We start from the raw sequence: 144,179 nt of genomic DNA on the forward strand, positions 1-144,179 counted from the left end.
CATATTCAGTATTGGCTTTTTTGTTTTTAACAATTAAGCCATCACCAAAAGTTTACAGGTCATGGCAACTGTGATCAATTAAAGGTGCAGTGTGAAATTTTTAGAAGGATCTCTTGACAGAAATGCAAAATAATATACACCTTTTTATATTGAACTGTTATGTTTTTATTACTTTAGAATGAGACGTTTTTATCTACATACAACGAGGGTCCCCTTACATGGAAGTCGCCATTTTGTGCTGCCATATTTCTACAGCAGCCCTTAACGGACAAAGTTTTTTTACTAAGATGTCTCCGTCAAATACATGTTTTTCCAGTGGCAGGTACCATAGCTTCTTTATGCGTTTCAAAACAAGGGGTAAGCAGTGGACTGAGCCGTTGGTTGCAATTCGCAACCTGACCACTGGATGCCGCTAACATTTACACACTGCACCTTTAAACAAGAGCAAAAAATAAGGACTCAACACTTTAGAGCCATAAGATTTTTATTCATTTATATCTTCTTCATGTACAACTTTGATTTGTCCCCAGGCAAACACGTGTACAAAATAACAGCATTAAAATGCGGCAAGCAGCCCACCACATCCAAACGTTTGTCTCCTTTCTAGTTCCATCATCTGTACATTAAAGTGTCCCATGGGCAGTGGACGAAAAACATGCCTCTGCATTAAAATATCTCTTTCTGTTAATAATTACTGGCATTGCACATGCAAAAATGGATCTTACCAGTTTTACCAGTCCGATCCAAAGATTTTGATTAAAAAATGCACACGTTGTGGCACATAAAAGAAAACAAACACAATTCCAGCACTTGACATGATTTTTCAGTAGGACATGACAGAAATAGGCGGGTTTAGTGGATGTTTATGAGAACATCAGTAGTTGATTTTTTCTTTAAAAATCATTGTCGTTTTGAGAGATGACAACACATTTATACGCACTTTGAACGCAAACTCTTTCTACAAACTTTTTGGATTTCTTAGCTGCCTCAACCCTCGCATGGACGAAATGGAATGTGAACAACAATGGATTACAAATCAAAACAACAACAAAAAACATGGCAGAAGTCCTTTCCCATAAAGGGATATCAAAAGATTTTTGTGAAATCAAAGGGGCAAAAATATAACAAATAAAAAAATCACCTATTTTTGGAAACTATCGATTTGGTTGGATTACAGGTTAGTTTCAACATGACCTAGCTTCAATCAGCTTAAGATGGCACGGTTCATGTTAAAACTGGTGTACTTGAGAGTTTGTTTGTGTTTATTAGGCTTTACGTTCCGTCCCCACCGTTGAAGGTCTGTGTAGTAGCGGACTGCGACTGTAGAGACGCCACATCAGATTCAGATTCTCGTACGAAGATAACGGCATCCCCACTGACATTAATCAGACACTGCGCCTGGAAAGCACAAACAGCACCGCATAGATTAAAAATAAAGACTATTTGTGTGTATACTGTAAGAATAAGTATTTATTAACCTGGTTCTTGTTAGGGTTCTCCATAAACACACACTCCTTCATGGTGTAGGAGACTACAGCGTTTCCTCCGAGAGCAGCGACGTGGGCACGAACCATTGCGAATACTTCAGCTATGAACATATGCAGAAACCCGCTCACACCTCCCTCCTAAAAAAAAAAAAAAACCACACACACGACACGAGTCTTAATAAGTATGTTTCATAGTGTGCAATGTTATTTCTTAGTAAATTGTACTTTTGTCGATACAGCCAGAAGTTTACCTCTCTGAGCGAGGTTGTCTCTCTAATAAAGAACATGTTGATGATGCCGAGGTATTTGATGATCTTTGCTCCGGGAATGAAAGACAGAGGAGTCATTTTGACCACAGTGACAGAACCACCCGAGTACGAGCGATTTGACCGCAGAGAACGAGAACGGCCTTCTGGCAACGGGCTGTTCTTCTCCTGAGATGATGCTGTTGAGCGTAAAAGATGGGGAGAGAGATGCAGAGAGAAAGAGAAGGGAAAAGAAAGAGGGGGTGGGAAGATACCAGACATGGCCTTCAGAGGACGCTCTACAAGACCAACGGATGTGACAAGACAAACGATGTGACTAAGGAAAAGGGTCTGGTGCGCTTGTGTGTGTGCTGAAGATAATCTGCGTGTGATTAAAGCCAAGCGATGGCATTCCAATATCACCATGCAAATAAACACCATGCGAATACAAAGAGACAGAGAGATAGAGAAGTAATGTCAAATCTGCCTCAACCAACCAAAACCATGAGCTTTACAGAGAGAGACGGTTTCAGTAAAGAGTGTGAAAGATCTCATATCGTAAGACAAAGCTGTACATAATACAAGATTACATACAGTACTATGGCACATGCGGCTTTGAAGGGTTTCTTAAACTGAATGCCATTAATGTCAATTAAATGAAGCAGTAAAAAAAGTTCAAACTTTTTTATTAAATGGACTAATATTCGATTAAATAAAACTATAACAAATGCTATAAATGTAACCATAGCCTTATCTTTCTTTATCTGTTGTCTGTTTTTATCCATCTCTTTGACATTGTATCTATTAACTCTTTCGCCGCCATTGACGAGATATCTCGTCAATTAAGAGAAAACGCTTCCCCGCCAATGACAAGATTTTCCGTCTTTCCGCAATACCGCTATTATCCACATCTTATACAACCCGGAAGTAGCGTCTCACGTGAAAGAGAAAGAACTCCTTGCTTGTTTTAAAGATCGCTCTGCATCTGATCTCTATCAAAAGTCCTTCACAAAAATGGAATTATCTCAAATTGGGTTTTTTTGAAGAAACCTACCCATGTTTGAGAGGTGATTACAAGAGAACTAATGAAGGTAGGATAAACTTTTTTTTGTTTGAAAGCAGAGGGTCTGTTCTTTCATCTGATATATTGTTTGTTTATATATTTAAAGAAGAACATTTTCTGGAAGGCATTAAACTTTTGTGAAAATCATTAAAAATGCTGGTGCTGGCTGGCAACTTTTTTTAAAAACGCTGGCGGGGAAAGAGTTAAGCTCATTCACCGTGATGTCAAATGCTTCAGCATTGCAAGTTGGCGGCAGCCTTGCATTGAAAACTGTAAATAAACATTATTTTTTCTATTAAATGTGACTTTTAAAGCATTTGTTATATTTTTATTTAATAGAATAGAAGTCCATTTACTAAAAAATGTAAACTTTTCTTACTGCTTCATTTCCACTTTAAGGCTGGGCGATATATTAAATATTTACAATACATCTATGATTTTGGCTGTGATATTAAATAAAAAAACTGAAAATGTACATAATTAACATTATGCTTCGAAAGTATACTATTTTTTATAATGAACGTGTAGTTACTGTAATCTGTCCTTGATCTTTTCTTAAAGGGACACTCCACTTTTTGAAAATAGGTCCATTCTCCAGCTCCCCTAGAGTTAAACACTTGAGTTCTACAGTTTTGGAATCCATTCAGCCGATCTCAGGGTATGGCGGTACCACCCCCAGCATAGCCCAGCATAATCCATTGAATCTGATTAGACCATTAGCATCGTGCTCAAAAATGACCTTTAAGATTCAATATTTTACATATTTAAACTCGTCTCTTCTGTAGTGACATCGTGTATGAAGACCAAAGGAAAATTAATAGTTGCGATTTTTTACGCCGATATGGCTAGGACTATACTCTCATTCTGGCGTAATAATCAAGGATTTTGCTGCCGTAACATGGCTGCAGCAGGCGCAATGATATTGCGCAATGATATTACTCCTCTTGGTAACTTTCAATACCTGGGGACTATTTTTGGGCACTGCATAATATTATAATAGTCTAATAAGATTTAATGAACTATGCCCAGCTATGCCAAAAGTGGCAGCGCCAGACCCGGAGATCAGCTGAATGGACTCCAAAACAGCAAAACCCAAATGTCCAACCATAATGCAGATGGAAAATGAGCCCACCCTCAAAAAAAGTGGAGTGTCCCTTTAAAATAAAAGTATAGTTCAGTTTTTACGCATACACGAGGGTCCGTGTATAAATCAGAATAGTACACGCACCGCCAGATTTTTGTAACCGCATGTAATTTGTACACACATGCACGTACAGGAGAATGTACTCTGCACTGTATAAAATTTCTGTAGAAATTACAGTATTACTGGCAGCTGGTTGCCAGTAACTTACTGCAGAATTTACTGGTCAAAGTTAAATGAACATGAAACATTTTCAGTCTTCATCTTCTAGAGTAAGTTACTGGCAACCAGCTGCATAATTACAACAAATTGTTTACAGTGTACAGCTTAAAGGCGGAGTCCACGATGTTTGAAAAACGCTTTGGAAAAGGAGACGGGCCGACTAACAAAACACACTTATAGCCAATCAAATCAAATCAAATGCCGGGTTGCGTATGTGTGGGGCGGGTCTATCAACAGAAGGTCCAGATTCTATTGGGGTAGGGGCGTGTTTGTTTAGGTGATTTCAAATATCAACATTGGCTTTCAAACATCATGGACTCCGCCTTTAAAAAATACATACATTGCATGCGTCGAACGTCTGTGTACACATATGAGTCAAATAAACTAAAATTCACCATGCTTCAGAGCAAATGAAACCAAAATATTTATCTATATGTGATTCTTTTTCTCTCCAGATTTTAGCAATAACGCCCAGCCCCAGTCTAAACGATCAGTAATGTCATGCTTAGGAATTAGAACCCATGACTGTCAGCTTGTGATGTGTTTTAATTTAATCACACATCACACAAACCAGTTCAAATATGAAATCAAGCACACACAGCTGAACGAATGATGGACTTTATCATAGCTTCTCACTAGGACTCAACCTCAACTTTTACACCCTGTCAATCAAGTTTGATCGGATCGGCGTATGGCAGCAAGACTCTTTCATTGTTGGATGCAGGACATGGAAATGTGTGTGTGCATTTAGTATGTAAGAGTATAGACCCGAGTCAGAGAAGACTTCATGTTACATTTGACACAAAATACGTATATATTTAATGAAAAACAAATTAACATTAACCAATATAAATGCTATAAAAATTGTAATTGTTAAAGGGAAACACCACCGTTTTTCAACATTTCGCTATGTTCTTACCTCAACCCAGACAAACCAACACATACCTATCCTCATTCAATGCGTGCCCCCCATTCCCTGTACAGCACGTCGTGACCGTGCCAGCACCCAGCCCAGCCCCATTCATTCCCCAGGATCCAAATTTAAAAGACACTTCCATGTTTTCCCTATTTAAAGACTGTTATGAGTAGCTCCACAAGTAAGTATGGTGAATAAAACGTGGCGATTTTTTAAGTGGATAAAAAATGAGAACTATATTGGATGGTGGAAGAGCACTTAGTTTGCAGCACTTTGACCTCGGGCGTGGTAATATTGGTGGATCATGTAACAGTCTTTAAATAGGTAAAACATGGAAGTGTTTGGTGGCTTCTAAATTTATCCCTGTTTGGATCCCAAGGAATGAATGGGGCCAGGCCAAATGCCAACACACTCACAACGCGCTGCACAAAAATCAAGTGCACGCATTGAAAAAAAGAAGTTGAGGTAAGAACACAGCAAAACACTGAAAAACGGTGGTGTTTTCCTTTAATTTATGATTCTTAATGTATTACTGTATGTTTGTTTATTTATTCTTAACGCCATTCCAGCACCTATGGCTATATTTATGGCAAGAACCGGTTAATCCGTACACAAGTAAATTCACACAAGTTGATTGATACACACGTTGGGGGAAGAGCGATTTGACATCGCATTACTGCATATTAAGAAATTAAACCTTATTATAAAACACTACCATCAAAACATCTTTTTAAATGGTACACGGATATTGATCTAAATCTATTTGCTTCTAAACTAAAGTCAACGTCTGTGAGGCCCCGAAAACGAAACAAAAGTGGTCCACGTGTCTTCTGCATCTATACAAAAGTCATCATTTACCGACTAAAAACATCCACCATATCTCTTCATCAAAATCGTGTTCATGCTTCAGCAGTGCTTTCAAGCAAAAGTCTTTCTCTGACCTCTCCTACGGACTTTTCATGTATCGTGAATGCACCAGGTCTGAAACATGCTGAAGCATAAGTAAGATTTAAACAGAGATTGGGTAATGCGTCGTCTCTGACTAGGGTCTATGTCAGTGTGTGTTTGTGTGTGAGTGCTCCTACTTGTTTTAATAGATCCACGTCTTATGGTGTGAGCTTTCAGTTTAAGCTGCTCTATCCAGGAACTGCATCTGTCTGCAAAGGAACTGTAATCAACTGAGGGGGCTAGACACATACAAACACAAACACACACATGGACATTCAGACGCACAGATAAACAAAGACAGACGCATAGTACATGCGCGTACGTGCGCATGGGGTCGCAGGACCCACGGACACGTACGAACGCACATGGACGTACGACAAAGGGACACATAGAAGAGAACACAGGACACAGGAAGAAAGAAAAAAGAAAAAGGGGTAAAATGGATGATGCTAGGGTGAGTGCTGCATCTGTCACACACAAGAGGAGCAGAAACCAAAAGAAAACAAAAACAAACAACCCTGCTGCCTCTACATCCCTCAGCACAGGACCCAACACTGACCTTTGGCTGATGAATGGCTGCCTGAAACATCCGCTAGACCTGCAAAACAACACACATAGAAGTCTGCTGTTAAAGGAATAGTCTACTCATTTTCAATAGTAAAATATGTTATTACCTTAACTAAGAATTGTTGATACATCCCTCTATCATCTGTGTGCGTGCACGTAAGCGCTGGAGCGCGCTGCGATGCTTCGATGGCATTTGGCTTGGCCCCATTCATTCAATGGTGCCATTTGGAGGTGGAGTTGGGGGTGACCAGACACATCAACGTTTTTCCTGTTTGGGACGAGTGGTTGTACGAGCAAGTTTGGTGGTACAAAATGAAACGTGGCGCTTTTCTAAGCGGATTTAAAAGAGGAACTATATTTTATGGCGTAATAGCACTCTTGAGAGTACTTCGATTCGCCTGAAAAGTCTGCTCCCCTTCTCACTCTCATAATGGGAGAGGGAGGGTGTTACTGCGCCGAGTCGAAGTACTCCCAAAAGTGCTATTACGCCGTGGAATGTGGTTCCTCTTTTGGATCCGCTTGGAGGGGCGCTGCGTTTTGTTTTGTGCCACCAAGCTTGCTCGTGTGGCTACTCGTCTTGGGTGGGAGGAGCGTTGATGTGTTTGGTCGCTTCTGGCTTTGTCTCTGGGTGGTGCCATTGAATGAATGGGGCCAAGCCAAACGCCATCGAAGCCTCGCAGCGCGCTCCAGCGCCCACGTGCACGCACACAGATGACAGAGGGATGCACCAACAATTCCCAGTCAAGGCAACAACACACCTCAATATTGAAAATGAGTAGACTATTCCTTTAAAAGTGCCATATCCTGTAATAACCAGATTTTTTGATAAACGAATTGTGTGAAATAATGTCTTATATTGCATAATGAGGGGTGAGACCCATAAGGGCGAAAGTGACATTTTGAATGCAATGGAGTGAATTCTTAACCAATTTGGAGTTAAAAAAATTGAAATTAGTAACTAGTATATTAGTAATTGTATATGAGTACACAAATTCAGGTCACACCATGGTCATTTTTTTTTGTTCTGGTCCTCCTGTAAATTTGGTGAAATGTCACTTACGCTAGGGCTGTTACAATAATTAAATAGTTGTCCCATTGCGATTGTTTGACCTCATCGTGATGATTTCAGACCACCGCAATGATTGCACATCTCTTTAAAAAACACAAGAGGGAGCTGCAGTGCTGTAACATTGTAAAGCCATAGCCATTCAATAAAGTCGAAAAAAACATTTAAAGAAATTCTGCAAAACTTTGATAAGCAGCATGAACTGCCAGGTAAAACATACATTTCCAAAACAGCAATTCCAAATTTAGGGAAGTGAAGGATGCTATACTTAAGAATCTGTAAGGAATTGATTTTTTTTTTGCAGCCACTACAGACATGTGGTCCAGTACCAATATGACTTTAGTAGGATCATGTGTGAAAATTTTCTTGAACAAACAAAAAAAAATTATGAGAAGTAAATGTCAAAGCAATAAAACAGACAAATAATCGTCATAATCGTCACAATTTATTAGACAATTAACCACAAGCCAAATTTCATAAGTGTGACAGCCTAACTTACGGTTCTCGTGAGTGTGACAGCCCCTCTGGTTCTCATCCCTCGATAACTTATATTGTAAAGCCCAGAAAAGCTATCATGGCTGTAACGTTTTCGTCACACCAAAAGTGACTAAACGTTTAAAATCATGTATTATTTACATTTGCTGAGAGCTTTTTTTTACATGTGTGCTTTAAAGGTCCACTGTGTAGATTTTAAAGGGGCATCTAGTGGTGAGATTGTGAATTGCAACTAGCGGCTCAGTTCACAGCTCACTCCTCCCTTTCAAAATGCATAGAGAAGCTACGGTAGCTGCCACAGGACAAACATGTAATTGTCTGAGACAAGGTAGTGACAAAACAAGCTCTGTACCGTATTTTCTCGACTAAAAAAGTCACACTTTTTTCATAGTTTGGCTGGTCCTGCAACTTCTAGTCAGGTGCGACTTTATGTCAAAATTAATTCATATAAACCAACAGAAACCACTACCGTCTACAGCCGCGAGGGTCCGCTCTATGCTGCTCCTGTATTCATGTAATTCAATGAATTCAGTAATGCGCAATGACTTCAGGAGCTTGGTGAACTTGATTTGGCTTGTCGTGTTAATTTAGCCTATTCAGCCTCCCAGGTATGTTCGATATGCTATTGTGTTAGCTGAATAAATGTTTATGTTACGTTAACATACGGACACCTATTCAGCCTGCTGTACTGTGCTATAGTTTAGTTGAACTTGCCTTTCCAGATTAAATGTCTGTTCTTCGGCTTGGATTTTGTAAAATCATTTTCTAAATAAATGCGACGTATAGTCCAGTGCGACTTATATATGCTTTTTCCTCTTCAAAACTCATTTTTGACTGATGCGATTTATACTCCAGAGCGGCTTATAGTCTGGAAAATATGGTAGATGAAAACGGCTCATTCTAAGGTAGTGAAAACAATACAGTTCATTTTGTAAAGTCTTTATACACAACTGATAATATAGTTATGTATATTATATTGCATTTCCGTCAAGAGACCCTACTAAAAGTTACACAATGCACCTTTAATGTTATAACATTTAAGTTTAGGGTTCATGCTTTACCTTTGGAGGAGCTGAGAGGGTTTGGAGAAGACGACTCAGGATTGAGCTCCAGATTGAACTGAAGCTGCTCGTCATTTTCTGATATTCCTATAAATTATAGTCATTTTAAAGGATTAGTCCATTTTCTTCAAAAAACAAAAAAAAATCCAGATAATTTACTCACCACCATGTCATCCAAAATATTGATGTCTTTCTTTGTTCAGTCGAGAAGAAATTATGGTTTTTGAGAATTTTTTCTCATTTTAATGGACTTTAATGGACCCCAATACTTAACAGTTTTAATACAGATTAAAATTGCAGTTTCTAAGGACTCTAAACGATCCCAAACGAGGCATAAGGGTCTTCTCTAGTGAAACGATTGTCATTATTGACAAGAAAAATAAAAAATATGCACTTTTAAACTACAACTTCTTGTCTATCTCTGGTCCTGTGATGCGCCAGCGCAACGTCACGTAGTTGCGTAATGACGTGGAAAGGTCAAGTGTTACATATATGAAACGAACATTTGCGGACCATTTTAAAACAATAAACTGACACAAAGACATTAATTAGTATCATTCCACATACAACAACGTCAGAACGGTCCTCTTTCTCCACACTTGTAAACACTGGGCCGTAGATTCACATACGTCATCCATGACCTTTTGCCGTGATGACGCACTACGTGAGGTCGCGCTGGCGCGCCACAGGACGGAGACGGACGTGAGAAGTTGTGGTTTAAAAGTGCATATTTTTTATTTTTCTTGTCAAAAATGACAATCGTTTCGCTAGATAAGACCCTTATGCCTCGTTGGGATCATTTGGGGTCCTTTGAAACTCTGTTGAAACTGCAATTTTAAACTGTTAAATGTTGGGGTCCATTAAAGTCAATTAAAATAAGAAAATTCCTGGAATGTTTTCCTCAAAAAATATAATTTCTTCTCGACTGAACAAAGAAAGACATCAACACCCTGCACGACATGGTGGTGAATAAACTATCTGGACCCTTTTAAACAAAATTGACTAATCCTTTAAGACAGAAGAATTAAGGTATTCAGAACGGTGTGAATAACATCACCATGCGTGCAGCACATCTCACCCTTTATCAATGTCTTCTGCCCACTGTGCTTGCCATTTTCCAGAGTCTGATCTTTGTCAAAGCTCATGGCCACAGCTGTCACAGCCACCTGTCAATCACACAACATTGACCAATCATGTGGGGCAGAGACAAAAAGATGAAAACGAAACCAAGAAAGCAAAAACTGACTTTAAAGGTAGTTTGGTTCATCCAGTCAATCCTCAAGGTCAAAATTTTATCAGCATGTGTGTCACCACACATTTTTTCTTTATTTGGGGCAATATGGTATAAGCATTTAAAACTTTTTTGTACCATATTGTCCAAAATAAAATATTTTTTTAATCAAAGACAAGAACTGAGTTTCAAAAAGCATTTTTCCAAGAGGTACAATAATCAAGGTCGTCTTATATTCAGGACAATATGGTAGTGTTTTTAGACAGGATAGGACTACGGTCGAGATTCAAACTCTTAAGCAACATATCGGCGAATAGCCCAAGTGGTTACCATGATGTAAATTGAACTGTTTTAGTGTATAAATGAGCGTTTTCACCTGTATGAGTTCATCTTCAGGTACGGCCACAGTGAAATTTAGGTGACAAAGACAGCAGGGGATCATCGATCGCAGTTTGAAGTATAAACTCTAGAGCCCAAACACAATCATAGGTCCATGTTAACAATAATAAAAACAATCCAATCATTAAAAATGCCTGACCAACATCAGGATGAGAACACATAAAGGGGTAAAACAATTATTGTAAAGAGGGACAAACTTTAATGTAAAGAAATGCATGAACCTTGAGCAGATTCTCACAGAGGTCGCTGAAAACCTTATTCAGTCCCTGATTGGTCAGGTTGACGTTGTTAAGGCGGAAGACCCTCACGGAGGTAAACATCTGGGGTATACAAGTACATTTTTGATGACATGGAAAAACATATATATTTTTAAAAAAAAATCATCATTTACAGTAATACAGACACATTTTACTGGTAAAAAATAAAAATATTGTTCCCTCCTGGTGAAATAATTTATTAATTCAGAGTATGTTATTTAATACTACTGAAACAGTAATGTTAATGCAACTATTAAAATTTCACTTGGATGGATGATACCTGTATAGCTGAAGTCCAGTTCTGAATTCCAGGCATGATTTCAGTGTTGCAACTGTAAAACCCTGAAGGAGTAAAAAGGTAAAAAGGAAATGATCGTCACAATACAATAAATGCAGAGTAAAGCTGTATACAGCTTTAAAAAGGTAAGGTGTATACCTGGTGGGGTTGGGGCATCAGTCAAAAGTGCATGAATATCTTCCACCGCATCAGTGTCATCAATCTAAAAGAGTATCAGAACATTAGCATGACAGATCCACTGTTCAATCAATCCATCCATCCATCACACAGCAGTCTTACCTCCAGTACGAAAGCATCCTTCTTCCCATGAGACAAGTCTAGCTCTAACACCTCGTCTGAGCTCTCTGAGTGAGAGCGAAAGAGGCGGGACCTTTGACGGTGCTCAGGGATTGGTGAACCAATTATCTCTTCGACAACCTCCTACAAGGCCAATCAAACATAAACTTACATGTAAGTAGCCAATCAAATCAAGACGGTTATAGTTGTGTCAATAACAATGTCAAAATCAAATGTGTTATTAGGAGGAAAGTTTTCGTGAGAAGTTCAAGTGTACGTATAAATACAAAAATATTAGTGAATGAGACCCAATGTTAGTAATCAGCTGGACAAAAAATATAACACTGGCCTAGTGGTTTTTGGATATTTTAATGCAAATATCTTACAAAATGTACCTTTAATAACATTTACGACTTAGGGCTGTGCAATTAATCGTTTTTGATTTCTAAATTTCTAATTTTAATTAATTTAATTACAAAAACAAAATAATCAAGGCAAAACAATTATTGTGCGATTAAAATATAAATTGCGTGCTGTTGGACCGATGTGCTGTTTAGAGCTTTCTAACGATTAGTCGCGACCATAGACTGTAAAAACCAGCGTCGCCTCCCTCCATTGTAATGAATTGAAGCCAAAAATGTCCGACCATGGTCGCCGCCATGTTACGTTTGGAGCCAAGGCATGCGCAGAAGGAATCGTCCGTGGAGCCAGAGGCGGAGCCGCGGTATCAAACTTCCGCCCAAACGCTCGCGTGACCATTTCAACCCCGCCAATCATAACGACACGCCCCGTTTCTATAGCATCAAATGACTAGCTAAAATGAAACGTATCACAAAAAATGAACACTTGAACATATATCAGCGTGATAACAACTACTTGAAAGGACCAAAATTATCTTTCGGAAATTTTTATTGGGAGTGTAAATATTTTTTTCATTTAGAGCAGGGTCCCATTCGTTTGAATGGAAAGGGTGGGGATTATGACTTGTACTGCAGCCAGCCACCAGGGGGCGATCAAAGAGCCATCGACTTCACTTTTCAAGACTTATGAGGCACACCCGGTCGAGACTAATCGTTTGCAGAATAAAAGTTTCTGTTTACATAATATATGTGGGTGTACTGTCTAATAATTATGAATATATAAATACACACACATGCATGTATAATTTTAAGAAAAAAACTATTTATATAATAAATATTTTTATTTATTATATATTTATTTAGCTCAAAAAACCATATTGATAATTTATTATAGCATGTTAAAATTGCCACTTTGTTGGCGTAAGCAAAATGTGCCATTTTGAGTGTGTCCTTTTAAATGCAAATGAGCTAATATCTGCAAAAAAAAGGCAGTGCCGTTGTCGGATAGTGCAGATTAAGGGGCGGTATTATTCCCTTCTGACTTCACAAGGGTTGACCAAAACTAAGTTACTGGGTTGATCTTTTTCACATGTTCTAGGTTGATAGAAGCACTGAAACATGAAAAAAGCTTCATGATTTTGAAAAGATTTTCATGATATGTCCCCTTTAAAAAAAAGGTTAAATAAATGCATGTTTTTAAATTCACAGAATAATCGTGTTTAATAATTGTGATTATGATTGTTACCAAAATAATCGCGATTATGATTTGGCTCATAATCAAGCAGCTCTACTACGATTGTTGGAGAGCAGGTAAATGGCAAAAACTGACAAAATAAATAATTTGTTGTGTAATGAAAGGTGAAAGGTGTGTGTACTTACAGGTGGGTTGATTTCATATAGCTCTTTGTTTTTAGTTATGGTGTCGTTGATTTTTTTCTGCATATTGGTGATGTGCTGTTCGTATGCCATGTCACTGGGAGTTTTTCCAGCTACCTGGATTCCTCCAGGACAGGGTAACGCTGTCAGATAGACTCCTGTAGCAGACTGTACACAACATACAAATAAGCATGTACTGTCACAATCAATAAATGCACTAAGCACTGTGAGTAACAGCAGACTGACCGCCAATCCCAGCAGCATGGTCTCTCCGACGCTGATCTGGACACGCAGGCCAAACAGAGCATTCATGCCCCGTAATTTAAGTTTGTTCATTAGTTGCGTGTGGAGCTCATACTCCAAAAAGGGCAGAAGATTGCTGATAGCCGTGGCGTTCCCCTCACCCTGGGCTTTCTTTTTAGTCCGACACAACCTGACGTAGGGTGAGAATGAACAGGAACACAAGAATGAACATGTATTTGTTCTGTCCACACATGCTTATTTAAACAATAGGTATGTTAAAGGATTAGTACAAAAAAAGAGAATTTACTTACCACCATGTCTTCCAAAATGTTGATGTCTTTCTTTGTTCAGTCGAGAAGAAATTATGTTTTTTGAAGAAAAAATTCCAGGACTTTTCTCATTTTAATGGACTTTAATGGACCCCAATACTTCCAATACTACAGTTTTGATACAGTTTAAAATTGCAGTTTTAAATGACTCTAAATGATCCCAAACGAGGCAAAAGGGTCTTATCTAGTGAAACGATTGTCATTTTCGGCAAGAAAAATTTAAAATATGCACTTTTAAACCACAACTTCTTGTCTTCCTCCGGTAGTGTGGCGCCAGCGCGACCTCACATAATACGTCATCATGTCAAGAGGTCACGAATGACATATTGAAACTACGCCCCAGTGTTTACAAGTGTGGAGTGATACTAATTCATGTCTTTGTGTCAGTTTTAAAACTGTTAAGTGTTGGGGTCCATTAAAGTCCATTAAAATGAGAAAAATCCTGGAATGGTTTCCTCAAAAAACATAATTTCTTCTCGACTGAACAAAGTCAGACATCAACACCCTGGACGACATGGTGGTGAGTAAACTATCTGGATAATTTTTAAGAAAATGGACTAATCCTTTAAGAATAGTATTCTACCTAGGATTAAGATACAATATAGTTTGGGGAAAATAAAATCACACTTATGTTGTAACATTTCAGCTCACAACACTGTATAGATATTTTCATGACAATGAAATTTAATTTGAGACTTTATGTTCTGTGTAGGTTCACCTGGCTTGAATCAGGCAGCCTTTGCCAGTGACATTGGCATCAGTAGGTAAGTCGATTGTGGTGAACAGGATGTCAGGCACTTTGTAGCGACGGCAACAATAGCAATAGGTGAGCTGGGCAGGAAACGGTATATTCAACTCATCATACGGTATGTGACAGAAACCACAGCCAGGGGGCGCCACCTCCTCAAATCTTACAGATATAAACAATGCAATTAGTACGCCATTACAAAAGGTAATGCATGATATGCACAAAGAGACCCAAGCAACATAATCTTCACCTATATACATGAAAAGATATTATTGACCCTAAAACATAAATATGAAGTCCAAGACTTTATGTGGTTAGTAGCTGTATAAGCAGTCCTCAGCAAACACACATGCGAATGCGCGCACACACACACACACACACACACACACACGCACACACACCAATTTAATTAGTAATGTTTAGCACTGAGATTAAAGGAATAGTTTACCAAAACCAATTTTGTCATCAGTACACACCCTCAAGTCATCCATTTGGGAGCTCAAAACTGTCTGTGCCATTTTACTTTCACTGTATAGAAAAGTAGCCTAAACATTCAGTCTATCATCTCATGTGTTTTATGGAAAAACGAAAGTCATACAGATACGGAAAGACGTGAGGACGAGTACAATGACAAAACATTCATTTTTGACTAAACCATCCCTTTAAGTGTCCCTAAGTAGGGAGCCAAAGGTGTGTGTATGTATGTGTGAGTGTGTGTGTGTATGTCATTAACCTACCCCAATGATGCTGAACTACCCATATCCCCCTCGAACCTCTCTGCCCCTGAAGTAAAGACAACCGGTTGCCGTGACAACCTGTGTTCAACATCCAGCGAACCATCCTGCATGAAACGAGAGCTGATGATCGCCGCAGTGCCCGATGCAGACAGTATACACACCTCCTCGCTGCACACACAAAGAGAAAGAAATCAGCAACTGCACTATGTGTTAAAACGGTAAGATTGGGTTCCTGTGGGTTGGTGTTATACCAGATGCTGGTGGACTCGCTGTAACCAACCACAGCGTGGCAGCCGAGAGCCTTGGCATGAGACTTAATTTCCTGACGGATCTCCTCCCACCAAGCGTCTCGGGTCTCCGGCTCATCTGAAACAAATGGCAACACGACGTCACGCAAGCTCAATGCACAAAGGCTACTTAAAGGAATACTCCACTTTCATAAAAAAACTCTGGCAATTTACTCATCACCACGTCAACCAAAATGTTTATGTCCTTCTTTGTTCTGTTCAGAAGAAATTAAGTTTTTGGAGGAAAAAATTCCAGGACCTTTCACCATATAGTCGACCTCAACATTTTACAGTTTAAATGCAGCTTCAAAGGGCTCGAAACGATCCAAACCGAGCCATAAGGGTCTTATCTAGCAAAACGATCATAATTTTTACCAAAAAAAAAAGTACTTTTAAACCACAACTTTTCATCTTGCACTAGCCGCGTGATGCACCAGCGCGACCTTACGTATTACATAATCACGTCAAAAGGTCACCCACGACGTATGTGACACTACATCCAGTGTTTACAAGTGTGGAGAAAGAGGACCGTTGCAACATTGTTGTGGGTGGAATGATACTTACTAATGTCTTTGTGTCAGTTTATTGTTTCGACGTGATTACGTAATACGCAAGGTCACGCTGGCGCGCCACACGGCCAGTGCAAGACGAGAGGTTGTGGTTTAAACATTTTTTTTTTTGGCAAAAAATTATGATCGCTTCGCCAGACAAGACCCCCATGCCTCGGCTGGGACCGTTTAGATCCCTTTCAAGCTGCATTAAAGGTGACATAGAATGATTGAACGGGGTATTTATCCTTGTTCTGTGATGTGACATGTAGACAAATTTTTTTCTGTTTGGGTCTGTAATGCCTTAGAAGCTTCCTAAAAACCTCTCTCAGATAGCTCTATTAGGGTGGGGGATTTTAAACAAGTGGTTTTGCACCTATTTGGCTCCCCCTACTGGCTTAACTTGTTATCTCATTACTGATTGGCTGACTTTGCGGCCACTCAAAAAATGTAGCCAATTATTTTAAAGTGGAGGGGCAGTGAGATGCCTGTGATGTCATAAGCATCAGATTTTCAGATTGGGCCGTTTTCTGGCTTACATTTCTAAAAGAGGAATTTCTATGAGACTGAGATGTTTAGCATATTTAGCACTTTTTATATGTTCGTGAATGCGGGTAGACTACCATTATTCAGCAAAGACAAGGAAAAAATGGTTTTTCATTCTCTGTCCCCTTTAAAAATGCAATTTTAAAATGCACTGAAACTGCAAATTGTTGAGATCTATTAAAGGAAAACACCACCACCGTTAGCATTTAGCCTAGCCCATTCATTCCTTAGGATCCAAACCGGGATGAATTTAGAAGCCACCAAACACTTCCATGTTTTCCTTATTTAAAAACTGTTACATGAGTAGTTACACAAGTAGGTATGGTGGCACAAAATAAAACTTTTGTTTTGAGCCATGGGAATAAATGAGGCTAGGCTAAATGCTAACACATTCACGAAACGCTGTACAAAGATTAAAAGTGCATGCATTGAAAAATAATAGGTATGTATTAATTAATCTAAGTTGAGGTAAAAACAGTAAAATATTGAAAAACAGTGGTGTTTTCCTTTAAAGTCCACTATATGAGGAAAAATCCTGGAATGTTTGCCTGCAAACATTTTTTTTAACTAAACAAAGAAAAAAAATAAACATCTTGGATGAAATAGGAGTAAATAAATGATCCGGATTTTTTTATTTAAGTGGAGTAATCCACTTAAGTAATCCCAAGTAATTTAACAGGATACTGGCCCTGTTAGCCGCTTTCTTGATACTCCCAAATCATGCACAACTTTTTAATTTTGCACTTGCATATTTGTGACCCCGCCTTTGTTTTACTTTAGATTATATCAATATGAAAAAAGCTAACAAAATGAATCATTTTGCTGTACAAGAATGTCACAATTATCAAAGGTGTCACAATAGTGTCCAGGGAGCAAAGCGTGCACTAACATAAACAAGGCTAGCACCCAAGTGTTTGTTTTAAAAATACTCAAAACACATGCACGCACAGGTGCTGTGCTTTCTGGGAGCAAGGGTTTTTTAAAGCAAGAGCAAACTCCCCTGCCCGTTTACCACATACTTGGAGTTGGCTGTGTGAAATGAGGAAGATGAGGATGATGGTGGTAAAAACAAATAGGCAATGGTGTGATTTGCCATTTAACATATTGACAAGCTAAGCTACAACAGTAGGCTGAACATTCCCACCCTAGCGCAGTCATGCTTTTCAAACAGGGATTCTCGATGGAGCACAAACTCCTTCCTGGGTAAACAGCCAACAGCAGGAAGGAGTTTGATAAATAACAGTGACATTGGAAGATAAGTGCCCAGCAGAAAAGATAGATCAGAAGCAGAAGACAGTGCAAAATAAAACATTTGAAAAGAAAAACTGATGCTAAATTCACATCGGTGATACAATGATGCCTATCACTGGTTACCTTCCTTCAAGAGCTTCAGACTAAAGTACTCACACAGACAGCAAATTGCAAAAACATTTTTGTCAATGAAAATGTGTATTATTAATATAAATCCATTGCATGTTAGCTCTCTAATGCACTGAGGTATTTAGCTATTGGCTTAATAAAGGTCCCACATAATCCAATAAAACAACATTAAAAAAATGTTCTATCATTACTATCTGAATATTCACTATCATGAATACAAATATAAAACTGGCCGTGATTCACACACACTTTCTAATTTAAATCTTGAGAAAGTAAGGCAAGGTGTGATTAGTATATTTTTACAAAACACACAAAGAGGAATTTAAGTGTAATGTACTGTAAATGCAAATCTTACTATTTGATACTTTAAAGTTCACAAAACTTCTAAATACATTTAAATTAGGGCTGTCAAAAGATTAATCGCGATTAATCACATATAAATTAAAAAGTTAGCATAATCTACACTCACCTAAAGGATTATTAGGAACACCATACTAATACTGTGTTTGACCCCCTTTCGCCTTCAGAACTGCCTTTGCTGAAAGCATTCTTTAGAAATGATGGCCCATATTGATAGGATAGCATCTTGCAGTTGATGAAGATTTGTTGGATGCACATCCAGGGCACGAAGCTCCCGTTCCACCACATCCCAAACATGCTCTATTGGGTTGAGATCTGGTGACTGTGGGGGCCATTTTAGTACAGTGAACTTATTGTCATGTTCAAGAAACCAATTTAAAAATTATTCAAGCTTTGGGACATAGTGCATTATTCAGCTGGAAGTAGCCATCAGAGGATGAGTACATGGTGGTCATAAAGGGATGGACATGGTCAGAAACAATGCTCAGGTAGGCCGTGGCATTTAAACGATGCCCAATTGGCACTAAGGGGCCTAAAGCGTGCCAAGAAAACTTCCCCCACACCATTACACCACCACCATCAGAATCCACAGTGGTAACAAGGCATGATAGATCCATGTTCTCATTCTGTTTACGCCAAATTCTGACTCTACCATCTGAATCTCTCAACAAAAATCGAGACTCATCAGACCAGGCAACATTTTTCCAGTCTTTAACTGTCCAATTGTGGTGAGCTTGTGCAAATTGTAGCCTCTTTTTCCTATTTGTAGTGGAGATGAGTGGTACACAGTGGGGTCTTCTGCTGTTGTAGCCCATCCGCCTCAAGGTTGTGCATGTTGTGGCTTCACAAATGCTTTGCTTCATACCTCGGTTGTAACGAGTGGTTATTTCAGTCAAAGTTGCTCATCTATCAGCTTGAATCAGTCGGCCCATTCTCCTCTGACCTCTAGCATCAACAAGTCATTTTCGCTCACAGGACTGCCGCATACTGGATGTTTTTCCCTTTTAACACCATTCTTTGTAAACCCTAAAAATGGTTGTGTGTGAAGATCCCAGTAACTGAGCAGATTGTGAAATACTCAGACCGGCCCGTCTGGCACAAACAACCATGCCATGCTCAAAATTGCTTGAATCACCTTTCTTTACCATTCTGACATTCAGTTTGGAGTTCAGAAGATTGTCTTTACCAGGACCACACCCCTAAATGCATTGAAGCAACTGCCATGTGATTGGTTGATAAGATTAATTGCATTAATGAGAAATTGAACAGGTGTTCCTAATAATCCTTTAGGTGAGTGTATATATACATAATAATTACACACAGTACACACACATAAATTATGCAAACACAAACTTTGATTCGATTAATCGCGACTAAATCTTTTGACAGCCCGAATTTGAACAACTCCAAACCAGCATGCATGAGCCTAGATTACAAATCAATATCATCAATGCACACGATTTAATACACAATACAATGTTTTTATTATAAAGGTAAACAATGACCACAAAGACAACAGCACTATCAATGGCACAGAAGACTACATACATAATGACTACATTAAGTTTTCATCACTAAAACCCTTTGACTGAAAGCAAAACAACTCATGTCTGCTTCTCTGTACCTTCTCTGGATTGATAGATCATATATCAATGTGATCATGTGATCAGTCATGTGATCAAGAAGAAGGGGGCACCGGGTAAAGGAGCAAATCAGGAATGATCAGCCAGAGCAGAGAACAGCCACACATTCAGATAAACATGCAACAGACACCAGACACACATTCACGCCTTCATACAGAAGCACAGCGCATGGCAGCTCATGCAACATACACTACTGAAAAGGCGTTTGAATGTGTGTGTATGCAAATCTAAGTGTGCAAATATGTACAAGGTAAGATGCAGGGCAAAGACTTACTATCTTGCAATATATTGTAAAGCATGAGAAATTATGCTTCTTAAGAAGCACTTCTTACAAATAGTAAAATGCAAAGGTTCAATAAATGTTTTATACTTTATGAATTAATATTAGATGTGTGTAACATCCAGTGTTGGGGAAAGTTACTTTTAAAAGTAATGCATTACAATATTAAGTTACTCCCAAAAAAAGTAACTAATTGCATTACTTAGTTACTTTTTATGGAAAGTAATGCTTACGTTACTTTTAGTTACTTTTGCGTTACTTTTTCTTGGCTAAAGCTTGATCTCTTTCAGGCCTTGCAGTTGTTTTTATGACTGAAAAGTTCTGCATTCAGAAATTGCATATTTCATCACAAAAAATGTTTGGCTCTGACCTGCCATCTCAGTTTCTGACTCAAACTGTTTCCACACAGGCACAGAGAGTGCATACGTTTAGTTTATTTCAGTACATATTTTTTAATCAAATTAATTAAACTAAAAAAGTAACTTGAGTTACTTTTTTGAAAAAGTAACTTAAATATTAATGTGTACATTTAAAAAGTAATGCGTTACTTTACTCGTTACTTCAGAAAAGTAATATTATTACGTAACTCAAGTTACTTGTAATGCGTTACCCCCAACACTGGTAACATCTAATATGAGCTGCCAGGGGCTGCATACACAGTAAGTGTGTGTGAAAAGCAGGACTGAGGGTAGGGTAGTACCTGCAGTGAAACTATTCCAGTCTAGCAGTTTGTATGATCTGGTGTTACCCAAGGCTGAGCCAAATCGCCAAATTAGTAGATCAGAGAGAACGAGAGAGAGAGAAAGAGAGTAGAAAAGAAAAAGAAACCAAACACAAACTACAAACAAGAGCACAACACTGGACAACACCACTCCACAGGAACTGCAAAGTCAGACAAAAGTTATCTGAGAGGTTACCCACAAGAACAAGAGAGAAGAGATAAAGAGAGAGAATAAGGGGAAAATAGGTGAAAGAAGAAAGAGGGGTGAGGAAAGAGAAAGAGAGAGAGAGAGAGAGAGAGAGAGAGAGAGAGAGAGAGAGAGAGAATAAGGGAAAAAATAGGTGAAAGAAGAAAGAGGGGTGAGAAGAGAGGAGGGTGAGGAGAGAACGAGAGAGAGAGAGAATAATAGCATGCAGCAGCACTGTCACTGAGGCTCTTTTCCAGCACATCTACAGTAAAAACTACATGAGCGGCTCTTTCAACCAGAGCATGCTTTATTAAATGCCCACACAGGCACACATACACACTATGTAAACATTCATTCATAGTTGTAGTTAACATGTTTGTATGTTACAAATGCCAATTCAAATCTTAAATTTCATTCAGAGTTAGTACAGGGTTTCTGCAGGCTTCACAAAGTCAAAATTAAGACTTTTTAAGACCAGTATGAGTGAAATTTAAGACCTATATCACGACAATGAAATCAAGTTTTTTAATTCAGTGTGCATGCATCCATATGTTTTTAAGACCTTTTATGACAAAAAACAAAATGTATTTTCTCGAGGTGTGACGAGCAGTGATGGGAATAATGTTGTTATAAGTAATCAGCGTTACTAACTGGGTTATTTTTTCAGTAAAGAGCAATCAAATAAATGACTGTTTCCCCTGTTATAACGCAGTTACATTACTGACTCTGCTCGCTTCCTGTAATCACGTCACTACTAGAGCAAGCACCTGATGGTTAACGCAGCACGTTTTTCCGCCAAAGGTCACATTCTTCAACTCACGCGTTTGCAGCGGCAGCGCTCAATTCGTGGCAGAACCCGCGCTAAACGCCTCATTCGCGGCACAAGACCTCCAGACGCGCGTAAATGCGTCTTCACATCGACATAACATTGAAATCACTCGCGCTTGCTGCCTCTACCGTGGCTGGTGTGAACGCAGCATAAGTGTGTGTGTGTGTGTGTGCTGGGGGTGGGACAACCACATAGCTGATGATGATTGGCTTAATTTCCATCGTTAGCCAACCAGAGGCAGAGTTCATACACAAGCACACGCACAGTCAGTCCGAGCAGTTTAAACAGTGTAAAAAAAGTCAGAGCAGTGTTGTTAACTTTATCGCTGGATTTACCAACTTTCTAGACCCCTTCAGTGACTTTATTTATAAAAAAAAGCAACTAGGACAAATCTTGCTATCTTTTCTGGCGTGGATGGAGACTTTTGGAGACTGATGTTAAAGCACGCGTCATTCTCTCCTCTCAACGAGCAGCAGGTGCTGCTGCTGTTGTTAGCCCCATCCAAGGCCCTTACAGACAGCTGGTCCTCGCGCTGCAGTCCGTCCGAGTCACACACACCCTCAACGACACAGCGATGGCAAGTATTACGAGCTCAAAGGTAGCGGTCGCAAACACAAAGTATAATAAGCACCAGTGATGCGCGGGTCAATGTATAAACAACCCGCACCCGAACAACGTTTTCAACTAACCCGCCCGTAACTCGGACCGCAAAAAAAGTAAAATAAATATTGTACCCGACCCGCTCAACGGCCCTCATTTTTTAAAAGTAGTAATTGTTTAAAATAGTTAATTGGCATCTTGATTTCAAACGACCCGACCGACCGCAACCCGTATATCATAAAAAATATTTTTGGATGGCTCATTTTGGATCAACCCGCCCATCACTGATAAGCACTACTTTTCCATCGTTGAGGTGAAAGGCAGGAATTTTTATGTAACGTGCAACTTACACGTTATGTAATGCCCATGAAGAAAGAGTCTCTCCACGTATGTGGCAAGTCTGATCTAATAAGGCACCTCACATCATCACATGCTGCTACAAAATTAGTGTTTTCTCTTTAGTATCTTTTTTTAAGTAACGCAATAGTTATTTTCCCTGGTAATTAGTTAGACTGTTAGACTTAACTGTAATGTCTACAGTTACTTTCCACAAAATGCCCTGTAAAATACGATCAATTTTCTTTTCCAGTTCATAACTGTAATATGCATTGCATTATGAGTATTAACATTTAATTTACAGTGATTTACTGTATGTTTTGAATTTGCGGTAGACTGCTGTAAAACAACAGCAGTAGTGCTACTGTAGTTGAATAAAACAGTGTTATAAAAGCATATAAAATGGAAAAAGAAAACATCTCTATGAAATGAAATACATTTTATTTGTTATGCTTTTAGCAGTGAAGCAAATGTGAACTGCTTTTCAACAGTGTAAATAATTTTTGGAAAATTGTAGATAGAAACAAGAAAGGGATTATATATAAGTGCTTGACCGTCAGATTTGAATTTGACCTCAAGACTTCAAACCACTAGTGACGCCAAGATTTCGCTTCTCGGAGTGTCTGGAGAGTGACTGAACAGGCTACTTGGGAGGCTACTTTTATCAAGTGAATCGGTGGCAATGTGGTAGTGTTACGGACCTAGGACACGTGCGACCCCGGTTCGATTCCCCTTCAAGGCAAAATAGTAAAAAACATGTACAGTTATGGTACTGTAATGGGGCAGTTACATTAACTCGCTGGCAAGATGTTGGCCTACTCTTGTGACGAAACACCCCGCAAGACATAACAAGTCATGAGACTTGGTTCAGAAGAATAAGACAAGGCAAGATTTTTACACTTTGCTGATATAATATTAAAATATATAGGGATGATTTCCCAGACAGGGTTTAGATTAATTATAAATTCTAAAAAAAAATTAAAGCGCTGCAGGAGCCTTTCAATCAGCATTAAAGTTAGCGTTACATTGATGCAGGAAAATACAATTATTTAAGAATTTAATACTTTTTAAGGCCTTAAATTTAGATTTTGAAATGTAACCATTTTTCAGACTTTTTAGGACCCCGCAGAAACCCTGTAGTACATTGCATGATACAGTTTGTATGTGGGTGTTTGTTTGTGTTTGTTGTGATCTATGAACTACATTTAAAAACACAAAGCTCTAGTTCAGAGAGTAATTACATACAAAGTAAAACCTTTCTTCTTCCTTCCATTACAGACCACTAGACAAAATAACAGGCTCGCTATTCAGACACTTTATTTGGATTTTATCACAAAAAATGCAACATAAAATGCAAATTAGTAGGTGATGGCTCAGCTTGGTTAGCTGATACATAAATAAAAACATAAGCATAAGAACAAAGTTCAATATAACTAGCAGCATCAACTGAGTCCCAGATAAGATGGTAGAAATCAAGCAAACTAAGAAAAAACAATGTTTACAATCATGAGAAGACCAGAAAATATAATTAACAGATTATATAATGGTCATGCAACCTTAGTATGGGTTATAAGTCTTATGATGTTCAGAGAAGGGTAACTTTAATGTGATTTGCATCCAACTGGCCAAAATAAAATTGAGGAGAAAAATAAAGAAGGATAATAAAAGAAGAAGGAGACGGGATTATACGCTGTACATTAACAGGTTTAATACAAGTAAAGCTCTATCAACAGCATTAGGCCACATCCCCACAAAGCCAGGACTTTCCCTATCCGATCTTTCATTTTCCCTAGTTAAAAAAAAAAAACTTGACATTTTCTCAAGAAATATCTATGTACACATAAAACCACTGAAACCGACTCAAATCGATGTAGTATAAATGCCAGACCAGTATGTGGTGCTGTAATTCTGCAACAGAGCATGCGCATAAAACTTGTTGTTGTCCATAATCATTTGTTGCTCACCGTAATAGCAAAGTAGCAGAAGAGTTTGCTTAGGTAAAGCTAATAGGCTTACTAACATCTGCAGCACGAACACATGCATGTTGTTACGTGGCGTAGCTGTGACTGATTAGGGTCGAGACGTGGAGTGACGACATCACAGCATCACAAAATATACGGATTGGCTGTACACAAGAAACCACAAGGGCGTGGTGTTCCGAAGTATTTGCAGGGACACGGTTTAAAAAAATAGCAGTTTCAGGATCAAAAAACGCCAGATCCGGACAAAACAGCAATACGATACAAAATTTTAACAGGGTTCCCACACCTTGGCTAACTTCAAATTCAAGGACCTTTCAAGGACTTTCCAGGTCCAATACCATCAAATTCTAAAAGACTAAATGTGGGGACACATTTCAAGTGAAAGCAAGGTTACATTGTGTTACCTTTTAAGATACATTGTTACAGTTCCCTTTTGAGGGAACTCGCGCTGCGTCACGGCTGTGAAACTTTGGGGACACCTCCAGTGGTAAGTGCGTCTGAATGTGTACATGAAATTTAACCAATGGTGAGGCTAAACGACAAAGAAAGGGTGATGTGGGAGCCAGGAAGTATATCGCTATCTGAAACATTGCCAAAGACAGCGTTACAGGGACGCAGGAAGTATGGCAAGAGAGACGCAGCGTCTCATTCCCTTCTCAGGGAACAATAGTTACATACGTAACCCGAGAAGTTTTCATGTGTCAACACAACTATGCAAAAAAGCATTTTGGTACGAATCAACATTCGTATAAAGAAGATATAAGCATTTAAAGCGAACAGTTTAGCACGTGTGCTTAAAAAGGTCTAGAATTTTTATGATATTATCCCACACTACACAGGGAATAAATAGATTTTTTTCCAGAAAACTTCTTGCATAAAATAGATTCAAGCACTTTCAATTTCCTGTCTCTATGTATGTATATTTTCAAAAACTTCCCAGGGCCTTGAATCCCCCCCCCCAGATTTACAAACTTTCAAGGATTTCAAGGACCCGTTGGAACCCTGTAACTTCTGCAGCACGAACACATACATGTTGTAGCTACATGTCATGTAGCTGTGACTGAATAGGGTCAAGATGTGGGGTGATGACATCACAGCATCACAAAATATACGGATTGGCTGTACACAAGAAACCACAAGGGCGTGGTGTTAACTTCAGAAGTATTCGCACTGGGACATGGTTTAAAAAACCTGGTTTCATAGTCAAAAAATGCCAGATCCGGACAAAACAGCGATACGATACAAAATTTTAATTATACAGCAAACATGTCTCTGTGTGGATGGGCTCTAAGTCATATGCTGTTGATCACCACAAAAAAATTATGTCATTCCTTTGTTTACAAAACATTACGATTTTACACACTGAAACACTTGAAAAGACATTTTTGTACAAGTTAAGCTTGCCAATTAACAAAAATAATAGATGTCTCCTTTTAACCCCTATTCAATGGCTTGACCACTTGACATGCTTTGTAACAGTGTTATTAAAGTTTCGATTTAATGAATTTTTGTTTGTCTTGCAAACTAATAGATTGTAGAAAATCTTTCTTTTTTGTGGTACTTAAGTTGTACTAAACCCAGAGTATGCCATTCACACATTGAACTGAGATTGTAAACAACACGAAGCCATTGTTCACAACATGCACACTGAAAAACTTGCAGCAGAGTCTGACTGTTTGTCACAGACAATGGTGATGAAATCTACTTCATAACGTTATACATAAGTATTAAGTATGTAAATTGCTTGCTAATATGTTTGGTAATGAATTCCGTATGGCATTATCTTACGTGGTCATACTTTGTTATTTATGGTTGATTGGTAAAAACACCATTCAATTTATAATTATTCTTTATATGTGCCTACGTCCGTGTAAAAATACTTATTTATACATTTTGCATGCTTAAAAGTTCATCCTTAATAGTTTTATGTTGTGTTTTATTGCTTAAAATATCTATGCTTTGTACATGTGTAAATAGGATGCAGGTATTTTACTATATTTTGTGCTGGAGTTGTCTTACCTGGGTTGTGGATTCGATCCAGAAGCTTTACTGAGCGTGCACTGACCACACCCCCAACGTGAAGAAGAAATCCAGGAGGGAAGGAGGTCAGCGTGAAGAAGGGGTATTCCTGAAACACAAAAAGGTAATAAAGTGGTTATATAAAGTGGATAGATAAACCACTGGACAATATTGGCAGCTGAATGCCTGTAATGGCAAAATTGAAAGATTCTGGTCATGCAATTATGCTTTATATTTTGCAAACACAAAACAAGACATGCCGAAATCGAGGGATTTACAAACTATAGGAGCTTTTTTACTGGTTAACAACTATGTTGAGTGCAATATATCAGGACTTCTCAGAAGATATAATCTAAGTTTCACAAAATGTTTTAAATGCATATGGGGTCACAGCAATACATAGGTTTGTCTTTAAACTGCAAGATTTTAATTCAACATATGCATAGATGTAAGGAATATTAATGAAGTCTTGATTTAAAGCCCAAACAAAATTGTTATCAGAAACTATGTCTTTCTCCATATAAGTGTGAAAACACAGAAGAAGCCTTCATAAACACCGTCTCCTCAATAACATTAATCATAACTAAATATAGTTATGATAGGACATTTTTCCTAAATTTAACAAGCCTATCAAAGCATTGCATCTACAGTACAAAAGACCCTTTTACATCACATGACGCCTAAACCAATGGTGACAATTCTGACATGATATTGGTTTGATGAACAATGAAGTCTGTAGGAGAGTAGAACAGATGCAGGAATTGCAATTCACAGGCTTAAACAGCAGGAAGGATTAAAAAAAAAGTAATATAGGAATGAAAAAATCTTCAACAAAATCAAAACTTTTGGCATGCCCTTTCCAGACATACCAGCGTCCTAACAAACGCTTCAGAGGATGATGAAACTCCCTGAAATTCGATGAGAGAGTGACAGAGCAAGAAACTATTTAATTTGATCAACACTGAAATTTAATTTTTTCTTTTTTTAAGAAATGTTAATGAAATATAAAATCTATTTGTTTTGTGAGTGACAAGTAAGCAGCACTGCCAGCAATAGCAGGTCATTACATAAATTTTTTTTGCTAAGAGCCTCATACACACAAATTTATAAATCCAATAAATTACAATAAAGAAACTGCTTGAATTAACATGTTAAATATGAACAAAATACAAGATAAATCCTGATAAAACATTGTAAAATTTAACTGGCATGCACAGAATCGTGTGTGTTTGTCTTACTCTCTGCTCCAGTGCTGATTGGGTCTGCTGTCTCAGAAGAGCTTTAAGAGGCCCCGCCTCCTTTCCTGCACTGCCACCACTGCCCATTCCTGTAAATGACAGACAGGAGACAAAAATCCAGATGTTATAAGATAGAAAACATAAGGGACACAAGCACAATATTACTAATACATTAGGCATTCGCTTAAAAATATATCAATCCCTGCATTTACTTTACATGCATAGGAATAGCCTTACAGTTTCCTCCTATAGATCAATATCAGAGTTATCTGAACATCCAACCCCTTGTATATTTCTACGTTAGTCGGAATACACCGGCATGTAAAACACATAATCTTGATACCCATCTTAATTTAAACTGTAAATGTGCAAGCAACGTTACATCCTAAAGAACTGGAAAACAGTATTTCACAAATATGATCAACCTTTTAAACTTATAGACATTGTAACACTCATTATCACTCACTCACTAACTAAGCAACCTCAGTACCGGCAGTATTACTTCTCAGATTAAGACACAAACTTTAGTTTCAGACACGCAAGCTCAGAGCCCAGGCACAAGGAACATTTCAGATTTTTTGGAGCCAACCAATAAGAGGTGCTGTTTCTTTTAAGTTTAGTCTGCTATAGTATTCAGACTCACATCGCACATGCAAGTGGGATTCGATTAAATGTGGCCTTGTTTACATGACAACGATGTAGTAAAAAAAAAATCAAATTATTGCAATTACATGGATCGACGAAGACGACTAAATATGCTGCATTATGTTTGTCAGGCCAGTAGATGGCGATGTTACCTTGTAAAGAAACACTACACGCAGGCACATAACGTATTCTCCACAGAGAGATAATCAAGAGACAGTCAAGAGGACAAAAGCATCAATCTGTTTTGTTTAGACATACAATGAGGTAAGTTACTACATGTGATCCAGTACTAAAAAGTGACGAACTATTTGTTGAAGACGCGTTAATAAACTCAATATATAAAACAGCACAAACACAATCCTGTAAACTGCCACTGTTGTTTTGGTTATACTCACGCATGCCCATAGACTAACTGTGGGTTTACACAAAATGCGAAGGGTGCAATCGCATCGCGTTGCTCGTTCTAGATTACTCGCGGGATTTAACTTCGGTCATGCGAATTTCTTGCTCAAGTTGAATATTTTCAACTTGGGCGAAGACGCGTTTGAAGCGAATAGGGCATTTTCATGGCAAACGCGCCACCCATATCACGTCATTCGCATTGCCCCACGCGAGGACGCGTCTGACTTTGTATGTAATCTACTCGCGCAAATCGTTGAACTCGCATCTGGTGTAAACCAACAGTAAAAGAACACGTGCAGGACACCATCGCTATTACAGATTCAGTTTACGTAGTTTACAAGGAGACAACAAGGCGTCATTATCAAAAACCTGCACTTTAACACCCGTCTTCAAAAGTTTGCATTTAAGGACCCAATAACGCTGTTGTCGTGTAAACAAACTGCATAAAAACTTCACCGTTTAACTTTGAAAACGTTGTTGGGTTAACAGTCCCTTAAAGGGCTCATAAGACACCATATGTGACCATGGACCACAAAAGTAAGTCGCACAGGGTTATTTGTAGAAAAAGCCAAAAATACATTGCATTGATTTTTCTATCAAGCCAAAAATCATTAGAATATTATTTAAAGATCATGTTTCATGAATATATTTTGTAAATTTCCTACCGTAAATATATCAACCCTTTTTTGTGTGAGTGGATGCAGCAATTTTTTGCACTCTCAAGTTTCAGATTTTTTAATCATTGTATCTCAGTCAAATATTGTCCTAACAAATACTTCTCACATTTCTCAAAATTGACCCTTATGACTGGTTTTGAGGTCCAGGGTCACATATTGCTCTATCATTATCAAATTATGTGTGTAGGCAAGTAACAATAAAAACATTTGTTAGTATATGTATGCAGAAACGGGCGTGCCAGGGGTAGCACATGGGTTGGTGTGGTCACACTGGAGGCAGTCACGGCAGCCATGGGTCAAAGGTTAAGGTTTATAGGGTGTGTCCTACCGGAGGCCGCCAGCAGCAGTTCCTCACTGAAAAACACGCACTTTCTCAGCATGGCTGTGTCTGATTGGCTGACATGGAGTGGGGGAGGAGTTGTACTCCTGGTGGCCATCCCTGGCCATAAGTGGCGGGGCAGATAGGCAGAGGGGAGGGAAGATGATTCGCACTCAAGAGCAGGAGAACTGGGAGACATAAATATCCTCACTGACAGAGAAAGAATGAGAGAGAAGGAGAGTATGGAGGTGGAAACATCAAATGAGAACAGGAATGAGGGGCTGAACTATACAAAAAAAATGGGAAAGAAAGAAAGAGAGGAAACTAACAGAGAGGCATAATTTCCAAATGATAAAATAATTTTCTTAAAGGGATAGTTCGGTCAAAAATGATATTAAACCCATGATTTACTCACTCCGAAGCCGTCTGAGATGCTTATGTTCATCATTTTTCAGACAAACAAATTTTCTGTTATTTTTAGAAAATGTATTAGATCTTCCAGCTGCTAAACAGTAAAGTTACAGGGTCCATCTCCGTCAAGTACAAAAAATGTGCACTTTTCTTAGTGACGTATGAAAAATGCGGAGGGCAAGGGCACAGGCCAGCAGCAGAGAAACCTCTGTAACCTGCATACGCTCTCATCTTGAATGCGGTGCGCCTAAGATGGCGCTGCTACCGGAAGCTAGTTATTTTCATTTATAAAGTTTTAAATATGGATATTTCTACCTTTGTTTATCATCCTGTAGCCCAGGGCTATTCAATTGGCGGCCCGCGGGCCAAACCCGGCCCCCCAGGTAATTTGATCCGGCCCTTAATGTAGTCTGTAAAAAAGACATCTCTAGAATAACTTTAGTAAGTTAGAGAACGGGCCGTACAGTTACGAGTTTATGCGCGTGCGTCTGTTTCATACAGCATGAGCTGCAGAGCGCGAGTCACGTGACTGGTGCGAGCAGCTGTGTCACGTGTTTATATTCGCGCTTTGGTCTCCCCCGCTCGCGCCCGCGTCTCAAGATGCAATAGCTGACAGTGGTGAGTTAAGAGACCGGTCTCTATGGCTGTTTTAACTTTATTTGTTGTATTTCCAGCTTAAAAACACTGCCTTTTCCGACAATTGTTGTCTGATATGTCAGCTCAATGACTTGCTTATCCACAATGACATTTACGTTAGATGTCTTAATAAAGGAAACTCGTTGAAACGATTTTGTGAACTAGACAAAAAGTTTCTCCAAAATTCAAAGCAGACTAAATGCTCAAATATTATGCGAGTCATCGTTCTCACACAAGAATGCAATTAAAACGAGTTAATCGCTCACAGCCCAGCACCTGCACCACTGTATGTGCATCGCGCTGACAAACATACAACTGATTTTACTGCTCTTGCGAAATCTAAAAACATATTCTGTCTTATTAGAAGCTAGCCTAATGTTTGCCAGTTATTAAGATGGCGGTTGTAGTGTAAATAGGGCTACTGTAATAATTAGCTTTGACAAAAAACAGCTTAAAACAATTATGTTCCATATTATAAACTGTTTTGTTATGTGTACTTAAGTGAGTAAATAAGTTAAATTCTCAATGAGTGTGATATGGATCTTATTTACCTATTTAAATGTAGAATAAAGCTTACTTGGGCATTTTACAATGCACTTATGTTGTTATGCAATTTTAAAAATATTTAATTTATTTAAAATATTTATTAATAACATATGAACATGTCTGGATGTAGAAAATCCTACTTAGACATCTAACAATGCACTTATGTTGTTGAATGCAGTCTGAAAATACATGTTTGTAGAAAAAGCCTATTGTACAATGCACTGATTTTGTTTTTATGTGAATATAACATTAGTATGTTTAAATGTAGGAAAATGTATATCTCCGTTACATCACTGTTATTTCTCCGGCCCCTCATTTGTGATGCTTTTCATGAACTGGCCCCCACGAAAAACTAATTGAATAGCCCTGCTGTAGCCGTTTGGATATATGCACATTTTTTGGACTTGAAGGAGCTGGACCCCATAACTTTACTTTTAGCAGCTTAGGGTTTCCCGCAGCACTTTTCAGTTGGGGCGGCCCGCCTAAGCTGTGAAACCCTACCGCCTTAACTAGGTTGTTAAAAAAAAATTAGCTGCAAAAAAGGCCGTCCAGATCATCTCGGAGAATAGCGCGTACGCTCTTTACACCGGGAGCGGGCACACGCACCACACGGTCGAAATGAGAAAGACGTGGACCGGACCGTCACTGTCAGGAGGATAACTAGCCAGTTAATAAAACATTTTGGAGAATACGGGCACGCTTCACACCACGAGCGTGCATGTGCACCACACGTCCGAAATGAGATAAAGACGTGGTCTGTCATCTCTGGAGGATAGCCAGCTGATAAAACACGTGTCCGTGAGAACTGTGAGTGTACTTATGTTTCGGGTTTATTTAAGCCTGTTATTGTATTAGTCTATAGTTCTTGCAAATTTAAAGTAAGTGGTGATTTTGTTGTTTGAGCAACCTGCTAGCTAGGTTTCATGTGCCTGTTGATTAGATATAATTGTTGAGCACTCTTGTTCACATTATTTATGTGCATTATTTATGCTAAAGTAGTTACACTCCTTTAAGATAATGTAATTAATGGTGGGAAATAATCAGTTTTTACAATCTATCATCGTTCGCCAGACGTTCTACAACATCTGCTTTAGTTTGTGTTTATTAACCCTTTAGTTTCACTTCATCACGCAGCTATTCCCGTTAGAGGTAAAAACATTTAATTCATTAATAATCTAGTATGTGTTCATTTTTTATCATAGTTTTTTCAAAATTAAGTTTTATTCGAGTGTTTTAAATAAAAATATTTACATTTTCATCATAACCCGTACACCCCGCCCCTATGATTGACACTCCCCTGGAAAACGCCCCCCACACAACCCTACCACCTTAACTAACAAATTTTCTGCGGGAAATCCTACAGCTGGAAGATATAAGACATTTTCTAAAATAACTGAAAATGTGTTAATCTGAAAAACGATGGACATATGCATCTCGGACGGCCCCGGGACGAACAAATCATGGGCTCAATATCACTTTTGGCCGAACTATCCCCCCAAGTGTTTTTGCTTTTATGACTTTTTGAAATGGGAAACATTGTTTACTTACAGGTATTCTGTTTGTCCAACATAATTTGCACTGCCCCATCCTTAACACATCCCACGCTAAAATGTGTCACTAGGTAAATATAAACATTCAGTTTCGATTTCTTAAAACTGGGATTGTTTGGGATTTTATAAAGAGCAGAAGGAGCTACACACAGACCAATTTTCTCTAATGTTGTACTCCTACTGATAGTTGCCCTGGTGTTTATCAATATAGTATATATATTTTTTTATAGTTTCTGAACACAGAATATATCACTTTGCAGCTAGTCATGTGTGATTTTTTTGTGTCAAACAGGGGGGGAAATAGAGGGAATATGACTGCTCATGCTATGACACCCTAAAAGGGCTCATCCACATTAGGAAAGCCTGTGGAGCTTCAAAGCTGCTTTAAAATGTGATCATCTTTATAATTTTCCCACAGATCCTGATCAAAAAAGCCAAATCAAAACAAACAAAAAATTGTAGAGTGAATAAACAGTAAAATATAAATGACAAACACAAAAAAATAATGGATAAATGAAGACACTGTGCCCTACACCCTCTGCTTATAGCCCTAGACACTGGGGTCAGTGCACTGATATTAATCAGCAGCAAGACTGGTGTTACAAAGGGCCGTAAAGAGAGAGGTTCTGGCAGAGGTCCGGAGTATCTTACCGGTTTTGGGGGTGAGGCTGAGCTCGGTGTCAGAGGAGGACGACTGGCGGCTGAAGGACTTGGAGGGGGAGAAGGAAGAGAAGGTTTGTGCTCTCAGAGGGGTGGGAGGTCCTGAGGGTAACGGGACGCCTGTGGCCTCCTCCCCAAAAACTGGCCTATGAGAGCAGGGAGGAACACACTCCATCAACTCACATGGACTCACAGGTTCATATGAGACCGCTGTGCCCGTTTGCGTGCTTTTGTGAGCATGTGAATGTGTGCGAGGAGAAGGGAAAGATACAGGTAGAAAGAGCATGTTGACTGCTTGCTGCTGAAAGCGTATGATGAGAAGAGACGGGAAAGCATGTGATGTTAGCCGAGCAGAGGAAAAAGAAAAAATGGGAACACCCTGTGAAACCTCCCAAACAAAGCACAAAATGAGACAGCGCGTTTCAGCCAACCAAAGCAGAACGCTTGTTTAACAAGTGTCGACGTGATTTTATTTTTTTAGAGGCCTGCCTAATAAAAAAGGAACAAAAACGCACAACCTAAAACTGAATCCACACTCACATCTCTATTTAAAAATGTATCCTGTGAGTGACAGCTGAATGCAGCTTACTGATTGGTCAGAGGTCATGTTTGCTTTGGTAGCTGAAGGGAGGGGGGTTGATGATGTCATAGCTGACTGCCAATGAAGAACGGGTGTGGTGAGAGGTCTCGGCAAGGCTGTGGCAGGGTCTAAAGGGGTCATGGGGTACCTGCCTACACTGTCTGGCTCTGGGGGCCTCTGAGCTCCTGTGTCTGGGTTTCATACCGGCAAAAAGCAGTGTTGGCACAGAAACGGAGAAGCCCTGAGAAAGACGACTGCTGGCGCTGTGAACCGGACTGCTGTGTGTGGAACGACATCCGAGAGTAGAAGGAGCAGCCTGCGGAGAGCTACACATACACATACACATGTGTTTTGCGGATATTTCATACATTCCCGATGCCGACTTTACAAAAAACACCAACATCTACATATGACATTGACATACATGCGCACATAAACATGGATACGTACTGACCAGTGTGTGTCAAAACCTACTCCGTGACCTACATAGATGGTCAAAGATGCCCAAAAGGGTTGTTTAGATAGGCAGCTTATTAGGTTTTGAGACACAGCTATTTAAACATTCACAGCCCCCCAGAGATCAAGACAACATATGATCACAAATGCAAAACACAACAGACTCAAACAGAACGCCTAGTTTGGACTTGCACAAAATTTAACATTTAATGCCAACACATGCTAGTGGAGGGCAGATGCAGCATGCAGGAAAAAATAAAAGGGAAAGCAGCGAGAGAAAGAGAAAGAAGACATGCAGGGGAGAACAGGACTGAAGGGTGGTGTGTTTGTGTGTTGAGAATGCATTTCTGTATTCAACGAATTCAAAAGCAACTCATAAACAAACACACACACGCCCTCATAATGACTTATAACTATGAACAAAAAGTGAATAAAATGTACAGCATTTTTTATCATTCAGGTTGCATTAATCTCTGTAACCAAATATGTTTTCCCTTATGCTGGGAATAAATACATTTATTACAATAAATAACATCTGTACATAAATGAGTATCTGTAAATAAAAATCAAGATACGTTAAGATATGCATACATTGGAAAAAACACATAAAAAAGGTGTAAAATGCACAGCCTAGATGCATGAATATAATTATACTAAAATACATTGAATGTTTATTTGATCTTTTGATTTCAATGCTGATACAGCATATCGTGCACGTATTTACATGGATATTTCTTAAACTACACGATATCCAGTTTGTTTGTGTATTACACTTACTCTTTCATGTCTTTTGAAGGAGAGGAGTTGCTGGGATGTGTGTTTGTAGTAGGGAGTGTGCTGATTTTCTCCAGAGTACAGGCTGTCCCGATGGCACGGACCACAAGGCCAGTTTCTCCTTCTAGATCAAAGCACTGCAGGTACCCCACCACTGTGTTCCCACCCATCTCCAGCACCTTCAGACCGATCTTCCTTTGAAGTTCACCTACAACAACAAAAAACGCTTACACACACAAACTGCAGGAATATCTTTTCGGAGGTCACAGACGCGTACATATAAAGACACAGTTAAATATTCTGGTAGGACTGAACCCAAAAACAGTGTAAACCCCTACTTTATATAATAGCAGAAGTAAAACACTGTATAATAGTACCAGACATAAGGAAGATGAGTCTCTGTCGGGCTTCATTAGATGCACGAGGGGTTCGGATGCGGTCGATCCACTGGTACTCTGGATCTTCATTTACCACAAGCTCCTCAACAAAGCCATGAACCATAACAGCACGGTAGCATCGGGGAATAGAGGTTGCTGGTAGAAAAAGAGAGATATTAACAAAAATATTCATAAATTGAATTTTAAAAATGTAATTACATTTTAAGTATTTATTGAAGTAAACATCAAGACAAATTTCAAAGATGCAAAACAACATATCACTTCTTCAAATATTCAATAGCAGAATCATATCATCAACGCTAGAGGTCGACCGATATGGCTTTTTCTCTGGCCGATGCCGATATTTAGAAATCAGGGCAGCCGATGGCCGATATGTTTGGCCGATTTTCTATATGTACATAATAATCAAAATGTTCTCATCATTAGCAGATATTTTAAATGTAAAAATGTCACTATTTAAGTCAAGGTATTTAAAAAAATTATGACTGGTCTTTCTGAAGAGTTTTACAACCTCCTCTGCACCATGCATTTATCAGACACAGATATTACCTGACACTCTGCTGTCATCATCTTTGATCAGTTTTTTATTGCTTTGTAGGATAAAATCCTTATTTGGTATACCTGATAAATTATTTATTCATCATAAAGTGTTATTTAGGGCAAATCTTTCTCAACACATTTACATTCTCATTTCCGAGGCGCTATAAGTGACTGATTGTGCTGACAGTGACGTCTTGTTAGTGTTGGGACAGATCTGTTGTTTCAACCGTTCATTCAAACGAATCCGTTCAAAGGAGTCAGTTCGCGAATCGGACGCATGTGTTGTAATCCAGGCTGAGCAGCGCAAAACTGTAAAGAAAGTGTTACTGTAACAACACGAAAAACATTTCCTCGATGGATATGATTTGGTCTTCCGACCTTTCGCCATCGAGTCAGTTTTGTTTTGAGTAATAAAAGCAGGGAGACAGTTTAAAGACAGAAAGCGTGCGCGCGCGGCTCTGCTCTCTCTCTGTCACGCAAACAAAAATCATCACTCATTAATCACATGAAATGAGCCTAATCTTCGCATGGACAGTGCACCGCGAGACATAAGCCCGTCGCGTTGTTGTACTGGCTGCTTAATGCCCGCGATCCCGCCAGCGTTTACTAAAGCTGTTTGTGAACAAGGCACGGCTGCACGCACACGGGAGCGATCTGCTTGCAGCAAGAGGCATCATCACGAGTTTTACAACAACGCTTAGGTGCCCGCAGATGCGCCTGCCTATTAATCGGCCTAATTCTGCAGCAAATCGGCAAAAGCCGATTTTTTTAAATATGCCAAAAATCGTCCAATTAATCGGCCGGCCGATAAATCGGTCGACCTCTGATCAACCCAATGATAAAGTTAAAAAGGGCCCGACCCAATAAACTGTAGAGAGATACAGAGATACACTTTTTTTCAGTATCAACTTGACACTCAGGCGAAAACAAGGGCAATCCTAACATGAAAAACAAGAAAAGGGACCAACAGTGGAAAAAAAATGCTGATACTTACTACAGAAGAATTTAACTCCACATGACGACTGCCTGAAGCGGTTTAGGTCATTGAAGAGATCAACCTTCACCAATACATTGATTTCTCCTCTTATACCTAAAAGACAGCATGTCATTATAGCACACCTCACAATTCCCTCACACAATATAAAAGCTCTTCGTCTCGTCTATATGTGACCCATGCTGGCAAAATGAGTCGGAATGCGCACAGTCTAATTTTGAGCAAGAAGCAAAAGAAAGTATAAATGTCGTTTTTGGTCAAAATTGAGGTTTTCATAAAAATAAGTACATTAAGCCCTCGTATAGCGATCTCAATGCTTTAAATAGTCATTTAACATCTAAAATTATCTTTATTTGTACGTTTTCGGAGAGGTATACCATTCTACACTGCAAAAAATGACTTTCTTACTTAGTATTTTTGTCTTGTTTTCAGTAGAAATATCTAAAAATTCTTAAATCAAGATGCATTTTCTTGATGAGCAAAATTACCTAAGAAAATAATACAGTTTTTTTGACAAAAAATATACAATTTAAGTGAATTTATGCTCAAAACAAGCAAAAATATCTGCCAATGGAGTGAGAAATTTTTACTTAAATTAAGTGTTTAAGAAAAAAGAAATCTTATTATTTCACAATTTTTTTTCTCACCCCATTGGCAGATAATTTTGCTTGTTTTAAGGACAATTTCACTTAAATTGTATATTATTTGTCTTAAAACTAGAGTTTTTTACTTAGGTCATTTTGCTCATCAAGAAAAAGCATCTTAATTTAAGAATTTTTAGATATTTCTACTGAAAACAAGACAAAAATACTAAGTAAAAAAAGTCATTTTTTGAAGTGTGAGTGCTTAAACTAATAGAAAAGCTGCGTGTCCATCCACATGGCCGTCTGACATTTTGGTTTAGATTTTAAAGCATGCAGGAATTAGAAAATAAAGTGCAGGACTTGCTTGATGTTAAAAGTATTGTTAGGAGAGATAAAGTTAGTGACTTGATTGATGTTAAAAGAGTTATTAATAGTGACAAGACTCGAAAACAATCTTCCTCGCGTTAACTGACAGATCTGAAGCTTTCACACAGACGTGCATGTGCGCGACCCCGATATATAGACAGTTTCATCGGACGTGCGTACGGTGACACAATTACGCGTCTGGTCCGAACTTTACTTCCGGTTTTAGTTTGTTTACTGGTCTGACTAGTTGCTGAAACTGAACTCTTAAACAAAAATAACAAATGTTTTGGTCTCCTAGGTAATCTACGTGTTGTTTATTTTGCTTGTTATGTAAATAAACTACTTTAAACAGATTTTGTTGTTATTTATTCTTAGCGGAGTTTACCGGAAGTTATGGAAGCCGCTCGTTTATGTTGTTACTGCTGAAACCGTCTATACACATATACACAGAATTACAGTTTTAAAATATCTGCTTTGACAAGAATTCAGGCAGAAATAATCAGTTATGTCTTAAGTACCGGAAATGTTTGGTTAACTGTTGAGAAAAAATATATGGCGCATTTAAAAGCGGGTTAAAAAGGGTAACTATAATGTATGGCGGAATAGCACTTTTGGGAGTACTTTGACTCGCCTGAAAAATCCGCTCCCCTTGGAGAGTTTGACTGCGCCAAGTTGAAGTACTCCCAAAAGTGCTATTCCGCCATACATTATTGTTACCCTTTTTAACCAGCTTTTAAAGGGCCACGTTTTATTTTATGCCACCATACTTGGTCTTATAACTACTCGTTTCAAATAGGGAAAACGTTGATGTGTTTGGTCATTTCTAACTTCATCTCTGTTTGGTACCATTGAATGAACTGAGCTAAGTGCTACCAAAGTGTCACTGCACGCTCCAGTGCTTTTTATAAGAAGTTTTTATAAAAAGAGAATGTTAAAATAGAAATAACTCATTTTTGAAAATTTGCTCATTTCGACTCATTTTGCCAGCACGGGTCACATACCAGACCTATAGCAGATACAGGTTTGGTCATTTCTAACTTCATCTCTGTTTGGTACCATTGAATGAACTGAGCTAAGTGCTACCAAAGTGTCACTGCACGCTCCAGTGCTTTTTATAAGAAGTTTTATAAAAAGAGAATGTTAAAATAGAAATAACTCATTTTTGAAAATTTGCTCATTTCGACTCATTTTGCCAGCACGGATCACATACCAGACCTATAGCAGATACACACCATGTATAGTGTCATAGATGGGGAGCCACCCAGAGATAACAGTAGCAGCTTCGCTGCAGAGTAATGGATCGATGTCAATGTACACCTTTCCTATGGCATCATTAGCGCTGTACGTGTCATGGTCAAGTACTGTTATCTGCAAAGGCTCGTCCTGCAGATCCTCATCATCCACCTGAGGGAAAGGGATAGAGAGAGAACTAACTTAAAATGAGTACAAAATACTAGTCAGAATAAGACAGTAGGCTATCTAACCTCAAATTTAAACCACTCTGAGTTCCACAGAGGGTTTAGAGACTTGGGATAGACGTCAGTTTTGAATGTTGTGTTTCCAAACTTCACCTGAGGGACACAATATCATAAACACTGCTTTGTCACAGAACAAGGACATTGTCTCAAAGCATATTTTGGCATCATCAGACAATTAAACATACCACGGCATTGGGTCTCGGTTAGACAGCTTGCTTGGTTTTGAGGCACAGCCTTTATGATGCTATAATACAGTGGTTCCCAAACTTTTTCAGTGTGCGGCCCCCCTTGTGTATGGTGCATTCCTTCGCGGCCCCCCAAAGAAAATTTGTGACAAATAACTTTTCTAAAACTCAACATTTTAATAAAAAAAACATTAAATTATACAAAAAAGTAGTGCTTTTGGTTAGTAGCCTTATTTTTTTTAGGTTTAATTGCACAGAATTCATGATAAATTAATGTATTACATAAAATGTCATAAAACTGGGGCCCCCCTGGCACCATCTCGCGGCCCCCAGTTTGAAAACCACTGCTATAATACATAGTAATACAGACATATAGACGATCTTATGTACAGTATGATTAATATATCATACTGAAACCTGACTGACCTCTACAAAGGCGTCTGTCAGGTCGCTGGCACGGTCCATGACAGGCAGGTGCCGTCCTGCAACAATCTTCGCCTTTAATTTCCCAGGCATGGTTCATTGAGTCTTGTTTTGAACACACATTAACAGAAATGTAACATTTAGGCTCTGAATTAAGCATAAACTGAAAATAGCAGACATAAAGCAGATTTGAGACACAACAGGTGCTTTTGACAGGTAAGAGGATGGACAAAGAGGTCAGTTATGGCAATGACAAGCTTGTTTTCATTTGTGTTTGACTTAATAATGTATAAATACTGGCGATATTAATTTAAGAAATGTCTTTACATTCCTGTTTTCAATTAAACAACACAGTGGACTGTGATGATGGGAAATCTCATCAAATGTTTAATCCACGATCAAGCATTAAACTCTATATAGCAAACAGCTTATATAACAGAATTAGTAATAAAGGATTACTTGAAAATAAAGAAATTGATAGATGAATAACAAATAATTATATAATACTAATTAGTACTTTTTTACATAACGGCATGTATTTTGTGTATATATAATACATTGCACGTTAGAGAGAAAAAATTATTACTTATAAAGAAAATAATATATAATGAGGTTTACCTCAGCACCAACTTACTCAAATCAGATTCAACATTATACATTTTATTTTAAGAACTAACGTTACATTAATTATCATATTACAGCATTATATTAGACACAAATTTACAATTCATAAACATCTGTGTAGGAAATAATCAGGTAATCCTTATAATTTAACAAATATGCATATCCCTGCAGGATTCGGGCAGTTACTTAGCGGTTTACCTGCATTCACTTTGTTTATAAAACCACGGTGTGATCACATACACCAAAACCATGTTTCTTGAGTGATTTGTGGTTATATAAATTACACACAGTTAATATTTGATCATTTTGATCTTTAGCTTACCAGGTTCACCTCAGCGGTTCAATCTGACGTTAAAGTCTCTCCATCGACCCTGTCGTCGATTAAAACGCTTATTCTGCCATGATCAGAATTTAGGAAGGTTCGGCATCGATTATGGAATCCATTTTAAGCGGATTTATATCAAAATGTATATGTTTATACTGCTAATTTTATAAATAAAATCGTCTGTCAGAATGCGGTCTAGCGCAAGATCAGACGCATCCCTCGCGCAGGTGGGAGTGGCCAGGGCGGGAACGTCATAGCACTTCCGGGTCGCGCTTGACAGCGTTCTACACGTGATACAAGAAAAAGTTTCACACGTTTTGTGGGTCAGATGAGTTTTTATGATGAAAATGGGTCTTTAATTCAAGCAAAGATCATCATAATAATCGCATATGCAGTGCAGTACTCCACCAATAGTTGAGGATCAAAGTGTTAAAGGGATAGTTCACCTTAAAATGAAAATTCTGTCATCATTTACTCATGTTCATGTGGTTCTAAACCTGTATGAATTATTTTTTTCTGATGAACACAAAAGAAGATATTTTGAGAAATGATGGTAAACACACAGCAGATAGTGACCATTGACTTACATAGGAATAAAAAATATGGAATTTAATGGGTACCGTCAACTGGGTGCTTACCATCATTTATCACAATACTTCATAGGAATAAAAAATATGGAATTTAATGGGTACCGTCAACTGGGTGCTTACCATCATTTATCACAATACTTCCAAAAAAAAATCCTACTATGGAAGTCAATGGTCACTATCTGCTGTGTGTTTACCATAATTTCTCAAAATATCTTCTTTTGTGTTGATCAGAAAAAATAAATTCATACAGATTTAGAACAACACGAGGATGAGTAAATGATGACATAATTTTCATTTTAAAGTGAACTATCCCTTTAAGTGTAATCCCACTGCGCTCAGAGCTAAATCTTTTAAAATTATCCAAAGGTGGGTTATTCCACTCTGTATAAAATATTCGGTAAAAATTCAACAAATTTTCTTTTGTTTTGATTTTATTTTTCTCCTCATAATTGAACTATTACATTAGGAGGGTGATTTGAGTTTAAACAATTTCACTACATTGGTGTAACTCATAACATTGAGGTGAAAAATGTTGCTTGGGAATACTTTGCTGTATTACATTTACAGATTTGGCAGATTCTGCTATCATTATAAAAAATTCTAGTAAGATTAATCATCTTTTTACACCAGCAACAAACCCCGCTTTGTTAAAGAAATTCTTAAAGCTACAAATTATTAGGAGTTGCTGACATGTTTCAAAATGATATTAAAGTGTGTATTTAGTGTGTTGATAGTAAAATAACTGGATTTGGGTTTGGTGAAGAAATTTACTTTCATCACCAAATTCAGGACACCCTTTGTCCTATATCGTGACGAAAACACAACTTTTCACAAATATTGGCTGTAATTCTGACATTGAGAGAAAAGATCAAAAGTACAGATTGTTTGGCCCTGTGTAACTATGTTAAATAACTACATTTAAATTAAATAAATTACATTTAACCCCATGTAAGTTTGCCCCGCTCACCCCTACATGTTATACGTATGGAATACCCTGGGATCGAACCCATGACCTTTGCACTGAAATGCAATGCTCTACAACTTAATCATGTCACAGTTACTGAAATCAGTATTAACAATGTAAAAGAGGTTAACCACAGGTTGGCATTGTGTAAATAACGAATTAATACTGTTAGCTTGACCATACCATAGGCTGTCACTGAAGTGTGTTTTAGCCAAAAATACTTGGAATTGCATAATCATAAACATAATTTTGTTTATTTATTAAAAACAAATGTCAAAAGAGACTGCATAACAAATATGATTTAAAAGATGTCTTACATGAGAAGGTGTAATATAAAACTTCCCCCTGACATATTGTCAACATTTTGATTTTTCTATAATGTGTGAGTGTGTGAGTGTATGTGTTTATTGTGATGGTAGGATCATATATGTGCTTTTGTTTGTGTGTGTGTGTGTGTGTGTGTGTGTGTGTGTGTGTGTGTGTGTGTGTGTGTGTGTGTGTGTGTGTGTGTGTGTGTGTGTGTGTGCGTGCGTGCGTGCGTGTGTGTGTGTGTGTGTGTGTGTGTGTGATAGCAGGATATACTGTAAGCTACCTTATGTGCTTCTGTTTGAGGATCAATGTCTCATAAATATCAGCTTAGTTTTTATCTTAGATCAGATCTTCCTTTTCACCTAATTAAACTGCCTTAAGTGGTAAGGTGCTAATATTGGATCAAAAATGCAGGGGCAGGGGGGCATGAGTGGTATTCCTGACTGCCCAAACTGTCAGAACAGCTCACTCACAGAGATTGCCAGACAAACAGTCATAGCAACAGTACGTGGCCTAGGAAGAATTGCTTTCAGTATAGAAAGGTTATTGAATAAATAGATAACAGACTGTTTTACAATTACATTTCAAACAGACTTTCGAAGAATTTAGTAAACAAATAACCTGCATGTAAAAGTTTGCCAGATCTCCTAGACTGATTGTAGATAAGACACGTTTCTAAATGTTTCAACAGGTCAAATTTCTGCAAATCTTATTGTTTAAATAAGTAAAAAAAGTACAAGATTAAGGTGTATATTACTAATAGCTAAACAATGTTATTGATTTTATAAAGAGAAGAAACATATTGGGCTACTTTTGTGGAACAAGTCGTGGGTTGGTGGACAAATGGCATTTCAAATGAGTATTTATGGAAGTGAGGTTTGTTTACGAGCATGTGAGGGTGGGCAGGTGTCAATTGTTCTGGCCTGTGTGACTACTGGAAGAATAAATTGTGTCAACACCGAGGGGGACAGGAGCTTTCTAGTATCTTACTAGAGTTGCATGTTTATTATAGTTATGATTTAAGTAAATCTGCATGCACGGGTAAAACAGTATCTCTAGTGTCTGGATGTCATTCCATAAAGATGATGTCGTCCCATGTCATGTTTGTTATTTGATTAATGGGCTCCTCCTAAAGAGGTTTATAACCAATAATTTTCCAGGAATTTACAAATATGTCTGACTGATGTTCATTCGTCAGTAGTTGATGTAATGTTTCTTTAGTCTTTCTTTGGCTATGCTATTTCATTGCTGTTTAAATATATCTATACAAGGAAGTGCCATCTGTGGCTGCTACAATGCACAGAGATGCATATAAAAATATATTTTGTAAAGGCATGATATATAGTTAGCTTTGAATTGCTTTGTCCTTGTGGCATAGGGCATGCAAACACACCCGAACACACACACACAGTGGTCGGTCTTAGCTATTTTGAGGACAGCTGTCCATTCATTCTCATTCCTGTGAGCTAAAATTACAAAGCTGGTGCCTGTCACACATAAAAACAATAGTCTCTGTGCCTTTGTGCTTTTAGAAGCTGTTTAGATCCCACAGGCAACACCTCAGGTAAGAAACTTTCTCGGTTCCTGCTACTAATACTGTATCCTACAAAGCTTACAACACAGGAACAGAACAGGACAGCTTTTGTTAAACTATCAGGTATTTTATATGCTTTTGCTATTTTGAGGTCATTTGTGTTGCAGCTTAGACTAAGAATGTGAACAAACTAGCTCATGGATTTTAAATAGGTTCGATGTTGTTATTTTGGATTTTATACTGTATGTGATTTTTTTTATTCACAGCTTTCACAATGGCGGACGAGTAAGTGTGCATTATTCTATATTATTTATGATGGTTTGTGAAGGTCAACACATTGCATTATAATTTAATGCAATGGTTTATTAATGTAACTTTGATGTCTGTACTTTTTCCTTCCTGTCCCCTCCAACAAACAACATTTGTAGTGATGTAAGTACATACTGCACTTTTTAAACTAAACATAACACATTAGGCCTATTGAAAGGGTTAAAATCTTTAATATAGATTTTCTAATTTAGATAATTTGATGCATATATTATGTTTTTTATTTATACTTGAAAAAATATTTTTGTTTTTCTTTCAAAGGCACCGGCTCCGCTTAACCCTCGGGTACAGGCCAAGGTATTTATGTTCAGAAAATCTGGTTCTATTTAGTCATACTTAAAAAAAAATGCTGGGTTATTTTCAACGCAAAAGGGACGAACCCAACCTGCTGGGTTGTAATTTAACCTATGCTGGGTTGTTTTAGCACATAATGCTCAACAGCTGTGTTTGTCCCTTTTTGACCCAACGCTGGGTTAAAAATAACCCAAGATTACATAACACTTAAATGAAACATGAATTTATTTTTAAGTAATTTAAATACTTGACTAGGCAAGAACCTAATACATAATAAATTAATTAATTTTTATTTTCAGCCCAAGTCCAAGATCTCTGCATCACGAAAACTGTCTCTTAAGGTAGTGTGCATGTAATAGATGCACTGACATATATCTTTACCTGTATGCATGTGCAGTATGTATTTTACAATGCCAGCGGTTTTCTCAGATCCTCCTGCTTCAAAGAGCCATGGAGGATCTGGAACAGGAGACGATCAATCGTGATGAGGAGAAAGTGAGATACCTGGGCGAGAAGCTTCCACCCCTTCATTTATCTGGTCTCTCAGTGGAGGAGCTACAAGTCAGTACATGAACATTTATTAATCACAAACTATAGACTGAATACACTGTTTGCTTTAGATAAAAGCATCACAAAAAAAGGCCCATCACATATAAAATATTTTGCATATGCGCAGACACTGTGCCGGCAACTTCATTCCAAAATCGACGTAGTGGACGAGGAGAGATACGACTTTGAGCATAAAGTGGTTAAAAACAACAAAGATGTGAGTGGCAAGTTTTATATACATTTCCTGAATAGACACCGAGAGGAGATGAGCACTTCCTATAGCGAACATCTGTGTGTGTTTGTGGTGTGCATCAAAGATCCATGAGTTGAAGCTCAAGGTGCAAGATTTAGGTGGCAAGTTTAAGAAGCCGGCCCTGAGGAAGGTCCGTGTGTCTGCTGATGAGATGATGAGGGCTCTGCTGGGCTCCAAACACAAGGGCTCCATGGACCTCAGGGCCAACCTCAAATCTGTGAAGAAAGAGGACATTAAACAAGAGAAGGTGCACACACGCACAATACTTAACACATGCAACACAAATCATTCCATTTATTTTATTTATACATTATATACTTCCTATACTTAGCTATAGGGACCTTTCATTACTATTTTAAGTCACATCAAGAATTTCATGAGCGAATACCCAGATTGGATATAACTACACTATTTTTATTTCATAGGTTATATCATCAGAGGTGGGCGACTGGCGTAAAAATGTCGAGGCTATGTCAGGCATGGAGGGCAGGAAGAAAATGTTCGATGCTGCTGGTGGCGGACAGTGAGCGGATTGTATATGTGTTTATAATTGTGTAAATGTTTCGCGGATTTGTTAATGTATTAGAAACGAGGGCATAGTGAAGGAAAAACACTTAATTTAACTGAATGTAAAAAGAAATAGTGAGAGAAGATGTTTAATGTTACTGTAAGGCACGCTTTATATCCATTTTAGGTCATTAAAATTTTGGTGATGCTACAATTGTTTGTGATTCATTATGAGAACTACTATAAGCTTCAGATGACACAAACAGACCACGCAATAATCACGGCACACAATAATGCCAACCTTGCTTCAATCTATGCAACTTTAGGGATTTTATATCAATTAATATTTAATGAGCTTAATGAGAATTAATAGTTGCTTTAGATAAATAAATATTTATATGTAAATATTTACTGAATTGCTTTATTTTTCCAGGTCATTGGCATCAAATCTAAGAAAGATATTCAGAGATGTGTCCAATTTCTGTTGTATAAACAATTTCAGATCACTTATTCTGGAACAAATGCACATATTGTATATGCCAGCAGGTCTTTGCCAGAATAATCTCACGCAGATTTAGTCTTGAAGTGCTTCCATCACTATCAAACATACCTGTAACAGATAAGCAAGATCTTCAGGATTATTTTATAATAAAAAAATTGGAAGTCATAGTCTTCCAGAAACAAGGAATAATTGTTGACGGGCCATTGAATTATTCGAAAATACTGCATTATTGTTATTCCACTTGGTTACCACTTGATAAGATTTTGTTAAGGCACCTATTTCATTGCTAAAAATGTATTTTGTGTATTTATTGTATACAATGTGTTTGTGTGGTTAATGGTTGAAAAAAAACACATTATGTTCCACATACCGTACATTTTTGTACCTCCAGATTTTACTCTCTTCCTGAAACGGATTTGAAAAGCTCTGCGTCCCTGATTGGCCAGCTAATCTGTAGTTAGCTCTGACGTCAGCCGGAAACGTGACGCTCTTTACCATGTTTGAAAGATTTGGTTGCTAACAGAAGTTAACTTACAGGCTGTGAGTCTGAAGCGGGATGAATTATGATAATGTCGGTCGTGTCTACATCACCAATCCCTGGAAGTAAACTGTTTCCTAGAATCTGTGTGTTTGTTGTAGTCCAAGAAAAGAGATTTACGTTGGAGACGATAACTCGCGTCATCGTTTACTTTGGGGTTTGTACCTTTTGCGTATCACTAACATGTACTAACACACACTTACACATCAAAGCAAATGTAAAAACGTGAATCAGACAATAGGTGCTCTTTAAGACATTTGACAGGTTGTGATTAGGACTATTTTCTTACACATCTCATCAGGAATGAAGCAAAAAGAAAAATGAACATGCAGGCAATAAGTGTGTATTCATTTTCCTCTCTTTTGAATTATTTTATTTACTCTTTTCAATATATTTATTTTGCTACCACACATATATTTATGCTTTATTAGTTAAAATTTAAAATTGTGGTTGATGGAACTGGAACTACTTCATAGGTGTGCGTTTACTGACAAATAATGCACACCCATAGAATGTATCTCAGCCAATCAGAATGAAGCATTCAACAGCCCTGTGGTATAATATATTTAAATGCGTGCATACACGCACGCACACACGCATACACACACACACACGCACATACACACACGCACGCACGCGCACACGCACACACACACACACACACACACACACACACACACACACACACACACACACACACAGACAATGCAAACAGAACTTTCAGACCTTGTTTGATTGACAGATCTGTGTTCCTCTCACATATCAATAGGGTGAAATCACGATGACCACCAGCAGATGACAGGTGACTTATTCAGAATATTCACACTGTGTGACTGGTGTGCATTTCTTCTCAAGGACAAGAGAAGATGGTGTCTCTGACTGTGATTTATTTGGTCTGTCACCTGTCTGAGGGTGACAAAAGAAGTTAGTTCAAAAGAGTTGGATTGGTAATGTGATGCTTTGACAGGCATTTACACAATGAGGTACGTGTACGTGGTGGGAAAAGATTACTCTATCACCACAAAGATCAGATTTCTTCTTTCAAGAGAATGACATTAAGTAAATTTTGATTTTGAGTTTGATATTAAGTTAAACTTTTGTCTAGACACTCATTTGTCTAAATCGCACTGTTACAGTGAGGTTGAACTAATGTATTTATTTAAATGATAAAATAGAAGTCTTAGTTAACTTAAAATTCAAGGACCTTTCAAGGGCTTTCCAGGTCCAATACCCTCAAATTCAAGGACTAAATGTGGAGACACATTTCAAATGAGAGCAAGGTTCGTGTTATCTTTTAAGATAAATTTTTACTGTTCCCTTTCGAGGGAACTCGCGCTGCGTCACTGCGGAGACATTTTGGGGACGCCTCCAGGGGTAAGTGCGTCTGAATGTGTAAATCAAATTCATCCAATGGTGAGGCTTAATGACAAAGACAGGGTGATGCGGAGCCAGGAAGTATATCGCTATCTGAAATTTTGCCAAAGACGGCATAACAGGGACGCAGGAAGTATAGCAAGGGAGACGCAGCGTCTCGTTCCCTTCTCAGCGAACAACAGTTACATACGTAACCCGAGACGTTTTCATGTGTCAAACACAACTATGCAAAAAAGCATTTTGGTATGAATCAACATTCGCATACAGAAGATATAAGCATTTAAAACGAACAGTTTAGCACGTGTGCTTAAAAAGTCTAGAACTTTTATTTTGTTATCTTACACTACACAGGGAATAATATGGATTTTTTACAGAAAACTTCTGGCACAAAATAGATTCACGCACTTTCTATGACCTATATTTATGTATGTTTATTTTTAAAAACTTCCCAGGGCCTCGAATGTTTTTCCCAGATTCACAAACTTTCAAGGATTTTAAGGACCCGTGGGAACTATGAAATAATATGAAGAATTTATACACCTAAAGGGAGAGGCGAGTGTCTTCAGTTCTTATAATAACAACCATTGTAACACTTCTTACGTGTCTTTTGAAAACACTTTGTAGAAGTTATATGATGTGTTTCAATTAAAGCTTTAGGTGCATTTTAAACTTTGGTTTAAACTGATATTTCAAAAAGGTTCTGATGTCCTGGTTTCAATATGCCTTTTTGATCTATTTTAGTACAGACACTTTGCAACCAAATAATCTTTTTGTAATCGTATTGATGGCTCAATTGGATTGAAAAGCCTCCATGTAATGTAAACACCTTAATCAATACAATTAAGGTCGATCGGATGCAAATTTGGATCATATTAAAAGTGGTGGTGTTGTCTGATCTGTGATCCGATCCGAAGTTTTTTCTTCAGGTTAAAGGTGCAGTGTGTAATTTTTAGAAGAAACTCTTGGCAAAAATGCAAAGTAATATACAAAACTATATTATCAGGGGTGTATAAAGACCTTTTAAAATGAACCGTTATGTTTTCATTACCTTAGAATGAGACGTTTTTATCTACATACAAAGAGGGTCCCCTGACGTGGAAGTCGCCATTTTGTGCCGCCATTTTTCTACAGAAGCCCCTCACGGACAATTTTTTGTTGTCTCCGACCATGACATGTTTGTCCGGTGACAGCTACCGTAGCTTCTTTATGTGTTTCAAAAGCAAGGGGTGAGCAGTGGACTGAGCCATTGGTTGCAAGTCGCAACCTCACCAATAGATGCCGCTAAAATTTACACACTGCACCTTTAAAGATTAAAGGATTTCGTTTATAAGGTATTGGTATTTGGCTTTGAAAAGTCATTGGGATGCTTTTAGGCTAGTTTTGAATGTCCATTGGGCTGGTTTTTATATGCAAATCTGGCAACCGTTTGCAGAGACTTTTGGTTCGGATTATATAGAATGTACAACTTTTTTCATCAGATTGCAATGTTTAGGTTACATGTAAACTGTACTGTTGTACCTGTAGTCGGATTGAATTCAGTCAGATTGACAAAATTTTGTGCATGTAAACAAATGCAGTGCTCATGTGTACTTTCATAACATTACATAAAGCAATAAAATAGCATCATGCCTTTTAAAAAGTGTGTTTTCTTTGCTTATATCTGATAACTTCTTAACAACAACTTTCTTCAACTCAACTTTGACTCTGTACATTTATGAAGAGATAAAGCGTGAACTTGACGAGAGATGCTATGCGCTACTTTGCAAAATCCTTTGCTTTTTGCAGACTTCAAATTTGAACCAATTTTAAAATGTTTCAGAGAGTTTTTTTTCTTTCGGTTAAAGATGAAAGGATTTTGTTTATTAGTTATTGATATTTTGGCTTTGAAAAGTCATTGGGATGCTTTCAGACTAGTTTTGAATGTTCATTGGGCTGGTTTTGAAATGCAAATCTGGCAACCCGTTTGCGGAGACTTTTGGTTCGGTTTATATAGAATGTACAACTTTTTTATATCAGATTGCAGTGTTTAAACTGTACGGTTGTACCTGTAGTCGGATTGAATCAGTCAGATTGACAAAATTTTGTGCATGTAAATGCAGCGCTCATTTCATATCATTACATAAAGCAAGAAAATAGCGTCATGCCTTTTAAAAAGTGTGTTTTCTTTGCTTATATTTGATAACTTCTTAACAACAACTTTCTCCAACTCAACTTTGACTCAGTACATTTATAAAGAGATAAAGCGTGACTCCGACGAGAGTGCGCTGCGTTGCAAAGTCTTTTGCTTTTTTGCAGACTTCAGATTTGAACAAATTGTTTCAGCAAGTTTTTTTCTTCAGGTTAAAGATGAAAGGATTTTGTTTATTAGTTATTGGTATTTGGGCTTTGAAAAGTCATTGGGATGCTTTCAGACTAGTTTTGAATGTTCATTGGGCTGGTTTTGAAATGCAAATCTGGCAACCCGTTTGCGGAGACTTTTGGTTCGGTTTATATAGAATGTACAACTTTTTTATATCAGATTGCAGTGTTTAAACTGTACGGTTGTACCTGTAGTCGGATTGAATCAGTCAGATTGACAAAATTTTGTGCATGTAAATGCAGCGCTCATTTCATATCATTACATAAAGCAAGAAAATAGCGTCATGCCTTTTAAAAAGTGTGTTTTCTTTGCTTATATTTGATAACTTCTTAACAACAACTTTCTCCAACTCAACTTTGACTCAGTACATTTATAAAGAGATAAAGCGTGACTCCGACGAGAGGTGCTATGCGCTGCGTTGAAAGTCTTTTGCTTTTTTGCAGACTTAAGATTTGAACAAATTGTTTCAGCAAGTTTTTTTCTTCAGGTTAAAGATGAAAGGATTTTGTTTATTAGTTATTGGTATTTGGGCTTTGAAAAGTCACTGGGATGCTTTCAGACTAGTTTTGAATGTCCATTGGGCTGGTTTTGGTATGCAAATCTGGCAACCCGTTTGTGCAGACTTTAGGTTCGGATGATATAGAATGTACAACATTTTTTATCAGATTGCAATAAATTCAGTCAGATTGACAAAATTTTATGCATGTAAACATAGTCGGTGTAAACTGTGACAAGCCTTAAGCACAAACCTGATACCATTGCTCACCTGAAGACATAACACAAAGACAAATGGCATCATATCGAAGAACATAGCACTGTTATTTTGTTATGGCTTTATTTTAACAACTGTTGGAAAAACATTTGAGTAAGACAGGAAGCTGAGAATCTTTAATTTAAGGTTAACAGTTTGCATCTTGCAAAAGGATCCTTCACATGAAACGTGTCAAAATAAATAATAAACGAGTTTTGACAAGTAATGCACTACTGACTGTCAGATCTAAAATGCATTACAAAAAAGCACACAAAAACATCAACGCAACAACATGACAGTAATTATTAAAGTTTTTGTAACCATTTAAAAAGTACCTTTGTAAAAGCAGTGCTGAAATCCCTATACAGAAGAGACAGTAGGTCATGCACAGCAGATGGCACTTCATAGCAAACATCAACTTTAAATGGCCAAAACTAGCCAGGATTATTGTCGTTATTGTTTTTGTCAGAACATTACCGGATTTCAATGTATTTTTAGTAATACTGAACAGCTTGGTTTTACAGGGGTAGAGGTCTGCATCAACTTGTCTGTTGTCTCTACTCCCTAAAATATGACACACATAAACCCAAAAAGCTATCTTCCCATTTTTTACACAAAGAATATTAATAATCAAGCCACTTCCATAACATCTTTTTGCAATATGATAAATAAACATTCTGTCACGATTTACTCCAAAATTGAGAGGTCACAGAGCATAAAACATACAGTACAACAGTGTGCAAAATCCAAGATTCATAGCTACCTGAATAAATACACATTTTATCTTTATATACATAAATCACATATAACATTACAATTCTGTCTGTCAGAACAGAATTAGCCAAACAAACATTAATTCAAATTGATGACATCATCACAAGATCAACAATGTTCCAGACATCTTTGACCAATCCACCAGCATTTTTCCTCATGTCCTTCTTATTTTAATGGCTTAGGAACTGAACACCAGAGGGAGCTGTTGTCATTGAAAACACACTGATCTGAGTTCAGGTTATAACAGTACTTAGTGTTACTGAACTTCTCAGCAACTTTTGCATTTCACAGACATCACTTAAAATCACATTGGATCGGCAGTGACGGATAGATGGATGCCGTTGGCCATCCACACATCTATAATGCCCCGAGGTATAGAGTCACCTGTCAGTTCTACAGTTTAAAGTGCCATGGCAACCGTTGCTACGCAGCGGCGAAACGGTTTACCCGGTTACGTATTCCGCAGCATCCGACGATTCCACATTCCACGTTTGGAGTGAAAGTGATGGAAGAAGTTCCTCAGGTAGAGTCGTTCCACTTCCAACCCACCCTGCAGGATCCTTCAGCACATAATAATAATAATATTTTTGTCAGTATCAGCCTCATCATCACATCAGTCAATAATACACAACTACTAGTAAATGACAGAATTTAACTATAACTTATGATTCATAAGCTTGTTAATGCTTGCGTTTCATATCTAACCTGTCCAGTAGTTCCCAATCTTCTCCACCCCAGCGGTCAGTAAATTCTTCAGTGTTCATGCCCCCAATGGAGTCCAGGTCTGACTTATAGATGCCCAGAAGCCCAAAACCATTGACCTCCCAGTAACCTGCACACCAAACACAGTGAATGTAGTTTTACATCTACACAAAGCTTTGTTCGCAGATAGTCTTTTTGTCTCTTTGTAACACCGTGTACCATCGGGTTCCCGCGGTGAAGCGCCACAGTTGAGTCTCTGGACTATGGGAGCGAAGGCCATGTGACCTTCAACGCAGTGTTTCCTCAGAGTGTCAATGAAGCCGGGTGGAAAATGTATATGCAGATCACAGAGAAACACAATGCTGTGATTATCCTGACAGACAGAAGGACAGATGGAGATCCTTTAATATTTAACTCTGAACTAAGCTGATTTATTATTTGAGAACAACTAACAGTATACAACAGCACTACACATTTAGAAATGTTATTGAGTACGTCAAACCTAATTTTTAAAAAAGCAGCTTTACATTAAAAACATATAAGTACAGACAGTATCCAAATATAAAAAAGAATTATGAAAAATACTGAATATATGATATTATTGCAAAATACATGTACATTAGCGATACCAAATGCAAAAACAATAATCTGTAGGTTATATTATTATATTCATATCTCTATCAAAGAAGCATGGGTGGGTGATTCTCACGAAGCCATTGAAACACCACGGCACTAATGATTTTAGCTTTAAAATGTGTAATATAGTAACATTAAAAAGCATCAGAATTAACACAATACTGTGTTCTACCTTGCACAATGTGTGATTTCAACATAAGAATTTATAATTGGAAATTTTATCTCATTTTCTGCTGAAATTCTCATTACCGCAATGTGTCCGGCTGTGTTTGAACATGCATTATGTTGTAATTTAATCAGATTAACACAAAAATATTAAGAAGGAAAATAAATGATGTTTTGCTAGACTACTTCAGATGACAGAAATAATATTTACTGAATATTCATGTATAATAATAATGAAGAAAAATTAGGAAAATGATGTGTCCATGCCTGATGTTCTCATCCTCCGCAACACTTTTTGAGAACAGTTTAAGCACACATACAGAATTTTAATAAAGTTTGATTTTGAGTGACCAAGCACATGGACCAGTTACTTCAAGATGGCTACCAGGTAAGATCATTTTTTTTACAGTTAATTTGAAATATTGTCTTGTCAGAATGCTTACACGACATTTTGATTATCATTACCGCAACAGATGCTTATTAAATGTTAATTTAATTAATAGAAGCATAATACTTTAATTTTAAATGCATGTGCAGAATCTCCAAATTATGTTCTTTCAGGTTTGTCATGTCATTTTGAAAATATGTCAGTGTTGATGTTTTCTGACTGTTGCGGTAATGAGATTTTTTAGGACTAATTTTTTAAATAATGTTACAAAAAGTGTTAAATGATAAGTAAAAGTTTTTAAATTAATGTTCCCATTTACTGCAGACTTTGTTTTTCAATGTCTGATGGGGGAAAAGTAAATTTAAGCAATTTTTACATTTTCATGCTTGACATTTTTAAAACCAAGTTTTCGTGAGAATCACCCGGGTAATCATTTATTTTCATACAGTATATTAGCAATGCTAACTGTAAAAGTAGTTGTCTGTAAGATTTAAAAATATGAATTTTAGCGATAATAACTGTAAAAATAATTGTAGGATTAAAATTGGAAAATAGTGTGTATCAAATTTATAATTATCATCACATGGTTTTGTAAAAAATAATTTTAATATCTTAATAAACAAATGACTAAATTGCCAGCCTAATGAAAATGGTTTATATTTTTTTCAGCAAGATACATGATACGCAATAGTAATACTTTAGACAAATTAAAATATAGTCGCTGTCCTTTTTGAAAGCTTGTATGTCCAAATTCTTAAAAATAAGGAGATTCAAGATTTCGAAATGAAAGCGCCAATATTAAAATTATAATATACATAAGGAATTTCCAATTATAGCATAAAATGTAAATAACATTTACATATTAAATCTTATTAAATCTTTCTTTCTTTCTTTCCCTTTAAACGCCATACCAGCTTCTAAGGCTATATTCATGGCAAGAATAAAGTGTAATTAAATAAAGTAAGATGTTTAAAATGTATTTCAAAAATTACATTTTAAATAAAAAGGTAATATTAAAATAATTTAATATTAAAATTTGTAATTAACTCTTTCGCTGCCATTCAATATCATGAATATCATTCGCTGCCATTGATTTGTCTCAAGATCCACACCAGTAACTTATTTTTCTAAGGTATTTTTTTATTAAAAAAAATTCTTAATTAACATCTTTAAGTAATTTAACTAGTCCTGGCTTTAGAAAGTCTGTGTCTGTGAAACCACTGACAAACATAAAGTAGTGACCAATAATAATGATTTATGAAAAAGAAAATGGAGACACGAGATTTCGGTATAACAGCTGTGATATTATATTATAGTGCACCTAAGGTATTTGCAAAAATGCTATAACATAACATTAACATTAGTATTAATTATTATATTAAAATATATATGAAGCGAATGCTTCTGAAACTCACATCTATAAGGTCTATTCCAGCCTGAAGCCCTGCCGATCTTTCAAAGTTTCCACTCAACCTGAGGTACTGATATCTAAAAGATGATACATGCACACAAACAAACAAACAAACAAAAACATTCATTTTTTACATAGTTTAATCTTCTAGCAGTCTCAAAAATTAGGGGAACAAAAGCTGTCACGGGGCAGTACCTTTTCAAAAGTACACATAGTGCATATTAGTACCTCAAGGGGTGGTTTCACGGACAGGGATTAGACTAGTCCTAGACTTAAACACTTTTAAGAGCTCTCCAAACTGAAAACATCTTTCACGGACATATCTTAAAATACATCAGTGCCCTTTGTTTTACCTCAGAATGCACACAGGTAATGTTTTTAGTAAGGCATGTTTATTAAAACTAGTTATATTTCCTAATTAAACTAAGGCCTAGTCCTGGATTAAGCTAATCCTGGTCCGGGAAACCATGTACCAAACCTTAATTGTACATACTAGACCATTTTAAAGGGTACTGCACCAGTCACAGCTATCATACCTTAATTAAAGGATTAGTCCATTTTCTCAAAAGAAAAATCCAGACAATCCACTCACCACCATGTCATCCAAAATGCCGATGTCTTTCTTTATTCAGTCAAGAAGAAATTATGTTTTTTTGAGGAAAACATTGCAGGATTTTTCTAATTTTAATGGACTTTAATAGAACCCAACATTTAATACTCAACACTTAACAGTTTTTTTCAAAGGACTATAACAGTTTCAAAGGACTATAAACAATCCCAAACGAGGCATAAGGGTCTCATCTAGCGAAACGATTGTCATTTTTGACAATAAAAATAACAAATATACACTTTTAAAGCACAACTTCCCGTCTTGATCCGGTCGTGATGCGCCAGCTGACCCCACGCAATACGTCATGACGTCAAGAGGTCACAGAGGACGAACGTGAAACTCCTCCCCAGTGTTTACAAGTGTGTTGAAAGAGGACCGTTCCTACGTTGTTGTATGTCAACTGATACTAATTAAGTCTTAGTGTCAGTTTATTGTTTAAAATGGTCCGCAAATGTGCATTTTATATGTAACACGTGACCTCCCTACGTCACTACGCATTTACGTTAGGTCGCGCTGGACCGGACCTAGACGAAAAGTTGTGCCCCAAAAGTACACACTTTCCATTTTTCTTGTCAAAAATGACAATCGCTTCGCTAGATAAGACCCTTATGCCTCGTTTGGGATTGTTTATAGTCCTTTGAAACTCCGTTAAAAAAAATTGTTAAGTGTTGAGTTAAGTATTAAATGTTGGGCTCCATTAAAGTCCATCAAAATGAGAAAAATCCTGCAATGCCCTCCCCAAAAAACACAATTTCTTCTCGACTGAACAAAGAAAGACATCAACATCCCGGATGACATGGTGGCGAGCAAACCATCTGGATTTCTCTTCCAAGAAAATGGACTAATCCTTTAAGCACAGTTCAGGGTGCATCATTTTGGTAATGGAATGAAAGGAGGTTGTTCTCAGTGATGTGGTCAATAAAATCAGCTTGCTTAAAATGTACTGTGTATCTGGGTAGGTAAGAGTTTTGTAGTGTTTGTTCTATGTCCATATCAGTGCTTTCATAGTCAGTGATGATGATGTTAAAGTTTTGATCTCCAGTGTTACTGTAAAGTTCCTCCATATCTGAAATAAACTGCTGTACCCAACGGGCCTGATTCTTCACTGCAGGCACACAAACACACATAGTATTATACAGCTTACTTGACAACATTAAAGGGTGTTTTATTATGGTACAGTATATTGCATATTCAATCAATTTTTTGCTATTGTAACATTTAGTTGGTTAAAGGAACAGTATGTAAGAAATTTATATCAATTAATCATAAAATGGCCCTGCTATGTCACTAGACATTAAGAAATCATGTTCATTTCATATACTTATATAACTGACAACAGTGGTCCGGCCAAGATATTGTCATTTAAAAAGTGGAGTTGCAGCACTCAACTGGTGTTTATGTTGTCATGTAGTGTTTTGGTCTGATGCGCCACCCTCCTTCTATCTACCAATCACGAAGTCAGTAATGTTTCGGCATACAGGTTGCCAACTCTGCTCTAATTACCACAGCTGCAGCTATGAACGTGTCGGATAAAAAATCTCTAATGTTATGAATCCGAAATACATCGTGAAAGTCTTCAATAAAACAAGGATTTGTATAGGAGATGCCTTTGAAAGATGGAGACGGCTGAAAAGGTAGAGGAATTTGAATCTGCCATGATCGCGTAACATTATGCCTTCTCCATAGTAGATTCTCGCTGCGTGCACAATTATTAAAAAGCAACCTGGATTGAGGGTTATTTTATACCAAGTCTGGTGGAATATCAATATTTCTCATATGTAATATGTTTGTGGACCTAAACTGCAAATGGATGTTATATTGTGAATGCTTGGCATGGAGATAGCCTTGATCGCGTAACTTTATGCCTTCTCCATAGTAGAAGCTCTGCGTGCACAATTATTAAAAAACAACATGGATTGAGGATTATTTTATACAAAATCCGATGGAATATGAATATTTCTCATATGCAGTGATGCCGGTAACGCGTTACTTAGTAACGCGTTACTCTAATTTTACCACTTTTTTTAGTAACGAGTAATCTAACGCGTTAATATTTCCAAACCAGTAATCAGATTAAAGTTACTTATCCAAGTCACTGTGCGTTACTATTTTTGAAATTTTCCTTAGTAAAATATATATTTTCTTGTATATTTCTTCTTGCGTCTCGGGAAGTGAAGTCAGGTGTGCGACAAGTCACGTTTTCAGCACGAGGACAATTCAGGTCACGTGTAAGCGACACAAACGTAAACAACGTACAATGGAGAGAGAAGAGAGATGCAGCTACAAAAACACTACGTCAAATAAAAAAATAAAAAACCATTTGGAGTCGCGGCACGGCGCAGACAGTGAAACTAAGAGCAAGTCCCACCCGGTGATGCGAAGCAGTGAGCAGGAGTTCATCCACTACCCAAACAACAAAAGCTGGACTTCAGTGCAAAACCAGTAAGTGTGGGAGAGTTGAAGAACGAAAGTAACAAAGCGATTTTCTCCGAGCCCTGATAACATCTAAATATCACTATGACAACATATTAGCACATAACCTCTGAAAGAGTTGACAAATATCGCGTTATTTACTCACCGATTTCCACGTGTAGATCCAGAACTGTGTTTTCAACCATGATAAGTACATTCCAAAAGCGGTCTTTTTTCTTACAACGCGTTGTTTTCTCGTTTCATGTGTTACAATACTGATAAATCTACAAGGTATAACATCCTGAAGACTTCTCAGTTTTTCAAAATAAAAGTAAGTCGAGTTTATAGAGTAAGTAGATCCTGTCGGGTCAAAAGTAACACTTGTTAGTTTTGTCCCGCTGCTAATACTGTGTATAATATGGTAAAAATTTTATATTATTCTAATTTGATTTAATTTTATTTTCATAGTGTTCAAACTATTGAATTTTTTTTAGTCTCAGCAATTTAAGTTTGTACTGTTGGTTGCTTTTGAAAAATTTGATAAAACTGAAATTTAAAATAAAAATATAATTTAATTATTTTTTACAAAGATAAATGACAAAATAAGTTTGCAGTTACATATTAAAGAGGTCATAGTAATATATATTTAATAAAAACAAGTGTAACACAAAAATCTATCATGTTTTGTTGTGTTACTTTTGACCCACCTGTGTGTTACTTTCGTCCCTGCTGTCAAGGTCAAAAGTAACAATTCACTACTCTTGTTTAAAGTGAAATTATACAGAAGTTGTTTTACATTTGTTCAAAATTCCAGCTGGTTTTGATAGACCACAATTGTGAGTTATTGACCACAGCAAAAATATATCTCCCTCTAAAACATTAACTTTTAAAATTAAGTTTTTCTGAAAATGGCCCCTGCTCACCCCTATTTACGTTAAGTGAAGTCAAGAAAGACTCATATATATAATATATATATATATATATATATATATATTATATATATATATATATATATATATATATATATATATATATATATATATATATATATATATATATATATATATATATTAGTTTTTTAAAACACAACAGTTCAACTTAAAATGTCAGGAGATACATTGTTGACGTTACTGTTAAAAATGCACTTCCAATAAAGTGAGTGTTGGCAAAACCTGTTGTCATTTTTAATGTTGAGGCAGTGGGGGTGTTGGCAGCTACTGGAATGTAACTAACAAAGTAACTTGTAATCTAACTTAGTTACTTTTAAAATCAAGTAATCTGTAAAGTAACTTAGTTACTTTTTAAAGGAGTAATCAGTAATCAGTAATCAGATTACTTTTTCAAAGTAACTGTGGCATCACTGCTCATATGTAATATGTTTGTGGACACAAACTGCAAATGGATGTTATATTGTGAACGCTTTGCATGGAGATTGCCCTGATCGCATAACGATATGCCTTCTCCGTAGTAGAATCGCGCTGTGTGCACAACTATTGAAAAACAATATGATTGAGGATTATTTTATACAAAATCCGATGGAATATCAATATTTCTCATATGTAATACGTTTGTGGCCCAAACTGCAAATGGATGTTATATTGTGAATGCTTGGCATGGAGCAGCGCGAGTCTGGATGGACGTGTCGTGCTGTTTCATAATAAAGGTATGATGTAATTTTATGAATGAACACTTTCCGATATGACCTCGGTGCATTAAATGTATTATTAATTTTGCTAGAGCATCTATTTTATGAAACAGCACTTCGAAATGACATCTCAACCCTTTGTAATGATATATATGGCATGACAAGTTTAATACCCTTCTTCATCAATATGATACATTGTAAACTTAATAGTTTGTAAACAAAGACTCGTCGGCTCGCCAGCGTGGCACGGTCGGCGCAAAAGGTTTAAAAGAAAAAAAAAACGTGTAGGACTCGTCACTTGCCATTGGAAGCTTCTTGTAATAACCAGTACGTTCCTGTTGGATCCTGCAGCCTATACTATCTGGCAACCTTGAGTCAGGGGGGAGGGAATGAGATACACCGCTCTACAGTAATTTGAAAGTGATTGCAGAACCATTTTTGGCCACCATCCTACACACGGTTCCTTTAAGCATGTGACTTTTTGCTCCCATTATGCTGGAAACCAGTATAAGATATTGTGCTGGGCATTTTACTCACACAGCATGTAGTAAAACTATACCTAAATGCAACACGACTGTACTACTAACCAGACTACCCACTAAATGCTACATATAGACCAGCACTACCTATCTAAAGCAAAGTATCCAACCATCTTGGAAAGGTTCATAAAAAAGCATCTTAAAAGAGAAACCGGTCCTTCATTTTGTAACCACATCTCACTGGAACAATGAAGTGAACCGTAGCGGTTGGGTTCCAGTAAAAGCCGCTTGGATTGCACAGGACCGGTTCTTCAGCACCTTCCTTACTACTCCAGTAATCGGATCCTGACACATAGACGTATTGAACCAGACGCAGGTGGCGCCCAGAAGTCTCCAACAGGTCCAGTTCCAGTAGATATCTATTGCCCCGAGGATTATCAGCCCTCTTCTCAATGTTTACTATACGATCTAGAGAAAAACGCCTGCCAACACAAACACCAACTTAATGAAAAAAAGATCTATTTATGTATAATGTTGCACTTCTCAAACAAACTATGTACCGTATGCAAAGTTACTGACGTAAAAACCACATGACAACATTGTCATGGACAAATGCGGAAGTAATAGCGTCTGTCGGGGCAAGTTTGTTCATCTGAACACTTAATTCTGTGCTGTGTTAACAAACCATCGTATTGGACAAATACTGTAACATCTATGACTAACAATTGCGTTTTGAACATTACATGAAACCTTACATAATGAAAAAAAACAATGTCATCAAACACAACATTTATAAAACTTTACTCATGTGTAACATGATTTCTCGTTCCCGTCTGATTGATGGGCATCAGCGTTTGAGTTAAAGACAAGAAATCCCATCAGTCCACGCTGCTTCAGAGCATCGTTAATCTACGTCATTGTTATTGATTTGATCTGGCGCCCTCTAGCGGCGCGGATTATACAAATTGCATCTTTAAGTAAAGCTCATGTTCTATGAAAATATTTGTAATATTTTGTCCTACCATAAATATATAAAATGCATTTATCATTAGTAATGTGTCGCTAAGGATTAATTTGGACAACTTTAAAGTCCAAAGATTTTTCGGACCCTCAGATTTGAGATTTTCAAATAGTTGTATCTTCAAATATTGTCCTATCCTAACCCCATACATCAATGGAAAGCTTAATTATTCAGCTTTCAGATGATATAATATAAATCTCAATTTGAAAAAAAAAAACACCCTTAAGGGGCCAGTCACACCAAAAGCACTTTAAACACTTGCAGACGCAAGGCGCGATGCACTGCCTTTAAAAAAAAAAAAAAAAAGAGCAGTGCGACGCGGCTTTTCATATTGCTAAGCAACCACCGAGTCAGCTGTCTTGTCAATCAAATATTGAAGCGTGGGCGCTCTTTTGCTGTTGGCTGTCATATTGGCCGAAACTTTAAAAAGAGGATCCTTGCTCTGACCTTGTTTGAGGGTGAGAGGTGCACAAACACGCAGGAGGGAGTGGGCGAGTGGAGTCCGGTTCTTCAAAGCAACTGTAAACTTCCCTCACCACAACGTAAGGCCCGCCTCTCCCCTCATTCGATTGGACAATGGAAAGACACGAATGATGTCGGGCGCTTCTCCGCTCTCAGCGCTCCTTCAAAAACGCGTGCGCAGCAGGCGGCAAAAACCCCAAGGCGCTCGGCGCGCATAAACAGCGCGCAAACGCGCCCTGCCCATAGAATATCATTCAAAAAAGGCGCCTGCAACTGCCATAAACGCTTTTGGTGTGACTGGCCCCTATGACTGGTTTTGTGGTCCACAGTCATATGCCTGTGCTTGTTAAGATACATTTTTGTAACCATAGACATAATAAATACATAGAAGGCTACATAGCCAGAAGCTGTTTCCATTACCCTTTGAATTTAGAAAATAACGCTAAAGTTTTGCGCAAATCTGCAATAGACACGCAGCTATGTGCAGATAGGGCTACACGATAAATCGCATGTGATTGTCAAGCGCATCTTGTCAGTAAATACGGATCTTTGATTAGTAGTAAATCGCCATCACCTGCACTCAGATGGAGTGGCATTTACTACAAAAAGCCATAGTTCATTGACAATCGGGGCAATTTCGCATTAATTATACGATACGTCCGCGATAATCAATGCGAAATTGCCCCGATTGTCAACGAACCACGGCTCTCCGCAGCAAATGCCGCCCCATCCGAATGCAGGCGATGCCGATCCACCACCAATCAAAGATCCGCATTCACCGACGAGATGCGCATGCGATTTATCGTGCAGCCCCAGCAACCACTGCGTTTGGTCTAGGAAGGGGTCCTGGATAAAAAAGTACAAAAATGTTTATTTTTTATACACATTTCATCTCATCACAGCAAGCGACCAATGACCCATCTATGCATTTACTATGTCTATGTTTGTAACAAACAGCCTACCTTGGATATTTCCTGTTTAGTTTCTTCATGAAAGCTTCCACCACAGTCAAAGCCTCCGATTTGCTGAGCAGCAGGTTTCCGGACACGTTACAATTCAGCTCGATCCAATCAGAGCGCATGGTGTGCAGATCTAAAGGTTTAACCTGGAATGTCTGAGCCCAGTTGACTTCCACATCAAACGCATCCTTTTTGATGAAGTCATTATCCTCTTCCTCCGAGAATCCTTCATCTCTCCAGGCATCTTCATCTTTCCCAATATCAGCCTCTGCTCTAAAGTTATCCTTTATCTGATACTCTTCTCCTTTATTTCTGTCATCCAAACGTCCCCATTGTCCGTTATATCGTTCAATGGCTGCTGGATTGTGTTCACGAGTGAGGTTATATGATGGCTTCTGATGTGGTTTTTGGGCGAGATGGACCATATTTTTATTCTTGATGACATTTTCTGACCTGTAATCTTTAAGCTGTGGTCCACCTTGCATGACGGTGTCACCCGGTATGGCTGGGTCTAATTTAGCTCCATTGTCCTTCAAAACATAGATCGCTTTGTCTGCTACATATTTTTGGCCGTTCTGTGGTTGCAGTGGATCTGCTCTGAACCCATTTCCATCTAATGGTGGCAATTCCTCTTTGTTGATCCTTTTTCTTGCTTTAACCTTGCGTAAAGTTTTCTTGGGTGCCGTGTCCACATATTCTCCCACAAAGGCCGTCTTGTTACCTGATCGTTTGATAAAGACGGCATGTTTATTCTGGGTCTCATCAAATATGGCAGAACTGGTTACCACAGCCCCATCCAACTTGGCTGCTTTTACAGTCTTATTATGCGTTTTTCCCAACTCAACCCCTTCAACTATTTTTTCCTCAACCTTATGTCCGTCCTCCATGGGAATGCCCCTGAAGGCAACACGGTTTGGATCATTACGACTACTATTGGTGCGTCTGGATTTAAGAGGTCGAAGCTTAATTTCACTATCCCGATTGGTCGTTTTGTCTACTCGCTTTTTCACATCTGACCTCCAGGGATCTTCTCTTTCAACTGGTCCCAGATTCTTCAGGTCTGAGATCTTCTCCACACCAATGTTCTTCTGAATCTGCTGTACAGCCACAGCTTCTTTTTCATTTCCCCTGAGGACCTCACCCTGGTTCCTCACATCTAAAGCTTGGTCCTTCAGGATTTGTTGTGCTATTGGTTTCTTCCTCCTTATTTTCTTTTGTGCTGTGGGGTCTGGGTGGTTCCGCGGATCCTCGGGGTGGTTCCGCGGATCCTCGGGGTGGTTCCGCGGATCCTCGGGGCGGTTCCGCGGATCCTCGGGGCGGTTCCGCGGATCCTCGGGGTGGTTCCGCGGATCCTCGGGGCGGTTCCGCGGATCCTCGGGGCGGTTCCGAATTTTCTTTGGTGGGTTGCTTCGCTGGGTCTGCTCGGGTCTAATGTCCAGTTCTCTTTTTTTTCTGTCATGCTGTTGGACATTTAACAGTTGGCGTCCTCTCTGTAGTAAGTAATCGTTATACTCATCATCATAATCTGCCACATAACCATCGTTCTCCATACCATTCATCATCTGATTCTTAACATCCGCTTCATCATTTTGTGAACCTTTATAATCATTTCCGCCAAACTTCATTCCTTCCCCTACCATGCCAATTCCTACAGAAAGAGGAAGATAACTCTTATCAGGGACAAGAACACCACATAGACAAAGGTGCACTGGAGAAAGGATCAGATTCATTTCCTTTTAATCATACCTCTGTATTTGAAAAATAAGCTGTCAGTCGTGGGCAGATCCAGCTGGAGGTAGTTTGAGAAACCATATCTAAGAAATGAATTTAAGTTAAATGTATCATACAAACATAAACCATTTAAAACAACAGAGAGATCAGGAAGCAGTTGGCATGTGAGTTTGTAAAGAATAAATAATATATATACACTTGCTTACCTCTCCATGTAATAAGGATTACTGCGGTAAAAACATTTGTTTTCACTCTCCATGTGTGTGAGACGTGTGTAATCATTGGGATACACGTAAGACAGACGAACCTGTAAAATAGATATACACAAAAATAAAAAAATAAAAAACTTTTTGAGGCTATTCAACACCATCATCATCTGAACACTTAACAGTAACAAGCTTTATGTGTGCAATGTAATAACTGTATCTGAAGTTTGTGTACGTGCAAGCACTTACAAACTGTAGGCCTTGATATCGTGATAAAGGATATCCCTTTATAATGTAGCTGGGGTAATATAAACAGTCAGGCAAAACTCCTTGCAAACGTGTCCTGTCCAGTAATGGAACTAAACATGCAAATACACACAGACGTAATGTATGTTAATAATATGTCATGGGTCTTCAACAGGGGGTCCAGGGACTCCAAATATTGTTTGAATGCAAAAAAGTTTCGGGAATATGAAACAGGCATACAAAATTTGTTATTTGGCTAATAATAAAACATTTAAACTTAGCCCTTGTGGGTTGTTCAATTTCACTACCCTTTCGGGTTTTTCATGGATGTTAACAGCCACTAAATTAAATGGCTGTAAAAATGTATATGATGATTTTTTTGCAACTTTTTTTACATAAATCTGTTCATCAACCTCAGTACTGACGGTAACGTAAACTACCAAATGTTTACAAAATTCCATGATCTTAACTCTTTAATTGCCAAGTTAGTAAGTAATGTCACTGATTTGGGACAACACATACAAAATTTTGATTATTTTATATAAAAAGTGATTGTGGACTAGATTTTTTTAAACCTTTTTCACAGTCTTGGGCATGTCAAAGATTAGTAAACAGCTTTGGCTTTGATGCATTTTTAATTTTTGTGCAACATCAGATTTAACTTCTTTTTCCCTCATTTTCTGTTCGTGGCTGTTTTTGCCCCATTGACGTCCATTATGACAACATTTTTTAAATTGTTGGTGTTTTTTCCTTTTGCAAAAAGGAAAATTTGTAATTTTTACCATTGACCACCTGTGGCACCATTAACCCTTTAGTAGGCCTGTGTAAAAAAACACAGCTTTCTGGCTTATACATTGAGTTATATGGAGTATAACCGCATATGCATGTATGTGTGTGTGTGTGTGTGTGTGTGTGTGTGTGTGTGTGTGTGTGTGTGTGTGTGTGTGTGTGTGTGTGTGTGTGATTGACATGCCCAAGACTGTGAAAAAGGTACAAAAAAATCCAGTCCACAATCAATTTTTATGTTGAAAAACAGTAATTTCTAATCTTTGTAAGTCGCTTTGGACAAAAGCATCTGCTAAATGTAAATATAATTTTTTTTTGTTTCCCCCAAATCAGTGACATCACTTATGAACTTGGCATTTAAAGAGTTAAAATTATGGATTTATTATACATTTGATTAGTACTAAGGTTGATTAACAGATTTATGAAAAAAAAAATCTAATACATTTTTACAGCATTTTTATTTAATAGCTGTTAACATCCATGAACAACCCGAAAGTGTAGTATATTTGCCCACGGTATATTGTTGCGTTTTTCTCACAAAAAAGTGTCAATATAAGATTTGTTACTACAAATCATTCCATTTGCTGAAAAAGCTAAAAAAAAAACACACACAATGGCTGAAAACATCCTGAACAACCCATATGGGTTCAAAAGAACAGCATAATATTCCCATGATAAAATCTATCCAGTTAAATTAAAATGTTATAGTATGTCAAAGATTATTATTTTAATATCTCAGTAACGTAACCATCATAACAAAGTACGTTTTATGAATAATAATAAATCCTTAGTCTTATTTTGATACATGTAGTGGGGGTCCCTGCTCCTATTCTCTATCCATTAAAGGGGTCGTTGGCCTGAAAAAGGTCCTCTGATGTTTTGATTTATAAATGTTGGATTTTTATTAACTATGAACACATATACAGAGTAAAGCAGATTAATACTTATTATTACTGTAAACTGACAAGTCGTCACAAAAAATATTTTCACAAATATTTTCACATGACTCACTTTGCCACAAGATGGCACACAATCTATGTAAACCTTGCTATTCTCTTTCTGCCCAGATATTCCAGTGCTTTTACAAACAAATGAGAACATAAATATCAAAGAGATGTTTCAGATGCAGATAAGTAAAATACAAGTTTTTGTACAGCATTTATAAATCAGTTTTAAAGAGACTCCTTTAAAGGACACTTATTATGAAAAATCCAATTTTACAAGGTGTTTGGACAGTTTGTGAACACAACCACCCTACGTTAAAAAAAATGTTTTATAATCCCCATTAAACCAAAGCAGTCTCATTAGACATGTCGTTTTGATTCTCTTATCGATGTGAGGTCACATTGATAAAGCCCCACCCACTTACAGTCCTGCATTACCATAGTTTCCACCCTCAGCGAGTTGTACTCTGTCTACTGTATTAATCAGATCTATTTTAACGGAAAGCACTCACAGTCTGCTTTAGGGTATTCGGCCAATCACAACGCACTTGATAGCTGGCCAATCAGAGCACACCATGCATTTCAGAAGAACTATTAGCTTTTACAAATCTACATGTTTCAGAAAGGTGGGGCATAGAGGAAACAATAATGTATGGAATGTGGAAAATCATGTGTTTTTTGAACCATAAACGTCACATGGCCTCTTAAAAGTAAAAGCTTACACAAAAAGCAACGATGATTTTGTTAATTCTGCCTATACATTAAGTCTGTATTGACTGAATTTCTCACCCTTGTGAAACGAGTCACGTGGATCTGTTCTCAACATGTCTGCTCCATGGGGCGGAGTCTGAGAGGAAGGTGGGGGCGGGGCTACACGACTTGCAACCGTCTGAGGAATGTGACTGACATCTGCTGCTTTCAAAGACGACTCATCTGCACAAACACACAGTTTCAATCAAACACTGACTACGAGTATAGCTGGTTTTATGGGGTAAACGGGGGCGGACAAAGATTTAAACAAAAAAGATCAACGTGCAACATACTGATGTCATGTAGTATGTAGATCTCATCACATTTCATTAAAGGATTAGTCCATTTTCTTAAAAGAAAAATCCAGATAACTTACTCACCACCATGTCATCCAAAATGTTGATGTCTTTCTTTGTTCAGTCGAGAAGAAATTACGTTTTTTGACAAAAACATTACAGGATTTTTCTCATTTTAATGGACTTTAATAGAGCCCAACATTTAATACTTAACTCAACACTTAACAGTTTTTTTCATCGGAGTTTCAAAGGACTATAAACAATCCCAAACGAGGCATAAGGGTCTTATCTAGCGAAACGATTGTCATTTTTGACAAGAAAAAGAACAAATATACACTTTTAAAGCACAACTTCTCGTCATGTAGATCCGGTCATGATGCGCCAGCTGACCCCACGCAATACGTCATGACGTCAAGAGGTCACAGAGGACGAACGCGAAACTCCGCCCCAGTGTTTACAAGTGTCTTGAAAAAGGACCGTTCCTATGTCTTTGTGTCAGTTTATTGTTTACAATAGTCCGCAAATGTGCGTTTTATATATGTAACACGTGACCTCCCTACGTCACTACGCATTTACGTTAGGTCGCGCTGGATCGGATCTAGACGAGAATTTGTGTTTTAAAAGTGTATATTTGTTATTTTTCTTGTCAAAAATAACAATCGTTTCGCTAAATAAGACCCTTATGCCTCGTTTGGGATTGTTTATAGTCCTTTGAAACTCTGTTGAAAAAAACTGTTAAGTGTTGAGTTAAGTATTAAATGTTGGGCTCTATTAAAGTGACACCATGTAATTTTTCAACCTTCATAATACATTTTCAAGACCCTTGTGATAGTACATCGACTTTAAATAGGTTGAATGACATGTCTACCATAGCCTGACGGGGTCTGTATCACTTTTACTTGTATTTTAAAACTTAGGGTTTCTGGTAGTAACCAGAGCACAAAAAAACCTACAAAATTCGACTGCTTTACGGCATACGTCACTTCCTCCACACAATTTGTTTTTAACGTGAATTTTGCTGGAGGCTTACTTAACGAATGTAGAGAGCAGCTTCTATTATGTGACTCTGTGGCACAGTCTTTAGTGTCACGGACCTATGACGCGGGCAATCCGGGTTCGATTTCCCCTTTAAGGCAATTTTTTTATATAAACTCTTGATTCATACATAAATGCGATCTTCTTTATAAATGACGGCGATTATCTTGCATATAGTTCCCTGTATTCACATGCAGTGTTCGCGTATTTACCTTTCTTTGACTGTGTCTATGATATTTACATTACAATCCAGGATGCAATAGCAGTCAAACTTGCTCAAACTCACAAAGTGTAAAACCAAACCCTATTCATTCACCAATCAGATCCAAGCGTTTCTCTCTTCTCTCTTCCTCATTTGCTGCGTTCCGCTGTCACTCGCGTGACGCATTACAAAGCGGCAGCCTTTAGGTCTGCTTGGACCACATCGGTTTACTTGGATTTGGAGCGACAATTTTCACACAAAAGAGAGGAAAAACGAGCACCATTGCGGAAAATCCTGGTGGCGAGGGAGAGAGAGAGACGATGCAACAATATTTGTTTGGAAAAAGGCAAGGAAATACTTATGGTCGTTTCTCAATTGGAAGGCTGCAGCCTCCGGAGGTCAAATATGCAGGCTGCATACGTCATCAAGCCTGGTTTATTAAGGTAAACTGAGCATTACATTCGCAAGTCATAAGCATACTGCAACAATTTACGATTAACTAAGTATAAGTCAACTTTGTAATTGTTAATATTGTGAAATAAGACAGTCTTGATGACGTATACAGCTTAGAAATAAGACATCCGGAGGCTGCAACCTTCAGATTGAGACATGGCTTCTGCCACGACGAGTTCCTCATCAGAAAGTTGTAACATGACTGCGTTTCTCCCTGTTGTCTCAAAATGTTGATCGTTTAGCGTTTTAAATGTTTAGTTTTTAGTTTAGTTTTAAGGTTGGCCAGTTCCTTTCCTTTGCGACAGTGCTGCGGCGCTTGTGGGCTCTAGGGGCGCTAGAAGTGAAAAATACATGTCTAGCACCCCCTAGTGGCCAAAAAGTTTCATGGTGTGCCTTTAAAGTCCATTAAAATGAGAAAAATCCTGCAATGTTGATTTCTTCTCGACTGAACAAAGACATCAACATTTTGGATGACATGGTGGTGAGTAAATTATCTGGATTTTTCTTTTAAGAAAATTGAATATTCCTTTAAACATTTAACATTTAAATAATAGTAAGCAGCATATACACACATACTTCCTCGCACAAAATCATACATATTGACAAGTTTGTGGCCGTGTATGCAACACACCTACATAACACACATTGACAAAGAGATTAATGTAAAGATCTGTGTTGACACACTTCAACTGAAGAACAAAGATTGGGCACACACCCATTTTGCAGTGAAGGCAACCCCATCATTAGATCCATTTCTGTGTGTGTGTGTGTGTGTTTCTGTGTATGGACAGAAATGGCTATTCCAGTCGTACTAACACTACCCTGACATTTCTGAAACCAAAGCCCAAAATTAGGCACAAACAGACTCATTGGTGTAGAGGGAGATGTACTTGGAATCGATGATTGAAAATCCATTTCCAGCCTGTTTAAGTTGCCACTATAAGAATACAGTCACATACAGTAAAATAAATCACAGTATTAGCACAAGTTAAAGATAATACAAGCATTAAAAAAATAAAAAAACACTCACCGCGACCTCCACATGATCGGTGCCTTGATCGTTCTGTTTATGGATGATCTCGAAGAAATATTTCTTGTTCATCTGCAAACTGTGAATTTAAATGACAATTTGAATCTGAAGAGTTCGGAAACAAAGTGCTCTTATTGAGGCTCTTCGGAAAAATGAAAGTTGCTTTTGTTACTAAGCTTTCCTTTAAAGTTAAAATATTTGTTTTTAAAAGGCATTTCTGTAAAGCTTTTAATTTATAATTAAAATTTAAACTCTTCTCACATAAAGACCGTATAACATGTACACCTATTACAAATAAGTCTCTTCATGTGTAAATAAAGACACACCCAAAAATAAGTGTCCTGCAACCTGTTTTTCAACCAGTTTGTGCATGTGATGTAAATTTTCTCATCAGAATCGTATGCATAGGTCATGCATGCGCATACAGGAGAATGTAGTATGTATCCCAGGAGATGCATTGCATTTTGTCACAACGTGCATGCGTTGAACATCTGTGTACACGTACGAGTTAAATAAATATGCTTTGCAAGGCTATGGGTTTGACCGCACGAGGGGTGAGTTGATTGCAATTCGCAATCTCACCACTAGATGCACTGATGAAGTCAGACGGAAAAGCCGCTAAATTCCACCTCTGTCAAAAATAAGATAATGATATTGATGAAATGTTTTCAGCATGTATTATATGTTCATCAAATACGTCGCATTAAATCTGCTTAATACTGCCATTCAGAAATACTGCTTTGTCATCCGAATCTGCCAAACGCCACGTTGATTTGAATCTGCTAAATGCCACATAGACTTTTTATAGTTGTGCGTAAGGTCTGCGCCGTAGTTACGCCATAGGTTATCCTCTCCATAGCCTGACGTGCACCTCGCCAAATTTTTAACAGCACGTCAGTTCTACGTGGACCACAAGAACTGTGATTGGTCCACTATAACCCCTCCCGTAAGGTAAAAAAACTGCGTCATAGGTATTTCCGTTTGCGATGGTAAGAAGCAAGTTGAGGAGAGATTTAACTCAAACTGCAACATTAGTCGCTGTTTATTTACTTCCATTACTGCTGGTCATCTCAAAACATACATAACAAGTTGCTGTTTCTTTATCGCTTGTGGGTTAAACTTGCCAAGCTGCTTCTTCATTGACGGTCGCGCTGCTACCGTGGTAACACGCGGGGATACTGCCTACCAGCCGTCTGCATGTGTGCTTGCAACTTGGTTCTTACCATCGACACGGATGACGACGCAAAAGTAAATATAAAAACTGCTGCGTAACCTACACCGTCGCGGCTATGCCTTAGGAACTATGCACATCTATAATGAGACCTTTATCCTCGAAGTGCACAAAAGATGAAATGGATGAACAACGAGGTGCAAATGAGTCACATTCAAACTTGAGTCCCTTGTAAGTACTTGGACCTGAATACAAACGGTATGTGGCAGTCACTTGGAACACAGCGCCCCCCAATGTGTGGTTCCTTTTAAAATTCTGACTTTCATTACAGTATATGCAGTGTTTTTATCATTATTAGTGATTTTGCAATTGTTGACCATGTCTTGTCCGAGATTTTTTATAAGTGGAAGTTTTTGCCAAAAAAGCTTGCATGCACTTAGAGGGTTTTGCCACAAAAGAAAATAAATAATAACCTTCTTATTAGCATTAAAGTGGAATTAGTTAAACTAAACATAAAAGCCTAATAAAAAATGCTCATTTACAAGAAAACATGTCAGACACACTTAACGCTTGTGGGTTGTTGTGGCCATTTTAGTTTTTTTTATGTCTTAATTTGACCACAACTTTCTCTGTCTTGGAATGGAAATGGAATTATTTTTGGTGCCAAATCTTATATTTACACATAAGTTTTAGAAAATGCTTTGAAATTTTTCAAAAACTCAACCATATACCGTGGGCAAATTTACTTCCCTTTTCTGGTTGTTCGTGTACAAAAAAGACACTAAATTAAACGGCTGTAAAAATGTGACAAATGAATATTTTTTCCCAATTTTTTTTCATAAATCTGTTAATCGCCAACTCTTTAATTGCCAAGTTCATAAGTGGTGTCACTGATTTGATTAAAAAAACCACAGAAAATACCAGATTTTAATATAAAAAGTGATTGTGGACTGGATTTCTCTTAACCTTTTTCACAGTCTTTGCAAATATGGGTAAAAACATTGGCTTTGATGCATTTGGTAGGTTTGATTAGTACTGAGGTTGATTAACAGATTTATGAAAAAAAATTGAAAAAAATTAATCTTTTTTACAGCCGTTTAATTCAGTTGCCTTTTTTGTACATGAACAACCTGAAAGGTTAGTGAATGGGAACAACCCACAAGGTTTAAGAGGGTTTTGCATCTGAACTCTTCATTTAATCCAAATGACATATTGAAGGTGCAAACATGCAGCTTACAAATTAACAAACTTCAAATGCTTTTTACTGTTGGGGTATCATATCACTACATTAGTGCATTTGGATTTGTTAAATACACTACGAACATATTCACTTACGTAATGAAGTCTGATATCTGACTGGCGTATTTCTCAAATTCTCCTGGTGCGGTCCATTCTCTGCCTGTCTGCAAATTAACCCATTGCACAAAATTAAGTGAGTATACATCATGCACCTGTGTAAGATGAATGAATGATCATAAAAATGTGTGGTGTCACAAACCTTTCCAACATAAGCACGAAGTTTCAGGCTGTTTGGATTTTCATTATCACTAAGCCAGAATTCACTGTTATCATCGGATGACAGTGCGAACAGGAAGTCACCTGTCGAACAAAGGAAGTGTTTAACTGTGGAATAATGAAAAACTTATTCAATGTGTGTGTGTGAGATAGACAAACCATCAGTATAAGGATGTATGTAGCCAAATATCCTGAGGCCATAATTGGTCCAGCTGGGCGACACAGCTAGTTTTTCAACAGTGATACGAGACTACAGAGAGAAACGCATGTTATTATGATCAAATTTAGTGCATATAAAACTAATATCACAAGAATGCAAGCTTTGTGCAACTGGCCACTGATGTGCTGTGAATATTATATTAATTGTTTGTATTATATGCAAACACTTTCCCTCCAGAATGTAAAAAATATCTTGAATAATTCTTGTATAAGGATTCTCAATGGCAAACTGAGTAACAAACATTCATTCACCATAGACACACGACACCTTGATCTCATGTGGGAATGCAAAACAATGCAAGTGTCCCAAAGCGTAACTTCTTACCAAGAAACACTTTCTGGTTTCTTAAGTCAGGAATGTTGTTTGCAGTACAAACAGTGTGTATGTGTGTGTACCTACGTGAGGATACAATGGATAATGTAGATTCTTCCTCAGTTGAGCTACAGATGAGCCACACCAATCCTCAAACACATGAAGATTAGCCAATCCTTTATACTGCAAACAAACACACACATACATACACGACCAAATAAATACAACAAAACACATCTGTACATTTTTAATTAAATGCAATCTATTTCTAAAGAAACCAAGCAAGCAATAGCCGCCATTTCACAGTCTAAGTTAACTATACACCCGATTGAGTCCAGTAAAGTGTAACCAACTTTAAGACAAAATAAACTTGAATTTGGTTACATGTCATTTTTGACAAATTATCAACTTGTGATATAAGAGATGTATATAGAATTCAGTTTTGACTATGGTTAAACATAAGGGTGTGACGAGACACTTACTCCACGAGATGAGACACGAGATTGGGTTTATTAGAACGAGACAAGATTTTTACACTTTTTAAGAAATGCTCAATGATAAAAAGTAAGAATGGGAATCTTAAAAGTCACATAATTTTGAAATGTTGAATTTTGAAACCTACCGACTGTCCCTAACAAATATTTTGGTAAGTGAACAATTCAATAATTTGATATCTTTTGGCAATAAAAATTAGTGGCGGCCGGTGACTTCTTTTTTCGAGGGCCCTTGATGCAAAGTTCTTCACTAAAGGCCTACTGCAGACGCATCTAAAGGGTTTATTATAAAAGAGACGCTCGCGTTTGCCAGATACTCCCATAATCTCATGCGTAATCAGAGTTTACTGTTAAGGGAGTGTCTTGCGTGTATTTTGTGAACGTGAGCGTCTCTTTTATCATAAGGCACTTATTTTGACAAAAACCGTGATTCACATGGTTCACATGACGCAATAAACACATATTTTGAAAACACAAGCAACAAACGTCACGAGCCGCCACTGATAAAAATAAACTCAAGCAAGCAATAAACTTTATAATTACATAAGACATAATAATGTATTATGTACATAATAATAATAATAATAATAATAATAATAGGTTCACATGTCAAAACTACACTTGAAAAAATGATAACATAGAAAATAAGTCTAGTTTTTAGACCAAAAATATCAAAAGTGATTTTGTGCATAAAACAAGCAAAAAAATCTGCCAATTGGGTAAGCAATTTTTTCTTGAATTTAGTGTTTAAGAAAAATATTCAAGATTTTTTTGCTTACCCCATTGGCAGATTTTTTTTGCTTGTTTATGTACAAAATCACTTAAATTTGATATTTGTGGACTAAAAAAAGACTTATTTTCTTGGGTCGTTTTGCTCATCAAGAAATAGCATCTTAATTTAAGAATTTTTATATATTGAATATATATATCTATATTATATATAGATATACTGAAAACAAGACAAAAATACTAATAATTTTTTTCTTGAAAATCATTTTTTTGCAGTAAACACATGGTTTTATTAAACAAAAACTAAACACCACAGTTTTCAATATTTTACTATATTCTTACCTCAACTCAACTCGACGGATTAATATATACCTTTATTCAGTGCATGCACTTAATCTTTGTACAGCGCGTTGTAAATGTGTTAGCATTTAGCCTAGCGCCATTCATTCCCTAGGATCCAAACAGGGATGAATTTAGAAGCCACCAAACACTTCCATGTTATCCCTATTTAAAGACTGTTACTGTACATGAGTAGTTACATAAGCAAGTATAGTGACACAAAATAAAACATGGCGATTTTTTTAAGCGGATAAAAAATGAGAACTATATTGTATGGCGGAAGAGCACTTCGACCTTGGACGCAGTTATATTGACGAAAGTTTGAGCAAAAGGGGGAGTAGTCAGGAGTGATGATGTTACAGCTTTAATAGCGCGAGCTGAGCCAGACATAGTCTACTTAAAGATGCAAAATATGCATTAACAGCCTATGGTAAACGGACAAACATTATTGGAAATCTAAACAAAAAGCACATGCAGTAAAAGACAGAATATAATGCATGCACTGCAAAATGTTTTGCTACAACCCAACTTAATTCTGATATCATGAGACAACATTTCACCTCCACATGAAATCTCATGACATTTTAATCTCGCAAGATCTCATCGCTCACGCCCCTAGAGGTCTTTAAAATTTTCACTGTCAGCCCACATTTTGCTTTATTTTAGCCCACATCTGGAACGCTTTGAATGGCTATTAAGCATCTTTTAAATGCAAAATTGCTTGCTGAAAATCCTCCACAATTATACATTTATAAATCAAAGTATCAGGTTTATTTCTGCGGTGGACTAAATTACCATTTGAACGACTGTGGCATATTATGCTTACATAGTACCAACAGAGCACCAAGGTATATGTGGACATGTAAATACCATGTGCTATTTAAATTACCATGTAAATACTGTGGTAAATAGTCTGTGTTAAACACACTGGTATTAGCACAAATGAAATATTCAAATCTCAGTTGTGTTTATGAGGGCATCATTACCTCTGGCCTCCACGTCTGTGGGATGTTTTTTGAAGACCAGGATCCTTCATCTTGATTTGAGATGTGATCATCTCTAGCCTGTGACACACACACACACACACACACACACACACACACACACACACACACACACACACACACACAGTTCATAAATAAAACTAAAAACAAATTAAACTAATGCAGAAGTACTTTTACACGCCATTTTTTGTGTTTGAATGTTTTTTTAGTGTTGTGAGATGCTCAATTAAACACCATGTTTTTGTACATTTTAGAGCAACAATTGGAATAACATACTGAATCTGAAGTATGTATATGGTTTGAAGTATGCAAAGTTGTGGTATCCATGATGGACTACGTGGATATGTTTGCTAGTATGTGCAGCACACAACCAGATCCAAATACAGGGAAGCACAATGCAATTCGCTTACACATTTACACTGAACTAAAAGTAAAAAGCTGATTTTCTAGACTCATTACTGGATTGCATTAGCAAGAGCTACAGCGGTTTAGTAGAAACAGGATTAAAAATTCACAATAACAGGACACCACTCATCGAATTAAACATTCAACATGCAGCCTGTCAATGTTTGCTAACAGTATACAAGATACCTAGTATAGTATGTATAATAGCATGAGAAATAATAGCAAGTCAGGTAGTATGCAGTATTCAGTGCATCCTGCACAGTACAGCAGTACACTAGTACACTAGTATTCATAGGCTATGTGTGTGTTTTGTATAGGTGTCTGTGCGAATTTTTACCACACTCTGAACAGCAGATTTTGCAAAGATGACACCTTCAGTATGGAGAATCTCATCTGAAAGAGAAAGACATTTACATTTAGGCATTTAGCACATGTTTTTATCTTAAGCGACTTACAAAGATTAGGAAACAATAAAGTGATTTGTCATAGGCAGGCAGCAATACAAGCAGTGTTTATACCAAGTTACACGTTTTAACTATTCCGAAACAATACCTGTTGAGAGAAAAAGTTAGTATTGAATATTTAGTCATGAATCCACTGCTGTCTAATCAAAGCATGCTTCATGAGTGACATTAGATGGCCATTGACGGTTTACGATTTCCTTAGATAAACTGAAACTGATTCCATGTTTACATTAATCTTTAAAAGGTTAGGAGGTGTTATCTTACAGTACACACGAAACTCAGGAATACATTAAATCTACCCATGTCACTTTCTCTATTACAAACACTCCCAGTTCTGTCCCAAAGTTTAAAAAAATATTCCTTATTTTAGGCAACTAAAAAGCTAAGCTAAAACTTAATGTCTAGGGTTCACATTATGCCATTAAAAAAAAAAAAAAAAAAAAAATCACACTGTCAAAGCTTTGTGACCCTGTCTGTAAATCCAGGCTAAAGTCTCATAATCTGACAAGTTTTTGAAAGATTCATACTAAACAATCTTGCTTTATTCCTTTTATGGGCAATTCTAGTGTGGGAAGTACAGTGGAAGTCCTTATATGGGCACCCAGAATAGCGCATGCACACACCAACTAAGAGCTGGCATGAAATCACCATGACCTTCATTTAGCTTCCCAATGAACCCAGCATTGTAGAAACAATGGATATAGTTTGTTTATCCGGGCTAGCAGCGGAGTGGTGCGTGTGTTTGTTTAAAGGATTTGTCCATTTTCTTAAAATAAAAAAATCCAGATAATTTACTTACCATGTCATCCAAACTGTTGATGTCTTTCTTTGTTCAGACAAGAAGAAATTATGTTTTTTGAGGGAAACATTCCAGGATTTTTCTCATTTTAATGGACCCCAACACTTAACAGTTTTAATGCAGTTTAAAATTGCAGTTTCAAAGGACTTTAAACGATCCCAAAAGAGGCATAAGGGTCTTATCTAGTGAAACGATTGTCATTTTTGGCAAGAAAAATAAAAAATATGCACTTTTACACCACAACTTCTCATCCTGTGACAAGCCAGCGCGACCTCACGTAATTGCGTCGAAATGTCACGTGTTACGTATATGAAACGCACATTTGCAGACCATTTTAAACAATAAACTGACACAAAGACATTAATTAGTATCATTCCACATACAACAAGGTGGGAACGGTCCTCTTTCTCCACACTTGTAAACACTGGGGCGTAATTTTGATACGTCATCCGTGACCTCTTGACGTGATGACGTATTACGTGAGGTCGCGCTGGTGCGTCACACGACTGGAGGAAAATGAGAAGTTGTGGTTTAAAAGTGCTTTTTTCTTGCCAAAAATGACAATCGTTTCGCTAGATAAGACCCTTATGCCTCGTTTGGGATCGTTTAGAGTCCTTTAAAACGGCAATTTTAAACTGCATTAAAACTGTTAAGTTTTGGGGTCTATTAGGGTGAGTCTCACGAAACCATTGAAACACCACGGCACTAATGATTTTAGCTTTAAAATGTGTAATATAGTAACATTAAAAAGCATCAGAATGAACACAATACTGTGTTCTATCTTGCACAATGTGTGATTTCAACATAAGAATTTATAATTGGACATTTTATCTCATTTTCTGCTGAAATTCTCATTACCACAATGTGTCCGGCTGTGTTTGAACATGCATTATGTTGTAATTTATTCAAATTAACACAAAAATATTAAGAAAAAAAATAAATGGATGTTTTGCTAGACTACTTTAGATGAGAGAAAAAATATTTACTGAATATTCATGTATAATAATAATGAAGGAAAATTAGGAAAATGATGTGTCCATGCCTGATGTTCTCATCCTCCGCAACACTTTTTGAGAACAGTTTAAGCACACATACAGAATTTTAATAAAGTTTGATTTTGAGTGACCAAGCACATGGACCAGTTACTTCAAGATGGCTACCAGGTAAGATCATTTTTTACAGTTAATTTGAAATATTGTCTTGTCAGAATGCTTACACGACATTTTGATTATCATTACCGCAACAGATGCTTATTAAATGTTAATTTAATTAATAGAAGCATAATACTTTGATTTTAAATGCATGTGCAGAATCTCCAAATTATGTTCTTTCAGGTTTGTCATGTCATTTTGAAAATATGTCAGTGTTGATGTTTTCTGACTGTTGCGGTAATGAGATTTTTTAGGACTAATTTTTAAAATTATGTTAAAAAAAGTGTTAAATGATAAGTAAAAGTTTTTAAATTAATGTTCCCATTTACTCCAGACTTTGTTTTTCAATGTCTGGTGGGAAAAAAAGTAAATTTAAGCAATTTTTACCTTTTCAGGCTTGACATTTTTAAAACCAAGTTTTCGTGAGAATCACCCATTAAAGTCCATTAAAATGAGAAAAATCCTGGAATGTTTTCGTCAAAAAAGGTAATTTCTTCTCGACTGAACAAAGAAAGACATCAACATTTTGGATGACATGGTGGTGTAAATTATCTGTATTTTTTTAAGAAAATGGACTAATCCTTTAATGCTGGATTTCATTGATCGTCGCTTAAGTGCTTATAAATGTAAACAACATAAACATGTAGGGAAACATAAGTTGTCCAGAGATAGGAATATTTGTGTGTTGCTTGCTATGTTCTCGCTCCACCCGCTGTACGCCTCCCTTTTTTTGGGGAAAGTAGCAGTACAGCTATTCTGTCTTTTATAAATCTGATAAAACTAAAGACTTTTCGGAGATATGAAGAATGCAATATTACTCTATTAGGTACTCAAGATTAACATGAGATCATGCGTATTATGTGACCTTTAAAAGGTTATTTTTCATATTTACATTATATAGGATCAGGATGATTTTATGCAGAAAACAATTATCACAAAAAAACGACTTTTGTGATTTTTTCACATTTTTTGTGCTACCAACCAAGTTTCTTATTCACATGGCAATGCAATCAGTTTTTCTGGCTGAATATCCTTCTCAGCTAGTGACACGTATTTGTTACTTGACACACTGCACATAAATCAAAGTATTACTCTGAAGGGGCTCGACACAGATCTGAAACAACATTTCCAAACTTTGTGATGTGAATACCTGTGGTAAATATAATGCACACATTCCCTGCAAAAAGACAGAGAGCATGTGTACCGAGAGAGATGTGCAAGTGTGCTTAACCTTGTCCTACCGTACCGGCGCTATAGCAACAAGAAACCGAGGAAATGATGCCTCACCTTGGTCACATGACATGACCTTAAGCACCGTTGAGTAAATACTGTAGGGAGGGCACACTTTTACAAGCTTTCTTCAGGTGTATTTACATGATGGGTGGTGAGTAAACTTTCTTTGTTTGTGCGAGAACAGATGAGTTCAAAAGGGACCCCTAGTAAATATCCGTATCATCATCACATCCTTGTTTCAATGCATGTTGTTTATGATGGGATTTGGATTAAGAGGTTTCAGCCTTTCCTTCACTGTCCTCCCTTGAGGTCAATAGACACTCCCAGAGGAATGTCGAGTTTGTTTAAAAGAGGGAAGAAGCCCCCTGTGCCCAATACTGCACGAGAGAGAAATCTCTCGCTGCCTTTATGCTCCATACACCTGGTCTTTGATGTTTTTCCTGAATGAAAACCAAAGAACGTTCATCGTTTTACCACAATCTTACATGAACATTTTGAAACTAGCACTGGGTGCAAAAAAACGTATAGGTCAAGGGACAGTCACTTCACACTGACCTACTAAAAAACACCCCTGTGTGTCCAAACTCACACATACTCACAAAAAGTACGGCATGCTACATGAACTTCCTGAGGGGAAAATGGCTCTTTAAAGTGTCCATAACACATGCTGTTTCTGCATATCTGATGTTAATCTGGAGTACCTATAGAGTAGTATTACATCCTTTATATCTCCGAAGAGTCTTTAGTTTAATCAGATTTATAAAAGGGGATTAGCTTTACAGTTACGAACTGCGGGAGGAGCGAGTCACGAGTCAACACTTTATACAACACTGACTGGATAACTTATGATTCACTACATGTTCGTGTCATTTATATAATATGTTATTACGTGCCTATTTCAAACATAACACAGAAGTCTTACTTACCGCATGCAATTCATGACCCATTTGGGACTTTTCAATAAAACCCAGCTTTAAACAAACACACAAGCAAAACTCAGTACCCGTGTTGTGGCTTCACAAATGCTTTGCTGCATACCTCGGTTGTAACGAGTGGTTATTTCAGTCAAAATTGCTCTTCTATCAGCTTGAATCAGTCGGCCCATTCACCTCTGACCTCTAGCATCAACAAGGCATTTTCGCCCACAGGACTGCCGCATACTGGATGTTTTTCACTCTTCACACCATTCTTTGTAAACCCTAGAAATGGTTGTATGTGAAAATCCCAGTAACTGAGCAGATTGTGAAACACTCAAACCGGCTTGTCTGCCACCAACAACCATGACACGCTCAAAATTGCTGAATCCCCTTTCTTTCCCATTCTGACATTCAGTTTGGAGTTCAGGAGATTGTCTTTACCAGGACCACACCCCTAAATGCATTGAAGCAATTGCCATGTGATTGATTGATAAGATAATTGCATAAATGAGAAATTGAACAGGTGTTCCTAATAATCCTTTAGGTGAGTGTATATTACACTGTGGAAGTGTTTTTTAGATATTTTATTACAAATATCTTACAAATTATAGCTTTAATATTATGTAAATTGTATGCCTTCAATAAGTTTTTTACACTTTATTTGCTATTATCATGTCAAGATTTCACCTTGGTGCAATTCACTTTACGTCCCGTGAATCTTTTTTTCTCGACCTAAGAACACAAGGCACCTTGGCTCAGGGACATAAAGCTCAAGTTTATAACATTAACAGGTGTTCACAGGAACGTTATGTGAGAACTGGCACACAACAGTGCATCAAAAAGCGAGTTACAGGTGAAACGTTTACGTCTGGATTTTATCTTCTACAGTCTGTCGGAACAAGGAACTTCCGGTAGATCACAATCAAAGTCTTTCAAATCAAACCTCCTGAATTAAAGCAAAGCTCATTGGGCGTCCAGTGATTTAATCTGATTTCCAGTTAACAGACATTGTGGGTTCACTGCCCAGTTTATGTCATTTTACATGCACATTGTAAAATGTATGTAAATTTTCATGCACATTAGCAGGTTGATTTGACATCAGCTCTGCTTCTCTGACCTGACACTGACCTTCGCTACATGATAAAGCAAATGAGCGCTACCTGAGGGTTTGCTCAATCACACAAAATATATTTGTATAACATTTGCAATACAAGAACAAGACAACATGATTGAAAACTAGTATGGGCAGGGGGTTAAAATGAATATCAACCATTAGCCCTGCTAAAAAAAAACAATAGATACCATCACAGAAATTCAATTGGTTTTATTGGGAATTTTATTGGTTCTAATGGAATATGGCCCAAAACACACTACAGTGTAGTGGTTTTAAGCTAATGGTTCCTATTGGTATTTTAATGGAAACCATTAGAATTTTCTGTAATGGTTTTATTGTTTTTTTCAGCAGGGAGGTACAGATATGTGGGTGATTCTCACGAAACCATTGAACCCCCACGGCACTAATGATTTTAGCTTTAAAATGTGTAATATAGTAACATTAAAAAGCATCAGAATTAACACAATACTGTGTTCTACCTTGCACAACGTGTGATTTCAACATAAGAATTTATAATTGTCAATTTTATCTCATTTTCTGCTGAAATTCTCATTACCGCAATGTGTCCGGCTGTGTTTGAACATGCGTTATGTTGTAATTTAATCAAATTAACACAAAAATATTAAGAAAAAATAAATGGATGTTTTGCTAGACTACTTTAGATGACAGAAAAAATATTTACTGAATATTCATGTATAATAATAATGAAGAAAAATGAGGAAAATGATGTCCAAGCCTGATGTTCTCATCCTCCGCAACACTTTTTGAGAACAGTTTAAGCACACATACAGAATTTTAATAAAGTTTGATTTTGAGTGACCAAGCACATGGACCAGTTACTTCAAGATGGCTACCAGGTAAGATCATTTTTTTACAGTTAATTTGAAATATTGTCTTGTCAGAATGCTTACACGACATTTTGATTATCATTACCACAACAGATGCTTATTAAATGTTCATTTAATTAATAGAAGCATAATACTTTGATTTTAAATGCATGTGCAGAATCTCCAAATTATGTTCTTTCAGGTTTGTCATGTCATTTTGAAAATATGTCAGTGTTGATGTTTTCTGACTGTTGCGGTAATGAGATTTTTTAGGACTAATTTTTTAAATTATGTTACAAAAAGTGTTAAATGATAAGTAAAAGTTTTTAAATTAATGTTCCCATTTACTCCAGACTATGTTTTTCAATGTCTGGTGGGAAAAAAAGTAAATTTAAGCAATTTTTACATTTTCATGCTTGACATTTTTAAAACCAAGTTTTCGTGAGAATCACCCACGTATACATTTGTTATCAGTATGTACCTCTGAGATACTAATAACCTCTCTTTGGTGCCAATTTGCATCTATATGAACTATTTATGGGGGAAAGCTGTACTTTTTAAAAGGATACAGTCCAACGACACCATTTTGATAATTTTTCTTGCTGTGGCTTTATTTTGCATGCTATATGCATTGTACAGTGCTGTACTGTACCCTTACATTGCATTGCGCATCGTGTTGTGTTTAACACTAGAAACAAAACAAACCTTATTTGACTAAAAACTCCAAAACCTTAACTGCTCCTCCCTCTCAAACATCAAAGGCACAATTTACTGTGAAACTTGAGCAAATCCCGACATTGACACGAGAAGGTCATAGCATGATGCAGATGGGCTAATGATAACAAAACATTTACATTTATCAACACACTTTACCTCAGTTTATCGCAGGACAGAAATATAATTGGTTTTAATTAAATATACGAGTTTCCCCTTCGTTCTCATCATTACTGCTCCAAACTTCACTGTTGGCCACGACCTCCAAATAAGCAGCCAGAAATCCCAACATCAGTAGCACCACGCCAAACACAATGTATACCACATTGCGCTTGAATTTCCGTACTGGAAGAAAGTTTAGCATCATCTTTATCTGAAGCATTGGACTCACATAAGTTGAAATCCACTCGAAGTTACATGCACGCGGGCGTTTCTGTTTTCAAACATCTCAAACTCACGAGCAAACGCGGCGAAACGCTAAAAGCTGCGTCCGCGCGTCTGCGATTTAAAGTCCCGCAAACATCAAAGCTCGAAGCAGGTTGCACACGCCACGCCCCTTGTGTTACGTCACATTAATCGGACAGGTAAACTCTCTCAGGCCGAACTTCTCCTTTAACGTAATTTAAATAATTCACAACGAAATGGTGTCGTATTCTGAAAGTAACCAGAGGTGGACAAGCAAATGTATGGCTGCCCTTGTGATGCTGTTGGTCTGGTTAAACCAGTATGACCAGCTGCTATACGTTTTCTGCTTTGTTTCTCACCTGTTGTAATGTCGCATCAAGAGCACGCGGTTGCGCTGTCGTTTAAAAATGGTTAAAAACAAGCTACCAGATGCACAACAAGATGACACAACACTGGAAAAGATTGCAATTGTGTGTGTTTTACCTGGGGACTGTTAAAGTCCCCATTGGACTCTCAGTTGCCAAGTGACACACAGCAGGCAGATACTGCACTATTAATGTCTGATTATTAGAGAAACTGTAATACAAATAACAACATACTGTGAAAGAAGTTTGGCCTATATCACAACCGCTTAAATATTGGAGAATACATGTTGGGTTATTAAATAAACCTTTGTTGGGTTATTTCAACTCATGGCTGAGTTTACAACCCAGCATAGGTTTATTTATAGCCTAAACCAACATGTGTTCTGTTACCCAGCATTAAGTTAAAAATAATAACCCAGCAGAATTTAGAGTATTCTTTCAACTTCCACATCCCCAGAAAACAGCCATAGCTGGCCCACAACCCATAAGGCAAATAATTTTAAATATATTTCAAAATAAAATCCAATAATAATATTAAATATTCATAATATTTTTTATTTAAAGCTGCAGTGTGTAATTTTTAGAAGGATCTCTTGACAGAAATGCTAAATAATATACATAACTATATGATCAGGGTGTATAAAGACCTTTCATAATGAACCGTTATGCGGTTATTACCTTAAAATGAGACATTTTTATCTACATACACCGATGGTCCCCTCACATGGAAGTCGCCATTTTGTGCCGCCATGTTTTTACAGAAGCTGTTAACGGACAAACTTTTTTTACTAAGTTGTCTCCGGCGATGACATGTTTTTCCGGTGGTGGCTACCGTAGCTTCTCTATGTGTTTCAAAAGCAAGAGGTGAGCAGTGGACTGAGCCTTTCACAACCTCACCACTAGATGCTGCTAAAATGTACACACTGCACCTTTAAAAAATAATATTCCAGAAAATGTGCTGAAACACACATATGTATATATGTGTATATATATATACTTGCAACCCGTCTATATATACACATATATACCATTTTTAGGGTTTACAAAAAATGGTGTGAAAGTACCACTGTGCAGGCTGGTGGTGTAATGGTGTGGGGGATGTATTCTTGGCACACTTTAGGCCCCTTAGAGCCAATTGGGCATCGTTTAAATGCCACAGCCTACCTGAGCATTGTTTCTTACATGTCCATCCCTTTATGGCCACCATGTCCCTATCCTCTACACTGAGGTGAAACACAGTATTAGTATGGTATATATATATTTTCAACAAACTTTTATACTTTTATTCAAACGTTTATACTTTGGAAAGGAAAAATATATTAACGTATAAGTTGTAAAATTAGAAATGCATTTGTTGCCCCTGAAATGCATTTTGAAATATATGTTAAAGGCGGGGTGCATAATCTCTAATCCAGTGTTGATATTTGAAATCACTTAAACAAACAAGCCCCTACCCCAATAGAATCTGGACTTTCTTTTCATAGACCCGCCCCACACATACGCAAGTAGACATGCCACTTACTACTGATTGGCTGCAAGTGTGTTTTGGTACTCGGCCCAGACTCCCATTTTCAAAGTGTTTTTCAAAAATCATGCACCCCGCCTTTAATATATATAAAGGTTAAACTAAATAGATTTTTAAATTCAAAAATATATTTAATTAAGTGTTCCTTTCTACAAAATGTATTTAGCGTATATTTGAAACATCGTATATTTTTGACCTGAGAAATTATTTATTTTTTGCCATATGGGAACAGTACTGGAATCCCCAGATGTCAGCCAGAAACTGCCCCCACATTTACCCCAAAACTCACCCACAACTTATCCAGAACCCCCAGAATATAGCTGTAACTGGGCCAATACATAAATGTATAATTGAAGAAAAAACAGAAATCAAGCAAATGCAAGTAAACTTGAGTTTTATTGATGCTGACAAAAATCATTTGATCAAGATAACAGAAAAACTATCATACAATATCAAAAGATCTGCCAAATAAACCATTATAAAGTCAATTACATTAAAGGTGGAGTCAGTGATTTGGTAAATATTAACTTTAGCCTGACAGCATTGAAACATGTGATCCCACCCTTCCTGCAAAACTGCGTTTAAAGCCATGCCTTCTCCAAAATGCATAAATGTGGAGCAGACCAGAACCGAGAGACAACGATACTGGATTAGGCCTACATCATGTGGCATTCACTGGAAAGAAAACTTCCTGCTAGAAATTTGGGCTTTTCTGCCATCTAGTGCATGCATCTCTCTCTTGGCAGCCTAACAATTTCTTTTTTTTTCACATCAAAAAGCCTCTCTAACCTTCTTCTTTTCCTTAGGTTTTACTTCAGTTGTGCATGCACAGAACCCTTTCTGGGTCGTTATATATAATACCTCCTTACAAATTATTATTTAATTTGGGTCTTACTGGATTCCTATTTTGTTACATGTCCATTGCATTTTCTTCAAGATACTTTAAAGAAACCCATGATGCAAAAGTACAATATTACATATGAACAAATCTGGCAGTGACACTTATGATGTAAGTTACACTAAAGCCATACTGTAGCTTTTCTAACACAGTATCCAAAAAATATTTGTGGTATAAAAAATTGTTAGTGGAAATAGTTGGTCTAACACTGGAGCATTATCTCTCTCTCTCATTCTCTCTCTTTCTCTGTGTCTCCATGGGAGGGTGAAGATCCTCTTATCCTCATCACTCATTGTGACATCAGCCTGTTGGACAGAACCACACGGGTCAGGATGAATGGGTCTCCCTTGGAGTCCAGAGAATTGCTTTTGGAACAAGAAACTCCTGAGGAGCCAATCAGACAGTAGTTATTAGAGACATGCCTTTGGCCAGAGAGATGGGGAGAGAGAGCGAGAGAGAGAAAGAGACATAGCTATGGCCAGAGAGATGGGAAGAGAGAGAGAGAGTGAGATATTTAGATCAGAATCCGATCTAATGAAGATGTTAGGGACAGACAGATACTCATAATCTGCTGCTAAATTCATTTATCAGTTACACACCATCAGAAATAAGCAACAGCCCTGATCTTATATAGTACTTTTGTTTTACCTTTCATGTGCCTTCATAATGTAAATTTGCTTACTTTCAATGTTTCCTCTGATTCTATTTTATTAGACTTTATTTGCAGTAGTACTTCATCCATCACCCAGCACCTTAATGTTTATTATTGTGTTATTGTATGTTTCTGGTTTTATTCATAATGCATTGGTAATATTGTAAGCGACACAAGCATGCCAATAAGCAGTTCCTTACCCTTGTATTGTGTTTGAAATTGACCCGCATTGGATTCAATGCAATTCCCTAAATATCACATAATGAAAAACAAGAAGGAATTAGCTATGAACAGGCCAATTTTAGTATCAATATTTGTCATACATTACAAACAAATAATATTAAAAACTATGATTTTTAAAAATGCATTTAACCACAATTTTTAACATGTTTATTTTAAAATACCTATGTTTAAAACATCCCAAATAAACAATTTAATATTGCTGTGAAATGAAATGAAGTTTTTCTTTTCATATTAAACAGGCTCATCTTTTGTTCTTGAGGCTTATTGTACAATTCAAGAAATCACTGTTTACATGATGTCCACACATCAAACATGTGCTTTCTGACTTCTTGCATTTTACACAAATGGTGCTTGTTTTGTTGTCATGTTTTGTGAAGCACAACGGGCATCACATTTTCTGTGGGTCTCAATTCTTCTGCTTTACATAGTATTTCATATACATAAAAAATAGAAATGATAGTTCACTTTTACTTTTCTGTGTCTGAGGAAGTCATCAGTACTGAAAATAGTAGGAAAATCTCACTTTTCCCTTTCCAGGGTATAAAACATCAAAATATACACAATAAATGTATTTCATTTGTGTCTATACAGTTTCCTTGGAACAAAAAATATGGGTCAAATTGACCTGCGAACATCAAAATCATAAAGAAATGATAAAAAAAAAAACATTTTAAAACGCATCAGTGTATCCTAACTTTGTATGCATGTAAATGGCCCTAAATGAGAAAAAGTAACAAAATGTTTGGAAGAAATAGATAACTTATACATTGTAAATAGAAATGATAGCTCACTGTTACCATCTCTGTCTGTAAAAGTCTTTTTCAGTACTGAAAAGAGTGAGGAGAAGCATTTTACCCACATTTTAGGATAGTAAAACTCCAAAATAGCAACAAACACTGAAAACATATATTTAATTTGGGTCTGTACAGTTGCTTTGAAACCAAAAAATTCGGATCAATTTGACCTGTAAACGTCAAAATCGTTACAAAATCATCAACTTCAAAAGCGTGTCCAAACTTCGCATGCATGTTCATGGCCATAAATGAGAAAAAGTCACAACTTTTAATAATAAAATCACAGGTTTACTGGTTTTTTCGACAGCTTAAAAATCAAAATGGGTCAAATTGAAGACTTAAATTGAAATGGAATAGTTATTGTATATTTCTTGTCATTGCTTGCTTTATTTACAGTGCTGTAACTAAACACGACCATGCCAATAAAGTACTTTTCAACAGAGAGAGAGAGATAGCACTGACCAAACATTTTATTCTCACTTTTACATGCAGTGCTGCTAGTACAGTTTGGACACCTTGCAACTCATTGCAGCTCTTTTTTATGAATAAGTTGTGTATGAGTGGAAATGTTTCCAGAGAAGCTTCAGAAATAAAGTTTTGCCTGGTTTTCTGTTCAGCCGAAGATATTACGTCTATTATACCTAAAGAACAGAATGAATGTTTTTGCTCTGAGTCAAGGGTGTTGCTGAACAGACTTGCTGAAGGGAAACTTGAGGCCTCTGGCAAAGTAAAACTACTGCTCGCCTGGACGCCAACCTTCACTTGCCTGAGGGAACAAAATGAAGAAAGACGTGTGTGTGTGTGTGTGTGTGTGTGTGTGTGTGTGTGTGTGTGTGTGTGTGTGTGTAATACCCAGAGAGAGAGAGAGAGAGAGAGAGAGAGAGAAAGAGAATTGGCTGATAAAAATATACAAGAATGGAATGATATGCCCAAGGCATGGCCCCCTCCAACTCTCTCTCTCTCTCTCTCTCTCTCTTTCTGTTGCTCGCTTACTCTTTCTCTCTTTATGCATTTATTTAATTATAATTCAGATTTCCAACAGTGAGACATGGATCTCTTTCTCTTTGGTTCTACATCTTAACTTTTTAGTGTTCTACAGAACATTATTATACTGCTAATATTGTTGTGCTAAATTATTTGCCCCATCTGTGCACTGAAAAAAAAATGATTCATTCAATTTACTCAATTTTTTTAAGGTAAGTGGTCACAATCAATATATTTAACATTTAAACTTTTGTTTAAATGTAGCTTAAATAAATTGATTGCAACCACTTACCTTAAAAGTAAGTGGTTGATTAAATAAATAATTTTTTTCATTGTATTTAAGATGACAATAGTTTTAGAAAAAATACAATGAAACAAGAAAATACTTTTACAGTATTAACTTTCTGCTGTCACTCACTGAATATCTTCAGTGTGTCCACTAGGGGGCATAGTTGTGTGCTTGTGCGTTTGCTTGTGTGTCCTGACAGCTACACAACACACTGAAAAAAAATGATTTATTCAATTTACTAAATTTTTAAGGGAAGTGTTCGCAATCAATTTATTTAAGCTACATTTAAACAAAAAAAATTAGAAAAACAAAACAAAAAAACTTTTGTTTAAATGTAGCTTAAATAAATTGATTGCAACCACTTACCTTTAAAAAATTGAGTAAATTGAATGAATAATTTTTTCAGTACATTATACTTTTACGTTTTTTAGGCACAAAAATGTTTTAAACTGTCATTATTATTATTATTATTGCTATTATTATTATTATTATTATTATTATTATTATTATTATCAATAATAATAATAATAATAATAATCATCATCATTATTATTATTATTATTATTATTATTAATTATAATTATACTCCGGGTACTCCAGTTTCCTCCCACAGTCCAATGACACGTATATGTGAACTGGAGATGCCAAATAAATATTATTATTATTATTTATGTTTGTTAATTAATATTTAGGGTTGGGTTAGGGTTACCCTTTAATGTTTAATTTCAGCTGTGAAGCCATGCTGGGCAGGATCCTATTGTAAAAACGTACCCCATATCGTCTGTTAACATGCAAGCTACTGTGTTAAATAACCTGTAGTAGCCTTGATTAACTGTTTCATGCTGTTATCATCAATCTAGTAACTAACTCTGATGTTTGAAGAGGTCTGTAATGTAAACTGGATAGCAACAGTGCAGCTGCCAACTATTGTGCTTTATTATTTACAGCTTTTATTGTTTTCTTTATTGTCTTAAATAAAATGTGATCGATTGATTTCTTCACCCTCTAGTCTTGGTAGTATTTTATCTCTCTCTTTATTAAAAATCATGTTTCTATGTGTGTGATAATGACTTTGACTCACAGACAGTTAAATGAGATCTAAAAACATCTGCTTAATAAACTCATGCAGCTGGAAAAACATTCACACATTTCCTCTGACTGAGAGAAAAACATTTAAACATCTTCATTGCAGTTTTTAAGCCTGTTTTCTGCTGACACAACAGAATATATAAAAGAAAAAAACCTGAATAAAAATAATCACAGTATACATGTAGATAGGCCTAAGAACAGACCAGTGTGGTGGCTGCACATTTTGGGCTCGATGCTTCTGGCATGACTATTAACACCACCTGCTTTAGGACCTGAAGGCGTGATTATTATTCTTATAGGGTCATGCATTAATGCATATGTCCTCATTTACATACATGCTGCCTCTCGCCATTTTGAGTGATTATTCCAGTGCTGGCTATAATTCAAAAGCACTATTATTCAAAATATCAGAAAACAGTTGATTATAGCATGATAAAAATATGACATCCATCACTCTGACATTTAAAGAAAGGTCTAATGTGTTCCTCATCAATGCAGAGCTGCTATGTTAATTTAAAAAAGCCATTGTTGCCTTTTATTGCTTTTATAGCAGGATTGTCGTGTAGCCCAGAGCATCGCCGTTTTCAAAGACAGATGCATTGCGAAGACCGAACTCAAAGTAATGTCTATAATAAACACAGTGGAAATCAAAGTCAATCAAAACTTAGACTATATCATTAATATTTTGCTCCCTCTACTTGAGTTGAAATTTGAATTCAATTCATCAATGCTATGGTTTATTTTTCTGAAAAATCTATATGGATATTCAAATATTGGGTAAATGTGCATGTGACGTTGGCACAAGAGGACACATTTTAAAGTCTTGATAGAGATCATGAATCTGTCCCACTGCTACTTTTTCATCAGATGAAAATCCATAAATTTAAGAAATGAACCAATGGCAAAAACAAAACACCCAGGGCAACTTTGTAAGCTGTTTAAATCTTTAGATTTAACATTTTCTGCAAACTGGTGTAATTGAACGTAATGCAGGGTTGTTATATTAATGAGGGAGAAAATTATGAACAGCCTTTCTCTCCTTTATGTAAGTCCTGAAGAAAACAAATTCTTGCCCCGAGATTAATTTTGTTCCCGTGAAAGAGGGAGGGGCTTCATCTGCAGAGGAGATACCTGCAGGATGTCCCAGCTTTCCTTTTTTTGTACAATGAATTAAACAGATGTTTAGAAAAATAATATTGTTGTAATAGATTTAATGTGTATTTAATATGTTGAGAGACAAATTTGAATTCAATTCAGTGTAATGAAAGTTTATTAATGAACGTTTATTGCCATGACTACTGCAGCACCAGGCCGATTAAATTCATGGGGCCTAGAACATCTGTCCTACTGTACAGCACTAGCAAAGCATTATATTGTTTCACTAATATTTGATATTGCTGTACTTGCTCTGTCTAGAAATCTGTTAGCATAATCTTTCTGGTTGTCTATGTCGTTTCTCTGTAATTCTATTACTATAATTTATTTTATTCATAGTATTCAGTCATGTGACTGGCATGGAGACCTGGAGGGCAAACACAGGAAACTCTGATCCGCAGCACAGTGCTGTCAATATTACATCTGTTTCAATGCACGGATATTTACATCACCTCACACTGAAAGCCCATGACTTGAAACTGGATTTGTCAATAATGTCCCATTTGAGACATAAAGGACAAAAAAATTCTTCATGAGGGTAAAGGTCAGGGTCCCTGCTGAAGTATTTTGGTTGATTTGTGACAATTTCAATAAAACCTTTTGATGCATGTTAGATTACTCAATTTTTGCATTTTGGCTACTAAAAAATAATAATTGGCGGGCAACAATTTGACGTCACGTGAAATCCGTATAGGAATCCTGCTCTTTTCTGCTGGGAAATCACATGGATTTCTTAAACTGTCCTTCCTCCAAACCAACACAGGTAGGAGCCAAACATCAGCAAACCACAGAGACATCATCAGTGTTGCAGTTGTACAGTAATTACAGGTCTCAGCGCAACATCAATTATTCACAGTTATTTACACGCAAATAAACAAACGTCCAGATAAATAAATAATCAGCCACCACATGCGCGCACCGGCATATAAGGAAAACAGGACGTCCGCACACTTTGGCATCAGCAACGCACTTAATTGTCTGTCATAAATAAATGCTAATATAACAAGAAGCGTAAACGTTTTCGTGGTTTATGTGAGCCTGGCCTGTTTGCATGGCAAATCCTGGCGGCAGACATCTCCATCTAGCCGTGCGCAATAATTGAAATGGCGCATTTGGCTGCGGGCAGGCTGTGAGGGCGCGCAGTGAATGCATGTCCACAGACGTCATTTGCTTTTAATGGCCTCCAGGAAATTTGGCATTGCAATTCTCACAGACATTAGAGAGCAAAGAGAGGGAGTGCGGATGGGGGAAAGCACCGCATGCATGAGCACCACATCAGGATATATAGATTTCTTCTTTAAAAGAACACGGTTCTTTACTTTCTCAACAAGTTCTAGTGTGCGCCCCGCGCTTTAGAAAGAAAAGCTGCTTTTACTCATTCACAGAAGGGAAAATGTGTTGCCTTTGTGAAAGAGCCTGGGGGAATATTACATCAGACGAAATGGCAATGATTAAAATCAGCCCTTTCTGCTTCTCCAAAGTCTCTGGAACGGCGTGGTGACACTTGCCTGATGCGCAAACCGTTATATGCTGAACTTTAAACCCTCGCCAGCTATTCTTACTTTGGCTGAAAATAGGAAAGAACGCGGCACTAAATAATCGAGGGGGGATATCAGGTTTTCATCTGTTTAAATGAGTCTGCTCGGGTTTGAGTTAATTGTCCTCTAATCCTGTGGCCCCAGAGGCGTTCGCGCAGCCCGGAGCGAGAATTCCTCTTTCGGCTCTGCTCTGTGATTTACAAACGGATTATTGGCTTTCTTCTGCCCATAGGCAAAGCAGCAGTTTCATATTTGCTTGAAAAGATAGTCGAGGCTGAAATACGCGACGGGATCTGTGTATAAAGAAGAAATAAGAAGATCGAGAGGGGGAAGGAGAGATCTGATTTCCTGGAGAAGGTGAGTTAACAGTCTCGTGCGCTTTTGCGCTTCAGCTCTCAACGCGTCCACACAACAGCGGCGCTTATTGTACGGCTTTAAAGTCACAGCGACCCCTTTTTCATCCATCCATGGCATGTTTTAACGCGGTTTGAGGAGATTCTCGGGACGTGAATAGATAGGCTGGATTATTTGATCGGCTAGAAACTTGAAAGAGAAAGGAGCGCACATTTTCATCTGTGTAAACCGGACTCGGATCGCGCATTCGGACACCTACCTACGATGTTTGAAACGGTACAATTTTTTTTTTACATGAAATATCATCTAAATCAACAGTACATTATTAATTCAATGATGATTTTGTGTTTTGCATTGAATGCTACAGACCGAAAACGCTTCTCCGCCTTTTACGCACCGCTTTCTGTGTGATATTTTAAGCGTTTCTGCTTCTGTAATCTTATTAAACGGCCTCTAGGCATCGAGATGCTGCGTTATTATGAGTATATGTCTCATACCTGAAGGTTTTATAGATGTGAGCTAGACGCCATATTGTGAAATGATCTGAATTTAAGTCTTAACCCGTAGGGCACCGACCTAAAACTGGAGAAGGGAAGCGGAAAAGTGTGTGCGCGTTATTCTTTCATTTCATTATTTGTTTCGTTGGACATTTTCTATGAGTTTGAGTTTGTCCCAGGGGTATACAGTCATCTGTCACACATATTAAATATACAGGCAGGAAATACTGAAACGAAAGTGTTTAAAATCAGCCAGGTCACTTTGATATCTTGAGGGGTTTATGGGAACTCAAGAACGGATGAAAATAATCTAACAACTGTAAATACTGAAGTTGGTGTCTGTTTTGGTCCATGACCATCTCGGACCAGCAACAGATCAGCATCCAGCTGTCAACTTGGTGTCTGCAAAACCAGCTAAGACCAGTTCAGATCAGCCAAAGGGGTTCACTGCTGTGAGTTCCCAATGAACGCAGTAACATTATATATGAGTTGTAAGGAACCAAAGAACTTATATAAGAACTTAAAAAACAACTAAAACATTTACATTTTCAAGATTTGTTAGCAGAAGATGATTTGAGATTCTTATTTGAAAAGTTAATTTCAAAATGTTGCCAGTCCTGTGACTTTAGCAATGTAGTGATAAAACTTTACTCTCTGGAGAGAGAGAGAGAGAGAGAGAGAGAGAGAGAGAGAGAGAGAGAGAGAGAGAGAGAGAGAGAGAGAGAGAGAGAGAGAGAGAGAGAAACTGTTCCACTGTATTCCCTCAGCAGTCATTTCTGGGCTTTTGGTTACAATGCCCTGTAGCTGTATGGTGATGAGGTATAGCTTCATATGCCAGAATCTTCTTAAGTCTTTTCATTTTTTTCAGTGGGATTTGTAATAGATCATCCTGCTTGTGTATTAAATGAACATTACTGCTGAGGGCTTGGTGGCAACACCCTGGAAAATTCTGCCGGCCGCCTCGGGCACATTGCCTCTGGCGCTGGAGCTGAATGGAGCCCTAACAAACTGCCTCCTGTTTACCATGTATGGTTAAAATAACAGGCGCACAAATGAGCCACCGCGAGGAAGCTGAACTGAACGTTCACAATGAAACTGTCTGTCTTATGACAACTGGAATATGTTAAATCATATTTCCATCAAACAGACGTGGCCCTGTGTGACTTGTATAAACACGTCTATAAGTTTGGACACTTGCGAGCAGTTTAAAAGAATCATCGGAGCATTTCAAAGCAAATACAAGAGGGAAGTTAAAATGCTCCTTACACGTTTCGAGTCATTTCCGATGATACGCTCTTATGCAGGGCTCATTGTCTACAATCTCACTCTTATTGCTTTATAAAGAAAGATCTGTAGATTTATTCTCTTCATTTGTATAAGTGAGTGTAAAATGAAACATTGAAAATATGAGGCAATAACTTGAAAGTGCCATGCACAACATGCACAAAGTTTAAGAATTTCTCAGAAAATGATAGACTAGTTCCATAGTTAAAGTGGCACAATAACTATAAGTTGAGTTGTTATAAGACAGTCGACTATTCAAGTTTGTGAGATGTGAAGTGTGCTTTCGAATCTCGGTTCACTAACAGTGTGCTTTGGTTTCGAAACTGATGCCTGGTGTTCCACGTGAACGTGGGTTATGCCCTCATTTCCCAAATGTTCAGATTGGTTGCTGAAGTGTCAGAAGATATCACGTCTAACACATAACACGACCTTTAATTAGAATCTTGCCGTTTTCCCCTCCTTTTCATCCCTGGAGGCGAACACCTCGCATATATCTCTCTCCCCCTCCCTCTCTCTTTCTCTCTCTCTCTCTCTCTCTCTCTCTCTCTCGGCGGTGTTAATAAACATCCTTGTATCCTGCCCACGGGCTGCACCAGTGAAAAGATTCAAACATACTTCATTAGAGCCGTGGCAATAATTTGTAAGCTAAATATGCGATGGGGCAGATGAGAAAGCGATCTGATAAGAGTCGACTCGCTCAAGGTGTGAGAGACACTAACGCACCGTGAAGGCACATCAGCATTATCTTCATGGCTTTCGCGTTTGTCTGTTTCCAGGAAGGGAGAAGCATGTCGCGCCTGTCTCTGACCCGGTCTCCGGTCTCTCCTCTGGCCTCGCAGGGGATTCCACTGCCGGCTCAGCTCACCAAATCCAACGCGCCCGTTCACATCGATGTGGGCGGACACATGTACACCAGCAGCCTGGCGACCCTCACCAAATACCCAGACTCACGGTAAGACCCCTGACCTCTTTTCTACATCCTATTACGCAAAAGTGTGCAGTCAGCAAACTGTAATGAAGCTGTGCTTTGTTTTGGGGACGATAAAATCTTTTATTTATTTTGGTTTGAGAATATTTGTAAAATCATTTTTACACTTACGAAAACTGTTCTTCTGATAAAATGTTCAGATCAAAGTAAGTGCAACTGAAATAGTTTTTTTTTATAAAGTGAGGTACCGAAGGCTATAACATTTTTTTTTTTACTATTTTTGTGGTAATTGTTATACTGATATAGAAATAATTGTTAAAAAATGGTCCCAAGCTGTCACTGTGGCAGTTCCCTTAAAAAGGTCCTGTGCACCATTTAGGTACATTTGTATACATTTGGTACCAATATGCACTTTTGAGGAACTATTATGAACTTTATGAATGTAAAGATGTATTATAAATAACTTACCGTATGTAGAGTATTGCATTTCATTTTTACTCAGATTGTAGATATTATTAATGTTTCTCAAATATTATTGATTATAAGAAACTCAAAATATATCCAATAAAACAAAGTATATTTTAGGTTGATAAGTGTTTAGAGAAAAGGATTGAGTTTGCTCTTTTAAAGATTTTTACCATTGTGAAACTGTACTTTTTTTAACATTGCAGTGCTTAAGTTTAGGTTCGGATTATCTTCTGTTGTTATGTTTTCATATTTTGTTGCAATGTTTTAACTGACTGTACCCTATATGAAAAAATTTGCTAGTGCATCTCTCAGTCAGTTTTAAGCACCTGGTGTCAAAAGGAAATTTAGTGCATCATGCATTTTTCTGAAATGCTTTGCGTTTCTTTACGATTGTGATACGAACACAGCCTGCTTTATTTAGTTATGCAATGCAATTACAGTCAGTCATCTTTAACTGTAATAAAAGTTTTTAAATGATCACTGTACTTGCTTTAAAAGCATGCATGCATTCAATTGTTTCCACTAAAAACACTTTTATTAGTGGGAAGCCCACTCTTTTTTTAAATAGCATGCAGGTGCACTGGCACACAGGGGGTTAAATCCTCTCCCTCAGAGACTGAGGTGACAGCTGAGAGAGTCCGGTTAAAGAAGTTAAGTTGATGATGTCTTTTAATAGATTGATCTCTTAATAATGTAGAGCGGGAAAAGAAACTCGGTCTATAACTTATGTGAGAACATCCGTCTTCCTACAGCCCAGATCCCCGCAGTGACAAAACATATGAAAGTTTCATGCACATTCAGAGATATTTCTCGGGTCAGAACAGAACCATGTGGGTCTAGATCTTTCACGCTGTACCATTATGGATCATAGCACATTTAAGGACATTTAAGCATTTGTATACAGACTTGGTCACAAACATGTATTTTAACTTATTTGTCTTATTTAAAACTTTAGACTTGACAGATACAGATGTAACAATGCAAGTCAGCAGTAAAAAATGTGTGTGTGTACTATAATCTGCTCTTACTCAAACTAAAGGCGATCTGTTAAGGTGTTAACACTTTAAGGTCACTGTAAGTTAAGACTGTGAGTGTTTGTTGCGTCTGATTTCATCAGATCAGTTTTACACGACCGGCAGAGTAAGTGAAGGCTTCTTGACATGACGTGAATGAAGGTTTACCCGTCCACCATCTAAAGCAACTGTCCAACAGATTAAACACTTATTTCTTTCACAAAGACCCAGCAGGTGCACACGCAAGACAAACCTCACTACCATTCTGTCACCCTATACAATCAAATTCAATCCTAAACAGTTCGACTAGTTATACGAGATTAATTATCAACTGTGTTTAATATAACATCACAATACAGGTGCAGTACAGTGTATGTTTTTTGCTAGATTCAGCTTGGCGCAGTTATGATTTTCCTGTCTAGCGCCACGTTGTTTAAATAGAAAATGCACTTGCGCCCATATGGGCATGCTGGTCTGGAAATGAAGTGTGTTCATGTGCATTGCTAGTGCGTTGAAAACTGAAAGCGATGGCGCAGTTGATCAACTAAAACCGTCTGGTGTAAAGTTAATAGCGCAGTATTTTAAATTTATTTAAAGGGCGCATAAATAATATGCACCTATCGGTGGGTGCACAACGCACACACACTTTGAGATGATTTCACAAAAATATGCAATCATGCACAATTAAAATGTTGTCTTTGATTTTGATTTTTATATATAAATGTTAAAATAATTGGGTAAAACTTTACAATAAGGTTCATTAGTTAACATTAGTTAACGACATTAGTTAACACAATAATGAACTGCAGTTATACAGCATTTATTAATGTTAATTTGAACAATTACTAATACTTTATTAAAATCTTATTAATGTTGTGAACTAACATGAACAAACAATAAAAAATTTTTTTGTTTTAATAACTAACATTAACAAAGATGAATAAATACTGTAATGTATTGCTCGTGTTTTGTTCATGTTAGTTAATACATAAATAAACAAACCTTATTGTAAAGTGTTACCAATAATAGTTTTTTTCATTGGTTTTATATCATAGTTTAAAATTGCAATAGGCAATTTTTTTAGGAACTTGTGATACGAATAAAACATTGAAATCTATACATAAAATGGATTGAACAAAATAAATAATAAAGGTGTGGTAAAAAAAGGTCTAAGACAATAAAAACAAATAAAGTTAAAATTGGCTTAATCAAAATAAAGATGCTATAATTGCAGACAAACCCTTACATTTGGTAGTCACTCCTAAAACTTTGCAATGTGTCTGTGGAGAGAGAGAGAGAGAGAGAGAGAGAGAGAGAGAGAGAGAGAGAGAGAGAGAGAGAGAGAGAGAGAGCGTCACCTGCAGGTGACAAAAGAGAGAATCTTTCTTATGCGCTCAGATGCTCAGGGCTGATTTACAGAGAGAGAGAGAGAGAGAGAGAGAGAGAGAGAAAGAGGAAGAGAGAGAGAGGGAGGGGGACAGAAAGAAAAGAAAAACAGGGAGCATTTTAATTGCTTTTTTAAAAAAGTGCAGATGAAAAACAGTGTTTGCCCTCAGGCGCATGGTGAAATTCTAGCTGGAAGAATTGCAAGACCATATGAGAAAGAAAGACCGCGGGCGCTACAGGGAGATGAGTATTGGTTTTTTATAAAGCATTTTACATCGATTTCCAAAGGGGGGAAGCAAGAAGAGAGAAAGAGAGCGAATGAACAAAACAGAAAACGAGAGGAGAGAGAGGTTTAGAAAGTAAGTGAGGAAGTGATGACTACATGAACGATATATCTGATAGAGCGTGAATAAAACGCATGTAAATATCCGTACCTGGTAGAGCTGTGCATGTGTTCGCAAATCACTTTCAGATGCAACAGTATGCATCATAATACCGCCTTCATAGATCAGCTGGGATTCACTGTAACTGTCGCGGTCAGCTGAACCTGGAACTGTAGCCGTGATTAAATGAAGCAGTTTGGCAGTAGTAAGGACGGAAATACTGATCATATGACAGTGCATAAAGAGAATTGAATAAATGACGAGCATAAATCTGAAGTTATTTAACATGAACAGATTGGCAAATCTGGACATTTGTACAATATCATTTCCGTAATCTCTTATATTGTGTCACTCCTAAATACACATATGGGTGATTCTCCAGACTTAGCATCAGATTTTTTTGCTTATATAAGATTAAGGTCGGAACTTACTATACCCATTATTTTTTAGAGGATTTAAAAAATATTTCCTATAGACTTATTTACATTTTTAAGATGATCATTACAAAAAATTATCATTACCGCAACATGATATTACATTAAATATATGCATTTACAAACTCATGTTTTGGTAATGAGAACTAAAAAGTTGTCTAGATATTATGACAAACAAAATTTTAACTTTTGAAAAAATAAGAACTGCCTACCTGGTAGCCACCTTTTTTTAAAATGTTAGTTCATTGAGGGCTTAAACAATGATTGAAAATTGTTGCGGAGGATGAGAAAATTGGTCTTGGACACATTTATATTCCTTATATTTGTCTCTACATTTACCAATGATCACCAAATACCACATGTTTCTTTACTGTAATGTTTATAGTATAACATGCACTGAAGCTTTTTATTTTTTAGATTTTTTAATTATAAATATTTCCATGTCAAAAAACCCAAATCCAGTCATTTACACGTTTCGGTAATGAAAATTTCCCCTTAAAGTTGCAGTGTGTAATTTTTAGAAAGATCTCTTGACCTAAATGCAAAACATTATACAAAACTATATGATCAGGGATGTATAAAGACCTTACATAATAACCCGTTATGTTTTTATTTCCTTAGAAAGAGATGTTTTTATCTACATACACTGAGGGTCCCCTTACATGGAAGTCGCCATTTTGTGCCACCATGTTTCTACAGAAGCCATTAACGGACAAACTTTTTTTACTAAGTTGATTACATGTTTGTCAGGTGGCAGCTAACGTAGCTTCTCCATGCATTTCAAAAGTGAGGGGTGAGCAGTGGACTGAGCCATTGGTTGCAATGCGTAACCTCACCACTAGATGCCGCAAAAATTTACACACTGCACCTTTAAATGTGAAAAAACAACAAATTGGTTTGTATGATGTCATTTCAAATCATGTGCAAAATAGTACATGAAGAGGTGTTTATAACTGTAGCTTCTTATTTTGATGCTCTTACTTTACATACTTTTTTATCAAAATGTTTCATGACACCTCATAGGTCTAATTTCGCAAGAATCACCCATATACACTTACATCCGATAAAGTCAATCACACGCCACATTAAAGAGTGCCAAACGTTAGTTATTGTGTGAGTTTATAAAAAAATTTTAAAATTTGAAAGTTGAGACTTTGTCTCCATCAATTGTCCGCGTCCTTGATGTTTTTTGACTGAGTGGCATGAGAACAATGTCAATTGGCAACTCTTTTTACCCATTTCATGCTTTGAAAATACCTTAAAGTATGTTTTTATGTTTCACATACTTGGTAGTTTCATGCTTATTTCATCGGTAGCATAACTAGCCGTCATTGCCCTGTACATGTAAAGGTCTGAATATGCACAAAACTAAACGAATCGAAACAATGCCGCCATGTTGAACGTGCTGACAAATGATGCGTGCCGCTGAGGTCAGGATGGGCCGATCAGGTCGGATTTCAAGTACAACACAACTGTGATATGATAAATAATTTGCATTTGATCACATTCTTGTTGAGATCAGATGACAGGAACTTGCCCAACATAAAAATTATGATTGACTTTCCATACGCGTTGCTCAGCAAACTTTTACCTGCTGTTCCCCAAATAACCATTTTTTCTTTTACGGTTTGAGGCAAGAATCACTATTACTCTTGCTTGTTGAGGTATTTTCAATTACTTAAGATTTATCCCTTAGTCCTACACTGAAGAGAAACCAGTCAAATCTAGAGAGCTGATTTCATAGACACTCTTAGTCTGCGCAAGTATGAAATCAGCTACAACATACAGACATCTAATATATGGTCATATACGGGTTGGAAATGGATAAGGATGCAGGAGCACAGAGTCCGGGGAGTGGATTTAAAGGGGGAGATGGAGTTCCACCTCAAATTGGTTTGATTTTTTGAAATGGTGGAGGTATTATTTTTAAAGCCCCCATCAAAAAATTTAACTTTTTTCCTTTTAGTTTAAATACGTTGCTTAAGAATAAATATAAACTGGCATGGTCTAAAACACTGACAAAATTCTCATACAGAAGATAAAAGCATTCAAAACCTACATGTGCTAAAAAGTCTTACATTTTTATGACATCAGTCTGCACTTCAACTTCTCATCAAATTTCCTGTCCAATCAAACGCTCCTTAGATGCTGAAGGGTCCCGCCCTCTAAGACGTTACGGTACATTCACACGAGAAAAAAGGCTTGTCTGAAACGTGGCCAATCACAGTGGCCGCAACACATGTTCCGGTCTTACGTTAACGTAATTGGCTGGCTCTGCCTAGGTTATTTACATAAGATGATCTGATTGGCTGATGCACGCATTGCCGCTTGAAAAGTTGAGATATGTTCAACTTCGGTCGTGAGCAACGGCACTGATGCGACACTGACGGCGCATTCACACAGGGCGTAAGCGTTAACGCTTAACGGAAGGCTTGTCTGAAGCGTGGCCAACAGCCAATCACAGTGGCCGCTACACATGTTCCGGTCTTCTATAAACGTAACTGGCCGGCTCTGTCTAGGTTATTTGCATAAGGTGATCTGATTGGATGACGCATGCGTTGCCGCTTCAAAAGTTGAGAAATGTTTAACTTCTGCCGCGAGCAACGGCAGTAACGCGACGCAGACGGATCCACAATTTAGTCTGGCAATGCATGACGTCACCCATTAAAAGTGAATGGGAAGCGTTAACGCTGACGCCCCGTGTGAATGCGCCGTGACGCAGCACCGAGGGATCCACAATTCAGTTCGGCAACGCATGATGTCACCCATTAAAATTGAATGGGAAGCGTTAACGCTTATGCCTTGTGTGAATGTACCGTAAGAGTACATCTTTGCTGGACTGTGCCATAAATAAAACGCTATTGGTTATTTAAAAAAAAGGGGATGGTCTTCCCGAAACTTCAGTTGTTTTAGTTAAACTAACGTGACCACATCAAATAATGCTGCTCATTTAAAGGCACTTGGGTGGGTCTTCAAACAAACTTATAACATTTAAAAATAACACTGGATATTTTTATTGCAACTATTATTTTATAATGCATCATCAAGCTTGTCACATGACAATTTAAACTGATGTATTGGTAAGATTTTTTTCTCTTATTTAAAATATCCATTAACTAAATATCCAAATTTTCACAATCCACAAAATTTTGACTAAAATACTGAAGAAAACATACTTAAACATACATATGTTTTTAATATTGTGTTATTTTAAACCCATCTAGAAAGTCATCTAAAATTACCCCCTCCAAAACTAGAGTCCCCCATGAATTTATGCCATTGCTAGCCCTGCATATATGAACAGGTTTGAAATGCTATTTAAACATTTGGTTACATAGTCATATGTGATAATTTTACATACACTGTATTTGAAATGCATACGGTAATATGTATTTTTCAGATTTTTGCATCAGTCAGGTGGCCTTTGACATTGTGTTATTATGTGGATTTGTGACTTGCGCTCATATATCAGGGCCAAAGTAAATAGGTTTCAACATTGTGTTAATCTCACACTAGAAAAGGACTTCAAATGTTTTTAATTTTTTATATTTGCCTAAAGCCTCTTGTTTCAGGGCTGGAAAACTAATACATTTTTGGCTGGCCAGTAAAAAAAACATAAATGCTAATTGTTTTATGCATTTAAAGGAGACTGGCTTCTCTCCATTAACCGTGTGTGTTTTCTCATTTTCAGGATCAGTCGGCTGTTTAACGGAACGGAGCCGATAGTTCTGGACAGTTTAAAGCAGCATTACTTTATTGACAGGGATGGAGAAATCTTCCGCTACATACTGAGTTTCCTGCGGACCTGCAAACTTCTTCTGCCGGAGGATTTTAAGGTCACAATGTCATTCTGTCAAAAGCATGTTTCTCTTTTGTATAGCATGAAATATTAGCCGACTATCTATAGTATATATTTGAGTCAATTTTGGTTAAAAGTCTGTGAAAACCCAGTTTGAGTCCTTTTTTGTGATTTTCTGTTTTCTACATAAAATCATTCTACATAACGTATATATGTTACCAAATATAACCTTGATATCTTAAATATTGACTTAAATATTGGATTATGAGACTTTAACTTGGATTTCACAGACAGGGTCACATTCGTTTACTTTTGGCTGGTCGGATGTTGTCTGTTAATTTTGGTTATTTCATAATTTCACTAAAATTAATTGTTTTTCTATTTTGTGGGTCATCTGGCTATCCATGCACATTAAAAAAATGCATTTTACTTTTACAAGTCAGTCTTAATCTTACTGAGGATGGCATGATAACATTAAGAGTTTGGTTCAAAACGCAGTAAATCTATTTTGACTAATTTGGGTAAAAACGTGTTTTCAATACCAAGAAAGTGACAGAATGAAAACCACTATTTTCTGTTACAAACTTTCACATGGTATATTCAGGTTATAATAACATTAAAAATTCAAATCCATAGTTTGATTTTCAAAGATTTATTATAAAAACTGATTATTTTTTCCACAAAATGCAATAAATCCATCAGTTTTTCCCCAAAATGCTATAAAACTACTGAATCAATATATAAATGTGCATTCATCTTTGCCATGTTATATTCATTTAGTTGACTATTGGTATACACTGATTAAAAAATCAACATTAATGACATTAATCAAAACACTTACTTTGTCATATTAAGAACACTGTCATTGCTGCAGTCATCCTTGAAACGTCGTCGCTGAACTTTTTTGACAATGATCAGCTGTAAAATATTTTGGTCCTGCTCGATTTTTGTTGACTTTGCGTAAAAAAATGTAAAGTTTTTCATAAGATCGCCTGTGGTCAATGTGTTAGCATGACAGAAGCTTGATGCTGTCGGGAGAACAAACAACAGCTGGCATTTTTCCGTCTCCCGAGTGCCTCTCACGTAAATTATTAGATTTTGATGGCTTACGTTTTTTCTATGTCTCAGAAAACCATCACAGGTTTATCAATGCCATCAAAATAACTATTTTGTTTTTTCTTGTTTGTTGTCAGGAAGTACAATGTAGAAGAGGAAAACTAGGATTCTGTGTGTACTCAACGCGCCGCCATTGATGTTTACAAATGCATGGAATGGTGCGCTGTGATTGGTTAAGTGGATTTATTGCGTTCTGCAGAGAAGGAGGACTGGCGTTTATCGTGTTTAGGAAAAAAGGGATAAACGATGACAGAACGACAGCGGATATCGGATTTTGCGTAAAATTAAGAATTTACTTTTTAATACTGACCTGATTAAAAAAAATGTGTTTATCGCGTTTTGGAACCAAACTCTTCAAATGTTTCACACAGAATCGTTTAAGTTTATTAAAAGTTAAGTTTAGTTCAAGTTTATTACATGCATATATTGCACCAAACATCTATAGGACATATGCCATTAAAAACCAATACTGTTGCGTTCTGTAGCTCATTCTCTCTATACTCAGCACAGATAAGAAGAAGCAGTGTAGACTCAATTTGATTATTATTGTGTATTTTCAGTCTGCAGTATTAAGCTTGTCTATCTCTGCGACTGTCACGATGGCTCACAGTGATGTGTACAGTATTTTACTGAGTCAGTGTAATTGTGGAGCAAAAGCTGAATATGTTTTGCATCTATCAGCTGTTTGTTTCTGTCTCAGCAGTTAGAGAAACAGATGGATGATCTGTTGCTAAGATACTTGAGTAAATGAAATCATATTGCTGATGTATGTAATGTTTTAAGAGGCCTGTCTTTGACACATCATTTCATCTTCAACGTTTTCATCAATCTTTTGGATTGAAGTCAGCATAAAACTGCATTCAGAATAATGTGACATACATAAAAGATACATTTAACTTGGGACTTTTCAGAATTGAGAGTGAGTATTTTGTAAGGTTGCTAAAAGAATGCTTAACTAGCTGTTTAAAGGGATAGTTCACCAATGAAATGAAAATTCTGTATTAAGTTTTTCATGTTGTTCTAAATCTGTATGAAGTTTTTTTTTTTTTTTGATGAACACAAAATAAGATATTTTGAGAAATGATTGTAAGCACACAGCTTACCATCATTTATCACAATATCTTTTTCATCATTTATCACAATACTTCCATAATATTTTCCCTACTATGGAAGTCAATGGTTACAATCAGCTGCGTGCTTACCATCATTTATCAAAATATCTTCTTTTGTGTTCATCAAATTAAGGGACTCGTGCAGGTTTGGAACAGCATGAGGGTGAGTAAATGGTGACAAAATGTTCATTTTTAGGTGAACTATCCCTTTAACTGATCAGTGGATGTTTGGTAATTTTAAGATGATCCATAACTGTCTATTAGAAGTCTATTAGACTTAACAGCGGATCAGTCGAGTCGAGTGTCATCTGTGCTGCTCGTCTTGTCGAAGTATGTGTTCGGTGCGTTGTGTGGACCTGTGTGCGTCATGCGTCATGTCAAGATACGTGCCTGCTTCACACGCGTCGAGGGGGTTTGTGATGGAGGAGACGCTCACGTTCACAAAATACTTGCAAGAAACTTAACACTAAACTCGGATTACACATGAAATTAAGCGAGTATCTGGCAAACGTGGGCGTCTCTTTTATCATAAACCCTTTAGACACGTCTACAGCAGACATGTGTTTTGGCATGATGCGTGATGCACGTGGGTTCGGGTGACGCGCCGAACGCATGTTTTGACGAGACGAGCCACACACATGATGAGCTTCACATTGTGCGCCTTCAAAAAAGAAGTCGCCGCCACGGCCACCACTGCAGTGGATTATAATAATGTATGTTTTCAATTTGAGTAATTTTAATTAAATATTGTGTGTTTGTTTTATCACTTGCAGTATATTATGTATCAACATTTATTATTTAGCTATTACAACAAACAAACATATAGGCATTAACCCATGAAACCCAGGTAACAATAACAAGTTTGAGAAGTGGGGGAAAATGATTAAGCGTTGATCGAAAATTTTGATTTAAAATCACAGTTGAATCATGCATGCGCAAGAGAGACCAGGAACACATTATTAAAAAAACATCAAGTCAGTTTTTGTTAAATGTGGAGGTTATGATTTCTGTCATGTAAGATTTGACCTACATCAGTGTGTGTTTGACAACATCAGAGAGAAGTGGTCGTCTCTTATATGTATTAGATAGAGACAGGGGAATATTTCTGTGAGATGTTGTCTTGCCAGTGGGCTATAGAGTCAGATCATTATTTTGGATCATAACAGGCCTGTCGGACGGCCTGAACTTGAGGGAGGAACGATGCTAGCAGCTACTCTTCATGTGTCGAACCCTCGCCCAATCTCTCTTGTATCAGGCTATTTTTTTGTGGCGTTACACTAGCGATAACTAAGATTCTTTAGAGAACAAGACTGATAAAAAGAAGGAGAGATAGAAAGAGACATGTGGAGCGCCTGTTTTTACCTTCTCGCTCTCTAGAACTGATATATCGACTGTGTTTTGTCATTAAAGGGCCCATATTGTGCAAAATCCACTTTTACAAAGTGTTTGGACATAAATGTGTGTCCAAAAACAACCCTACAATGAAAAAATCCAGCCTTTACTTCTTTTTTAATCTTTATTAAACCAAAATCCAAACCAAGTCTCATTAGACATGCTGTTTTGATTCTCTTGTTTATGTGACATCACACAAACAAGCCCCACCCACAGCCACTGACTGACTGGTTAATTTTACCCCAAAGCTTTTCTAAATGTGTTTGTTAGCACATTGTAGCGTTAATGCGGCTAAATATACTATTCTCTCAGACTGTATTCAAAGGAATCACATCTATTTTTAACTAAAAGCGTTCACTGTCTGTTGGTAAGGGAGTGAGGAGCTCATTTGCATTTAAAGGCGGAGTCCATGATGTTTGAAAGCCAATGTTGATATTTGAAATCACCTAAACAAACACACCTCTACCCCAATCAAATCTGGACCTTCTGTTGATAGACCCGCCCCACACATACGCAACCCGGCAAGGATGTCGGTTAGTAGACATGCTCCTTACTGCTGATTGGCTATAAGTGTGTTTTGGTAGTCGGCCCGTTTCCAAAGCGTTTTTCAAACATCGTGGACTCCGCCTTTAAAGGTACACATATAAAAACAATGCTTTTTGCTCCCGCCCAAATAGGTGCATTTTGGACATGCTATAATAAATGGTCTATTTAATGTGGTGTATTTAAAGTTGAAACTTCACAGACACATTCTAGGCACACCCCAGACTTATATTACCTTATAAAAATGGGAATAATGTGCGACATTACACACTGCAAAAGGCAATCAAAACCAAGAAAGAGTTTCATGCATACTACGTTATGTTATATTTAACAACAGCAGGTTTTGGTGACTTCATCTCTTTTGTAATGTGAGGTTTGGTGTATTCGAGGTGTTGTGAGGTTGGCTGAGGAATCATTTGAGTTTTTTGATTCAATTTAAAGAATCATTAGTTGAATCGCTAGTGCTGATTCAGTGAGTGAATGAATGCCACAGTAGTTTCTCCACTGTATATGTATAAAAAAACTCTTGTGTTTTGAGTGTTTTGATATCATGTTAGTAAATTTTTTTCATCATATGTTTTCTTCGGTTTCTAAGTTGGGTGTATAAGATACCAAATCCAATGTTATGTCATATTAATCGATGTCTTGTTGACTAAAATATAGCATCGTTTTGAAATATGTCTGCAGGTCTTAGCAACTTTTTGGTGGGCTTGAAAATATTTTTACCCAGCGGGGTTAACTGTAACGCTGTGTTAACTAACCTCTCAGCACTTACGATATGAAAACCGCTAATGTTAGGGTAATTCTTGCCATTGTTTTAAATAGGCTTCACACGAATGGTTGCTGGCTGCCAACAAAATAAATGTGCCTGTCTTATTAAAAATCGTGTGTCAAATGCATTTTTGTTCATATCTTTAATATTGATTGAATAAGGTCACGTAAAAGATTGAAATCATAAAGAAATGAATGGCTAAAATCAGACTTTGATTTTCATTATCTCAGAATTTGTTTTGTCATAATTATGCTGCTTTTTCTCACATATTTGTATCCAACTATTGTTAGAAAAGGGCTGGATGAATGAATACAGTGTGGATACCTGTGTATTATAGACAGATATATAAACAATATCCATATCAAGTATATAGACAAAATAGTATTGAAATATTAGCCTGCTAACTTCATTTTTATCAAGTGTTACAACTAAGCCCCTGCCTGTTACAATGAATCCCACCTATGGGGTAAGTTGTAACGTTTGCACTTCTGTTACGTTTAGTGTAATTGTCCAAGAATGGTAAGTAATAGAAACAATCTTCAATTGTTCATTTGTAGCAGAGATGTGTGTGTTGCTTGTGTAAAAATATAATTAATCAAACTCAAATATTTTTTGAATTATTAAGCCAAAACCAAAAAGCGTTAGGTGGTGCCCCGCTCTCCCCTATAGGATTGCAACCGTCAAGAACCTACATTAAAGGGGAAGCCATTCAAATATTGGTAGTGTAATCATTTGCTTACAGTATTGCATTATATTTTTAATACAAGAACAGATTTTTCGTTTCTGAACTTCTTTTTAAAGAGATTGTGGCATCTAAATCATGCATCTGCGTTTCAGTCTGTTTTCTGCAGCGAGAAACTGTAAACATCCCTTCTCATCATTTAGTTACTATTCAGGCCGTGTGCTGCTGTTTATGATGTTTATATCCATCTTTATGCAGATTACACTGCAGACGCTGCGCACAAACCCAAATGCACAGATGCACTACTGCATCTACACCTCTCTTACTATGCTCTGAGAGGAAAATAGCACCATCTGGACTTTTGGGAAATTACGGAAAAACTGAAAGGGGCAAAAACCCCTGGCAAGATTAACCCCAAAGCGAGAGAAAGAGAGAGAGACAGAGAGAGTTTGGCAATCTGCTGTTGTCTGGCTGGATCAGAAAGCACTCCAGCCTTAAGCTTTATACGGACGGGCACCAACAAGCACATAAGATCCAGCCAAACGACTTGACTGTTGCCCCTCGGGCCCCATTGAGTCCCCTCCAGCAAAACATACACCCCAAATCTTACTGTTTTTTTAATCCTTCATTTATTCAATATTTATGGATTTATTTGTTTACTTATTATTGTGCACTTTTAAAAAATAAAGGTCCCCAAAGATTTTTTGTCTGTATGTGTCTTTGCGGCACAAAATGTTTTTTGTAGTGAAAAATGGTTCTTCTCTGCAATGAATAAACCTTATTGGGCACATTTATTTATTTATGTTTTATTAAGATCACTAACCCTAAGTATTGAACTTTAACTTTGGCAAGGCAGGTTCCTTATGCCACATTTATACCCAAAAACAAATGATGTACTAAATAGCAAAAACAATAGATATCTCAAACGTTCACTTTTCTAATTATAGTTTGCCTAAAATCTTCACATTATAATACAGCTGTGTATTTGTTTGGGTATATAAAGAATTAATTCTCCATGAGGTTTGGTGTTTTCAGTCTCTTTGGACTTTGCAGGCGGCCTGAATCTGTTTTATCTCCAGTCTTTGTCTCATGGTTTATGGAAAATGACTTTGCTGAAATTTAAATGACTCTTTCATTACGGTTGTCAAGATTCATCTCCTTTGTGTTGTGCTGGTATGAGAAGTTATGCAAATAAAGTCATTTTACATCCTGTACAGTCAAGTTAGAGTAAGTCCAATTTTCCAGGAGTGTTTTAGTACTGAGATCATTATAAATTGAAGGTGAAGATGTTTTTAAAGTGTGATGGTCTGACAGTCAAAGGTCACGGTGGGGTTCAGTCTGATGTTGTTCTTTTTTTACAACATTGCTAATGTGCTTCATGTGCAAATAAATGGCTTATATCAAATGAGCCCAATCCCTTTCACACATACAGTCTTTGCTGGTAAATTGCAGTTAACAGGTCGTGTGTGAACAGAACCTTTCTGGTGGATCGGTGCTGCCAGTTTGCCAGTGGGAGAGGTTGCAAGATTACCAGTAATTAAAATTAAAATTAAAAAGAACGACGATGTCAAAACGCGCTGACAGCTTCATCATTTTTTGATACAGATGACGCAAATATATGGTAAGCTGTTTTAACTCATTCACCGCCAGCCTTTTTGAGAAAAGTTGCCCACCTGCATTTTTTGTGATTTTAACAAAATTTTCACAAAATTCCTTGCAGGAAAAATCATTTTCTATAAATATATAAACATACAAATTATATCAAATTAAAGAACACACCCTCTGCTTTCAAACAAACAATAAACAAACAAACAAACAAACAAAATGGGGAAAAAACGTTTCATTATATATTTACTTTTTCTACTTAATTTAACCACTGAAATATGGATATTTCTCTTCAGAAATACAACATTTTGAGCAAAAAGCTTAAAAAATTGCGTTTTTGTAAAGGAATTTATGTTAGAGATCAGACTCAGAATGACTATCAAACATAAAGACAGTTAAAATAAATCATTAACTCTTTTTAACTTCCGTTTTTGATACATTCGATTTGGGTATTACACTTTCACTTTGAAATTCGTCCAAAAAGGCATATTTATTAGTTAAATATGAACTCATAAATGATGAGATAACTCGTCAATGGCGGTGAATGAGTTAAAGCAACACTATGTAGTTTTTTTACCTTTAAATAATGTCTCTAAAATTATGTCAGTGATAGAACAACTTTTAACTGGACAAATTGTGCTGTTGCTGCAACCTGAGCAGCCTCCTAGCTGCTACAAGCACACTCTGAAAGTGGCGGTGGAGGGTAGAGCACACAGCCCCGCACCTCCCCCTGCCTGCAGAAGAGTGTCTGATACCAGGCACTGTTGCGCTTTTCAACCACATGGGGGAGCTGTAAGTCATTTTTACATGGAAACTACATAGTGTTGCTTTAAACAACTTTGGTGAAGAAATGTGGAGGGGGTAACATTTTTAACGCGTCATCTGTATCAAAACATTATGATTGGATAGAAAGTTTCCCTCACATTCTGACATCGCCCGTTCTAAACCTTGTTGGAAAAACCAGCATACCAGCAAGACCAGCATATGTTGTGTTTTGGTGCTGGTATGCTGGTGACCACGAGCTAAACCAGCAACAAACCAGCATGGGAATGATGCTGGTCTGTGTAGTTTTTTTTAATGCCAGTAATCCTTATTCTTCGTTCACACACATAGCCCTTACCAGTAAATTACTGGTAATCTTGTAACCTCTCTTGCTGGTGAATTGGCGGCAATGATTTACCGGAAAGGTTCACACACGATCTGTCATTTATCAGTACAGGCTGTATGTGTGAAAAGCAATGTTAGCTAACCTCTGTTTCGATTAAACTTTTAGATTTAGATTGAAAATGTAGATTTTTATATCTTTCGATCTTCTTTCCATGTTTGGGATCTGAGCATAGTTTGAGACATCTGCTGTTTGTAAACTGTTTACGAGACACGTGTGAAATTAAAGGGACACACTTTTTTTGAAAATATGCACATTTTCCAGCTCCTCTAGAGTTAAATGTTTGATTTTTACCGTTTTGGAATCCATTCAGCTGATCTCTGGGTCTGGCGGTACCACTTTTAGCATAGCTTAGCATAATCCATTGAACCTGATTAGACCATTAGCATTGCGCTAAAAATAATCAAAGAGTTTCGATATTTTGTCTATTTAAAACTTGACTCTTCTGTAGTTACATTGTGTACTAAGGCAGACGGAAAATTATAAGTTGTGATTTTCTAGGCAGATATGGCTACAAACTATACTCTTATTCTGGCGTAATAATCAAAGACTTTGCTGTTGTAACATGGCTGTAGGAGGCGCAATGATGTTGCGCAGCGGCCGAAAATAGTCCCCTTAGTAACTTTCAATAGTAGGGGACTGGTATCGGGCATTGTGTAGTGTCATTGCGCCTCCTGCAGCCATGGAGCTCCTTATTAATCTCTTCGCTGTTGAATGTTTGAGATATCATTTAGTGCTAATAGGATCTTTACAAGATAAAATACACAGATTAAGATATAAATTTTTGCATGTTTTGTGTTTAGGACTTTCATCTGCTGTACGAGGAGGCGAGGTATTACCAACTCACACCCATGATCAAGGAGCTGGAGAGATGGAAACAGGAACGAGAGCAAAGACGTCTATCGCAGCCGTGTGATTGTCTGGTGGTCCGTGTGACCCCTGACCTCGGTGAGAGAATCGCCCTCAGCGGTGAGAAGATCCTCATCGAGGAGATCTTTCCTGAGACCGGCGACGTCATGTGTAACTCCGTCAACGCCGGCTGGAATCAAGATCCTACCCACGTCATCCGTTTTCCACTGAACGGATACTGCAGGCTGAACTCAGTGCAGGTGAAACCATTCACACTACATACAGGTCGATGTATTTTTTTACGTTGGCACGTTTAGATGTCTGTGCAGCGAAGGCTTGTGTACAGGATCAACAAACTGAATATTTCAGATGTGTTTCATATGGGGAACGCTTTGTGAAGGGCTTCATTAAACTAATACCATTATATTTATAGAAATTTTCCTCACCCATCTTCTGTACTGGTTCTGGATTATTCCTTGTTAAATGCCATGTGCAATATTCACTATATGTTATAAATTTCCAGTAGTTCTCGTAGCAGTACTAGTCTTAACCTGTATGTGAACTGACAGCAGAAAACACACGACAGTGACATCACACACACATGCACCTGGCCACACCTCCTCACATTTCACGGAGAGAGAGAGACACATTATCCCATGAGCTACAAAAATATGTGCGAGACACATTTTTTAATTCCTGAAAAAACTGAGAGAGCAGACGAAAAAAGAGCGGCTAGAAAATGATATGCATAATTTACACGATTCCCCTTTTAAAAACCCAAGTTCTTCCTTAAAAAAAAGACTCCAATGTAACTGAGCCCAGAGCGGTTGAAATACATGTGTTGCATTTTTTAATACCGTACTTACACTTTATCAAACAGCCTCAACCCCTGTATTCTTTTTTTATAGATTTCTAAATGTCTTACAATATAATTAACCCTTAAACAGGCAATGTGCACCACGGGATACGCTCTCTTCAGTGTCTTGTTTGGGGCATAAAAAAGATTTTTCAATCAAATTCTTCTATCAGTTATCAAACCTTGGTCTGTCTTGAATATTTGGGTAACATTATTTGCTTCAAGTTTTTTTTTATCGATTGGTCAGCCCGACCTAAATCCAACATGGCCACCGGTTTTGCAGGACAGTCAGATTTTGTGGTAAATAAATGAATATAAATCTTACTTTTTTTCTCAAAAAAAAATATTAATACTGCTAATATTAATTGTGAACATTGTCTTAAGGTGCTGAAGAAGAAAATTCGGTTATATGTTATTTATATTGTTATTTAGCACATTTTGAAATATACGTATCCCCTGAGATACATTGCCTGATTAGGGTATAAAAAAAGGATTAACCACAATATTGCCTATCTTTGTATTTTGAGTTGAAAAAATTTAATAAATGATCCAATTTGCAGGTTAAACTGATATTCGTATATTTAGGTGACTGCATCTTAGCATTTTAACTGGATATTTTCTTTCGCGGCTTCACAACAGCTAATTTTATGATATAAGGAATGATAGGGAATATGAGTTATAGAGCCAATACCAATGAATTCTTCAGATTTTGAGAAAAGTGATGAAGATGAAATTTTTTGTGACAGTGCAGTGGTGTATTAGAACCAAGAAATGTAGGTAATTTTCCTCATGCCAGGCATGCATTCCTCTAAATTGCAGCCAATAAGAGGCCTCTGCATGAAACACATATAGACACATATAGATTACATTGAGGGGTAGTTCAGGTAGTATGCAAAATTAATCAATTCTTAAATAATTTACCAAACTAGTATTATCTAAAAAATATATATTTTTGCAGGTGGAGCAGAAAAAGCACCAACAAAGCCAATGAAGACATTTAAAAACTGCGCATTCTTAGTTAGGCCTACTTATATTTAGTTGTGTTATTTACATGCAATGTTACTAGTAAACCTGTTGTTTACACTGTTTAAAATGGATGAAAAAATATATATGGCATGTTTTAGAGCAAGAGAGGAAGTCAGAATCACATAATTTTTGCTGCAAATAAAAAATAAATTTTGATGACTTAATCCTTTTTTTATACCTTAATAGGGCAATGTATCCCGGGAGATACAACTCATAAAATCCTGAATATATCAAATATTTTAAAAATTCCAATGAATATCTATTACATAAGTCCAGATGATACAAAAAATGTCATGAAATGATTTTTTGCTCATCGTTTTCCACTCTTGCCTGTTTAAGGGTTAATTGGCTGCATCAACTAACACAACATTTCCCTTCTGTGTTTCCTCCAGAAGTTTGGACGCTATGAGTTTTCTCTTTTTTTATTCTTGCTGTCTGTTTCTTCTAAAACTAGTTGCTTTTTGTGAGCATATAAACCTGGACTTTATTTTACTTAAAAAAAAAAACTAATCTCTCTCTCTATCTCTTACTAAATGTGGGTCTTTTTGCATGTTATCTGTTTTGTAAAAGTACAAGAAGACATCCAAAGGTGACTTATATAATCTAGTGAGCTGTCAGGCAATAAGAAAGATCTCTACAATAACTTATTTATTACTCTTTAAACATCATAATCAGTTGCATTCTGCGATTGTCTTACTTAGGGTGCACATGATACGTAGATATCTTAAATGTCAGTATAATGTGGCTGTCTATCATATGATTTCATGATGATGATTTTAGTATAATACAGCGCAGAGCTTGTGTCCTATTCTCATCCCTTAAACATTATTTTCAGTATGTGTGCCCATACAGCAAAAAAAAATAAATAAATGTTTAAATATAATTTTAAATATATTTCAAAAATGGCTAGAAATATATTTACTGAAATATATTTTGAAATATGTTTACAAAAATGTTTTTTTCACCAATATATTTTTTGTCATTTTTGTATTTTAAATTGGAAGAAACAACATATTTTTTCAACTGCAAAAATATACTTATAATTGTATATTTTATACTTTCTACAAAATGTATTTTATTTAGCATATTTTAAACACATTTTTGGCCAAAGAAATGTGTTTTTTGTCGTATGGGTGTTCCCTAGGTTGGACCCCATGACCTTACACTGCAAAAAAATGACTTTCTTACTCAGTATTTTTGTCTTGTTTTTTGTACAAATTTGTAAAATATTTAAATTAAGATGCATTATCTTCACTGCAATTTTTTTTTATAAATCTGCCAATGGGATAAGCAAATTTTTCTTGAATTTAGTGTTTAAGAAAAATGTTCACGATTTTTTTGCTTAACCCATTGGCTGATTTCTTTATGTTATGCACAAAATCACTTATATTTGATATCTTTGGTCTAAAAACTAGCCTTGATTTAAGAATTTTTTGATATTTTAACTAACAACAAGACAATTTTTTCCTTTGAAAATCATTTTTTGCAGTGTCGATGAGCAAAATGACCTAAGAAAATAAGTCTAATTTCTGGACGGGAAGTGTACAGTTTGAGGGAATTTGTGTTTAGAGCAGGCAAGAAAGTCTGCCAATGGTGTGAGAAAACAAATCTTGAAATAAGTTAACTTATTTCTTAAACACTTAATTCAAGAAAAAATTCTCACCACATTGGCAGATTTTTTTTGCTTGTTTTAAGCACAAATTCACTTAAATTGTAAATTTTTTGTCTAAAAACTAGAATTATTTTCTTGGTCATTTTACTCATCAAAAAATATATTTTGATTTAAGAAAAAAACAAGATAAAAATAAGACGTACAGTGCAAAAATTATTTTCAAGAAATACTTTTCTTAGTATTTTTGATTTGTTTTCAGTAAAAATATCAAAAAATTCAATCAAGATGCTTTTTCTCGATAAGCAAAACAACCCAAGAAAATAAGCCTAGTTTTTAGAACAAATATATCAAATTTAAGGGATTTTGTGCATAAAACAAGCAAAAAAAATCTGCCAATGGGGTAAAAAAAATTCTTGAAAATTTTTCTTAAACACTAAATTCATGAAAAAAAATCAAGAAAAAATTGCTTACCCCATTGGCAGATTATTTTGCTTGTTTTGTGCACAAAATCACTTACCTTTGATGTTTTTTGGTATAAAAACTAGATTTATTTTCGTGGGTCGTTTTGCTCATCAAGAAAAAGCAACTTAATTTAAGAATTTTAAGATATTTTTTACTGAAGACAAGACAAAAATACATAGAAAATAATTTTTTGCAGTGTAAGAAAGTAATTTTTTGCAGAATACGCGCTGCTGATGAAATGCACTGAGCTATATATTAACACATCATTTGTGTTAAAAGAACTCCTCGCATCAGTTTTAAAAGTGTAAACATTTAAAGATTTTATATCTGAAAGGGTTTTACAGGCTGTTGTAGTTTCGGGACCGGATGGGTGGAGACTCCTGCAGGTGTAGGGTGTGTTTCTTTCAGAAGACCTGATGAACAGACTCATAATCCTGCTTCACTATACAACACAATACAACACAACCGTGATCTTATTACTGACTGTAGCCGTCACTGCAGGCGTCTAACCACACCTCACATGTGAGCCTTTATACACCCTGAAGAGGTTTTGTGCTGAGATTTAGGTGTGTGCGTGTGTAAATACATATCTATATATCATAAACAGAGATTTAAAGATTTTCAAATAAGACAGATGATAGATTCTGAAATCACTTCTGTGTTGATGTGTTGTTGGTTTGTTAACCTTCATTACTAATGTTTATGAACCGTCAAGATTTCTTTCAAGAATGGGTCTTGTTTAGCTTGAGAAAGTGAGAGAAGAATTGAAAGCACCTGCCTGGAGAGAGACAAAGAGAGATTGAATGAGTCTGAAGTGAGATTTCAGGCATTGAGGAAGGTGGCAGCTGAGCGGATGAGAACTGGTTGAAAGAGGAAAAAACATTTGGTCAACACCTTACACATGCACACACACACACTGTGTAAAAGCTGAGCTGTCTGACTCAGTCCATATCTCACAGTGATGGAGAGCCTGAATCAACACCGACGTCGTTGAACTTCCATCAAATTGATAGATGTTGTGCCATTGAGAGAGAGAGAGAAAGAGACACGACACAGAGCAGGTTACACACACGTTGTGTTTCTGTCGTTGTAGTTTCTCCAGTAAAGTGTGCATTAACTGTGAGTACAGATATGATTTGTGATGATTTATGAGACTCAGTCCTGCATTTAAATGCTGTGCATCATGCTCAATGATGGCTATATTCAATCATCATCTGATGTTCAGATGATTATGATGGACAGTGACTTCTGATGTAAACATACAACACTAAGAACAGCAGTGAAACTTTCAGCTGAAGTTGTGAGCAGATGGCTGATCTCAGAACAGATTATTCACTGACTTAAGTCTAAATGAATCGTTAACTGTGACTGAACCTAAAATGAGCTTGCGCTGCAAAAAAATGACTTTCTTAGTGTTTTTGTCTTGTTTTCAGTAAAAATATTAAAAAAATTCTTAAATTAAGACGTATTTTCTTGATGAGCAAAATGACCTAAGAAAATAAGTCTAGTTTTTGGACAAAAAATACGTTTATTCAGGGTTCCTACACCTTAGTAAAAACCTTTCAAGGACTTTCCAGGTCCGATACCCTCAAATTCAAGGACTAAATGTGGGGACACATTTCAAGTGAGAGCAAGGTTACATCGTGTTACCTTTTAAGATACATTGTTACAGTTCCCTTTCAAGGGAACTCGCGCTGCGTCACTGCGGTGACACTTTGGGGACGCCTCCAGGGGTAAGTGCGTCTGAATGTGTATATCAAATTCAACCAATGGTGAGGCTTAACGACAAAGACAGGGTGACGCGGGAGCCAGGAAGTATATCACTATCTGAAATATTGCCAAAGACGGCGTTACAGGGACGCAGGAAGTATGGCAAGAGAGACGCAGCGTCTCGTTCCCTTCTCAGGAAACAACAGTTACATACGTAACCCGAGACGTTTTCATGTGTCAAACACAACTATGCAAAAAAGCATTTTGGTATGAATCAACATTCGCACAGAAGATATAAACATTTAAAGCGAACAGTTTAGCACGTGTGCTTAAAAAGTCTAGAATTTTTATGAAATTATCCTACACTACACAGGAATAATATGGATTTTTTTCAGAAAACTTCTTGCATAAATAGATTCAAGCACTTTCAATGACCTGTATCTATGTATGAATATTTTTATGTAAAAGTTCTCAGGGCCTTGAATTTTATCTAAAGTTTAGTTTCATGTGCTCACGTGAAACTTTCATGTGCTAATGCAAAACCTTCATGTGCAGAATTTTTTTTAAGTTTAGTTTCACGTGAACACACGAAACTAAACTTTCGCTTGCACGTGCGCGCGCGATAGTTCACGTGAGCACGCGATAGTTTCACGTGAGCACGCAAATCTAATCGTAAAAAAAATTCTGCACATGAAGGTTTTGCGTGAGCACATGAAAGTTTCACGTGAGCACATGAAACTAAACAGTAGATTTTTTTACTCCAATGTCACCTTAGGGGCTCGGTACAAAATCACTTAAATTTGATATTTTTGGTCTAAAAACTAGAGATATTCATGGGTCGTTTTGCTCATTGAGATAAAACATCTTAATTTAAGAATTTTTTGATTTTTTTACTGAAAACAAGACAAGAAGATTTTTTTTCTTGAAAATCATTTTTTGCAGTAAAGGATTTCAAGAACCAGTGGGAACCCTGTAAATTAGTGCTTAAAACAAGCAAAAAAAAAAAAAAATCTGCCAATGGAATAAGAAAAAAATTCTTGAAATAAGTTAACTTTTTTCATAAACACTTAAATCAAGAAAAATTTTCTTATTCCATTGGCAGATTTTTTGGGCTTGTTTTAAGCACAAATTTGCTTACAGTTTTTCTGAATTGCTAAAACACATTTTTTGAAACCATCACTCATTTTCTCAAAACCTAAAACACAAAACACAATTTCAAACACAATTTACAGAACCCCTCACTCTTCTAGCAAAATCAAACAATACCTTCAAAACCTTTTCACTTGTACTCAAAATCAAACTAAGCTTTCAAATCATACACACATAAGTCTATAATATAAAACACTACAGAGCATCCATTAGACACTACCTTAAAAAATGGAAAACACAACATTCAGACATCTGCTTACAGAAAAATACATGTTTATTGTACGTAACAACACATTTGACAAATACTGTTAAAAATCTATATTACTGTAATCAGAAGTTTATTTCAGTGAATATAGTAAATACTTTACTGTAAGTACTGCAAGTAATAGTACGTTTTCAATATTACTGTAAGCAGCACTTGTATTTTGTAAAAAGTCAACAATCCAACTGCATTTTTTGGCAGTTGCATCGTCTCTGGTGTCATTTTCTTCCTCATACTCTTCATCTGCCTCTCAGGTGGTTTCCAATCCACACAATTGGAAAAAATACCATTAGATAAAAGTGTGTAGAATTTTGAGTTGTTGTGTTTAATCGATGATAACGGTGTTGTAGTTGTGTTCAACTTTTGCCTACCTGTGTTTAGCATTTATAAAACAAGTTCATTGCAGTGTGAAATGTGTGTTTTAGTGAGAAGTTTGTGTTTAGTGTTTTGCAAAAAGAGTGCATGATTTGACAAAAGGGTCTAGGCCACTATGAATTTGGTTCAGAGATTGGGGTTTAGTGTTTTAGCAATTCAGAAAAACTGTAAATTATATATGTTTTGTCTAAAAACTAGACTTATTTTCCTAGGTAATTTTGCTCATCAAGACAATGTAAGAATATTTTTGATATTTTTACTAAAAAAAGACAAAAAAACTAAGTAAGAAAGTCATTTTTTGCAGTGTGGTGTTTAGTGTGTGACTATCTGGTCCTGATGATGTTAAAGTCCCTCTGAGAGACAAACGCTTGTTCTCTGATTGTCTTTGCCAGGAGTGACACAGACTCCTGCTGTATGTGCGATGCTCCTGTGAGGGTTTCTTTAATCTTTCGCTGTTAATGTCATGTATCTGAGGTTTGAAAATGTGAACGGCAGGAATCTATGAGGAGGGTGGGGTGCAATGATTAATTGACCGCTTCATGTTCATACCCCTCTGGGGCTATTACAGACATGATCAAACACACTTCTAATGTGTGACTTATACTGTGTTTGGGTGTGTAGTGTGTGTTCAGCTCAACAGAGGGTGTTTGCCTGACAGGAGGTGTTGTTAAGTTTGTTTTGGCTGATGGAAGGTGCAGCTTTATTAATGGAGGGTGTGTGTGACAGGAGTTGTAGAGTGTGAATTTGTGTAATTGCTTGTGATATGTGAAGAGTTCAGATGCAGAAGCCTCTACATGCATCTGACATGTTTTTGTGCACTGCAAAAAATGATTTTCAAGAAAAAAATTCTTAGTATTTTTTGTCTTGTTTTCAGTAAAAATATCTGCCAATGGGGTAAGCACATTTTTCTAGAATTTTTCTTGAATTTAATGTTTAAGAAAAATGTTTAAGATTTTTTTTGCTTACCCCATTGCCAGATTTTTTTGCTTGTTTTATGCGCGAAATCGCTTAAATTTAATATTTTTGGTCTAAAAACTAGACTTATTTTCTTGGGTCTTTTTGCTCATCAAGAAAAAGCATCTTAAATTAATAATTTTTAGATATTTTTACTGAAAACAAGAAAAAAATGCTAAGAACATTTTTTTGCAGTGTGTAAATGTTAATTTAACATTTACAAGACCATGGACCACAAAACGAAGAGTCCATTTTTGAAATTGAGATTTATATATCATCTGAAAGATGAATAAATAAGCTTTGCAATGAAACATTCGGCTCCTCTTCTTTGTTTATGGACATGATGAATCACCCAAAGACAAATTACGTTTGTCAAACTTTTTCCGGGAAAACCCTACAGCTCAAATTATAAATCATTATTAGAAACTTACCATTGTGAATTGGGGCAAGGTAAGGAGACACTGACTTTTTGCCTACATATTCAATAATATCCACTTTTCTTGAAAATATCCTCATTTTCCAGCTCCCCTAGAGTTAAACATTTGATTTTTAGCGTTTTGGAATCCATTCAGCTGATCTCCGGGTCTGGCGCTACCACTTTTAGCATAGCTTAGCATAATCCATTAAATCTGATTAGACCATTAGCATCGCGCTCAAAATAACCAACGAGTTTTGATATTTTTTCTATTTAAAACTAAACTTAAAACTTTCCTATTTTCTTACTTAGTATTTTTGTCTTGTTTTCAGTAAAAATATCTAAACATTCTCAAATTAAGATGTATTTTCCTGATAAGCAAAATGACCTAGTAAAATATGTCTAGTTTTTAGACAAAAATATAAACTTTAAGTAAATTAGTGCTGAAAGCAAGCAAAAAAAAATCTGCCAATGAAATAAGAAATATTTTCTTAAAATAAGTTTACTTTTTCATAAACACTTAATTCAAGAACATTTTTCTTCATCCATTGGCAGATTTTTTTTGCTTATTTTAAGCACTAATTTTTTTAAATTAAGAATGTTTAGATATTTTTACTGAAAACAAGACAAAAATACTAATTAAGAAAGTAATTTTTTGCAGTGCATTATCTCTTCACTGCAAAATGATTTTCAAGAAAAACATTTCTTAGTATTTTTGTCTTAAATTAAAATGCTTTTTCTTGATGAGCAAAACAACCCAAGTAAACAAGTCTAGTTCTTAGACCAAAAATATCAAATTTAAGTAATTTTGTGCATAAAACAAGCAACAAAAAAATCTGCCAATGGGGTAAGCAAAAAAATCTTGAACATTTTTCTTAAACACTAAATTCTAAATTCTTTTTGCTTGTTTTATGCACAAAATCACTTAAATTTTTTTGGTCTTAAAACTAGACTTATTTTCTTGGGTCGTTTTGCTGATCAAGAAAAAGCATCTTAATTTAAAAAAATAGATATTTTAACTGAAAACAAAACAAGACAGAACATTTTTTCCTGAAAATCATTTTTTTCAGTGTTTATTATCTCTTATTAGCTCTTCATGTTCAAAATATAATATAAAAGCTCACTTGTATAACATAAATTAATAATTAATTATTTACTGAATTTCTCCTTCTTCAGACTGAAACAAAGACTCATCTAATTTCATTTCATTTCAAGTTTTGACCCTCTGTGCTTTCTGTCTGCACAGGTTTTGGAGCGTCTCTTTCAGAAGGGTTTCAGTGTGGCGGCGTCCTGCGGCGGCGGAGTCGACTCCTCACAGTTCAGCGAATATGTGCTGTGTCGCGAGGACAGGCGGAGTCAGACGATGAACACGCCCATCAGGATAAAACAGGAACCGCTGGACTAAAGAGACATTCAAGGCCCTCGGCCCCTGACCGAACTACACAAACACACAGACTCTTCAAAGTTCAGCTTTTAAAAGGGGAATGTAATGTATCACACTCAAACCACTGACGCAAACCCCAAAGAACTGAAGCGGGAACAGCACGGCATCATCATTTCCTGTTCCTCCTCAATCCACCAATCAGAGGACGTCCCTAGTCCAGATGTGATGCAGGCCCGCCTGTATCTTTAATTTCCTCGTGACGATTTAAAGGTGGTGAGGACACTACCGGACACCCAAAAAACCATCGCTTAAACGGCAAAGAAAGCACTGAAGCCAAAATCAGGGGTCGGGGGTCAACTTATGCCACACGGATAGTTTTTAAGTTCATTGTTGTTTATAAAAACGACTTTTTCACACCTTATAGCAACACGTTGTATGCAGTTATCAGTACTAAGAATCCGTTTTTGTGTTATGCTTTGTTAGATGAAGGATGATGGGATTGGAGGCATTACGATTGAGAGCTTTTCCTGGCAGCGCTCACAGAAACAGTATTACGCCCTCCGGCAGCGCTCTGGGCTTTAATGCATGTGCAGAAGGCTTCTTTGTTTAAAAGAGCCGCAAGCAAACGTGGATATCACGAACCCTGCGTTCAAAAATAAGTGAAACTATGGGAGGATTGTCATAATTATATCATTAGATGTTTGAAATTTATATAAGCTCTCAGTGTCGGATCAAAACTAAATGGACATGTGAAGAACAAAATCTTTTAAGGGCAAAATAGTCGCACGTATGATTGTGTCTAGATAACATTTCCATTTAGGTTTAACAGCATACTTTGCACTTGAACTCAGCTCAGACATCGAGCGAGTGTAAAAACAAGCAGCCAGAGTGTTTAAAGATTCAGTGGAAATAATTTTAACTTTCAGCTCGTGACAGAATGAGGCTATGTAACTATGACGCATTAATTTTTTAAACCATCTTTGTGAATAATCCTTATTCATTACCCCAATTTATCAGGTCACTTTTTCGATTTGTTTGAAGTTGTCGGCTTTCTGTTTTTGATGTCAAAATGTCGTCAGATAATTAATTGTGAGTAAATGACAGATATGTTGTGACTGAACAAAGTGATTCTTTTATGCTAGAAGTCAAATGTGTCTGTACAATGAATGTGACTTCTTGTGCATTTGTCTCGAGTTAAAACCATCTTAAAGTCCCAGGACGCAGGCTGACGCAACAAAAGTTGCAGAAGCGTCTACACTGCAAACGGCGGATGCAACTTTACGCACTGCATTTTCCCTGTCTGTCTAAAGTACAATTTCATTTACAAATATGACAAAATGACTGCTATTAAGTTGATTTGTTATGTATTATAATAGTTTTCTCTCGATGATGATGCAGGCCAGCTTAACTCATCAAAGGTTGTGTATGCAGCTGTGTAATATTATGTATTAAAATTGTTTCACTAATCTAAACCAGACCAATTAAAATCAGTTTTTACACCAATAGGTTCATGAATGAGTTGCTGAAAATCTCACCGTAGACAACATTGCAGTGTTGTAGTCCAACTCAAGTCCGAATCAAGACCAGAGATCTGGGGCCTCATTTATAAAATGCTTCGTAGAAACCATCCTACATTTGATCTTACGATCATTTATCAAAAATGCGTACGTGTGATTCATAAACAGAATGTGCGCATGGGTGATTCTCACGAAAACTTGGTTTTAAAAATGTCAAGCATGAAAATGTATAAATTGCTTACATTTACTTTTTTTCCCACCAGACATTGAAAAACAAAGTCTGGAGTAAATGGGAACATTAATTTAAAAACTTTTACTTATCATTTAAAACTTTTTGTAACATAATTAAAAAAAATAGTCCTAAAAAATCTCATTACCGCAACAGTCAGAAAACATCATATTTTCAAAATGACATGACAAACCTGAAAGAACATAATTTGGAGATTCTGCACATGCATTTAAAATCAAAGTATTATGCTTCTATTAATTAAATTAACATTTAATAAGCATCTGTTGCGGTAATGATAATCAAAATGTCGTGTAAGCATTCTGACAAGACAATATTTCAAATTAACTGTAAAAAATGATCTTACCTGGTAGCCATCTTGAAGTAACTGGTCCATGTGCTTGGTCACTCAAAATCAAACTTTATTAAAATTCTGTATGTGTGCTTAAACTGTTCTCAAAAGGTGTTGCGGAGGATGAGAACATCAGGCATGGACACATCATTTTCCTAATTTTTCTTCACTATTATTATACATGAATATTCAGTAAATATTTTTTCTGTCATCTAAAGTAGTCTAGCAAAACATCCATTTAGTTTTTTTTCTTAATATTTTTGTGTTAATTTGATTAAATTACAACATAACGCATGTTCAAACACAGCCGGACACATTGCGGTAATGAGAATTTCAGCAGAAAATGAGATAAAATTTCCAATTATAAATTCTTATGTTGAAATCACACATTGTGCAAGGTAGAACACAGTATTGTGTTAATTCTGATGCTTTTTAATGTTACTATATTACACATTTTAAAGCTAAAATCATTAGTGCCGTGGTGTTTCAATGGTTTCGTGAGAATCACATGCATACCCATTTCTTTCAGATGTAAAATTTATAAATCACAAATGATCTTAAACTTGTGCGCAGCTGAGCAGGCACACCTGGATTAATCAGTTTGTTTGTGACTACTGAGGTCAGGCACACTTGGATTAACCAGTTTGTCCAATAATGGCAGACAGGAAACAAGGAGCTGGCTGAAGTTCAGGAAGTAGTGCAGCTGGGCATAAAGCCTATTAATATCATAGACATATAAAAGAGCGCTTGTTGATGTTTAAACACAATTTTGAGCAGGAAGAATGGCTTATATTTCCAAAAACCTGCAGCAATCAAACAAACAAAAGTGCGTACTTCTGCTCAGACCCTGACGTGGCGCTAAGCACTTTTCCACGTCAAAGACAGTTTTTATAAATATGGACTTTGCCGTGGATTTTTGCGTACGCACACTTATCGATCAAATCTGTGCATACGCACGCTTTATAAAGTGTCGAGTCCTCTGGTCTTGTTCTCGACTCTGACTCGACTACAAGCCTGCAACAATTTCATGTGGGTAACATCACACGGGTCTCGTGCCACATCATCGAGATCCAGAAGAATACAAATGGCTTTAGGTTTGTGTAATTGAAATGCTGTTTCTTCTCACCCAAGTCAAACCAAAAGAGTCTGATCTGTCCAAGCAAAATCTTGTTTAATCTTGAGATTTATTAATGTCACCGCTCTATTTGTGTTAAGCTGTATAATGTAGTTTTGTTTGCCACTTGTTTAAGTGTCCGCAGTCGAGGTGTCTCGTTCAGGCCGGAGGCTTCAGGCGGAACTGGACCTCCACAGGGAAACCCACTCGAGCGGGGCTTTGTTCTAACACAGAGCTGGTCCACTTCTGTCATCCAGCCACCACAGAGACAGAGAGAGAAAGAGAGAGAAAGAGAGAGAGAGAGAATGGCCAAACACTCATTCATGTGCCGAAGGGTGTGTGTGTGCGTGCGCGTGTGTGTGTCTCAACATTCATACATTCCCAGCGCTCTATGTTTAATACAAAACTGCTCAGATCAAATGGACTTTGTAACAATGAATCCCAACATGGATAAAGTTTGGGAGTTTTCATTAAAATGTGTTTTAATCTACATGCAAAATCCATATACTGACCATTATTACCTGATGTACAATCTAATTGTGTCTCCAGTGACTAGCAATGGCGGAGCGACCCAATCTCGTTCATTTCAATGGAAGCTTGGAGCAACACGAGTGACCATTGGCGACAGGAAGTGGTTGTGTCCAGCCACACGACAAAGTTAAGAACAGTCAAAGATATTTTAACAAAAATGCGTCACCGCTATTGCTATCATTATGTCATTATGGCTTCCAGTCCCGCCTTCCAGTAAAAAGAGCCAATCGTCAACCGTTAAAGAATGACACCTTCTAGGGGAGGGACTTTGTGCATGCGCAGTATCTGACAAGTCTGGCTTTAGCAAGACCTGGGCTGCGTTCAGCCCCGACAAAACGTTGCACAACGTTTATTAAACAAAAACGGTGATGCATTGAACACCCTGTTGTGATGACGTTCAACCCGGAAACCGTAGCAAAACGTTGCGCACCGGTGTGAGATTGAACGTGCCCCTGGAGGCATTGCAAACATGGCGGCGCAGTGACACGACTTCCTTAAAAAAAGACTTTGGAACAGTTCAACTTTATGCATGACGAGCGACTTTCGGGGGCGTCTACCCATAGTGGCGTTTCCATCGAAACATAAAATGAATATTTTCAAAATTCGCAAAAAAGACAAAGAAACAAATGCGAGTTAGGTACGTTTCCATCAGTTGTTAGAGCGAATAACGGTGGTATTGGTAACCCAGTAACCAAGAGTTAATAAAACAAGGCACACTTAGGACTGCATTTAATAATTTGGCAAGTTATACATTTACTAGCAGTGCAGCTTGTAATTGTCAAACTGAATGATGTGCACAGAAGAAGAAATACAGAATTTTTGATGAACAGCAAGGGCATACAGACTACCGGCACATCTGGGAACTTGACTGTAAATTTCGTCGCCGCCCCTTTTTGGGGGAAAACAAACCAGACTTCCCATTGACTTGCATGCAAAATAGCGGAGCAAAGCAACGTTTGTGCACAGCCGGCAGGCGTGAATGACTTGTGAAGTCACTCAGATTAAACATTTGGAGTATTTATCTGTCCACCCTGCCTGCCGTGGAGCCCAAAAGATACATTAACACATTTAATTTGGTCAATGTAAAATGTCCCTTTTATTCTCCCAGCGTCAAATTTGTTTAGCAACGCCATCCAGTGATTGCTGGAAATATCACTAAGCCAGTTAGTTGTATGATTGGATGGAAAAGTGCACTAAGTACTCTAAATATAAAGACATAATATATAAATACGAAGTAACTTTCAAATACGAAGTAAAATCATTCACTTGCTTCCCCGTTGACTCGGTACGAGTAAATGTCCGGGTAAGACACCCCTGGCCAATGGGGAGCGTTGTTACACAAATTTGACGCTGTGAGAATAAAAGGGACATGTTTTTATATTCAACAAATTAAATGTATTAATGTATCTTTTGCGCTCTATGGCAGATAATTACTCAACATGTTTGATCTGAGTGATTTCTTAGGTGGTTTGCGCCTGTCGGGTGTGTGCGTGCGTTGCTATGTTCCGCTATTTTGTGTGGAAGTCAATGGGAGGTCTGGTTTGTTTTCCCCCAAAAGTGGGCGTGAACCTGTTCAGAGACATTCTATGACGTTGCGCCGGTTGTGCGTATTGCGAAGACGTCAAGCCCCATATATGGTAAAGACAACGACAGCGGAAACAGTTAGGCAGTCAGTCTCATGGGTTAAATTTTCGTGTTACTTGCACAAGTTTCTATAAATGGTTTTTCGTGTCCGTTGCACGACTTTCTTTTTCGTGTCATTTTATGTATTGTTTTTCCTACCATTGTTGCTTGGGGTTGGGTTTAGAATAACTTTCTGTTACATTTTTAGACATCCTAACCCAAACCCCAACTCCAGGCTACAATAGTTTTAAAAGTGGAAGAAAAACATTCAGAAACCAATACATAAAAGTACATCCTAATCCAAACCCCAAATCTAACCCCAACCCCAAGCGACAATGATTTAAAAATAGGAAAAGAGCAATGCATAGAATGACATGAGGGGAGGTCGTGCCACGGACACGAAAAACTATTTATAGAAATATTTATGTTACACGAAAAAGAAAATTAATCACATTTTTCGTGACTATAAGATAACTTGCCGTGAGATTATGTTGTCCTAAAAAATGCTGGGTTATTTTCAACCAAGCTTTTGGGTCAAACTCAACCAATTGGGTCAAATTAACTCAGAAAATGTTAATTTTTGACCCAACAATGGGTGAAAGCAACCCAGCATTGGTTAAACAAGTTAAGTTCATCCTTTATGAGAGAGCTTTGTTTTCAACAATAATTCTGCATCGATTTTCTTTAATTGACAGTTCATCATGTGCATAATCATCTGTTGACCAATGAGAACCGGTCATGCTTTGAGAAATCCAATTGGCTGCATTCCTGCTTGATTTCAAACGGCTTTCTGCACACCTACTATCTGTATCTTGTGCATTTATATCTGTCATATTATAAATATCATATGTCATATTATAAATTTCAGACAGTACCATGAAGTTTTCACAAATTGAATGATGGTTTAAATAAAAAATCAGCAAAGCAATATGATACATAACCTGAAAGCCACAAACGTCTACCAAGGTGAAAATTGGCATTATTTAATGTATTAAGAATTAGACTGTTGTATGAAAGGGCATGTGATTATTTACAGCGTCGTCTTTTTTAAATTTACTTGCATATTTGCTATAATTAAAAAGTGTTCAGTTCACCTGACCTTGGATTTTTTAGATCTTTCTTGTTGTACTTTTATGCTATAAAGAAACCTTGACACACTGTAAAAAAAAATGCAGCACGAAGTTAAAGCAATTTGGTTTTGCAAGTCAATTAAATCTACTTTTTTAAGTTTTGGCTTAAAAAAGTTGACATAAATTCAAGTTGAAATTGTTTAACTTATTTGTTTTTAGGTAAAATAACACAAAAATATGTGTTGATTTAACAAAAATGCTGCAATTTTTTTACAATGATATAATTTCCTAACTAGGTGCCACTAAACTATACACTGGCAAGAAAAATTGTCAAATATTTTCCCTAGCTGTCACCGGGGCGGTCCCCTTTCACAAACGTACACCTTTGCACCTAAAGAGTTCTTATTAGTACCTCAAAAGTACAATTTGGTGCCAAAGAGTACATATTGGTACCATCTATCTTATGTGGTGCAGTCGCTGTGATATTTACTCCTAGCATCAGATAATACAGTGGTTCTCAAACTGGGGGGCACGAGATGGTGCCAGGGGCCCCCAGTTTTATGACATTTTATAAAATACATTAATAAATTCTGTGTAATTAAACCTCAGAAAAAAAGGCTACTAACCAACAGCACTACATTGTAAAATTTAATATATGATTTAATTCAAGATTGTTTGATTTTTATGTCATACATTTTCTTTGGGGGGGCCACGAAGGGATCCAACATACACAAGGGGGGCCGCACACCGAAAAAAGTTTGAGAACTTCTGATGCACAGTTATCTTTAAAACACCAGACATGTTTTACCTTATTTGATTGTTGTGTCTTGAAAATAACTATGGGTTTACGTTGGTGATTTAATGTAAAGAATGAAAGCCAGAAGTTGTAATAAGAAGTCATGAAGTTGTCCTCTGTATCACATTTTCAAAGGTTCTGCCCTGTTGCTATTACAATAAACAGGTTTTAAAGGTTAAAAGACGTTTTTATTCCCAACACATATGTAAGTTGACGTGTGTATAAACATTTCTTGTGTAAAACAGCATCCAAATAACTTCATAGAGACTTAAAACCTTCAGAAGATTTATAATTTGTCTTCAGACTTCAGTCAAGTTTCAGTATCTTTAAATTGCTGCTCCTATATAATAAGAAGTGGAGCTTTTGATAAGAAATGCAACAATAATAAAGCATTTAAACTGCTTAAGGTGAGTTGAAAATACTTTTTGGAAAAGCAAACGACCTCAATGTGTTTTGAGGACATGATAATATTACATTCTGACCTCCTCTCCAGTGTTTTCAAAATATATACAGTACAGCATAAATGTGAAATACTTCATAATAAAGAAATTTCATTAAAGTAGTGAAAAGGTGGGCAGATCACCCAGCAGCAAAGTATTTAAGTCTAGTAAACAGCTTATTTATTCCTTTACAAAATAGGTACAAATACAGATGTTCACACAAACAGAAATCTTTTCAGGATATGTACAGAATTTACCAAAAATAAGAGTTCTAATAAACACAAAGTCTTGTAAACAATATATACAAATTATCCATAGATTGAAACATTAAACTCCAGCTGTGCACATCAATAATACAATATGAAGAGAATAGAGTCCAAATCATATTTTGGCTACAAAGCGTAAGTCTTAAAAAGAGTCACCTGCAGAAAAACATAAACCGTAGGAATAGCAAAGTCTTTTAAACAACCCGACAAATACGTTTGTGCTTTGTTTCAGATTCGAATGTGGGGAATACAATGTATTGCCTGAAATGTGGCAAACGTGGACGTGAATGACGCAAAGGGGAAAATATAAATGGGGGTTCCCTTCTAGAGCTTTACACATTTGTGTTCGACATCAGAAACACTGAAGACAAAAAAGCAATGTTTGGACAACATAAAGCGACAGGATTCACGGTGCATAGAAAAGAGACCGAGTCCAATTCTAAATTTAACATTCTGAAAGTGATTGGGTCGGCACGCAGAAAGGTCAAACACAAGTTGACCTCTCATGACATCATGTAGAGCAAACGTTTAGTGTTCGGTCTGTACAGAGAGTCTCTGAGCTCATTTATAACACCTGCTATTCAAGTATGAAACTTAAAATGCATTACGAAGATATAAACAGACACATACAGAAAATCAACTGAAATACACAAAGTGAGCAAAAACACTGGCTGGAAAAACACACTACAGGCAATGAAATCCAGTTTTACAATTCAGGGATTTTGGAATAAACACCAGCGTTGGGTCAAAAAGATCTCAGCCATTGGGTTAAATTAACCCAGAAAATGTTTATATTTGACCCAACAATGGGTTAAACCAACCCAGCATATGCTAAATTACAACCTAACAGGCTGGACTCGCTCCTTTTCGACCCAACACTGGCTTGAAAAAAAAAGTTTGAGTTAAATCTATGTTCAAATTGAATTCTTTTAACTTTCTGAATACATGACAACAGTGCATGTTATTATAAAAAAAGGTGTGTCTTATTTAAAGGGGACATTTCAAAAGACTTTTTTCTAAGATGTTTAATAAATCTTTGGTGTCCCCAGAATAAGTATATGACGTTTTAACTCAAAATACCCCACAGATAATTTATTATAAGTTAAAATTGTGAGCAAAAATGTGCCATTTTGGGTGTGTCCTTTAAAATGCAAATAAGCTGATGAAATGCACACTGCAAAAAATTATTTTTTAAGAAAAAAAATCGTAGTATTTTTGTCTTGTTTTCAGTAAAAATATCAAACAATTATTTCTTGATGAGCCAAAAAAAAAAATAAGTCTAGTTTTTAGACCAAAAATATCAAATGTAAGTGATTCTGTGCATAAAACAAGCAAACAATCTGCCAATGGGGTAAGCAAAAAAATCTGAAAATTTTTCTTAAACATTAAATTCAAGAAAAATTCAAGAAAAATTAGCTTACCCCATTGACAATTATTTATTTTTTTTGCTTGTTTTATGCACAAAATGACTTAAATTTGATATTTTTGGTCTAAAAACTAGACTTCTTTTCTTAGATCGTTTTGCTCATCAAGAAAAAACATTTAAGAATTTTTTGATATTTTTTACAGAAAACAAGACAAAAATACCAAGAAATATTTTTCCTGAAAATCATCTTTTGCAGTGCAAACACTGATGGCAGTAGTGGTTCGTTAAAATTAAAACTCAAGTGTGCTGTCAAATTGTTTTTCTCTCTGCACTAAATGCCAGTGCCATGGTTGGATACACTGCAAAAAATGATTTTCAAGAAAAAAATTCTTAGTATTTTTGTCTTGTTTTCAGTAAAAAATATCTAAAAATTCCCAATTAGCAAAACACGCCAAAAAAACAAGTCCAGCTTTTAAACCAAAAATATCAAATTTAAGTGATTTTGCTCACAAAACAAGCAAAAAAAATCTGCCAATGGGGTAAGCAAAACATCTTAATTCAAGAACAATTCAAGAAAAATGTGCTTACCCCAATGGCAGATTTTTTGCTTGTTTTATGCACAAAATCACTTAAATTTGACTATCCCAAGAACCAGACCTATCTTCTTGGGTCGTTTTGCTCATCAAGAAAAATCATCTTAATTTAAGAATTTGTAGATATTTTTACTGAAAACTGAAAATAATTTTTTGCAAATTTAAATGGCCTATTTTTCCACATGCTTGCAGAGAAAGTTTTGGTAAACAAAAGTAAATAGGTTGTTATTTTTCACATTATCTAGATTAATAGAAGCACTGGGGACCCAATTATAGCGCTTATGAAAAAGTCAGATTTTCATGATATGCCCCCTTTAAATGTATTTAAGTGTCTGGGAATGTTTTACGAAACATTTACATTTGGTTTCATTGTGATATACTAAACACCCACTTTTAAAAATCGAATCAAATCATGATGGATAAAATCAAATCCCTGTCCACATCTCTGACTTATCCTGCACTTAAAAATGTGATGTGAATTGCAAATGGACTTAGACAAATAAAAATCACGTTGAAGATAATGTGATGTGTTTCGGTGCTCATATTGCTGTAACTCGGATCACTGCTGGCCTGTTTCTAAAAAACACAGAATAAATGTTTCTCATGTGTACATATAAAATGTTACAAAAACACAATGAAAGATAAGATGCATTATGATAAATTAAAGGGAATATTTCATTCTTTGTTACATGATTTTAAAATGTTATTTAGCTGCTAAAATATCATGTGGAAATCATTTATACATGCTGTTAGAAACAATATTCATCATAAAATCTATTTACATTGAAGCCTCACTCATAAAAGGTTTCTTCGATAAAAGATTTCAGTCGATTCATTCAACTTTTATAGGGTTTTAAATACTGTGAATTGGTTGGACACGGATGATCACATAAAAAAAACAAATCTGCATAAAGTTTAGAAACCAACAAACAAAACAAAAACAAAAGTACATTGATCACTTCATCTTAAAGATCGTTCATTGTAAGCGCTCTGTGTTGAATATACAGCGTCTCTGAGCATCACTGCAAAAAATCTTTTCAAATAAATCTTAAAACAAGAGAAGCAAAATGTGTCAGATAGCAAGATTTGTTTTTCACAGAAAACAAGTTTATTTTTTACCGCATTACCAAATTGTCATTTTTATTTTTATTTGAACAAAAAATGAAACAAAATGTAGTGTGATGCATTTAAAAATATATGTTAAAAAATAAATAAAAATGTGCCAAGGGGCCATAAAAAAGAAATTGTTTTGCTTAAAACAAGACAACAAATTAAGTAAAAGATTTTTTGCAGTGAAATGAATTCACGAAATGAATAAAACAAAAAGCCTTCCCATATGGCTCAAAGCCCGACATTAGCTTAGCTTAAGATTCACTATCATGAACACAATGAATGCATTTAATCACGTAACAGTGAAAACATGGTGGACGTCTTGGTTTTTTCCATTTTTGAGTTTGCTATCAAAGCGATGATGGCTTCACAACATCACAGACACAGAGGGTTAAGCGAGCTGAAGGCACGGCTGGAAGGAAGTCAATCGTCGGCTGAACGTCTGTACGGTTTGTTTGTAGTGTTATGAGTTAGTTAAGTGTTAGCTACTTGAGGAGGGCACGGTAGAGCAGAAGCGATCGACTCGTCTCTCTCTCCTGCTCCATGTAGAATATGAAGTCCCTGAGGTTGACGCGTGTTATTCTCTGTCGGGAATACTGTCGCGAAGAACTGGAGGCAGCCGATGATCCGGCCGGAGAACACGACGAACTTCCCGACACCTGAGGACAACAAAACACCAAGTTTCTGACTGTCTTTAAAAACTTTGTATCATGCTAGTTTTTAAATCACATTAGCCCTCATCCATTTTATATTCACGCATTTGACATTATTATGATTATTTTACATGTAGGTGTATTCCATGGGAACAAACATTTAAAGGGACAGTTCACCCAAAAATGAAAATTCTGTCATCATTTATTCACTCTCATGTTGTTACAAACCTGTATTTCTTTGTTCTGATGAACACAAAGGAAGATATTTTGAGGAATGTTTGTAACCAAACCGATCAAAAGCCCCATTGACTTCCATAGTATTTTCTTCCTACTATGGATGTCAGTGGGGCTTCTAGGTATACTTTACATGTTACAGTGGCAATTTAAGGCATCGTACGTGTGCTCCAAAAACAAAGACATTTTACTGATTATGAAAATATATTTTTTTTCAACTGAAGGAACCTAATCCAGATCCAATGAGAGTAACAACTTTTGTTTTGTCCCATTTGACCTACTGCTATTGTGAGATAGGCTGCATTATTTATCCATCATCTACACACATATGTATACATATATACGTCATTCGACCGTTCACATATGTAGACGCATCCACCATTTTGGAATGGTCCAGTTGCAGACGTCACTCACAGTTTTCCAGATACCACGGCATTAGCTATTGGTTTATACTATATTTTTCCGGATTTTTAAACGCCTGACGTTACCGTTAGAGTTGGGTTTGGGTTAGGATGTCATTTTATGTAACAAAAAGTCGTTCTAACCCCAAACCCACGCGAAAATGGTAAGAAAATAGGAAAAACAATTAAGTAACCAATACGTGAAACTGACACGGAAAATAAAGTCTGTGGTGCGTACACGGAAAAATGCGGAGATCCATGACACGGATAAATGAGCAAAATATTCGGTTACTATAACACGGAAATTCGTGAGATCAGGTTGTATAAAAATCTGGTGAAGCTGTTTAACTTAATTTTTTAAGTTAGAGGAGCATAAAAATATATGTTGATTTGACAAAAATACTGCATCGTTTTACAGTGCACTAGGTGGCACTCTTACCCAAGTTATAAAACACTGAAGCATCCACTGATCCAAAAACAGTAAAAACTGTGTATGTTTTGATCATCGCTATGAATCAGATCTCTAACAAAAATGCAATCATACCAGATTTTTATTCAATATTGGGTATTTTAATAAAGGCGCTATGTAAAATAAAAGTATTATTATTATTATTATTATTATTATTATTATTATTAAATGTAAATTTTTTTGAAAGCAGAGGCTCTATTCTTTTGATATATTGTATGTTTATATATTTAACTCTTTCCCCGCCATTGACGAGTTATTAGGACAATCCATATTTCCGCTCTTATACTCTTGGTGGCACTCTTACCTGGTGCTGACTGGCAACTGTTTTTAAAAACACTGGCGGGAAAAGAGTTAATAAAATAATCTTACATTAATATTGACAGACAATAAACAAAATTCTTCTACATTTAACCCACAGGAAAATCAATCCACCTCACCAGTTTTAAAGTGATCACCGCAGACTTGGCAACACTGGTTAATGTACCACCTAGGACCGTTCCAATATGGCGGACAACTTGTGTACAGCGGCCCATAAAAACAGCTGCTAATGACGTATGTGTGTGTATATATATATACACTGTATATATATATCTGCTCTGTTGTCAATCCCACAATCCCCTGCTGCTAACATCCACAGAAAATAAACGAGAAACACCTGCATAAGTTTACACACTGTACTGTCTTACACCATCAACAATTCTGGTACCACTTGTAAAAAGCCAATACATTTTCGAAATTGTTTACCTTTTTAAACTGCTCTTTTTAATATAAATCTGCTCATCTACTGCTTTTAAGTGCAAACTGATGGAGAGCTCAAAATAAACTCAAAGATTCTTACACAACTGAGTCAGACTTCCATCTTTCTTGAATAAAAGTAAAATATCGGATGGTAGAAACCACATAACACAAACAACAAGCTGGGCAAAGCGAAATAAGACCGGAAACTAAATCTCACTCCCCAACAGACATTGTACAATTACACTGATTGCACTCGGTAAACACAAAGCAGCGAGACACAGAGACGGTAATGAAAACCATCTGACGGCAGACCCGGCCTGAACTTTAACTCTAGATGAAATCCTTCATACGCCGCGGCTCTGCTCAGGGTGGCCGAATTCGCTCGACCTCGTCTTTACTGAGCCATCAGTGAATGTGACGGGTGGAGTGAGCTGAGCTCGGGGAATTCGGGACAGGCGGAGAATAGGACGCCCTCGGGCCTGAATAGAAAGATTTGGACTAATCAGGCCAATCAGAGTTGACCTCATACGAAAGGCGGGCCTGCCTTCTGCCATGGCAATTAATGCCAATCACGGCCCGGACCAATCAAACGCATCCCATCTACCTGAACGCAGCATCAGGCTCACCTCAGGCATTTGCGCGTGTGTACGAATATCTGCATGTGTGTGTTTGAGAAAGAAATGTTTAGGACGTTTTATGAAACGTTTTGCAATATTATGCTATCTTTTCAAATACATGAAAGTGTCACATGTGAATGAACCCATCTGCTAAATGCATGAATGTAAATATCAGCGAGTCATCCAAACATCGCTATGGTTATCATTATCTTTGATAGCGATTCCTGTATTCTGTTCACGCGCAAACATTAACCTTCATTCCCATATTTGGCCCGAGGAAAACAGATCGGACCGGCGGCTCCAGGGCCGAAGAGAGGCGAAGGGTAAATGATCCAAAATCAGACAGAAAGGTCAGTTCTCCATTAGCACTCAGCCAATGCCAAAACCCAAACACGGCCTTGTTGCTGTCTGTTTCTATAGAGATTCGTGCATTTTCTGACCTCATGTTAAGATGTTCATAAACACGCACGGCTCAGTTTGTTCGCTCGCAGTGGTTCCCCGGGAAGCAAAATACATTGAATTACTGCTAATTATGCTCTGGGATTGTTGAATCAGCCGACACGATGTGATTTTTGCGAAGGTCAACATGGAGCCGAAGAAAGAAGAAAAGAGTCTGCTTTTGTGCGAAGCAAAATTCATGAGGCAAAAAACAGCATCTGTCATTTTATCAGCATCGGGCCCTCGCGGGCATAATGTCACATGACATATCCATCTGACAGCTAGCACACGGATACCTCCATACATCTTTCCAGACAATTTCTGACTGCTGACAGAGAGCGAGCGAATGAGCAAGAGAGAGAGAAAGAGAGACAGAGAGAGAGAGATGAGTCCTATGGGGATGTTGACAGTCCAAAAAAGGGTCTCAAGACCCTGAGAGAATAGCAGGATGTGCCTGCGAGCATCTGACCAACATATGTGCACTTCTGACTTTTTACTTCTCAGATGCCACCAGACAGTCGTAATAACACAAATCATTTGGCAATCGCTGTATAAACTTTTTTTTATTAATTAAAGGCACAATATGTAGGATTTTCCTCCACTAGAGGTCACTTTTTTACAATAACAAAGGTGAAGCTTAATGATGTTATGAAGGGGAGCGGAACGATGGGAGATGTTTTTATCAACCAGAGATGTATGGAATTCGCTGATCATGTGCATGAATGATAGCCTGGCTAACACCAGACCATTCTCATGGAGAATGAGACGTGATTTGGGAACCACATGTTCGTTTTCTCGTATTTGAGGCGTGGTTTACGAATGCCCAAAGCTGTTTATTGGCCGCTACAAATGTCTATCAAATGCGTCTGTACGTAGCTCATAGCCAATCTTTCAATTATACCAGATGACGTATGTAGAGCGACATCAATTCAAACGTAAACAACTTTTATCGGGTAGGTGCGTGTGCACACAGCTGAATGCTATGCAACTAAATCGGTAGCTGTATATTGATATTGAAAAGCAACACAACTTAGTGGCACTGTGACAACCACAGTACAGGCATAATGACAATATGATATTAATAAATACCACTTACCATTTATAAGTTAAATGGAATTTGTCGACAAAGGTTAGTCCTATAAAACTCTGTTGCTATCATGTCTTGCCATATCCAAACATCCTTCTTGGATATGAAATTGTTTAACGCCAAAAGTTGCTCTTTTTTAAAATAAACTTGCGTTCAAAACTACTTGCCGTCTTGTTCTGTGATTGGTTCCCTATTTCAAAAAATTGGTCCATGGTTTCCATGCTAGACTTGCAGCATGAATAAATTTGCGTGCAAGGCAGCATGGGGAAACCCAGGCTAAATGGATGAGTAATGAATATTTTTACCTGTACCTTTGATCACATTATTTTATGCCATCGTAATGAATTGTGCAAGGCACAACAGCTGAGTGTTAGATGCTATATAACCACCACTTCCACATTTGTCCACTTGTCACCATAGTTTTTACAACCAGAAACTGAAGATAGCGTGGATAGTAAAAGTCACTAAAAAAGTGACAATTACAAGGGAGACAAGGGACGAGTCATATAAATTTATATTTAAAAAGGGATTTACAAATCCTTGGGAACTTTTGGGATAATGTAAGTACTAGGGATGCTTCAATCGATCGGTTGTAGATCGGTATCAGTCGATCACAACATTAAATGAGTCAATCGGTATCAAATCGGTATCATCCACATCAAACAGGATTTTCAAGAAAAAAAAATTCTTAGTATTTTGTTTTCAGTAAAAATATCTAAAAATTCTTAAATTAAGATGTTTTTTCTTGATGAGCAAAATGATCCAAGAAAATAAGTCTAGTTTTTAGAATAAAAATATCAAATTTAAGTGATTCTGTGCTTTAAACAAGCAAAAAAAATCTGCCAATGGGGTAAGCAAAAGATCTTGAACATTTTTCTTAAGCACTAAATTCAAGAAAAATTCAAGAAAAACTGGCTTACCCCAGTGGCAGATTTTTTGCTTGTTTTATGCACAAAATCACTTAAATTTTTTAAAAACTAGACGTATTTTCTTGGGTCGTTTTGCTCATCAAGAAAAAGCATCTTAATTTAAGAATTTTTAGATATTTCTACTGAAAACAAGACAAAAATACTAAGTAAGAAAGTCATTATTTGCAGTGCAATCACGGACATTGAATCTTCATGACAAAAGTTTATTATTTGCATGGGTTTTAAACCCCAACCCCAAGTGACAATGGTAAAAAAATAGGGGAAAAAAGAGAAAACAATATATAAAATGACACGATAAAGAATGACATGAAAAACTAATTATAGACATTCGTGCTGAGTGACACGAAAAAGACATTCATGCTCATGGCACAAACCCCCCCCCGGAAAATCGTATCACAAACACAACTAAATTAATCAAATGTTTCATGACTTTAACACGATTTGCTGTGAGATTGGGTTGTACTTTATCTAAAAAAAATGCTACAGTCATCATCAAAGAGCTTGCATATTAGCTTGAAGAATCAGTATCAGGCACTGGTCGGCAGATCACAAAGACAACAAATTGGTACTCGGTATCAGCTGCAAAAATCATGATCGGAGCATCCCAAAACTCCATAAAATATATCACACTGTGCAAATGGTTTTTGGATATTTTCTTACAAATCTTACATATTGTGGCTTTAAAAGGCATTTTCTACCTTTAATTAACAGTCAGTAACGTACAGAGCCCATGAAAGTACAGGGTGTAGAGAAATGTGACCGGTCGGGACTTGAATTCGTGTCGCCGATAACGTGTCTGTGCTACGTGTCGGAGCACTGCCCAATACAACCAGCGGCTTGACAGTATAAAGATGTTTAATGATCGCGGTGATAACAGGTTACTGCTCAAATCTAGGCCTGCATAACAAGTTCATCTTTTGCCAAACCCTCACTGGAACGAAGCCACATTGGCTTCCACTTTGCTAAATTTACTTTGTGTTAATGTATGTTTTTCAGCCCACATCTCTCATAGAATTCCTAATTGTTTCATGTTTGGCAGAGAGCTGAAGTCAGTCAGTGTTGGGTTTATCTTCAGCAGGTTTTTGCTGATTCCTTCACAGTATTTTGAGTGGTGTGAAGCAGCAGCTCTTTATGTTGGAGCCAATATTTGACTTGGCTGCAGTTTCACCTCAGGGCTGCAGGTTAATGGACAAACACACACATTAACAATACTGCTATATCAGCAAACACTTGACATTGAGATGAAGTGATGGATGCAGGTAAACGTGCATCACAGTATAATGAAATCTTTATGATTGTTCACTGAAAGCTAAAAGAGGAACACTGAAACTGCAAGATAAACACTTTTAGTCAGTAATTGAAACTCACTTTAGTCAATTCATTGTTATTTAACAAATTTGACTATTTTGCTGCAAAACCCTCTAAATGCATGCAAAAGTCTCCAGTCACTCTTTACCTGAATAAAGGTAAAAGGCTAAAAAATTCAGGTAAAATATCCTAATATATTCTGTAAACCTTCTTTAACCAGGTAAAAAAACTCTTGCACCGTGACATACAGTACACACTGCAAAAAAATATTTTAAAGGAAAAAAATCTTAGTATTTTTGTCTTGTTTTCAGTAAAAATATCTAAAAATTCATAAATTAAGATACCTTTTCTTGATGAGCAAACGACCCAAAACGATAAGTCTAGTTTTTAGACCAAAAATATAAAAAGTGATTTTGTTCATAAAACAAGCAAAAAAATCTGCCAATGGGGTAAACAAATTTTTTCTTGAATTTTTCTTGAATTTAGTGATTAAGAAAAATTTTCAAGATTTTTTGCTTCCCCCATTGGCAGATTTTTTTGCTTGTTTTAAGTACAAATTTACTTAAATTGTTTATTTTTTTGTCTATAGACTAGACTTATTTTCTTAGGTCATTTTGCTCATCAAATTAATTTAAGAATTTTTAGATATTCCTACTGAAAACAAGACAAAAATACTACGTAAGACAGTAATTTTTTGCAGTGTACGTGTGCTGTCATTCATTCAATTCATAATCTGTGGACTTAGAGGACTTTGCTAAAAAACTGTTGTGGCGTTTAATGG

At 36.9% G+C, this 144,179-nt stretch overlaps 5 protein-coding genes across 25 annotated transcripts in view; 2 read left to right on the forward strand and 3 right to left on the reverse strand.

Annotated features, from left to right (window-relative positions):
• Window positions 1-466: 466 nt before the first annotated feature.
• c2cd5 (C2 calcium dependent domain containing 5) lies at window positions 467-42,246 on the reverse strand. 17 transcript variants are annotated; one of them, XM_055173875.2, is made up of 30 exons: window positions 41,992-42,246; window positions 41,049-41,150; window positions 40,444-40,530; window positions 40,192-40,363; window positions 38,010-38,105; window positions 36,455-36,610; window positions 36,081-36,285; window positions 35,000-35,173; window positions 34,259-34,413; window positions 30,474-30,674; window positions 28,422-28,510; window positions 27,184-27,292; window positions 21,210-21,263; window positions 15,717-15,831; window positions 15,544-15,633; window positions 14,699-14,890; window positions 13,655-13,841; window positions 13,412-13,576; window positions 11,676-11,816; window positions 11,535-11,598; window positions 11,379-11,440; window positions 11,063-11,161; window positions 10,819-10,908; window positions 10,290-10,377; window positions 9,212-9,298; window positions 6,582-6,620; window positions 6,160-6,261; window positions 1,739-1,932; window positions 1,479-1,625; window positions 467-1,398 (listed from the first exon to the last, which is right to left on the reverse strand). In XM_055173875.2, the coding sequence occupies exons 2-30, from the start codon at window positions 41,136-41,138 to the stop codon at window positions 1,273-1,275; spliced, it is 3,576 nt and encodes a 1,191-aa protein (XP_055029850.2). In that variant the 5' UTR covers window positions 41,139-41,150; window positions 41,992-42,246; the 3' UTR covers window positions 467-1,272. The 17 variants fall into 17 exon arrangements, with proteins under 17 accessions (XP_055029850.2, XP_055029848.2, XP_055029847.2 ...); XM_055173873.2 differs by having other exon boundaries at window positions 15,502-15,633; XM_055173872.2 differs by having other exon boundaries at window positions 6,160-6,231; window positions 15,466-15,633.
• A 3,711-nt stretch (window positions 42,247-45,957) lies between these two features.
• tnni1c (troponin I, skeletal, slow c) lies at window positions 45,958-47,535 on the forward strand. The gene is made up of 6 exons (XM_055174984.2): window positions 45,958-46,015; window positions 46,312-46,353; window positions 46,442-46,573; window positions 46,689-46,778; window positions 46,879-47,061; window positions 47,240-47,535. The coding sequence occupies exons 3-6, from the start codon at window positions 46,463-46,465 to the stop codon at window positions 47,339-47,341; spliced, it is 486 nt and encodes a 161-aa protein (XP_055030959.2). The 5' UTR covers window positions 45,958-46,015; window positions 46,312-46,353; window positions 46,442-46,462; the 3' UTR covers window positions 47,342-47,535.
• A 5,375-nt stretch (window positions 47,536-52,910) lies between these two features.
• Window positions 52,911-86,295, reverse strand: b4galnt3b (beta-1,4-N-acetyl-galactosaminyl transferase 3b). Its single transcript, XM_073853791.1, has 20 exons — window positions 85,819-86,295; window positions 78,715-78,764; window positions 77,955-78,032; window positions 75,494-75,589; window positions 75,034-75,124; window positions 74,858-74,958; window positions 74,695-74,762; window positions 72,189-72,267; window positions 72,021-72,095; window positions 69,212-69,347; window positions 66,696-66,805; window positions 66,447-66,547; window positions 66,256-66,323; window positions 64,513-66,157; window positions 62,305-62,549; window positions 58,480-58,633; window positions 56,926-56,995; window positions 54,541-54,694; window positions 54,325-54,451; window positions 52,911-54,179 (listed from the first exon to the last, which is right to left on the reverse strand). Exons 1-20 carry the CDS (start codon window positions 85,976-85,978, stop codon window positions 54,071-54,073), a joined length of 3,717 nt encoding a protein of 1,238 aa, XP_073709892.1. The 5' UTR covers window positions 85,979-86,295; the 3' UTR covers window positions 52,911-54,070.
• An 8,772-nt stretch (window positions 86,296-95,067) lies between these two features.
• Window positions 95,068-130,087, forward strand: LOC129418927 (BTB/POZ domain-containing protein kctd15). 3 transcript variants are annotated; one of them, XM_055173898.2, is made up of 5 exons: window positions 95,068-95,890; window positions 98,445-98,620; window positions 105,972-106,116; window positions 115,270-115,575; window positions 125,383-130,085. In XM_055173898.2, exons 2-5 carry the CDS (start codon window positions 98,457-98,459, stop codon window positions 125,539-125,541), a joined length of 774 nt encoding a protein of 257 aa, XP_055029873.2. In that variant the 5' UTR covers window positions 95,068-95,890; window positions 98,445-98,456; the 3' UTR covers window positions 125,542-130,085. The 3 variants fall into 3 exon arrangements, with proteins under 3 accessions (XP_055029873.2, XP_055029872.2, XP_055029871.2); XM_055173897.2 differs by lacking the exon at window positions 95,068-95,890 and adding an exon at window positions 95,905-96,163; XM_055173896.2 differs by lacking the exon at window positions 95,068-95,890 and having other exon boundaries at window positions 98,259-98,620; window positions 125,383-130,087.
• A 5,467-nt stretch (window positions 130,088-135,554) lies between these two features.
• LOC129418790 (transcription initiation factor TFIID subunit 4) overlaps window positions 135,555-144,179 on the reverse strand; it is a 128,462-nt gene continuing 119,837 nt past the window's right edge. For 2 of the 3 annotated variants that reach the window (XM_055173669.2, XM_055173668.2), the window contains one exon: window positions 135,555-137,183. In XM_055173669.2, coding sequence (XP_055029644.2) covers window positions 137,010-137,183 — 174 coding nt within the window. In that variant the 3' untranslated portion in view covers window positions 135,555-137,009. Of the gene's footprint in view, window positions 137,184-142,987; window positions 143,266-144,179 lie in introns of those variants that run through there. The other variant, XM_055173673.2, reaches the window with a different exon arrangement.

The sequence above is a fragment of the Misgurnus anguillicaudatus genome, chromosome 15, assembly GCF_027580225.2.
Source record: "Misgurnus anguillicaudatus chromosome 15, ASM2758022v2, whole genome shotgun sequence".
NCBI lineage: Eukaryota > Metazoa > Chordata > Actinopteri > Cypriniformes > Cobitidae > Misgurnus > Misgurnus anguillicaudatus.

Bases quoted from the DNA above. Each gene is read 5' to 3' on its own strand.
- LOC129418927 (XM_055173896.2), top strand. From the start codon at position 98,418: ATGGCTTTCGCGTTTGTCTGTTTCCAGGAAGGGAGAAGCATGTCGCGC. The intron at 106,117-115,269 runs GTCACAATGTCA...TTTTGTGTTTAG, and splicing joins TTCTGCCGGAGGATTTTAAG to GACTTTCATCTGCTGTACGA. The intron at 115,576-125,382 runs GTGAAACCATTC...CTGTCTGCACAG, and splicing joins GCAGGCTGAACTCAGTGCAG to GTTTTGGAGCGTCTCTTTCA.
- tnni1c (XM_055174984.2), top strand. From the start codon at position 46,463: ATGGAGGATCTGGAACAGGAGACGATCAATCGTGATGAGGAGAAAGTG. The intron at 46,779-46,878 runs GTGAGTGGCAAG...TGTGCATCAAAG, and splicing joins TGGTTAAAAACAACAAAGAT to ATCCATGAGTTGAAGCTCAA. The intron at 47,062-47,239 runs GTGCACACACGC...TTTATTTCATAG, and splicing joins AGGACATTAAACAAGAGAAG to GTTATATCATCAGAGGTGGG.
- c2cd5 (XM_055173871.2), bottom strand. From the start codon at position 41,138: ATGCCTGGGAAATTAAAGGCGAAGATTGTTGCAGGACGGCACCTGCCT. The intron at 38,106-40,191 runs GTGTGTATCTGC...GCTGTCTTTTAG, and splicing joins CATCTATGACACTATACATG to GTATAAGAGGAGAAATCAAT. The intron at 10,909-11,062 runs GTTCATGCATTT...TTTGGGCTCTAG, and splicing joins TCTGTGAGAATCTGCTCAAG to AGTTTATACTTCAAACTGCG.
- b4galnt3b (XM_073853791.1), bottom strand. From the start codon at position 85,978: ATGCTTCAGATAAAGATGATGCTAAACTTTCTTCCAGTACGGAAATTC. The intron at 74,763-74,857 runs GTTTGTGACACC...GTTAATTTGCAG, and splicing joins TTCGTGCTTATGTTGGAAAG to ACAGGCAGAGAATGGACCGC. The intron at 56,996-58,479 runs CACAGTACATTT...ATCTTTTAGATA, and splicing joins AACTCTTACCTACCCAGATA to TCAGTACCTCAGGTTGAGTG.